Source organism: Calidris pugnax, unplaced genomic scaffold (assembly GCF_001431845.1).
Source record: "Calidris pugnax isolate Ruff unplaced genomic scaffold, ASM143184v1 scaffold171, whole genome shotgun sequence".
Taxonomy (NCBI): domain Eukaryota; kingdom Metazoa; phylum Chordata; class Aves; order Charadriiformes; family Scolopacidae; genus Calidris; species Calidris pugnax.
The window spans coordinates 1,622,581-1,766,759 of NW_015091064.1; positions in this window are offsets into that span (position 1 = coordinate 1,622,581).

The window sequence follows — 144,179 nt, forward strand, 5'->3', positions numbered from 1 at the left end:
AGCAGGATGCCTGCTTGAAACTATCCTGGGCCTATGCTTTTCCTGAGTCCGTGCCTAGACATTGTCTGGGAGCATGATACCTGATATGTGCTCCTATAGGCAGGACCAAGCTGCAGCTGAACCTGTGCTCTGGTCTTATTTAGTGAACTGTTACAGCTATAGCATATGTGTATTTAACCCACCAGATGTTCAGTTCACACTTCTTTCAGCCTGTCAGAAGATGTGTTGAACTGTGTGTTCAATTGGAGGAGTTGTGGCTACCATACTGGTCTTCCACTTGAAGAGAATTATTATCTCTAATGGGTGGAAAGAACTTTTGGAACACCTTGATCCTTTCATTGCTAATTCAGGAGCATTTTAAAAAATGAGTTACCAGGAGTTTTGATCAGTCCTGTTTCAGCTCAGTCTTGGGACGGTATTTTGCTGATTCCTTGTGTCATCTGATTGGACTTTATACTTTTTATTTAATTTGATTTCCAATACTTTTTTTCTCTCTAACTGTATTCTTTAGTTCTCATCATATTTCTTCGTTCTACCATTGCAAATTTGAGTAATTTCTACTGTTTGTCCTTCAAATGCTTGGGTGCAGTTAAATTTAATGTAGAAATGACTCTATTTTTCACTTTGGTAGTTAGTGGTAAAATAAAAGCTTCATTAAATATGTGTCAAAGGTTTTGGCTTCTGAAAACCATAGCCTAAGATACAGTAGGTAATTTTTCTTCATTCTTTTGCCTGACCGTATGTTTTCCATTCATTATTAGTATCACAAACGTAATGCTAGTTATTAACATTACTAAGATGATGTTCATGCCTTTCTACGAAGTTCTTTGTTCATTTGAACACACATGTTATTAGTAAGTGACTCTTAAAAGTAGCTCTTAGGTGCAGAACACAGTTCAGGGATATTTACTTCAGAAGGAATTCTACAGTTCTGCCTCACAGTATGTAATTTGACCTTGTTCAAATTAATTTGTGGAAGATTTAAAGTAAACAGAGATCTTTTTTCAATTTTTTGCCATATTTTTTGTGCAAGTCACGTAATTAGTCCAGAGAAATGAAAAATATTTTTCAGATGGCAACAAACTCTTTTTTTCCAGTGATGAAAGGGAAAAACTCTTTTTTCCACTCTGAAAAAGCAATCTTTCATTTTGCAGAAGGTTTACAATCCAGTGAAGAAAAATACTAATTGTGTCCGAACTCCTAGCCATCAGCTATAATAGGTTTAGGTCCTAGCTGGGACAGCTGATTCTTGAGATCTGTCTTTTCAGGAGTTTCTAGTCTTTCCTACCATATCTGCAGTAACTGAGAGATGGAAATTGTCACTAGTTCTGGAGTGTCAGCCTCAAAAATTCCCAAAGTAGAGCCAGGTATTATATAAATTTGTTCTTAATATCTGAAGCATTAATGTGGTTTCAGCAGACATTTTACTAAGAAGGGCTGTCTAATTGTCACTTCAATTACATATCTTTTTGATATAATAAATGTTTTTGGTATGAAATGCATAAATTTGGGGTAGACCAAGGTAGGTAATTGGTTAACAAATGTAAAATTCCTTAAAAAAAAATTACTGCCTCTTTTTCTAAATAGTGGAAATAGTTAAAATAGCCTTTGAAATATGGAGCAGAGCACTTCAATGTGTTAACACGCTGTTGACTTCAGTGGGACTATTGAATGCTGTCAAACATTCTTGGAATGGGAAATATTTAGAAAATATTATAGTGAGTGGCACCAGTAATGAGGTTACCTAGTCACATCACGTTGTCTATTGTGTGTCAGTGGCGAGTTTTGGTAGCAGGCTTCCCTGTGTGGGGAACCCTGAAGGGAGGCCCATGGGCCCATGTGGCCCTTGGAGGGTCCCACACCCTGGCAGAGGAGTACTAGGCAGCAAGAAGCAGTGGAGTAAAACCAGTAAGAAGCAAGAGGCAGCAGAAATAAACCTCTATGCACTGACCTCGATCTCCTGCACTGCCCAACATGGCACTGAAGGGTTTGGCAAAACAAGAACAGGTAAGACAAAGAAGGTGGGAAGATTGATGCTGGACTGAGTCTGAGCCTGGAGAAGGGAGGCAAGGTGTTTCCCTAAGTGTTTGCTTAATTGTTTGTTTTCTTGTTTTTCTCAATACCGGAATGAGTAACTAAAACTTTAGGTTAAAAAATTGGCAGTAAATTAAGTGAAATTTCCTGAGTTGAGGCTCTTCAGCCTGCAGCAAGTAACATATGCTGTATTACACTCTTTAGTAACTGATTATGCTATACAGTAGGAGATATATAGAGCGAGGAAGCAGAGAGAAATGAGACAGTTTTATTGTGTGAGAGATGATGCCATAGTATGGACGAGTGCATGTTGCCACAACAGATGGAAAAAAATGGCTGGAAGTGATGGTTCCAAGAGCTGATAGCAACTCTTTAAGTCCAGAGGGCCGGCACCAGCTGCTGATAGTGTTTCTGTTTGTGTTATGTTCAACTTCTAGCCAATATCAACACTTATTTTATGTCACCTGCTGTTGTATTTTATTCTAGAGCTGTCTCTTGAACATGAGACCACTTGCCTGTGGATAGACCATATTGTTGGGCTGCAGCATGGACTACAGTTTCATATATAGGAGTATCAGCTGCATGTCATGCAGAGGCTGTTGGAAGAGGTTTGTATCTCAGAGGTGATGGCCCTCCTGGTCATTACATTGTCCGGCTGAGTTCCTTGTGTTTGGTATCTTGCTTGATGAAGTGTTCTTGGCTGCAGAGCAGTGCCACAGTCCTGTCCTTATTCTGCAGTCTCCCCCCAACCCTGGATACATCTGGTTGGTGGGTCACATTGCCCTGCTAAACTCAACTGGCTGGGAGAGATGGCTGGGGAGTAGAAAAAAGACTGTTTTCACTTTTGTATGGGAGACACTGGTGTTACACACATATGGAAGCCATCTCCACTCCAGCTAAGCTGGAGCATAGGAGGGAACTATCCTGTTTATTGTCATGTTGATTGTATGGGACTTGGCAGTATGAATCTGGATGAAGGTCAGACAGAAAATTGAGAGAATAAAGTACGTGAGAACTGTGAGTTTACAAGAATGTGACCACACAGGTATGTCTTTTGGGAAGAGAGCATTTTTAATGATGAATGTGAAAATATTTGGAAAAAAATATCCCAGGAAATTGCCAATAATTTTTTTCTGTAATTTATTTATTCTCTCTGTCCTTCCCTTCTTCTTTTTTCCACTATTAAGTGAAATGGAAATGTATGAAAAAGAGCCAGTTTCTTTCATGATATTGTTATATAAGATGTTCTTTATCAAACTCTTTTACTCAGACTTATTATATGTTCAATTTGTAGGTTTAATTATCACAGACAGAAGGGTTGGAACTTTATTTATTTGTATGCAGTTACCAAGGTTTCAGAAAACAAGGGAGAATCCCCAAGAAGACTCCAATTTATCCTGACTTGGGTATTTTTAATTGGCTGTGGGGGCTGTTTTGTATGAATGCTGCATCTGTACCATACTCTCAAGATAGGATTTCCTCAACGAAGGAGGGAGGGGAGCTCTGTATACTGGCAATTTTCCTAGTGTATTCGCAGGGGTAGTCTGGGAGGGAGAATGGCAATCTGCTCGGCAGGGATGTAGGAGGTGTTTAAAATTGAAAGCAACGCTTTCAGATTCTAGTGGCAGAGGAACATATAAGGAAGAGAAATTCAAAAGGCAGCTGTTCCAAAGATTGAGAATGTTTCTTTCCCCATTCTCCTCTAGGCGGTAACATGTTGAGTTATGCACTGCACAGATGCAAAGCTGAGGCAAAGTGGCCAGTACAGGTTTGGGTATTAGAACTCTAAAAGTATCTTACAGACTTGAGATGGGGATGGTTCATTGACATGTCAGTTTACCTAGGTCTTGGAAGACAGGCTGTGAAACCTGCCTGCTACTACTCATAAATGACTGCCCAACTCATTTATGCTCAGCCTTCAAGGGAGATAGACAGATGCCTGCCTAATTCCCCTTTAAATCCTTGGACATTAGGCACCGTTGCCTTTAAGAATCCATCCATTAACCTCTGAGGACAGACACACTGTCTGTGGGAGCTAAAATCTGACTCCTTTACTTTGCATGGAGTCTAAGCAGCTGCAGGATGCTTGTGGCTTAATCTGATTATTTAAGAGAGCAACCACAAATCAACTTTTCTTTAAACACTCATCTCCTTTACACAGCTGGCACCAGGACCCTTCTAAAAATTATCTGAGGGTGACACAGGATTGCTGCTAAGGCAGGTGGGATGCATGGCAGTGGCAAGGCCCAGCGGACTGTTTGCAAGTGGACCACATTGAAGTGAGACTAGGGAATAGAAAAACTGGCTTGAGACCTGTACTAACTGCACACTAGATGTATTTAGTTTCCCATGTGGTTGTCTTTCACTAGGGCGCAGGGAGATGCGGTGAAAGGCATTAAGTTCAGAGCTGCTCAAATAGAAGAGTAGTAGGGCTATAAAAGGAGGAGAAATGACATTTTGCTATTACATAGTTATTTTTGTATTATGCTGTTCCGGGGAAGGGTTGTCTCCAAAAAATAATTAGAATATTTTGAGCATCATAAATAGTAAGTAATAAATATAACTAAAGCTGAAGGAGGCAGAACAAAGAGGTGGTGGAGGATGAAGGGAGTATGCTTACTGTCAGCTGTGATATATTGCAATTTAAGTACAGTACATTTCCCTGGGCTTGGCTTTACTTTAAAATGCAGGTTTCTCTCCAACTGCTTTATGCAGAAACTGAGATCTTCTCAGCAAATGAATAGTTCCCCCTACTCTCCCAAGACAAGAAGAAAAGCTTCTAACATCTATATGGGTACAAAGAAACATGGAAATGACAGTGTTGAACTCACAGGGGTATTATGAAGATAAATTCATTCATTTATATGAGTGGGAAAGTATCACAGAAAAACATTAAAAAATGAAGCAAGGATGAAGTTTTCTGTTTGTTACCATTTCTTATACAGTTTGTAAAAAGTAGCATCTCAAACCTTTGAGAACCGTGAACATAAAAATTGAACATCTCTGTGAAAAAATTTCCTAAAGAATGTGGGCATACTATATCTGAAGAACAAATTGACATTTACTATCTTAATTGGGTTAGCACAGAAGTGGTAAAGCAAACAGCAGTATAAAATTGTAACGCCGATCGTTCAGGTCTCCAATCTTCTATAAAAATGCGGGAAATATGCTGTGGTGTTAATGGTTTTGGAGTGCCAGCAGACATCACAGGGAGACAGAAAGGGAAAATTCTACTAACTGTCCATTTTATTGCAGGGGAGAAACAATAACTCTGTGCAATAAAGAGTCAGAATCCAAATCTGTAATTAATGTGTTACAGGTACACCCCAAAATTACCTGACTTCAGTAGCCTCAGCAGAATTTTCTTTTTAGTACCCATATTAAATTAAATCCAGCTTGCAAGAAAAAAAAATGCTCACAAAGAAACACTTAAATTTTTTCTATTTTTTTCGCTAGTTATAACTTACATGTATAGTATACCTGTGCAGCATATACAGAAAGCATATATTTCAGTTTATATACACATAAATAAAAGCTTTAGCAGCTGTGGCTCAGGGCCAGACACTGTGGGTTTTAGTATGCTAGTAAGGACTAAGTGCGCATGCTGTTAGGTATTCTCGAGACATGTTGAATTGTATCCTCTCCTATTATGGACAGTGTGCATCAGGGAGTGCACTGAAGTACTGAGTTAAGGCTGTACAGCGAACACTTTGGGCAATAAATAAAAGAACCATCCATTTAATGTGGTAGTCATGTAATAGTTAACACACAGTGTGTGCTCAGGGTACCTTTTCGTTTTAATACTGCCTTTGAAAAAACTGTCATTTAATGCAACCAGAAAAATGCTTAGGTCCCAACTGACAAAATACTGAGTAATAGAAACTTATCTTTGATGTAAATGAGCTAATTTGATTTCTGTCTTTGCTGTTTCTTGTTATAAAGCAGATGTTTTGAGATGGAAATATCTTGTTGTGACACAGATTGGAGTGTGCTCTTAACAGAACATCATTCCAAAACAAATACTCTTCCTTGAGGCTACTTCCTAATCAAATAGCTTAAAAATGACTTAATATTCTTTATGTTGAATACTTATTCATTGGTAAGATTGGAAGAAAAGCTTCAGATCATGGAAATGGCAGTATTTTCATGAAAATTTTTTTATTCTGAAAGTAGCAGAAGAATTTGTCATCATTACCATCAATGAAGCAGAAACATTAATGTGCTTGCTTTTGGGAATAAATTTCATATACAGCGTTACCATTTAGAATATGCATTTTTGGAAAGCACATACATATTAATTTCCCCAGAAGTTTTGCAGCTTTCCACAACCTACTCCGGGTATTTCAAAATTCCCTGCTAATGCCACATTATCTTCCATCTGGCTGCTGCATCTTATTGCAAAAGCCTTCCTGCTCTTACATAATTTCTTCTTCTGATAATAGTAGCTTAAGAAATAAGTTGTTATCCAAAGCTGTCATCCTGCTCTGTAACGTGTGGGTCTCTCAGGTTACTGTTTAAGTGCTAATCTGATGAGTGCTAATAGACACATTCAGTTGTTTCAGTTGTGAACGCCGGCAAAGGGAGCAGTTGACTGGATCAGACAGGAGGTGCTATGTAGCTATACATCACAGGTCTGCCACACCAGTGCCTACAAAGCGTTGCCATTGCCCTTTCATATATTTTAAGAGGTGAGCAAGGGGTTAGAACAATAAACTCTTACCACCAGAGACAAGATGAAGTAGTTACTCAAATCACAAGCTCTCTCTTTCTCCCACTCTCCCATCTCTTCGTTCCCTGTGGCCATGTCATATTACACACCAGCATAGCAATTAGCAAGCTATCTTCAGAGTGAGAAGAAATAACAGAAGTGAGAGGCGGATGGACAGGTGGTATGTGAAAGCTTGTGTGCTCAAGCCATTCATTTTCTTGAGTGCAATATTAATTTGTAAATGTTAAATAAAAGCCCAATCCTGCAGTTTTTCCACAGACTGCTGGTACTGTCAAATGCTGATCAGCATTTAAAAGAACTCCCTGCCATCAGAGGCTCAAAATGTTGGAAGTGTTCAGCCCTTACAATCTCTTTACCTTACCCTGCTGTCTTATAAACAGCTTAAGATGAAAATGTTTGTCCTGTATTCCCAGCCTCCTTGTGTTGGCTCTACCTTCATCCAGCTGCAGGCGATGGAAAGAACTTTCTTTTGCTGGGTTACATTTTGACTGGATCAGCTCCTGCAACTGGCTGACTTCTTAATTTTGATGAGATGAAGCATTTGGTAAGGTGTGCCTGCTACCAGCGGGGAAAGCAGTGCTGCAGCTTTCTTGGTTTAGCGTGGTTTAAGCTGGACTGTACCTGTGAATGTAGAGGTACGGATGGAGGGCAGGCACTCATGGTTTCCTTGTGGCTGTAGCCTTGTAATGGTAGAGATACACACAGTTTAGAACGTAAAATGGCAGTGTAAGAACTCCACACCGAGCAAGGCTGACATTCAAGAGGCAAATTTTATTTGTATTTTGTTATGGCTCTTTAAAAACAAGCAAGAAAATACATTTTCATCTTTCTCCTTATTTCCCGAACAGTGACATTTCCTAATAAGGTCTTCATTTAAAAGCTCAGGTGGGATACTTGGGTAGTAACTCCACCTCACTGAACCAACTCGGAGAGCAGATCTTTAGCTCTGTTGTCAGACTCTCCTTCAAAGGTGCTCACCAGGATAGCACGCAAACAGAACGACCTGCTAGCTTTTGACAGCTGGCTTAGCTCAGGGGTGAAAACCAGGACAGAGCAGCCCCAAGAACTCAGGCTGTATGAACTCACAGTATAAACACGAGACCAGCTAAACCCTCCAGCATTATCTTATCTCCTTGAACGCAGTGTTACTGCTTTCCAGGGCACAGTCCATGTGGTCCCAAGCATCCGTGTAATAGCTAATTGGATGAAAGATGTATTCTTTTCCACCACGGTATTCAGAGTGTGATCGGCTTTATTGTAAATCTACTATAGGGTAAAATACACAGTGCAGTTAACTCTTACATACCCTGCCATCTTTCATGAATGGTGTTTTACTACTGATACATTTTTTAAAATTCCTCAAGCCTCATATCAGATGAAACACTGTACAATAGGAAGGCTGTGATAAAGACCCGTGATAGATTTTAGAAGATTACAGTGCAGGATTTATGAGCAGGTGATTTATATGACTTTATCACATTTGAGGTAGTAATTATGTTTGCCAATAAATTTCTCAGCCAAGGACCATTTTTCACCTTAATTTTCATTTTATAACAAGTTATCATAAATGGCAAAAAAATAAAAAGAAGGAGACTTATCAGGATAATCTAATCTAACATAAAATGCAAACCTCCCTCATGAGAAAACTTCTGATCAGCTGACACGCAAAGTCACTCTATCATTTGACAAGGTTGACAGATATAAAAAGTTAGTCTTTCTTTCAATGTCAGGAGCCCAAATGTCTTTATTATTGCTAGTGTTTCTAGGATTTGCAAGGGAATTATTAGCACAAGAGAAATATTTCTTCCTCATGCTCTTCTTTTGATAAAGATTTGTCTGTCAGGAAATAGAAAAAAATGAAGAAGACTTGGCAGTCCTACATTTCTTGTCAGGATCCCATTTATATAACCGTTCTGCCAGAATAATCTCAATCATGAAAACAGTTTAGATCTACATTTAAGGGGTTGGGGGGGGCAGGGTTTATATTTATTTGTGTCTGATATTGAGATGTGCAGCTATACAAAGAATGGAGAAGATGCATCAGACAAGTCCAGTCTGAACTAGTAGCACAAGTCAGACATACACACTTTACTTGTTATAGAACTATTTTCAGATTTCAGACAGGCCTTCAGGTGTGACATTGGAGAGTCACTGGAGTTGAATTATTCAGAAAGGAAGAGGAACATTTTGGGGAGCCTAAGTATTGCATGCTATTATCTGAGAATGCTGTAATTAGAGAAAATAATGTTACTTACAACATGCTTTGAAAGAGAATTACCTTTTTTTAAAAAAAACAACTACATCTGAAGTTGTTTCCCTCAGAATACAATTTCAAAGCCTACAAACCTTAAGCTTCAAGGCATATGATCAGATGGGATTTCACTTCTGTGTAGGTGCTGCATATATTGGTATGTCACTGGAAGCTTTGTTGCCTCAGGAGCAACTGCAACTGACAGATGATCTGCGGTCCAAATTACCAACCTAATTACCTGTGCACCATCTCCTCCACAGAGACCACCCAGCCGTGAGGGAATGAAACACATGTCTAACTCTGGCTGCTCTGTTCCCAGTTTGGTATAACTTCCCCATGTCTTGGAGCTGGAGGTCTAGAGCATAGGACTGCAAACATCCTCTGGATACCTACTTCCATTGATCCTGTTATCCCTTCCTGCCCACCCACTTAAAGCTGCTTGGGATTCATCTTTGTATTCCTTATAGAGAAATAATTGCTACTTTTCTGTCATTTCAAATACTCTTCACATATTATACTTCGGATACTGGTGGTAGAAATTGACATACAGTTTTTAGTGGGTTTTAATATTAGTATTTTGGTCATGATAACTTTACCAAGCTTTTATTTATGCTGTTCTTTTCCCTCCCCTTCTTTTAGGGAAATTAATGTGCAACAGGAAGATACTTGAAAATAAAACCTCCCAGAACAGAAAATGAAAAGATTTCAGTACCGGTATGTTACAATGAAAGGCATTTTAAATAGACATGAAGTATCACATTGAACTGTGAACTGAAAATAATTTTTTGGTTTTGAATTTTCAGAGTAGAAATATTGCTAAAATAAGTGTTTGGCATGTTCAAATTTAGCTGGTCAAGATCTCTTGTGAACATCTTCTTTTCTGAAGAAAAGAAAAATTCTAATTACTGTTTTTCATTTCACTTGTAAAATTTTTGGTGCTTAACTTGCCAGCACCATAAGGATTTCAAAGTCAGCCTGGGATGCTTGTGTGTTACCAACAGCAATGAAGTTCACGCAGATACAGTGGAATCCATCTCACCTTTCTGTGTCTCAGTGGTTTTAAATGCTTACAAGAACTAAATATAATTTTAATTAGTAAATAGCCTTAAAGTGATATAGGTCTGTTTCTAGCCGGCACCTTTTGGTAATATGCCACGGAGAATGTAGTAGAACATCTTCCTGGGGATCTCAGGAGAGGAGGGGAGCAGTGAGGACATCCTAAACCTTGGGCAGATCACACATATTTTAGGAAGTTCCTGAGGTCATGATTGCTGATACTAGGTTTCAGAGCAAGGCTGGAATTAGTTACTTCTTTCATTACTTTGGTAGTTCACTGGCTCCGTGTTGTATAGCCATGCTAAATTCTAAAGTTATATAATCTGATAGGGGGTCTTAAATATGTTTGTATACATCAGTTAAATTTCTAGTTTTGCTCCAGATTACAAAAAAGACATGGAAATTGGAGTCTGATGTTCTAAAAATACAGCAGAATGAAAATAACCTGTTATCCCAGTATATATATATATAGTTTGGTATAACTTCCCCATGTCTTGGAGCTGGAGGTCTAGAGCATAGGACTGCAAACATCCTCTGGATACCTACTTCCATTGATCCTGTTATCCCTTCCTGCCCACCCACTTAAAGCTGCTTGGGATTCATCTTTGTATTCCTTATAGAGAAATAATTGCTACTTTTCTGTCATTTCAAATACTCTTCACATATTATACTTCGGATACTGGTGGTAGAAATTGACATACAGTTTTTAGTGGGTTTTAATATTAGTATTTTGGTCATGATAACTTTACCAAGCTTTTATTTATGCTGTTCTTTTCCCTCCCCTTCTTTTAGGGAAATTAATGTGCAACAGGAAGATACTTGAAAATAAAACCTCCCAGAACAGAAAATGAAAAGATTTCAGTACCGGTATGTTACAATGAAAGGCATTTTAAATAGACATGAAGTATCACATTGAACTGTGAACTGAAAATAATTTTTTGGTTTTGAATTTTCAGAGTAGAAATATTGCTAAAATAAGTGTTTGGCATGTTCAAATTTAGCTGGTCAAGATCTCTTGTGAACATCTTCTTTTCTGAAGAAAAGAAAAATTCTAATTACTGTTTTTCATTTCACTTGTAAAATTTTTGGTGCTTAACTTGCCAGCACCATAAGGATTTCAAAGTCAGCCTGGGATGCTTGTGTGTTACCAACAGCAATGAAGTTCACGCAGATACAGTGGAATCCATCTCACCTTTCTGTGTCTCAGTGGTTTTAAATGCTTACAAGAACTAAATATAATTTTAATTAGTAAATAGCCTTAAAGTGATATAGGTCTGTTTCTAGCCGGCACCTTTTGGTAATATGCCACGGAGAATGTAGTAGAACATCTTCCTGGGGATCTCAGGAGAGGAGGGGAGCAGTGAGGACATCCTAAACCTTGGGCAGATCACACATATTTTAGGAAGTTCCTGAGGTCATGATTGCTGATACTAGGTTTCAGAGCAAGGCTGGAATTAGTTACTTCTTTCATTACTTTGGTAGTTCACTGGCTCCGTGTTGTATAGCCATGCTAAATTCTAAAGTTATATAATCTGATAGGGGGTCTTAAATATGTTTGTATACATCAGTTAAATTTCTAGTTTTGCTCCAGATTACAAAAAAGACATGGAAATTGGAGTCTGATGTTCTAAAAATACAGCAGAATGAAAATAACCTGTTATCCCAGTATATATATATATATTTTTCCCCAGAGTTTCCTTTTTGATTGTATTATACCTAATTTTCCCTGCTGTAAATGGGCAGTGTTTCACTATGCGCGTTAACAATAAGAAGAAAATTCCTCAACTTTGAGGAATGATTTCACAATTTGGTCTGCTTTTTTAAAACTGAAACAGAACCTAAAAAAACCGCTTGTATTGCAATAGTATATTTTTTCCCATAACATTTTAGGATATTTACACCTAATGTCATTACACATTGTAATTATGTAATTGCACATCTTAATTACAGATTCTCATTATTTCATCATGCATGCTACAACAATTAAGTAATTAGATCTAATTGTACAAATTAGATCTAATTTTATAAATACATGACAATGGCATAAAAATGACCTGAAAGAATGGGAAAGACTTCAATTAAAATGCAAAGAATGCTTTATATGCCACAAACCTGTGTGGTCAGAGGAACATGCAGCACTGGGACGATCCTGTGCAGTGATTATTAGTACTCTTTGAGGACTCCTACTTTTCTTAAACTGACAGTGTTGAGTGCTTGCAGAAGTTCTTGATAATCATCTTCAGACACTGAATTGTGAGTTTCTTTGCAACTTTGGGCCTGATACTGAAATTCCACAATGATTAAACTTTGATGCACTGGCAGATGTGATTGTTTACTGCATTGGCCTTCTAGACTATGTAGACCCTATGCTTTTATTTATTTAATCTATGTCTCACTTCCCTCAGACTCAGTTTCTTGTTGGTGGCAGGAATTATAGGCTATAGCTATCTCAAACGACTTAAGTCATCAGCATACCGTCTTAAGCACTGCTGTGACTGTCCAGACTGCAGAACTAGTAGCTAGCCTGCTCCCTGGCACAGTTTTAACTTGTACCAAATGGCATATTCCCAGGTAATACCTGGGTACGTATCAGGGGACAGTGCAGGTCAAAGGTTATCTCCAAAGACAATATGAATTAAGCTTTCCTGTTCTGTGTATGTGAAAAGAACATCTGTTCATATGGACACAAGCTCCCCAAATGACAGTAGACCTAACTTGTCCTGTTTAGTTTTTTAGTATAGCTACAGCCATGGAAGCCATCTCATGAGCTAGTTCCAGTGTTTTAGCTAAGAACACACAGTACTCATGAGTTGGGTCCCATTTTGTGATGGGACTGTTCATGGCCACCGCATTATACTTGCATAAATGCAGACTGTTTGTGAGGTCTAAATACTCTGGCCAGACTTGGTTTTTGCCACATAGAGCCTGTAAGTGCAAATATAATCTGAAATTTACAGCCTGTTAGACATTTTCTTTCTTTTATTGATCATTCTTGACAAAGAGTAAAGGCTTCTTTGCTACAAGTCTGAGCTCTGACAGAGAATGCTCTACCTCATACAAGTCTTTAGTTGTCCTATGTAGTAGAGGCTGTACCTTGGCTGTGGTCTCGGTCAAGAGAGAGGAGAGTGCATATGGGCAAGCAACAGATGGGCAAGCAACAACACATCCTAGTAAGACCAAGCCATTTCAAATTTTTGGCCAATCTTTTCTTGTTTTCAGAAGACTTCTTTACTGAATTAAACTGATCTTTCCCACAAAATTGCAAGAAATTTTTGCAGCAAAAAGTATCTGGTTGAAAAACCCACACAGTTTGAAAAGAGAATATTTATCCTGCTTTACTCAAATAACTTTATTTCATAAAGGTAAGCATTTATTTTAGAATATTAATTATTGTATTGTAACCATACTGAGAATTCCCTGGCAAAGGGTTCTTGACTTTCAAGGCTTTTTCTCACAAGCCAGCTAGCTAAAGGAGATGTAGCAATGGCTTTAGAAAAAAAAAAGAACCCAAACCCAACCAACCAACCTAATTTTAATTGCATCTTCTATTGGAGATTGACCAAGATGATCTGTTTAATTTCTTGAGGGAATATATACCTGCCCTTTGCAGCACAATGGAGAATGTGTCCCATGTGACAGTGCTTAAATTTATTTTGCTTCCTTTGTTTGCAACAGAAATTTTGCACTGGCTAAGAAATTAGGAGATAAATTTTTCGCATAGCAAATGCTTTCATCTTTCCTTACAGGGCTTCCCTAGGAAATCTGCAAATAACCTAGTCTTCCACTTTTTTACCTAATATTTGTTCCCATTCTTCCTTTGTGGACTTGTGAGAATGAAAATGAATAGTTCTTACTTTGCTCCCCATTCCTCTGTTTGGAATGAAAAGTATGCCAAATATATCTCTGCTGTAAGTCCATTGGAGATAATGGAGTTGCAAAGGGTTTAAACGTTACTCATTGTGTGTAACCTGTAACCTCATTTTCAGCAGGATAGGAGTAGAGGTTCTCTGTGCCTTTATTTAGAGCTGCAGCTTCCATTAAATTTAATTACTTCTCCCTGTGGCTGTAAATAGAAGGTGTCTCTTATTAAATTTAATTCCTTTCCCTGTCAGCTTGCGTGGTAAAGGTGTGGCTACTAAATGAGGATGTCTCCTATATGGAAGGAGACTGAATCAAGGATATACAGGAGAAGATTTCAGTTTTATGCTGAAACTGATAAACCTTACAGAAATAAAAATCACAACTGTTATAAAATACTCCAAAATTCCTTGATTAAAAAAAGGAATTATCTTCTAGAACTAAGCTGCAAATGCAGGAAAGTCAAGCAATGTGGGAAAATAACCTAGAGGTGCATAATGAGTAAAAGTATTTATCGTGATTAAGAATATTAAATTAGGCCTGCTTTGGGTGTCTGGCTTTCTGATAGGTATGAAGGTGAGGAGATAATTAAAAAAAGAGTGTATTTTTTTCTCCTTTAAACTTTCTCAAATAAATAGCTTAAAGATGAATTTATAAATGCCTGTGGACTTGTTCTCTTGAACTACTGCCTTTATATCATGCACTGAGTAATGGAGTAAGCTTTCGATATTGACAGTGGTCTTTTTTGGTTTTTACTCTCCTCTTATTGTCTTCCACTATCATATTTCTCATCAGTCCAGTGTGTGAAATTGACCCTTTCTCTAGGTGACCTAACTCTTACATGAGATGGTGTGAAGGTTTCAGTAATGTTTTCATTAGTGTTATGGGAAAAAAAACAAATACCCTTAGGGCTGTGCTGTACTCACCTTTGTCACTCATAATCTTCCTGTTCTTTTACTGCACAATTTTATCATTGTATTTTCTGCATGACTACGAATGTACATATTTGTGAAGTGCTCATCACCATGGTATCCAAGTGCACTTCAGTTTATTAAAAGGATTATATGACGTGACTGCTTGTAATAGCAGGGGATTGGACATGATGACGCAAGTTCCTTCTAGTCTCAGGTTTCTATAAAATAAACTAATACCATAAAAAGTTTCCGTAAAAAGATGTTACCATTTGAAAGGTCACCGTATAGCATTTAAAATAGCACCAGTTTTGTTGCAAAGTACACTGTGAAATGTTCAAGGACTCTGCCTTCCAGCTTCCAGGTGGGTTCTCCTTAGCTGCAGTTGAGAAAGCAGCAGAGCAAACCAAAGAAAGGCTAAGATTTATCTACTGCAAGCCCGCTTGACACTGTGAATCCCAGCTGTCTTGCCCTAGCTCAGGTAGCCCCACAGTGGGTGGAAATGAAGTGCTAATATATTTTTTTCTGGACTATTTTGCCTGTCAGATTGGGAATGTAAAGACTGGGCCTCTCCAAGGAGCCACTGTGAGCAACCTGGAAGCATGCATACAGGCAAAGTCTTATAAAAAAGGGTGATGACTAGTGAAATTCATTGTCGTGACAAGTGTTTATTCAAAATGAGTTGGACTACTTCTATGGGGCTCTGATGGAAAGAAGGGAGAGTGGGCATGATTATCTGGGCAGGACAGTAGAAGTTCATGTGCTGTGCTGGGCAGAAATGTCCCAATTCCTGTTGACTATTAATCACATTAGTGCAGCCTTACATCAAGGACTTCTGAGTTCTGCTGGGGCATTTATTAGCTGTGTGCCGTGCTATCATGGTTTGTATGGGTATATCCGCCCAGCTAAGCACACTGGTGGAAGAATCCGTGTTTGAACTTGTCCTTGTGGGCAGGCTCCTGCAGGGGACAGGGATGGTGTTGGTTGCAGGAATAGATGTCCAAGATACTGACAATAGAAAGGAGTGTAACATTCCATTTTAACGTATACAAAGACCACAGAGCAATCAGTTGTACTTGTCTGAGTAGAGCACTGCATGTTTATATGCTAAAATTAAAAAATCCTGTTGCATATAGACTAGGCTGCGTATGATTGGCTTTCTGTGTTGTATGCGCTGTTCTAGATCTGGCTTAGCTGAAGGCCTCTGAAACTACTCTCACAAGGAAGGCTGATAGGCTATAGATATCTATGAATTAACCTTTCTGATTTTTTTTTTTTTTTCATTTTTCACTGTTTGACATTAAAAGTTCATGTGTTCTCAGAGGTTATGTTGTTAGCAAGTCATTCTAGATTGGTATTGTAGAATAAACTTTTTTGCTTTCCAGTGTGTTCATTCACATTTGCGGGCCAGGCACCTAAGAGGTTTTAATTTTTAAGGGATTTTGTTTTCCAAGTAGCCAGTGACAGCTGAATTATAGTTCTGCTGATCCAAATGGACTGTTACTGCACCAAACTTAAAATAGTAAAACATATAACCATTCTAAGAGGGGGACACACATTCTCTGTGTTGTGATACAAGGCTTATGTTATTGTAGTCTTCATGCATTCAAAAAAATCCACTGATAAATGGAGAGTCAAACAGAAATATATCAACTAATGTAATTTTAATAATTCTTGGTTTTTTTCACTGTTTTTAAAAAGTTGCTGTCTCATTTCCAGCCTTGTGAAATTTAGGTTCATCACATAAAGCAGTAGGAACGGAATCTTATCATGACATTTCAGCTAAACGGGTGTATGTGTGTTCCGTTCATTTCCTTGTATGGTGCATCATTGTGGGGACTGGGATGCATAAAGTACAACAAGCACCCCTTTTTCTGAGTCTTCAGCTTTGTTCCTTTTCAAACATGGCTCTGATGGAACCAGCAGGAGATGCTAAAACTTAAGAAAATTGAATGGGCTGTATGGCCATATTGAATGGTCTCTGGCCATATTTCTTTAATGGTGTAAAATTTTTGAAGTGACATGTAAAATAAAGCCTCGAAGGGCTTGTGCATATTAGAAGCATGATTTCAGCTTAGGTACTGTGCCCAAGTTAGCTTTAGATCTAGCTGGCTTAGATATGGCAAGTAATGTAGCTGCCTTGGCATGTGTTTGATAAGCAAGCAATCTTCAATCTGCTGAAATGGATAGTGCAGCTATTTCATTCATGATTCAACCAGTTAGTCAAGAACACCGTTTCTAGCCAAGTGTGCTGTTATGGAAGACTGTTACCTTCACAGGCTCATGCATTGACTTTTAAATATGATAATCAGGATTCAGACCAAGATTCTTCTACCAAGGCAAAAGAATTGGCCTGCTATAGTCCCGCTAGAACCTGTGAGGAGGGGAGTTTTTTCTATTGGAACACTTTTCAGTTACGTATTTCTGTAAGACTTTAGAAGTTTTGAGACATTTTAAAGTGGGAAAACTTACACTTACTCACTCAAAGTCGTCTTGCTATAAACAAAAACATAGCCCTAAATTTTTATTGAGCTGTGGGTATGGGCAGAATTTTTTTGGCTGTTAATTTGTTAGACCATTATGGATTCAGTATGATCGCTAGTTTACTAACAGATGGACATCCTTTTAAAGCCAAGCTGTTACATATTTTTACCGTTTTAGTTTGGATGGAAACCAGCTTTTTACCTTATGTTGTGCTTTTTATTTCTTATGTCAGAGGACAAAATCACTTCCAAAATGTTCTTTTAAAACTAAGGAACGTTTTTGTAATCCACGTGCACTTCTTCACCAGACCATTACTTGCCTTGGATAATCCCCTCCTAGAACAATATCTATGAACTCAGAGCCTCATTTCCTGCCCCATCCTCTACCTAAATCAATGGAATGCTGTTCAGTTGATTAAAGTCCAGGTACAGCAGACTTAGATGTCATGGCAGATGCCAGGCCTAGGGATATGTTGTCTTTGTTCAAGTATTCCACCAGTTATTGGTTTTGCCATCTGTCATGCTTTGCCTGGCGACTCCCTTTGTTCATGTTGACTGTGTGGTGGGCCCTGCTGCCTATATTTGATTCATACCTCCTGACCAAAATCTGAGCTAACATCCAACACCACTGTTATTCACTACTGTAAATGTAAATTTAAAATTTCAGTAATATACAGTGTACTGTACATATAGATGGCAATATATATATTGATGGATGTTTTAACTGCTTTCTTAGTGAAATAATTGCACCTCTGAACATGATGTAATACACTATGCAACATATTTTAAAATTAAGAATATTGTGGTTTTGTATGCACCTTCTTATTCTCTGAAAATGTCAAACAGAAGAATATCTGCAGAGATATAGGTAACTGATAAAGAATGGGTTTAGACCTTCTCTTCATTTTCCTAGTCCAAAAAGAAAAATCTACAGTTTTTACTCAGAAGGGAGAAATTTACTGAAGGAAGAAAGGAGTCTGGCTGAAGAAACTAAGCTATGTTTAAGACTGTAATCCTTAAGAAGGGGAAAAACCACAGGAAAACAAAAAAAAGTCTGATGTAATTAAATTGAGTGAATCAGGTGAGATCTCAAAGGCAAATCTTATATAAAAATGTGACGAAAAGTTTTTAACTTCTCAGAAGTATGGTACTAGTTGCAGAAAAGGAAGTAAGAAGAAAGAGACTGATTTGGTAAAATCATGAACTCGTTACTGATAACAAAGGATAAAAAGTATGTGAAAAGTATACACTAAGTCAAATTATTAAGGATGTATATAAGGAAATTATAAAAGAATATCAAAAAACCTATAGGACAACTAGCAGGAGACATCAAGAGTAAATAGTTATGTAACTATATTAGCAGCAACAGCAATTTTGAGGAAAATCTGTTCCTTTTCACTTATGACCAATGATGCTGAAAATTAGCAGGTCTTAATGGTTCCTTTTTGTATCAGTTTTAGCAAAAAGAAATAGAAAGTTCAGTTATGAGAAGCTGCTTAGTACAATCATTGCCACAAAGAGTTTAAAGAACTCAGGCAAGAATACAGTCCAGTGTGGATAGATAAAGTAGATATTTTCTTATCAGCTCCTCACAAGCTTCATCACAGGCTAGTTACAAAGAGAATAATGGTTCTTACTGGTTATTTTGTGAAGGATACTTGGCAGAAAACTGAACAAGTGTAGCATGTTATCATTTGAGAAGGAAAAAGGAGATTCAAGGAGTCATAGATCAGCTAGATAAACTTCAGTTTCTAGAAAAAAAAAAATTGGAAAAAATAACCAAACAAGTTTTGTAAGCACTAGAAAGACAGTAAGAAAATGAATAGCAATCTACACTTTAAAAAATTAGTTGAACCAACCAGCTTAGTTTCCTTCTGCAGCAGGATAACAGACTTTGTGGACTGTTACTCCTGAGATTGTCATCAAGGACTGAATAGGGATTTTGTGCAACAAGGCAAGTTGAAAACTGGAGCTAGTTACACTAGTCATGATTTTCAACCCGCCCTACTTCCCAACTGCTGAAAATTCCTGTCTTCCTTACAGTGTGACTTTTCAAGGTGTCTCATTGGTGTGGGTTCCCTTCCAAGGTTAAAGAAAATGGAGTTTTAAAACTCCATTTTTTAGCAGACAATCTAGCCAACCACCAGCTGAGGCTGGTAACTAAAGAACTTTTCAAAAATCTTTAAAGAAAATTTCAAGATGATATAAAATAATTTTAAATCCCTTTCCCCATGGAGACATTCCGACAGGTCCTTAAAATGCTTCCTATTATATGAAATTTAAATATGGAATACTGGGTGCAAAGAGACTTAGATTATTTCTGCTTTCTCCACTTGAGCACGGTTTAATTGAGTAACTGAAGGGGAGCAGCAAGGGCCAGCTGACCCCAAGGGATGGGGTGTGGGGACTGAGCAGGGGGTAACACAGCCATCGGCGCAGGAGCCCTGCCAGCCAGGACATAGACCCACACAAGCAAGGATGGCGGAGCAGACCCAGAGACCGTGGCGTCATTCAGCCAAGAGCCCAGATCAGCAGGCAGATTCACGGTGATGAGGAAGGTCAAGTTGGGAAATAAGACTACAGGCCCAGATCAGGCCTGATGAGATACAGCACTGTGATCACTAAGGCCATTAAAGATTATTAGTGCCCTCAGGGCACTTCAGCCAGGCCTTGCTGTTCCTGGATGATTGTTCAGGCTTTATGTAAGCAAAGGTGTGCAAAGGCTGCTGACAGAAATGCCTTTTGTCTACGTGTGCTTATTTATAAACCTTTGATCCATTTTTCTAAACAGATTTCAGATTTCTTTTTCTTTCTCACCTTATCTATCATGCTGTTACAACATTTCTGTGCTGTGATTAGAGTTATAGCCAAGAGTGACTGATGAAAATGAAAATATTCAAGAATTCAGACTTAATTTTCATAGTTTTCCAACGCTCAGTAGTTTGTCTGAAGCTGTTATGGATGGTTTACTGCTGCTTTCCATCTACTGTAGTTGGCTTGTCAGTATCTGGTACCCTTTAAATTGAGTGGCATAAGCCAGAAGAGTTTGCAGCTTCAGTGCAGCAGGAAGGATTAAGCTCCTCTATAAATATATGCCTACTGTAACCATGCATCTGACATTTGGGGTAACAGCAAGTAATATCTTTTGAGCCTGAAAATCTTATCAAACATCTGGGACACCTGCTCCCAGGCACAAAGTTTCTCTTCGTTTATTTTAACAGTTCCAGTTTTTCTTTGCACAAAATTTCTCTCATCAGAGACTCAAAAGTTGTGTAGACAGAGTATCAAAACAATACAGACCATTCTGAAGTCTTACTGGATTAAAAGTAAAAAATCCAGGCTAAAGTTTCTGATCTAAGTTTTCAAATGGACTGTAGTGATATTGGCAAAATGAGAAAGTTCAATTCACATAAGAACATGTGAGTTGGTTTTGTAAATTAATTCATCCTTCCTCACAGCCACTAAAGGGGCTGTGAAGAAACTTAAAAGAACTTTAAAATGGAGTGAATGAACTATTCAAATAGTTCTTTCTTATACTTTGCTGTATATGCTTTGTCATTTGTTACAGCTGCTTCCATTTTTACAGGAATCTCCACTGATGGATGACGTTAGGAAAGCACCCTCAAGGCATCTTGCTGGTCAGCAAACCGAATGGTGAGTTTTGCCTATAAATCCCTCAAAACTTTTCCTTCATTGTTGCCAGCTAGTTGTGATTCCACACAAAAGTACTTTCATAATGACTACATAGAATTTATTATAGAAACATAGAATACCTTGGGTTGGAAGAGACATTGAAAGGTCATCTAGTCCAAACCCCCTGCAATGAGCAGGGACATCTTTAACTAGATCACACTACTCAGAGCCCTCTCCAGCGTGACCTTGAATGTTTCCAGGGATGGGTCACTAGGTTGGTCAGGTGGAACTTGCCCTTGGTGAAGCCATGCTGGCTGTCTTGAGTCACCTCTCTGTCCTCCATATGCCTCATGTATTACTGGTTCTGTCTTGCACCAGTGTTTAGTAGCTAAACTAATAGATTTATTGGGATTCACTACTAAAAGGACTCAAAAGCCTTCACTGACCATCACAAGCAGTGCAGCCTCTTAAGCATAGTGAGCTCTGCTGCTGTCACAGTATCCTGGAAAATGCATTATTTATAACTATTGCTTTGAATTCTAGTTTACTATGCTGTCCTGTGTACACTTAGTTTGGTTTCTGACTCCTTAATACTACTAATATATATTTTATAAAAGATAGATGTATACAGTAAATAATCTGCAAGGCTCTACAGATGCTTACTTATGAATTTGTTAGAAAATTTTCAGTTAAACAGTTTTCAGGAATTTGGAGTCTAAAACTGACATTCAAAATTAACTTAACTGAACTGTATGTATTTAAGGAAAAATGCTGCTTAATCAAAACAACTGCCAAGTACTATTTATAGGAAAGGCTTGTCAAATGGACAAAGACAGGCTAGAAAAAGCAGTAAGTAAAAGCGGAAAATCACAGGTTAGTGATTCAGAAGACTGAACTCAAGTCAACTGCTGTTGCAAAAAAAAGAAACCCCACAATACTGTTAAGTATAAAGAGATGCATAGTTGAACACTCCTTCCAAGTGAAATTCAATGGGCTTGTAATGCTGTCCATAGTGTCTGACCTTACAATTGAGAAGACTTCTTAAACATGGTTTTTTTCACAGTCTCTACATATTTTTGAATCTTTTTGTAGTGTTTCAAAAACGTATTTTTTAGCATGGGATATGAAGAAACACATAAAGGAACAGAATGAAGGTTTCAGAGTTTTTAGCATATTTTTACTTTCCTGAAGAAAATACACAGGAGTTGATATTACTTTACAAACAAAGGCAATGAGCTTCCTTGTTCTAGTCCATCCTTTCAATGAAGTTGTGGGAAGTCTGTATGTTAGAATATTGGTGTTTCCTCCACTTCACTAGGTTCCCCATGCAGACAGCTCACTCCTCTATGGTTTTAATGACTGAAAACAGGTGCAAGACAACAGCTGGTTCTGCCCTTGTGTTATTCTCCAAACTTGTTGGATCAGTTTCCTTGAAGGTGTGAGAGCGTGTTCTCCCTGTTTCCCCACACCTGCCCCGGCTCCTGCTCGGGCCTTGGCCACCACGGCCATTACAACATCAGTTGCGATAACTTGCACCTGGACTTTGAGGGATGGCTGGCAACATAGCCAAGATACTGTCTGGAGTGGGGACCTAAAAATTTTGTTCCCATGAGAATATGACTTTTTGTGACTTTTTATAGAGTAAGATAATTGACATAATAGTGGACAGTCCAAGAGCCCTTTGAGCTCTCCTGTATGGCAGCAGGCTGTGTGCCAGGATCTCCCCTTTTGTGAGGACACTGGCTTAAGGTTCTACTCCATGAGGTTGAGAGACTCCTTGCTGCAACAGATTCTCGGTAAGTGAGTAATAGCATGCTGAACTTTGAAATCTTAGCTAAGTAATATAAAGGGGTGATTGCACATATATAATCCTTTAGACATAAACCAAGTCTGGGACTAGGATTGGATCCAGCCTCACCTAGACTCCTCTCTGAGAAGGAGTTTAGAAAGTCAGGGGGTCCTTTCTGAACCTCGTGACTCAACGGGGGGGTCTCCCTGACAGCTTGTCTGACCCTGTCCTCTGTGCAGTAAATAATAGAGTGTACCTTGACATCGAATCTCGTAAAACACTATTGCATTTACTACTGGTTTTATTGCACTTACTACTGATTTTGTTAAATCACTGTTTCACCTTAATAAATATTTTACTACTTCACTCGAACTAGTGAAGTTAATCACTGTGTCCGCGACAGAAGGCATAACAAATGTAGCTAGGTAACAACACTTCTCTGGGTGACCACATCTTTCAGAGATCTGCTTTTGATGGTAATTGGCTTGTTACCTATGCTAAATATTTTTTAATGATAGAGTGCTTAAGTAAACAATCCTCTTCTGTTAGTTCTTGTCTACTACTTTTGAATATTATGCAGTACGGAAAATAAAAATATGCAGGCAAAGGTAGGCCATCGAATAAAACTTTGTATTCTGATATAGGCATATACAGAGATCATAAGCTTACAGAGAATTTATGAATTGTACCGACAGGTTCTCTAAATAATCAGTTATCTGTTAATTAGGAAGAATTAGAGTCTTTGAACTGTGGACAGATGCATGCAATTAGAAACAGGACCACATTATTTTCAATAAAGGAATGCAAATCAACAGCAAGGGAACAGGTGCATAAATGTCATGGACCATTAAAACTTATCACAGGTGCATTATGAAGCATGTGGAGGAGCAAGTCAAGTTCATTCACCAAAGACTGCAATCAGTTTCTTATTATATAGTATGGAACAGGGCAATACTTTTGCAAAATAGCTTTGCCTCAAGTAATACTTTTATTGCTGGATATGCACAAATTTTTCTCCTTAATAATAACACTAATATTTCAATTTGCTGAGCATTTTTTACTGCAACTGCGTTCTATATTAACATGCACTATTTATGTAGTTTGAGACTATGTGATATCAGTTAATTCCTAACCAACAGGTCTTACTTATCTTTAGACATGTATCTCTGAACGTGGCCATAGCTTCCTATAACTGACTGTTAGACACCATTCTTCTTCTTTTGGATTCCAGTAGATGGTTTCGCAGCAGCTTGGTTTGGCTCAAAGAGTAGGATGTGAAATGTCAGTGACTGAGAAGAGTGAGTGAGGCACACTCTTCTGTGTGACCTGCTAAACGAGGGCCAGCATACACAGCAGAAGTTTTATTGGTTGTAATAGCAAACATACATGTCCTTGCTGCAATTTGTGTATCCATGAAGAAATAAGGTGCTACAGTCGAAACACTTGGTAAAAGGCAATTTATAATTTTATTTAAATGTGACTGTAGGAATTCTAGCCATTAGTATTTTGAGTGCTTTTTCTACAAAATAGCTTGGCCTGATTCCTTCTTGCTTCAGATTAGCATAATTCCATAGGCAACAAAAAGCTGGATTAACATTAGCAGTGATTAAGATCAGCTGCAGACTTGCAGCAGCACAACACAACATAAGTCTGCAGAGGAAATACCCGGTGTAAATAACTGTAACGTAATTAGATAATCTGCATTTTTTTAAACTGTTGCTGGCTCACTTGAAGCTCATTTGTATATTCACAATTACTTCATAGTGATAATCATTACCATATCTTTTGACATAAAGGAGATATTGATGATTGATATAAGCAGCCAATGAGTATAAACATGCTCTGGGATATCTGCGCCTCCTCTACATGCTTCTTCTAAAGATACACTCTCAGATAGAGGAAAGGTTTGCTTTCAAGAAGCATATAACAAAAGATGAAGAAAACCAAGCTGAAGGATAATAAGATTTGTGTATCTCTAAACTGCAATTTCAAAATCCAGTCTTGCTTCTATATTAATTGACACATGATATTAACAGTATCATAGTTTGGTTTTTTGCACAGTGTCTAACCATAGTGACTGTGTAGCACTTAAGTAGGAAATATATAAATATATTCTGTTCCACTGAAAAGAAAAATAAATTTCTATTCTGACAGAAAATGTCAAATAAATTGCAAAGCAAAACTAGAACATTGTAGTCAGAAATATTCCACTGAAAAGGAATTTGTGCTGTCCAATACATTAGCTCCCTATTTGGCTCTTAGCCCGAGTTCCTTCCCTGAGGTCATCCACGCTGTGGCTATGGTGGTTCACTCCTGAGATCTCTTGGACTAAATCAGCCAATTGTTCTTACAGAAACTCAACCGTGCTTCTGAGGATTGTCCGTTCCAGTGACCACTCCCATTAGGCAGCATGGAAAAGCCTGCATTGGGCTTGGGTCCCTACATGGTCCCATGGCCCTATCTCTGTGAGCTTTGTGCTCTGAAACACCCAAATGCACGTTCATTGCCAGCCTTATGGTCAGGCAGCTTGTGCCTTCACCATGGCATTATAGAAACACTTCTCCAGTAGCTGTTGGCACAGACTGGTAGGTGTTGGCACGAAAGGCTGAGAGAGCTGGGACTCTTTAGCCTGGAGAAGAGAAGGCTGATGGGAGACCTTATTAATGCTTATAAATATCTAAAGGGTGGGTTGAAGGAGGATGGAGCCAGACTCTTTTCAGTGGTTCCCGGTGACAGGACGAGGGGCAACGGGCACAAGCTGGAACATGGGAAGTTCCATTCAAATATGAGGAAGAACTTCTTTACGGTGAGGGTGCCAGAGCCCTGGAACAGGCTGCCCAGGGAAGTTGTGAAGTCCTCTTCTCTGGAGATTTCCAAGACCCACCTGGATGCAGTCCTGAGTAATGTACTCTAGGCAATCTTGCTTTGGCAGGGGAGTTGGACTAGATGATCTCTAGAGGTGCCTTCCAACTCTGACAATTCAGTGACTTAGGTCTGACTACCATGACTTAGGTAGGAATTCTAGACCATTTTAAGTACCTGGAAGGTACTGAACAAGAGCTTTTGTCAATCATCACAGTCACACAAGTGGAAATTATTGCACCCTGGTCGAAACTGATTTGATTTTTTTTGGCTGTTATTTTAAATACTTTTTCTTTCTTTTTTTTTTTTTTTTGTGTGCAGAAGCAGATAATTTTAATGACATTTTGTGGAAAAACAGATTTTATTCTGGTTTGTAGCTGTAGGTGTTTAGTTGATAATTCAGGAAAATGACATTTTCTGAGTAAGTTTTTACCTTAACAGTCATTATGGCTCTTTCTAGAAACATCTTGAATGCTTTTTTCTTGACACATTTAAATTGACTGTTCTGTTGTTCCAATTAAGTGTAACTGTCAGAGGTCAGGATCATTGGGTGTGCCTGTCGTTAATTGCATTAACATAGCATTCCACATCATTCAAGATCATAGTCATACTGATGGTTTTAGAGTACGTCGAAAACATCAAAACTCTGAATCTAGCCCCTACAGGGCATGAGCAGAATAGAGCAGAACACTGCAATGATGCACTGCTGTTGCCTCTGTTGAGCAGAGGGACTGCTGTTCTGAACTGCTCGTAACATTTTATTTTTTATATATATATATATATATATATTAAATTTATTTAAAAGGCAGTAGCTTCATGCTTAAAATGTTGAGAGTTGTGGATCTAGAGCCCTGGTCATAAACGTATGCAGCATGTCAGTGATACTTATTTCTAATAGAGGGAATAATAAAGGGTCATGATCATGGCTAACCAGCTATTCAGAGACCTAGGGCTGGAAGCTGTGGACACAAAGGCTGCAGTCTGTCTTAGTGGTCGGAGAAGGCACACCCTTACTATAGTGGTGTGAAATTCCTTGAAGTGCTGCTCTCTCCTCAACAGCATCACTTCAGACTTCGCAAGAGAAGTCTGCCTCAGCCAGCTACTCCTCATCCATATTCAGGCACTGAGAGCACTGTATTGTCCTGTGCTGAAAAATCAATACTGTGAATACTGTGTGTGCTGAGCCTATTTGATCTCTATGGTTGTCATGGCTACACTTCAAGGTATTGATTCATCCACAGGGATCTCAGGGTTGGATGGTCCCTGTATTGAGGCAGAAATCTTTTGTCCTGTGAAATCTAAGCACATTCTACAATGCACCCACTTTCACATATACTTAGACCACCAAAGTGGGTTTTTTTATCTTCTGGGGGTGAGGGTGGAAGGGGCAATTTCTCAAAATACCTCCTGAAAATTCCAGCAGATTCTATTGCCAAAGCTATTGCAGACATGATAAAATGTATAGTGAAATTTATATGGATGAAATGAAAGACACTCAAAATACTGCTGGTTTGCTTCAGTGAACACAGTGAATCATGCAGACTGGGTGTAGCCTCAGTAGCTGTTCCTTGGATCCTTTTGTTCATGTATTGGATCTATTATGGGCAACTTAACAAAGGAAGTGAATTGGAAAAGATTGTGATTAGAAAGGATTGTAATTTATATTAGAGCTTTGTATTAGAAACTGCTATTTCATAGTGTTTATTCATACAGTTTATTTTTTATAAATGTGTGTATGTATACGTAAATGTATTTATTAAAAAAAAAGGTCCCAAACTACTTATGCTATATATATTCTAATTTTACCCAGTAGTCATCTCTCTCTATTTATATATCTATATATTTTATTCACTAAAGCAACTGATCCGTCTATGGTTGTTACTGGCTTTGATCCCCTGGGACATGTGTAACAATTTAGGTAGTAATGTCTTAGCCAATTTTACTGATAGGGAACCGATTAAAGTAATCGGTAAGGTAATACAATAATGAGTGTGGTTTGACTAAGACCAAAATGCAAGTCTTTGAGGTCCAAAGCTCTATTCAGTAATCTAATCTCTCACTGTCTTAGATAAATTCTATTTTTTACATTAGCATTTTGAAAAGCAAATTTTTATTGGTAAAAGTGAATCTTTAGCGGAAATTCCTAAAAATGTGGAAGGAAGAGAGTCAAACTGCATTTTATATTTATAATTCAGTGCTGCATTCAGGCAATACACAGTGTTGAGTGGTGTGACAGTGTAGATCTTTCTGTAAAAAGACAGGAAGATGCATAATGGGAAAGGAATATTGAACAGCTTGTAAGTAGAAGAGGGGTGTTCTTGGTGTGTTGTGCGTTAAGAACACCAATCTTCTCTCTCCCAGCAAGGATGCAGATACTCGTTTTGAAAGCATTGGCTTGGGTTTGGGTGAAAAGGTGTTCAGTGAAAGGATATGCGTGACTATGGGGACGTGCTGTCTGAATTTGCACCATAAAGTTTATGACACGTAAAGCCCATGTCATTCAGAAATAGCTATTCTAGTTGAATCTGTTTATTCATTCTACCCAATGACTGGGTAGAAGTCAATGAAAAATCGAGGAGTACAGGGATTGAAAGGCTAACAGTTTCCTCAGCCTACTGCTCCCTCTCTAATCCCAGGTGAGCTTCACTGAGGGACTATCTTATTGAGCTCTTTTGACTCCACCATCCAGCTGGTTCCTTCTCAAACGTCTGTCCTTCCTGCACTAAGGATTGTGTTGCTGAAATTTAGGGAATTTTGTCTTCAGGGAGAGGTACTGAGGCCCCATGGTAATTTCTGTCTCTAGGGATTTCTGGTGTTAACAGCAGTAAACTTATCCAGTTAGTGATGTCTCTGCTGAGAAGCAACTGAAATGCCTTCATAGGAAACCCAACAGGTTTCCTAAACTTTAAGTAGTTCCAAAGAATTTTGGATTCTTTTTATGTGAGCCCATATTCCCTCCTGTTCCCTGTTATGTATGTTAGTTTTCCATCTGTGTTTTTGCTCTTTGAAGTCATTGGTGGTGTATACATATTGGAGATGATTCTATATGTGGAGGAAGCACTTTAAAAGATCTCTTTTTCTTTAGTTGTCCTCTGTGGATATACATGTTGGGTTAATAAGAATGAGTGCTGAGCTTAATTTCTTTGTTGGATCTTTCCAGGTGTCAGTACAGTCAGCAGATGGTCCTATTTATGTCTTGAGCTCTGAGTATTATTTTGTTGTCCATAACAAAATATGTAGTTCTAACTGGCCCCAGCTGAATACTGGCTCCAAATTCCTAGTCATCCACAGCCCAGGCCTGAGAACTCATGATAGAATTGAACTAGAGGTACTTTTGTACATTCAACATGTGCTACGGTATTCTGTACCAAGAGCAAGTTAACCTCTCTTTCTATAACACTTTCTCCTTCACTCCCTGGTGTTTTCTGTACTTTCAGTATTATTTACTAATAGGATGGGTACTGTTTAATGTCTTCTTTTTTGAGCTCCCTTCCTATCTGGGACTTTCAAACTTCAGTTTATTTTCTATGAGGTATATTCAGTGAGAAGATGAAAACCCGGTACTTTTTATAACCAGAGCTTTGCTACTGATAGAAGACAGCTTCCTGCAGTTAATCTCATCATGAATTGTGCTGTACTCTAAAACTGCGTTAAAACCTTGGTTAATTTGTATGAAAGGCACAATGGGTATTTTAAGCTGAGGTCCAGAGCACGGACTCATACTAAGCATATTGTTCCCATTCTGGCAAAATATGGTATTCATGTGCTCCTGAATATCACCTTTTAAAGAAACTGTTGTGGAATCAGATCTGGGGAGATGCAGGGCCATGAAGTTACTAACACTATATCTCTGGTCTTTTGTGGGCATCTTGCCCAGCCTATGAACAGAGCCAGTCAGAAACATCTTAAGATTCTGTCTAAGCTGATACACTATCAGTTTAGTAGTTAGCTGATACACTAGTAGTTATAGTTATAGCTGATAAACTATCTCTTAGTAGTGTGTATTGGGTTGGATTCAGTGCTGTGCCAATGGGACTATAGACCTGTCTCATATCTGAACTATCTAGAAAATTAAAAGAATAAGCTTCAATGTACTTCTCACATTTATAGATACCATAAATATATTCACACAAGGTAACTGCATCTATGAAATTTGACTCCTAGATATTGACTGATTTCTGTGGAGTCAAGTATTCATCCTAATGGTATAAACAAAAGATCAGGATCAAGTAATAAAGTATTGTTTTGGCAATTATCTTTTACTGTTAACAACACTATCATTTAGCTATGGGCATGTATTTCCATCCATTGTTTTAAGGAATGTAGAAATACAATGGCTGAACAAAATTAAAAAAAAAAAAGAAAAATAGGTTTGACCGGTACTTTCTTGCAACAAGGTCCAGTAAATAGCCTTAAAATATTGTTTCTTCCTCTTTTATAAAAAAAACATTTTTTATAAAACTGTTCTTAAACTAGTGACGTTACAAAAGTTGTGTGATAAGCAAATTGGATGGCTTCAACCTGATTGCCTGTAATCAGTTTAAGATTAAGAGGTAGGACTTCTACTTTAGTGCATCTGAAGTTGTGGAATTCTGTCAGCAATTATATGATAAAAAAAACCACTTATGGAAAAACAAACCTGAAAAGAAACATGCAGAAAATAATCTCCAGCTATTAGCTCCACTCTGTTTTATTTAATTTAATTTTGTTTGGGAGAGAGGAACTTGGTCGTGCCTTACTGTCTTGCAGCAGTGACTGACTGAAATAATTTTTTGACTGATTGAGGTTAAAAGTTTTATCCATTCTCTTAAATTAAGAACATAAATTGTTAAGCTTTGTATTGATGCACTCAGAGTCAGTACAAAGATGTTCCTTTCCAAGGCGTATAGGCGGAATGGGGTGCCGTGATGGTGATGAACTTTGAGGATAGGACACAGATGATGTCAGATGACAAAAGAAGCAGGGTAGCAGGGGCTAAAGGGAGACGAGGCAGCACTGCTTGCTGTGCCTTATGAATAACTTCACCCCAAACTCTATCTCTGTTTCTCTGTTTGCAAGGTGGAAGACTCATAGTTGAGATCGACTTAAAATCATGGTGGAGTTACATTGCCTGCTTTTCAAGATCAAACTTGAGAGGAAAAGCCCTCTCCAGCATTCTTATTTGTTTCTTGGTTTGCTTTCTTATTTATTTCTCATTTGGAAACTATGTTATAAGGAGAAAGGAAAAATAGTTATACTTCAGAGATTCATAATACTCCATCTCTGGTTACTGCAGATAGTCTTCTAGAAAGCTTTCTGGGTGTTTAGAAAAAGCTGTAGTTCATCTCTTTCTAGGATTCTGGGATTAATCATTCATTTATGAACTATTCAAGGTCATACTTTCAGCAGTAATCTACTTAGTAGATTTTCCTGTAGCTGATGCAGTTTTAAACCCTGGGAAAAGAAGCTGTTGCAACCAGCTAGTGGCCATTTCTACACAACTGCTATAGATGACAATTCAGCTGGGGAATCCTTTAACTGTATTTTCTTTCTTCATTTGTGTTTATTATTGAAGGATTGGTACCTCTAAACATGTGTGTGTGAGCACATGTATGCACGTACATAGAATCATAGAAACCCCTCACAATCCACAGTGTTTTTTAAAGTCAGAAGGAGAGATTTACCATAGGCGTGAAGTAATTCAATCTTTGTGAGGTTAGGAGAATAATCAACTCCTCTGAGAAGAAAATATAGACTAAATCCTGTTATTGAAGGATTAGATAGGTTTTTTTTAACCTTTTATTTCTCAAGGATAATTCAAGATATACTGAAAACTCATAATGCCTGTGACTGTTTAGGAGGAGTTGAACCAAACGCACGCTGAATGTCACTGGCAAATGTCATATCTAAGTGTAAAGAGCAAAGACTTCCCATCACCTCTTAGCTATGGTATAACAGATGTCATTATTTATTTAACCCCTCCATGCTATATTAGAAAATGGATTCTAAAGCAGTTATACTTGAATCGATTTAAAGCAGACCAATATCATTTGGTCTGTTATATGATGACAAAATGCACTGCCTTCTCAGGAGATCAACCAAAACTTGTAATTTGTGATAATCTACAGTTAAAATTCTTGCTAACTGCGGCAGGTGCTGAGGAAGAGAGAAATGGCTGTGAGCAGTCACTGCAGCTTAGTTCTTCAGTTTTCTTAACTGCAAAGAGAGATCTTAGAGTACAGTTCAAATAATTTACTAGTCAAATATTTCTTTGCAACAAACATTTGATTATGGGGAACTAACTAAGCATCTGTTAAATTGTTTTAAATTATTATATCACTTAATCAAAATAGGTTCTCAAGTCAGGTTGTTAAAGTTTCATTTTGGAGGGTTTCAGCATTTGCATCTGCTGAATGATTTATTTCCCTGACATTAGCTGAATATTAGAGGGGAAAACACAGTTCGACCTCGGGCAAGCTGCCATGAGATGTGAGACTGTTTCAGGTTGAATTTTCCTTTTTAAATTTTTCATGAAATTCTCTCAGCAGGGCCACTGTTCATCTCTGAAAAGATTTTGAACCTAATAACTGTAACTGCTTCAGTCCAACCATCAAAAAAAAAAAAAAAAAAAAAAACAAGGGGGGGGAAAAAAGAAAGATAAGCACAGGGAGATCAAGAGAAGGGCTTTCACCTGTCAGCCCGCTTCGTTACTGCTCTCTCCAATTAAAACTCGCATCAAACAGGTGTCTCTTTAAAAAAAATAATAATAAAAAAAAGTTTGTCCTGGAGGAGCATATTATTCCTGAAAGGATGTACACACTAGTTACCAGGGAGCCATCTGTGCCACAAAAATTTCAGCAGCAACACATCAGCCAGAATAAAAAAAAAAAAAAAAAAACAGCACAGGGGGGGAAAAAAAAGCCCTGCACTGAAAAACATGCATTTCATCAAAGCTCTCTTCCTGCTTTTACTGTACCATAATAACATTGAATAAGTTTAGGGGCCATCAATTGTAAAATTATCATTTTTCACCAAAGCAACATTATATTAAATGCTTAATTATTCATTACTAATGCTTGTCATGGTGAAAGATTGGTCCCAGCAATTTTTAAAGCAGTAGGCCTGGCTTTTCTTCCTTGAAGGTTAATGGCTGAGCCCTCGGTTTCATTAGCTTTCCTAAACGTAGTACACCTCATATGTCACAGCTTAGCTTTTTGCTTGTTCTCTTGTCTCTCCCTTACTGACTAAATAGTCGCAATGCTACACATTTGGTAGGGTCTGTTGCCTGGTTTAGTGTTGGTATTTGCATTGGGATAAACTGTTCACCCTGGCAGTAAAGAAGGACGGCAGCAAGAGTGAGGTTGGGGGATTTGTAAGATATAATCATTCTTGGATAGACTGAATCATTCCTGCTGTGGCATTTTTAAAATGGAACAAGACGCACTGAGATTATGAGCAAATTATGCAACCTGCAGAAAGCTATTTACTCATTTGAAATTACATGCATGAAATATTGATGATGCATTAGTTACATGATGGCGATAAAAGTGGACTGCATTCAGTCGTGCTAGGTACAAGGCCACAGGATTACAGCCTTAAGCTTTTTCTTTGTAAACCTCTGAATGCTTAAGGTTTCCATTTTGCAGGTCAGTTTCAATATAACCAGTAAATACAGGGTGAAGGTTGTTTGGAGTTTTTCAGAACCTTAATGACATAAAAAAATCCCCTGTAACAGAGAGATCATTCATTTCAGTGACACGGAGAATGGTTGTATTTTTACTAGTGTTCGAAGAAATTGCTTTGTTTGTTGTTTTCATACTGCTGTCTTTATGCGCCCTTATAAGTGCATGTGTTTTGAACACAGGATTGAGCACACTGTATTTTATGCACTTTTTATTTTTGAGCTCTTCTCTACCTCTTTTAAAAGAACAAGGTAAGCCTAAGTAACTACACTGAGTAGAACAATCAAAGACTAAAGAACTAAAACAGTCACTAAAAATCCTGGAATGACAAAGCAGACCTAATGGTATTATTTCTATCAACTTTACCATCACTGCTAGAGACGTTTCCTTGCTAACCAATGGGCTAGAGAGTAGTTTGATTTCTGAACCTACTAGAGCTTTCTATTTAGTATTTGTGTTTTATCCTCTTCCCACTCCACTAAAGCTGAATGGGTGGCATCTTCTACATGATGCTAATTACTGAAGTTGTTTCCTATAAATAAAGCCAGCACTGTATAAATAATGAATTTTGAACATAGCTATACATGTGCAAGTGTTCTATAAATATAAACGTGGAAATCTTCAGCGAAGCTATTCAGTGCACTTTAAAGGAGATAAATAATTAATATGAATTCCATTTAGTTATTAAAGAGGCACTGTCAAGATAAAAATCATTGGGGTTTTAAACAAAATTCCCCGATTGCTAGTGGTCAGATTGATAAATGAAAACAGAATTATTTGAAATATCTAGTACAGGTCTTTCCTTTGCTATCTCTGTTAAAACCCACCCTTTACAGACAATGACAGAAAAAGAATGTCCAGCCAGAGAGCTGATGGAGGCTCAGAATTGCCATTGTTTTGCTGTCTCTGTTCTTTTCGCTCAATCTGGAAAGGAGAGTCGCTGTTTGTTTCCTAGTTTCTAAGTTTCATTTGTGCTTAGGGGACAGGATTATCTTTTCCTTCCTTTCCCCATTTTCTTCTAAAAAATATGCTAAAAGTGCCTTAAAAGAAAGAAAATACACTTTTAATTAAGGATATAAATACATTACAGTTATGAGATTAGGGACCAGCATACTGTGACATCCCATTTTCAGGAATTTCTTTTGGTAGGAATAGCCTACCAAAACTGGTGAGCAGTCCAGTGGTTCTCATATTTTATAGCTAGTATGCAGTTTCATGGAGCTGCAGGGAAGTATATATAACAGAAATCCAGATTTTTTTCAATGAGTGTCACTGGGAGCAGAGAAGTCATTCAGAAAGCCTTCTCAGGTTTTCCACTGAGTACCAAGCTCCAGTGCTAAAATCAAGCTCCTGGTGGCTTTCAGGCAGGTGTATGAAGATCATGGAGCTATAGTAGACTGTAATCAGGAAGAGTCATCTTCACCAGCACAACCCAGCTTCTGGAGCTGGGAGATTTGGATTAGGGGTTCAGTGACAGTTCTTAACTCCGTGCTGGGACCTTGTTTGTTCAGGAAAAGTGCCAACCCTAATGCCTCCTTCCTAATTATGTGCAATATCGCTGGTTCAGATTCACTGGGCCTGGACACTCCTGGCCCAAGGTGTTGCTGCCGCTTAGAAAAAGGTGGGAGACCAAATGGAAGATACCTGCTGAAGGCTGCCAGCTGGACCCTGCTGCTTTATGGTATCTAACACAATACCACTATGGGCTGCTCTTCCCTCAAGCTTTAATTCTTTGGCAAAACCTTTTATCTGTTTTTGATATCAAGATGACCAGGTAATGTCTGGACTTGTAATTGCTTAATTGGGACATGTTTTGGATTTGTTATCGTACTTGTTAAAAATGCCCTATCTTCTTACTAATATTTTGTTCTACATTAGCAGAGCATTGACACAGATGATATTATAAAGGCCTTTTCTAGTAACACAGTTTAGGATTAGAAAGTGTAAGTCTTTTTTCTGTATTTCATTTTTAACTTAATGCAAAGTATCCCTGTTTATTTCAGCTAGCCTGGGAAAGCAAAAGTGTTAGTATTCTTCTGATAAGTTTACAGAAGAAAGCAAACCACATTTAAGAAGCCACCCGCTAAGTCCACAATTTAAAAAAAATATTTGGAAGATAAATTAAGAAAAGGAGAGGGGAGAAAATAATTATTACTGCATATGACATAGAATACTATTTATTTACACACTATTAATGATAAAGCAATTGTTTACCATTCATAGCTCCTTTGCTGTTTATTCTACAAAGAAATGGTAGAAGGGGCAGAGGAGGGAAAATGGTAATTAACAGCATCCTTCTGCTGCAGCAGAATTCAGAGCATGTTGTTCCGCCAGCCATTTGGACCCAGCCCCCCTGAGTCCTTCAGTTTAAAGCCCACCTCACCAAGCTGGCCAGGCTGCTGCCAAAGATTCCCTTGCCTCTTCTAGACAGGTGGATCCCATCCCTCCTTAGCAGGCTATAGTCATCAAAGAATGTCCTATTGTCATAAAAGTCAAAAGGCTCATGATAGCATCAGCTACAAAGCCAGAAGCTTATTTGCGTGATACGTCTTTTTCTGGCTGCACCCTTTGCTCTTACTGGTAAAATGGAAGAAAAGATAACTTGGGCACCAATACTTTTTTGCTTGCGCCCCCTCATATGTTATTATACTCATATATTTGTTAGTCATGTTGTGACAGCTAAGCAGAATCAAAATATGGAGGAAACCTTAGTCTCTTGTACGTGTGCAGGCCAAAAAATGAAACCTCCCTCCCCACAGTGCAGCAACATATTTTCTTCTAAGCACTCAGAAATAAGGAATTTGGAAAAAATGCTTCGGCTCTTTTTTGAGATTTTAAATTAAGCATAGACTATGTCCTTTCAGTGTGACATGTGTGACATGTGTGACATCTGTGAAGGTCAGATCACATCACATAGGAGTCAATAATCTTACAGCAGCATTGGCTACTGGCTTTATCAACTGTTTAGCTCAAACATACATGAAGTACCAGTGGATCCCAAGGTTAGTCTGCACCTCTGAGAGCCCTGTGAGGGGCTTAGAAGCTCTCCAAGAATAACTTCAGGATTTCCCGGACTACATACTAGGACCAATATTCATTTTATATTCATAAATGCTTCTGATGCTGCTCTTGGCATGTACTGCAGCTGGCAGGCATGTCTCTGTGTGGCACTGCATTATGTAGCATGTGTGCCCTAAAGGAGATAAGCGAAGGTATAATTTTGCTTCATACAGGAGAGGTGGGTGAAAGTCAACCAGTTCATTATGGCTGTGAAGATTAGGCACTCAGAATATTACGTGCATGAACTTCATTTTCTACATTACCATCCATGCTTGATAAATATCTGGTAGTATACATGAGGAAATGCAAGTGTGAGCACCATGAATCCCTGGAGCTACTCCAGACATAATATTTTTGCTAGTAAATTCCTTCCCCAACAGCTTTTTACCTCATGGGTGATCTACATTTTCTTTTTTTTTTCCTTTCTTCTTTTTTTTTTTCCCCCCTGGATTGGCCTAATCTGTCCTCTTAGAGAAAATTGAATTTCATATTTAATACTAATATCCAGCCTTGCTAAATATCATGTTCTGAATGTTTAATTATTTTGCATGTAGAACATAATTAGCCATTTGTTTCCTAAACAGTTTTCATTAGAGGTTCCAAATGAATAAGTAAATAGCATTAACACCATCCCAACACAATTATTCTTTCATAGGAACATTGTATCACGTAAACTAGTTTCCCATTGGCACTGAAAAAACAAATTCATTCAATTATGCTGAATTCATGTTCCTTTTTAAGCGTGTATCTGCAGATAGTCAATACACTGCATTGACTGCTTTGGAGACTAAGGGAGTTACATGGATTCTTTTTCTAATGAACATGTCCACCTCTGTCTTTCTGCGTGCTTTCATCTTGCCTGAATGTGTAGACCAAGAATTGGAGCACTGAAAATTATTTAGTGTTTTCACAGAGTATTACAAGTTTGGTTGCAAGCAGGATGGGGAAATTAATAAGTGGGAAGTGTCCCTCTGTCTGGTGAAGGTGAGTTTGTTGTCGACAAAGACTGTCTTTTCCAGTGCAACCCTCTTCTTGAAAACCTATAGTAAGACCTCAGAAATACCCAGTTACCTTCAGAAAAGGAAGACAAAGGGAGAATTGAGGGAATTGTTGACAAACTTTTTGAGGAATTTTTGAGAGAATATTTCCTCATAGGAGAATTCTGATTTGTCAAAACTTAATTTTTTTCAGAGAGGTGCTACTTTTGAAAACATCATTTAGGAAATGGCTTAGAGGTCACATTTCAAATTTCCCATCAGAGCAAAACAGATCAAATTAATTTGATAGCCAAATTGTGAAGGTAATGTACCTGAAAGGAAGAGCTACATGGAGGATACTGGTTGGGTAATCTTTCAGCTTCTGTGAAGAACAGCGGCACATGCAAGTATTTGTGCTAGAAATCATAGAATAGTTTGGGTTGGAAGGGACTTTTAAAGGTCATCTAGTCTGACCCCTTTGCAATGACAGGGACATCTTCCACTAAAACAGGTTGCTTACATATATACCTGCACTTGTCATCCCAGAGACATTTGGAAAGAGGGGAAGATAATATCCAAACATTCAGGAAACAAATATTTATCCTGGATAAAGTTCTGCCTTCTTTTTGTCCTCTGGGAGAGAAATAAAAGCTGAGCAAAGCAAAACCTGCACTTCTGAGATTCTGTTTACTCTGGCAACTATTTGCTACAGTGTGAAGTGTTTCTATTGGAAAATGCTTTTATTTCACAGTGATCTCAGGCATATTTAAAACACGTTCAATCTAATGGAGACTAAATGGCCACTGATTTCTGAGATTTTTGGATCTGAACCCTTAGGGGTAGAGAAATATTTGGAGAGAGGCTATACAATGATGTTCTAGTACGCAAGACACTTGGAGAGCTTTTACAGTAAGACTTCCTCTGTCTCAAAAGTGAGGTTGCTGTTGTTGCTGTACTGATGTTTATGAAACCTAAAAATGGATGTTGGTGACCTTTGTCTTACAAAGGTTGTTGCATCGCTGTAGTGGGAAACTAAGGCTCTCCTCTCAGCAAATTGGCAACAAAACAATATCTTCTTTATTCCAGCTATTTTCCAGAAATTAATGATGTAGCCAATGATCAACGATATAACTTTTCATACCAAAATGTAATGAGTTCAGAGCATTACAGGTTCTCTAATGCTAAATAATTTGCTGATGTAGATTGGAAAGGCGTCAATTAAAACTAAAGGAGGTAGACTGACCTACACCACTTGTGTTCCACTTCTTAATATTGAAACTCTTGAGAAAAAAAAACCTGCTGTGTTCACTTCTGCTTTCAAAGTGCTATCTTTTATGCTTCCTTACAGGAGACATAGCAAAAGAATGAGATGTAACATAGAACTCTGTCAAACACTGTTGGAATGAAACGTTCAGGTATTTGTCAGTCAGTCCATTTTGTAGTTCTTGAGTAAAATCTTTTTTGCTACAGGCAAAGCACGATAGTGCAGAAGAGGCAAAAGAGGCTGTAGGTGGAAGGGGCATTTCCCATATTTTTAATTGTTGGTTTGTTTTGTTGGGTTTTTTTGGTTTGTTTTTTTTTCCATGGATGTGCAGTATAACTTGAAGCAATTCAGAATAATTAAAGCAGGCTAAATCACTACATTGTGTAAGTTGCCATATCAGCCAATGTAAATCAATTTAACTTTGTGGCATTTATTTCTCTCAGGACTTAACCCAGTATGTATGAAAAAACAGGATACATAAGAAGTGTGTTTACATGAAAGCTCCGTTGTTATCCAAGAGAACATAAAGAGCTTTGATCTGTATTTTGTACAAAAAATATAAGGAACAAAAGCCAATCCACTAAGGGGCATAAATCATATTTGAGAGAATCCTTCATAAATTTTTAAAATGAAAATTAAATATTTCCTCAGAATTATTTTACAAATGACAAAGAATTAATCATTTTTAGGGATTTATTCCTTTTCGAACAAACAAATTTTAATGCCAAATAAAGCAATGTATTTATTTATAATACATATGATAATATAAGACAATTTTTGTATAATATAAATTTATAACAGGTAAATAATTTGCTACAAAGAAGCATTTTCTTATTAGTGGTACTTGTTACTAAGCACTGAGGATTTAAAGTGCTACTTTCTCAGGCTACTTGCACTGGGCCCTGTTGCTGTTCAGGGAATTCTCCTTAACTCAGATCAGAGGGCCATTGACATGCAGCCATGTGCTCTGTAGGTTTGAACAACAAAACAAGACACTTTTCCATCTTTTAAAAAAGACCAAAGCAACTGTGCCTGTACTTGTGGCTGTACCTTGTCTTTCTCAATTCTGTGAACTTGCTGACGAGATTTGCACTCTGGGCAGGAGACTTGGCTGGAGGCTTGATTCATTCACTAGTTCTTCTTTCTTTTTGAAATATCCCTGGTGGCTTTTTTAGTACTCCTGGTGAAAAACCTGGGCAATCCCTGTGCTTCAGGGTACCTTCTTATCTGCCACAGAGATTTTTCAGCAATCCCAGGAGCTTCTTTTTATCCCATTTGTTCCTGCAGTACAATTACACAGTATGGTCAGGAGCCCAGGAGTGGTTTTTTTGCTAACCACGAGAGAAGACAGGATTTGTAATGATTCTGGACTTGGGATAGGTATGGGTTGTCTGCAAGGAAAAAGTGGTCATGAGGCACTTGAGTCTTCATGTTGCTCATGGGACCTCAGTCCCAGATGCACAGTAGAAGTAGCCTGCAGTTAGAACATGGGAAAGGTTCAAAGGCAGCAACAATACTGAAGAAAATAGTTGTGAACTCATCTATTCCTTGCCTATGTTCAGACAGTGCCAATCCTTTGTTGCTGCTATGAGAGAAGAGTAGAAACCTTATTTCCTTTCTGTTCAGATGATTCACAATTAAGAACTAAGCTGGAGATATTTCTGTCAGGATTAACTGCCAGTTGTCATAGGAGAAGAGCCCATATGACAGCTTTGAATCACTTAAATCACACAGGCTTGTGTAATAAAGGAGCTGCAGAGAGGTCCTGGCCTGTGGTCCTACAAGTTTGAATAATAAATAAGGACAGGTATAGAAAATGGTTTGAAATTTCAGGTGTTCTGTTAATTCTTAGAGTTTTAATGTTTATGTTAGGAGCTCAGTTATTGGATAAAGAGTGCCAGCGATACAATTTTTTTTTTTTTTTTTTTTTTTTTGTAAAAGTGAGTTTAATTCCTTCTCTTGGTTTTGGAGAAAAGTTAAAAAAACCAAGAATGTGCTATCAGATTCCCCAAAATGCAGACATGTAGTGTCTTCTATTGCTGTTAAATGTCAGAACATTTACATATTGCCTTTCAAGTCCATGACTTTGTGTTCCTGGATTAAACAATCTGTAAAAATTCAGGAATAGCAGCTCCGGGCTGATCAGTCAGTGGTTACGTGATCACTCTGAAGTTCTGTCTGGATACTGTCAACTGTAACCTTCCTTATTGTTAGTTTTAACTTTTCACACCCCACCACACTCCCCATACACTGGTGACCTCATGTCAATCATGCATGCTCTCCTGTTGTTTTCCTTGTCCTGTATTCATTAGTCCCTCACCTCTGTTTCCTTTCCTTTCTTTTCCTGTTTACCCTCTCCTTAGAAAACACGTATCCAATAACATTTTAAAAAGGCCAAGTCCCTCTGGTAACCCCTCTTTCTGCAAAGATAAAAATCTTGAGATGTACGGCAAGATGCTGATGCAAGACATGGTTTTGTTCATGCTATTGGAACACTTTATTCTTTGACTTGTCTATTTAAACTCTAAGGCTTGAATTCATCTCCCCACATGCAGATGTCTCCAGTGTAAATATTCAGCTCTGAACTAGTCATCACCGTTTCCCTTTATAGAGAATGCAGAAATAGGCACTTGTGGAGTGTGATTCAAATAATTCTAAAATAGACAGTTAAAATATGTTAGACAAATCATACTTTAAAGGTGTATATTACTTTCAAATGGCCATCAAGGGAGACAAGGATGTTGTTTGAGAAATTCCAAGAGGAGTGAGGCCACAACAGCCTGGGTATTTTTGTTCATATAATAATCACATGTGAGCACTGTGTGTATCATTGCTTCTCTTTGCTGCATTGGTGCTTTGGGCAGACTGCTCACTCTTTCCAGGTTTGTCTAAATCCAGTTGTTATCTCAATCTTTATCCTAAAATTAGTTATTCCCTTTCCCTGCTTGGCTTCAGCTTTTCTGAATGCTTGTCTTGATTTACAGCCTTGGTGCTTGTGCTGTCTTGTTCTGTGGTCTCACACTGCTCATCACAAAGTGATAAAGTCAAATTTACTTTGGGTAGAAAAGGTTTTAAGAAGTAAATTTGTGATGTCATAAGCCTCCTCTGTACACCTCTGTATAAATAATAATGTCAGAGTAGCTGTACTGTCTATCCTGGAGGTAGTGTTGTGTCCATGGGAGGAACTCACTTGTCTGCATACATAATGGTAAGATAATTTTTAGGGAATCTTAAGTGTCAGAGCAGAGGTTGCAACTGAGGAGAAGTTACTGAAGATGGGGAGAGGAATATCTGGGGGCTGGGGCAGACAACTCTAGACCCATCCATCTCCTGTAAGTCACCTTCTGTTTCTTCCTGGATACACCCTATGGTGTCTTTCACCAAGAAACAGTTCTTATCTGGCGTGGTACAAGACACAATGCATGTAAACTGCAGGGACAGAGGAAGAACATTTGATAACTATTAGTATAATCTACTCGGGGATCATGAGTCATCTATTCAACATACATTTTCTATTGGACTTGATGATCTTAAAGGTCCCTTCCAACCTAAATGATTCTATGATTTTGTGTTTCTATATGAAACCAATGCAGCCTTCTTATACAATGCTGAAAGCTATGCATGTCGTCTTAGCAGAATTTGGGCCTGGACTTTTAATATCCCAACATGTAATTAAAAAAGGGTAATCTGGTACCTGATTGGATTGAGAAAATATATTTCAATGCATAAAGCTAATGATTATGAAAGGCAATAGGCTTTGCATGTTAAACAGCTGCCCTGAATGGGAATATGTAAACAAGCCTTAATGAAAAAAGACTTTAGCTCCTAGGTTTAGAGCTTTTAAAACTTTATCCTCAACAAAAATAATAATTGTCTGCAATCGTATTTTATATGTGTTATTTAGTTGACTTTTCTGTCAACATATTTTGCCTTGGGATAGCCTTGGAAATGAACTGATGTATCTTGGTGAGTTTTTATTGATGAAATACTTTTTAAAGTATTATAAATAATCTTTCTAACAGTTTTATGTCTTGCCATCTGTACTAAATACATCTCTATGAAAAAACACTTAAGGCCAAATGTAAAGGAGGCTTGGGAGGTAGGATGCTCAGCAATGCAATGGCGGAGAGTTGGGTTGAATTCATGATGCTGTTAGACGTATAAATTCCTTGTGCTGTGAGTGGGGAGGATTCACACCATCCAACTCCCTGGGAAGTAGGGATGCTTCAGGCAGCTGGGGTAGAATGCAGACGAGAGGGATCTGTCTGAACCTGAGGTTGCAGTTCGGAGCTGCTGAGTGTCTCTGCCAAATGGGATTCGGAGTCTGTAAATTAGTCACTGAACATGTTTGCATAATACTGAAAACTGTTATTCTGAAAAAACCCAAAGGTATGAGGTTATACTTTCACAAATCAGGAAATGCAAAGTTTGTGTTAGAAGAGAGAATTGATCTTGGGGTGAGATAATAATGCAGTGCGATAAAGAAACTGATAGTTATTAAAACAGAAAAGAAAACAACTGAAAGCTTTAACAGTGGAGGATCTTCTCTGTGGCAGGAGACTTTAAAATTAAGATTGTAAGTTTTCCTATGATATGTAATCTTTCAACCCTGATTGCTGCATCTGTAGCATCTGAACACCAACCACTGTGTATTATAGAGGTGAAGGTGCTTGGAGAGTTGGAGAGGAGAATATAAGAAATTCTGAGAGACCTAGGAGGGAGAAATTGGGATGAAACCTGTGAATAAGAAAAAAAACAAGACAAATTGGAGATAGGAGATCTGTATGTAGCAATAACAGGAAAGGGAAGTGTGAACATGGAAGACAGAACAAAAGCAGCATAGAAACGAGCATGGTGAGAGTAAATGTTACTGCTTACTAGTAAGATGGAGCATAAGGGGTTTTCCTGTTTGATTTGTTTTCTGAAGGGGGCTCTAGGATTCAGCATTTGCAATGGGAGGACAGTAGGCCCCATCCCCCAAGGAGGTTTTCCCATCTCTCAGTTTCTATGCTGTGTTTAAAGAAAAATAAATATAAAGCAGGTAGAACACAGCTATAAGCTTGATGAATAAACTACTATTTTTTATCAGCAACAAAAACAAATGAACAGAAATTACACCATAGCACCTAGAGGCTCCAAACATGATAGAGGCTACACTGTGCTTGATATTGCACAGAAGATGAGAAGCAGCCCTCGCGCAAAGCACATTACTCTCCTATATGCACACTGAATATGAATTCATTGGGGACTACCAATTATACTGATCCATAGAGGAGATAATATCTGTAAAGCCTAATGATGTGATTCCCATTGGAGTGATTGTCTGAGTTGTGTGTGCAATATTGACACACAGGCCTACAAATGCAAAATTTTAAATCAAAGTTTCGTCTTCACAGAATGCAAGATAAATACAGTGAAATAGTAAAGCAATAAAACCAGAAAAGATTAAACTCTATATCTTGCAAGCTGATTTATATACAATGCGTTAAATAACTGACATAAGAACAAAATGACTAGCATGCATTTTTCATGTGCTAAAGCTATCTGCTTAACAGCCTCTCAGAATATCCAGGACGTCTAGCCAAGCAGAAATGAAATGCTTTATTCATTTGGTTATTGATATTTAGGAGAGGAGTGAGGAATTTTAACAATTTCCTGAATATTTTTCTCACTGATGGCTGGGAAACTGCTTCTGTTTGAGGCATTGAATTTCTTTGTGTCTATCAAGGTCGCTTCTGTTTGAGTTGGCTTTCTCAGTCCCTCTGTCTATTGAACATTAAGCTAAGAACTCAAAAGAAAAATGGAGAGTCTAAAAGCTTTTTGAAATAAAATTTCTGATAATTTTGGATGGTAAAAGAACTTTGAATACTTGTGTTTTTTGGTTTTTCAGGCCAATGCACTGTGGCCTGAACGCTTTCTTTTAAAGACTGTTGACTATCCTATTTCTCTGAGGGCTTGTTGCTGGCACACATTATTAATCAATATAAGAATTTATAAAAATTAAGGAGAAGGAGGTTATTACTGTCTCATACCTTTCAGACCTGTTCCTTGTAACCTTCATAAATCTTTCTTAGCACAGTTTAAGGTGGAAGAATGATAAACTCCTCTGCATATTAGAACTTTAAGAACTGCCTGCTCCCCTGCTCTCTGATTTCAGCTACTTCACTTTCCCCTAAGACCTGCCATTCTGCTTAATAAGTATTTGTTTCTAGTCTCAGTTAAGATGTCTTTGCCAGGAGTACTTCACCATCACATATAAGAAATGCCACAACATAAATAGTAGATGTGACTTCATGTAGGCTTAAATGCTTGCAAGTGTAAGGAATCTAGATTCTCCTGAGGATCTTCTAAAGGAACCTCAGTGACAGAGTACTGGCAAGACATTGTCAGATGCAGAAAGTGCCTGATGGCTGACTGTTTCATGGTTTGTAATCCAAGGAAGATATTGTGCTGTGTACTCTAGTTTACTTCTAGTCTGGTGCTTTCCCTAGCCTACCTTTGATTTTTCCTCTTCCGTAAATATTAGAAAGAAATTGAGTAAGTTGTATATTTTTAAACCATTGTGCCTAAGGGACTGATTCCTAGGCTATTCAAGACTGACTGAGGAAGTCTCATAAAAATCAGAAGTTATCTTTGACTTGTATGACAGCCAAGGTGCTATCAACAAAAAGGAAAGAAGAAAGGGAGAAGCTGGGAAATTAATAGCTCGACTACCTTAACTTCCACTGTCATATGTAAGCAAAGTTTCTGTAAGCACATAAAGAGAAATGGAGAGAATTAGGAGCAGCAAGAATTTGTGTAAGGGCAATTAAGCCTTAATTTGTGTATTAAGGCAATAACTTTTCCTCTCCCAGCAACGTAGCACTCATTGCACTCAAAGAGCAAGGAGCAGATTTTATGAGTCACCTTCTGGAAAGATTCTGATACTAACTGACATTGCTGCTATATGAATTTTAAAAACCAAATCATCTAATTAAAATATTTTTTACATATATTCCTAGTTTTGGTTAATATTCAATTCATTTATACTTATTTCTGTATTTTTCACATCATTGAGATAGAAATGAGCATGTAGATACCTGCTCAAGACTCTTTGTGGCAGAAGAGCATAAACTGACAAATGTCCTACTGTGAAAGATGTACTCCACTCTCTAATAACACAGTCAACAAATTTTCATACCACAAGACTGTTTTATCTTTAACACAATTGACAGAACAGAGGTCTCCTTCTGCCTCAGAGATGCACCATTCCTACGTCCAGTTCCCATAATCGGTCCAGTTCTAAACCAGCATCTCCTCCTGGGCCCAGTTCTCTCCTACCTTTGTCACCAGCATTGTCAGCCAAGATCTGTCTGTTGGTTAACCAGAGATGGAGTAGAGGGCTTTAGCTGAAGCATGGAAGCTTTAGATTAGATACCAGGAATAACCTTTTAACATGAGTACTTGGTAAGTGCTGCAGTACGTTGCTTGGAAGAAACTATGAAGTCTTCACCATTGGAGGTTTTATGAAAAAGCTACACAAAAGTCTCCCAGGTATGACACAGGTGTATTTGATTTGGCCTTGGGACAGGTCATTAAGTGACCTGTTGAGGTGGTTTTTAGATGTTATTTCGGATATTTTAATTTCTGAATGTTTTGCTTTTTTTCCTGCCTGTTGTTCCTTGTTACTTTATTCATATGCAGCTGAACATATATTGCATTCATCAGTCAGTGCTGACTGTGACAGCCTCTAAATATATTATGTAAACTGGGATCTGTAATTGCAAAAAAACTTCCTGTAATCACCAAACTGGTGTAGCTGTCTGCCTAAATTAACAAAATTCTGCCATTCATTACGTCTGTGCAACTCCATCTAAAGGCAATAGGGATACATGGCCATAACTGATGGCTGAGCTTTGCTTTATTTGTCTTTGAAATCTAGTTTCTATTGGTGGATGGCACAGAGGGAAAAAATTTAGTGCTAGTATAATGCCATATCCCATATGACAAGCTGATTTATTGAAAACTAAATGCTTTACATGGTGTGCTTCTGAAAACACATTGTGTTCATGTGCTGTTTTAGACCTTTGGAACTGGAATATATTGTTCCAAAGAGTCAGGTAAATTGAAAACTATTCATGTCAACATTTCACAGTAACAAATTGTGTATATTTGCAGCCTAGATAGAATACCCCCAACTTTGCACAGAAAAAATACTGTTTTAAGCAGCAATCTACTGGAACAGGGGTTCTTAAACTTTTCCAGACAAATTTGTTTGTAATATAATTGTTTCTTTTGCCTTATATTCAGATATTTTGATGTCCCTTCTAAGAAACATTTAGCACCTGGGAAATAATGATGATTTTTGACAATGCCAATTCCTACATTTAGACTGGGTAACAATCCCGAGCAAGCATAGGAAAAATGAAAACCGTTGGTGAAAGTGTAATGTGGCTGTAAAAGGTCAAGTTAAAATGCATATCCAAATCCACAATCTTGTAAGAGTCAGCAGAGTAAAGTAGCTTAGGACATTGCTATCTAAGTCACTTTGAATTTCTCACAGGCATTGATCATATATTTGATACCATTGGCATGAAAGCTGCTGCTGCTGTCAATTTATAACCCAGGAGATGAAAAAAAAATTAAGTGTGTATGCTGATGAATTTGTTTAGCCGTATATTAAAATATTAATCTCTGATCAACTGCTCATCAAATGAAAGTTCAGACAGCATACAAACTACTTCATATAATGCTGATTATATAGATATTTGTAATAGCTATGCAATATTGAAACGCTGACATAAATAGCTTTCAATTTACCTGACTCTCCTTGTCAGCCTGTGAAGGTGAATGCTCTTTTACCCAAACTAGTTCTGATCAAAACCAGACTGAGGTCAACCGTGGGACAGGAGATTGAATGGGTTATCACTAATGTCGATTGAGAGTGATTTGCTTCAGCTGCTGCTGCATTTCAAAGGAGCAGTTGGTTATTCTGCAACATCAAAGAGCAGACAGAAGTTTTAAATGAATCTATAGCTCTTATAACCTTGCTAATGTGAACATACTCCATGTTTTATAAACTAAAGCTGTGTATATATTAAACCATCATATATTAATGGTATTTTTGTTAAATGTTCCTTTTAGTGTGACATGCCTTGATGTCACTAGTGTTTGCCCAAGGAACAGTTGAATATCAACAAAGATGTTAAAATTTGACCTCTAATGCTGCTGGTGAAATGATTATTCTTTAAATAATGCATAATGGAGAAACCCATAGTTACGATTTCACTGTGCAATAGACAGATCAATCATGTATTCTAAAGTGAAGAATTTTCTAAATGATGTAAAGAAATAAGATATTTAAGTTTGTAGTTAGGCATAGAGACCATATACTGAAAATACTGAGATTATTATAATATGAAATACTGAGAAATACATTATTTTCACTTTAACTGCTTGTCTCACTGTATAGGTACAGTACTCAGTCATAAGCTTGAAATATCTGTACTCAGAAGCTGCTTCAGCATCCTCTATTTTATAGTGCAGGAAAGAATAAGTTGAAAAAAAATGTTATCTGGAAATAAGCATCTCTCCCAATAAAACTATAAGAGAAAACATGGTTTATTATTGATAGTAATGACATTTAAATTGATGAGAATAGAAATTTTTCAACTACCTACACAAAAAATTTGAATCTACTGCCAGGAGTTTCAATTATGATGCACATATTTTCCATTTTGTTTAATTTTCTTTTTCACAAATATTATGTTTAAGTCAAGATAGAAAGAGATGAGCTTTATTAATAAACACTCTGCCTTTGAACTTACGGACAATGCTTTTGATCTCAAACTTTTGCTTCTGTTTTTTCTCCCAATCACCAGCCATTCTACTACTATGAGTTAATGCTGTGCTTTGTATTAATATCCAAAATAAATTAGGCTTAAGTTTGATCTGTACTTAGTTGTCTCATTTATCAAAACAGTAGTCACCAGAGTCATCAGTGTTTGCTGCATCGCATTTGAAAAGCCATGTTTAGATTGTAGTCCTCTCCTTTTGCTTTGATGATAGCTTTTTTTCATCCTTCCTTCTACTGCTTCTCCCAGCACCGTCTTCCTGAAACTGACTGTAATAAAATAATTTATATTAAAATGAATATAAATAAAATAATATAATCCTTTAAATAAACTAAATCTCATTTCACCTAGATAAGCTTTTCCTCATCTAAGCCAAGTTGTAATGACTGGCTTAACTCTCAAAATGAAGCACATGGAAGTAAAAATAACCCCAATACAAATAAAGAGCACTCTGGTGCTCAACTCATTACTTCTTTCTGCAGATTTGGTTATTGGTGGTATCACATCGAGTCTGCCAGATTGCATTGGTTCTGGCACTAGCTATTAAAATAAGAGAATAAACAAGTCATCTCTCTGTAGTTTTGTCCTAGGTGAAGCAGAACTCTTCCCATAGCACCACAGACTCACAGCTGAGTCTGAATGGATTGAGGAAGAAGGGAATTCATCATGCATCCTTGTTTAGCTTTCTCATTTGTTAGCAAGAGGACTTGCAGTCTGAATCGCCTGCTCTGAACCCCATAATGTATCTCCCAAATTAAAACTATCTTGCTGTTTTGCTTTTTTCTCAGAAGTGAACCCACCAATTCCAGGCAGCTGAAGTTCAAGACTCCTTGCAGTTTCTCTTCAATATGCTGAGACTAAGATGCCCCAGAGTGATGTGAACCATATAACCCTCATCTCACTATCCTTGATTACAAACTTTATCCAGGTAATGGCTGTTTACCTATCCCTGTTTGTTTCATCGCTTTTTATCACAGTAATTAATCTCATGGTGAAATGTTTTAATGTTTATTGAAAATATAGGTATATTTTTCCCTGTGTATCATGGAGAAAAAAAAAAGAGAAACCACTCCAACTTCCAAACTCACAAATTAATCATGAATACCCTCTTCTCAATTCCCTTAAAACATTTCCCTATGCTTTTTGATATGGTTTCTTATTCCTTAAGCTATTTCTTAAGATTATCTCCCTGTGTAACAGTTCTCACATTAAATCACCTTATTTAGTTTCTTATGTTGTCTCTATATCTTTAAAAAACAAGGGAACCGGGTTGCTCTTCAGTCTCTTTTGAACCTACTGAACATGTATAAATACAATTTAAAAGTTCACAGTTACATAAGAAATGCCTGATGTTTACTGATGCATATTACGTTGTCCTGCAGATTTGTCTGCTTTAAGTACATATAATACTTCTATAGCCAATTCGTTTTTATGTGTACTTCTGCTCTAATGACCCGAGGGATATTGATTCCCGATTTGGTTCATCACCAACCTCTTCTTCTGTAAAGACATGGACAGCGTGGTTGTATAACAATACTGTGCAATTCAGCATTGCTACAAACTCTACATTGCCTCTTAGCGGCACAAAACTTTTGTTGCTGTTGTTTGCATAATGTTTCTGTAAATTAAGTGAAGAATCAGTAGCCTGGAATCAGCTGCCCCTCAAATCCCATTTTTGTATCTGTTTATTTTGCACTGTTTGGTTGTCCTGAAAGCTGTCAGTCCTGTACTGATGGCTGCAGGAAATGCAAAGCAAATTTGCAAAGACAGCTGACTCTCTGCGCTACAGATCATGAGCAGCTATATTGGTCTGACCTTTCACTTTTGTTTAACATTTCCCTCAATCTCAGGAAAATCTTTGCTTATTGTTTCTTCAAGCTTTTCATAGAATATATGGTCACATACAAGTACTTGTATTATGAGGTAGATAACATGCAGAAGCAGTGGCTAAAACCAGTTAGAGTTCCAAGCACGAGTGGTAAATATTTAAGAAAGTATTTGAAACCAGTTTGAAAACTGGATGAGATTTTTCAATATGGAAGTTGACTGAAGAAAGAAAAAGCAGACAAAAATATTGTTGTTGTCAGGAACATATTCATTCAATCTGAAAGATACTGAGGTGAGGTATCAGAGACAGACAATGGGCTTTCATTGATGAGTACCCTCTGTAAGCTATGCTAACGTGTTGGGGTGATGCATTGCTATTAGATGGTACGCTTCCACTGACATTTTTTTTCTCTCTACTTGTTTCAAAGCTACAAGGAGAATATGGATTTTAGTTTTCTGGCATTAGCTTAGTCAGCTCTGCTCATTTCTTTAACAACATGGTGATCTGTTTGACCTCATTCATTTAACTGTTTAACTATAGACAAAATCTTCATCTGGTATAAATCAAAGAAGGGCTATGGGCTACAGCAGCAGGACTCTTATTTATAAGACTTCAGGGCCTGCCCGGCTGCTTCTGTCTGTGAGACGAACTTTGGAGATTTCAGCATTATTTTAATGAAATGTTATGAATATCTCAACATACTTGCTTTCTGAATTTAAGGGACTAACTTTGTTCCAAAGATGTTTCTTGAAAGTGTGGAGTAGAGATAAGTATGTAAGTGTGCGTACTGATGAAATCCCCAGGGCAGGAAAAACAGTTACTTAGCAAATCTAGAAGATCTTATTGAGCTGGAAACTTCTTGGCATGCTAAAGTTTAGGGAAATAAGTTTTCTCCAACTTTTGTGTTTGTGTTAGAATCTAGAGAAGCAAGCTTCCTAGAGACAGCACAAATAAACCAAAATGTTATATTGCTCTTTGGAAATGTAAGAGGGTAGAAATTGAGGAAGAATTCTCAGATACCTGGAACTTAAGCCAGAGAGAAGAACATCCTTTCATATCAGGAAGGGCAGGTGTTTCAGAAGTTCAGGCAACATAATCCCGGCTGTTGAGAAGAGGGAGAGAAATGAAAAGATTCAAAGCAGAAACTGTATTCTTGTTGTGGTTTAATCTCAGCCAGAAACTATGGCCACACAGCCACTTGCTCACTCTCCTCAGCTCGGATGGAGGAGAGAATTGGAAGAGTAAAAGTGAGAAAACCACTCAGGGGTTGAAATAAAGACATCTTAACAGGTAGACCAAAAGCTGCTCATGCAAGCAAAGCAAAACAAGGAATTAATTCACTGCTTCCCATTGGCAGGCAGGTGTTCATCCACCCCCAGGAAAGCAGGGCTCCATCACATGTAATCGTTACTTGAGAAGACAAACACCATCACTCCCAATGTCCCCCCTTCCTTTTTAATTCCCCCAGCTTTATATACAGAGCATGACTTCACATGGTATGGAATACCCCTTCGGTCAGTTGGAGTCAGCTGTCTCAGCTGTGTCTCCTCCCAACTTTTTGTGTGTTCCCAGCCTACTCACTGGCAGGGTGGTGTGAGGAGCAGAAGAGGCCTTGACTGCTCAGCAACAACCAAAACCATTAGTGTTTTACCAACACTATTTTCATCCCAAATCCAAGAAATAATAATAAATTATTGGGTTTTGCACTGAAGCAATCCTGCTTGTGTTTAGGAACACATACACAGATTTCACATGTTGCTGAATGTGAACTGCAAACTCTTGTAACAAACTGGAATATTCTGAGGTAATGCTCTTGAGCTCTTAGTGACTTTGCTTGTGTATCTAGTAATCAATCAGACCTAAGGCAACTGCACCTTTTTTGGAAGCTATGAATTAGAAGTCTTCCAACAAGGCTAAAGAAAAAGAGTGTTTAAATCTATGCAGGTATCTGCATTTTAAGAGCCCGGTAGCCTATACTGTTCAGTTGAAAATAACAAAAAATGGAAAAGGTGAAATGTGTTTTTAAAATATCTGTAAAATCAAACATATTTCTGAGAGACCTCTCAAATTCATACACCTTACAACATGGAAATGAACAATTGCATTTCTGTTGCCAAGTAAACACAGACATAAGTTTGTTTTAAAATTAAATTTTCATACCAGCAAAGAATAAGTCTTGTCTGCTCAGAAGTCAATAGGGCCACCAATGTTATCTATTTTCTTCAATATGACTCTTCAGAATTGGTAAATGAGGTGATAAAGTATGTTGTCACTTAGTAACCTTTTTTTTTTTTAAACTATGTTTTAAGTTCTGTATATTCATATCCACGCATCATGGGAGAGACACACCAGACTATTCAGCCTTAATTGGCAGTGAATTACTTCTTAAAGCAGTTCAGCTTATGCTAACAAACATGATGAATATTGCCTTTCATTGTCTCTCTGGTTATAGTTCCACTTTTCTTTTTGTTTCATGGGGTGATAAAATGCTACTTTGCAGCATGCTGCTTTTCCACTTTGGTATCTTCAGATATTCTCCATTATATACTGGGGTTTTTGAAAAGTAAGTCTTCCTGATCACCTTCCCTGCTGAGTTTCATAGTACTCTTGATATTAAATGGTATTTCTCCTTGGTTTAAAACTGTCTCTTGCATTTTAAGTTTTTTCTTAATTGGAGTTTTGAATTTATAGGGTTTGTAAGTTGAATGACCTTGTTTCTCATTCGGCAATGTCAAGAGTGAGATGTTGCTGCTGTCTAGGGGCCAAGAATTTAAACGTACAGTTCATTTTTTTACAGAGGCAGTTTGGGCACAGTGAAGCTGTGGATGAAACTCTTAATGACCATTCTGAGTGCATTCTTTTGAAAAATATCATGTTCAGAGGCCTCTGACTCTGTAACTCACCTTGGCCGTGGCAACAACAATAAAATCTGTTGCAATTATATATGACAAATATAAAGCAAGTTGGAAGTGAAAACTGTTGAAATAGTCTCTTCAAATCAGAGGATGGCCTTTGAAAGTTGGATAAAGATCAGTCTAGCTTGCACAGTACAAAAAGAGGTATGGAAAGCTCTGCACCTTGATACGTACAAGCTAAAGTTACAGTTAATTCCAACGGTGGTACACAGGAAAAAGCTATATTGAAATGCCTGTGTGTTTTGATCCAATTTCTTATTGATGGTATTCTCTTTCATAGTCACAACAAGGTTAGCATGATTGTAAAATGTGTATGCGGTGTGTCTGCTGTAACACACACAGAGCTAATTTCTGTGAATGTTTTTACTTTTGAGCTGGTGACAGGACCCACAGAGAGGCAAACTAAAGTTCCCCAGGTCAACATGAGGGCTTTTGCTGATTAATTAATTTACTATTTAATTACTGATTACAGTGTTTTAATGGCTAATATGTTTGAGTAAAAATTCTTGTTTATTTGTAAATATGTTGTAAATATTCTTGTTTATATTTAAATGCTATTCTTGTAGCATTGTGTTGAATTCTCATGATTTTTCTCTTTTAAAAATGAAGTCTTCAGCGTGCAGCTGATTGCCGTATCCATGTGGACTCTAAGATGCTTCTGGGGAAAAATGGATTTGACAGACTCTTGCTTCTGTGAGGCTACCGGTTAAAAACCAAGGGTTTACCAGTGTTATTATGGTAAGTCATCATGTATCACTTCTTAAAATATTTAATTGATGATCTATTATTGATGAGCCATTCCTTTTAGAAGCGTATTACACATAAATTGAAGGAGAGGAGAATGGTCCATGATAACCCTCTTGCCTGCCTTGTGCCCCCTGGCCCAGGACAGCACTTTCCTACCCTCCCACACCTTCTGAGAAGGCAGCTGTGCTGTGGCTTTCATTCACAGCGTAACGCAAAACAGAGAGCACATGTTCTTCGTATCTGTGGCATAAGGCATTTGATTTCCTTGTCAAAGGGTCAAATTTATACATGGTTCTATCTGCAAAAGTCCTGAATAATCTTCTAAAAGATTTTGACTGCGATTATAAAGGGCAGTTAAGAAACTGCCCTTTTTTATTTAACTGTTTATTTTAGATTACAGCTCTTCCAGCTTCCTATAACATACGTAGGGAGTTTGTTCATCCTATACATTCTTTGCTCTCAATTTTTAGAGAGCTAAAAAGTTAAGCATCAAAGAAACTAATTGTTTATAAAAATAATAAATATTCCCTAAAGAAAGTAATTTTAATTGCATTTTATATTAGGGATTCTTTTGCATTTGGCCATCATTCAACTTCCAGAAAAAATGTGATCTTATGTAAGGTTACTAATGCTGCAAAAGTACTGATGAGATAATGAAGAACATGGAAAGAAAATATGAAAAATCATACTATTTAGATTGCAAATTATATGTAATAGTAAATCCATAAAGTTCACTTTTGGTTCCTGGGTGAGTCATTATTGGAGAACGTGCCAAATCCAACCAGTAAGTTATTGGCAACAAATAGGTTCATTAGCTCTAACTGAAATTTACATAATGTATCAAAAAGGTAGTACTTACGCAGGGACATCCAGGAAAATGTAATCTGTATGTGCGGCAAGTGGCCCAATTCAATCTGAGAAGAAACTGCGGAGAATTGGGAATCTTGTAACAAAAGGACAGATTTCTGCAGTTTATCAATTAGCTTATCAATTTGTTAATGCTTTCACAGAACTTGCTTTTGATTTATTTCAATGCAAGGATAGCAGAATGAAGTTAGCGATACAGAGGATTGAAAACAACCTCTTGTGTTAACCCCGGTGTGATAGAGGTGAAGATCTTGAATAGAAGGCTGAACAGGAGTACAGCATTATCTCAAGAGATTCACTGTACAGAATTGTTGCTATCATCTATGTCTTTAATGGAAAAAAATCAGTAAGTGTGCTTTATGTGGATATAGGTTTGTGAATAAGTTATATAGTAAAGTGGAACTTGTGACGTGCTGCAGATGTGCATTTCCATCTTTGAATGCAAGACGTTAAAAAGCAATGAAAAAAGAGGAAAGGTGTATATGAAACAAATCAGTGAACTGGTCTCAAATTCTATTGAATATGTTCCTTTGCACTGCCACTATTGTTTTCCTTTCATTTTTTCAGTTTACAGAGATTGCATATAGATCTACATAAAATTGTTTGCAGAATTTCCTTTGCACAAGTTGGTATTAAGGAAATATTTTTCTTCCTCAGATACCCTTCAAGATAGTAGTCCTGTACAAAACCAGAATGCATGGTTTTATATTTGCTTTGTTTTGAGGCGTGAGTTTTTATTTAAAAAAAAAAAAAAAGAAAAAAAGACTACTACATCTTTAGGTCTCCTGTGATGGTTGGATTGTTAATGTAATCAACCTCTTCTGAAATGAATGGTAGACTAATGACTAGAGATGTGTTCAGTAACCCACGAATAATTCCTGTACTCGCTCATTACTTAAAAAGAAGAGGGCAGCTTTTTTTCTATGGGTGACCCAGCAGTAATTAAAAGACCACAAATTCATGTAAATAGAAGTGCAAAAGTTAATGCTGTCCTTGAACAGATCTAAGCTCAGTGCCAGGCTTTTTGAAAAGAGGGAATATGCTTTAATTTCTGTACTCAGGTCATTTGTACATAAAGCAAGGAAAATGGCTGTGAAATAGTCTCTTTGGGCCATGGAATGGATTTTGTTTCACTGCTGGTTGAATATCCTTATACGCTGTTAAACAGCTAGTTTGAAAATGAGGTAGATTTACAAACAGGTGTGAGAAAAGTGCCCCAAGTTGCTAGGATGCAAGGCAGTGCTAACAAGGAAGTGATAGGACTGGGAACGCGCAGTGCTGAGTTCTGCTGAGGTGCAGGATGAGATGGAGAGGGCTCAGTGCCATGGGAAAGTGACTGTCCTGCTTTTGAATCTCACCTGGACTGTCCTCCACTGGCTCAAAGGCCAGGCCAGCTGCTAACGCTTGGCTGCCATGTGGGGTCTTCCCCAGTCCCTGCAGAGAAGAGGGGTCGTGAAGGTCTTTTAGGCTCCTCTATATTAATATGCATGGTAAGTGCTGTGCCAGCTAACTTCAAATGTCCCTGAGCACGTATATTTAGGCTACCATCCATACAAATGAATCCTAGGAGGGGGAGTGAGGCACCCCTCTAGCACAAGACACCTCTCTGCCCAAGTGTCCCCAGGAGTTTGATCCAATAACTGTTAGCTGAGCTTGTCTAACAAGTGCTGACAGATCCGAATTAATTCAGAAAGGCAGCCAGAGGAACGTGTGGTGCCTACCATTTACATAATTGTCGAGTAATCACAGCATTTACTTTGGAAAAGGGAAACTTCATCTCTAAGCCTACCTCAGTCTGAAGAGATTTGAACTCTTTCACCCTGTTTCCTGCTAGAAAGCCCTAACCGCCACTTCTTCTGGGACTAATGCTCCAGTTCTCCTACTGGGTAAGAGCAGCAAGAAGTAGGTTTGGCTCCTGGATGAATGGAGTACTAAAGCACTTGTGAAATTAATGGCCAGAACTCATGTTTCCTCTCCATCATGCTATACAGGTATCACCTACTTGTGTCCTCCCTCTCTGTCTGACATTTCTTGTATTCCCGTCTGCAAATTGACCTCATTTCAATATGGGACCTGCAGAGCATTCTTATCAAGGATAACATAGAGTCTGGAGTTCAAGGGTCCTTTCCTTGAGTGAGCGATTATGGGAGCATGAGAATTAGTTCTAAAATGTCTGAAGCTGAGGAAGACTATATTTGTCACCTTGGGGAAATGCTTTTACCGTTAAGCTCTTCTACAGTGAGCACATGTAATTTGTCACCTCCATAAAGAAGTGTGACCATGGCTCAGTGAAGTGCTGATCCCCAGAAAATGCCAGGGTTTACATCACTGGGTTAGGAGAGCACCAGAGACAGATAGGTGCTTTGATTTTGTAGTGGCAATTATGAGCGTCTCTCTGCTTAGAATGGTAGAGCTTTTTTTGGCATGGAGGTCAAGGGTGCCAGTTTAGAAGGTTTGGACCCCAGTATTGCAAAATATCCAGGAAATCTCTATAAAGAAGTAGAGTATTTGGTCCTCCCTGTGCTAGGTTTTAGGATTATTTGTGATAAAATGTTCACAGTGTGCTTTGGCACCTACTCTGTTTTGTGTCAGGTACTAAGAACTGTCCGGGCTTCTGTCAGGGGTTCTAAATTCACCGGGGTCAGCTGAATGTGCAGCTGCTGTCTTGGGGTCTGCCTTGTGTAGTGTTTCTATGGCAGTAAGGAGGAACCAGATAGCACGGGTATGCGAGCCAGAGCTGGAGGACTGGGATGATTTGTACCCAGGTGGGAGATTGAGCCCAAGCAGCGAAAAGATGGGAGAGGAGAAGGAGGCAGGAATTCATGACTTGCTTCCCAGCACACTACTTTGAGTTTAACGTGCTGATAGGGTGTGCTAAATGGCATGGCAGTCCTGACATACTGAAGGAGATTTGTAATTTGAGGAATTTAAAGATCCTATTTGGTGCTAGAATTAATAAACTTTGTTCAGTGGAGCTGATCAGAGAAGGATTGTTAGCAGTCAGAAAGGAGAAGTACCAGGATGGCGCTGGCCTGCGCATAGGACTAAAATGAATGGTACCCTGTCATGGGCTCATTAAACAGCCATCCACACAATATCTGTTCATTTTCTATGTTAATCTAATTTTCTGATGAAAGGGGAATCACTTAAATTGGTTGGCTTAGCCTCCTCACACATCTTTGTCAGAAATCGTCCCCTGGTCCCAATTTCCTGTGACAGCAGGGACTGGTCGTGCCTGGCCAGTCCACCCAGGTGCTCCACAAAGAACACCAGGAAGCAACTCACAGCTGGTTTTAATTTCACCATGTAAGTGGTGGTGTAGAGGCAGCTGGGCAGGTCTTAAGCCCCATCTCATCTCTGCGGAGTGGTGGTAAGACGCATCGGTGTCCTCACACTAGAAGTGCCAGTGCCCAGCTGCAGGGACAGGGTGCCTGTCCCACAGGGGACACATTTTTTCTGGTCATAAACAGCACAGGTTTCTTTTTTGCATCTTAACTGTGGTGGTGTTTTCTGCCACTCTGAATATGTCTGCATGGGAAATCAAAATCACCTAACACACCGGACAGCATTAGTTCTGGCCATCAACATTTTAGCTCTTAAATTCAACAGGAAAAAAAGCTTTTTCTTTTCTTTAAGTTTTTGTGTTTGTTTTTTTTTTTTTTTTAAGTTTTTTTGTTTGTTTTTTTTTTTTTTTTAAGTTTTTTTGTTTGTTTTTTTTTTTTTTTTAAGTTTTTTTGTTTGTTTTTTTTTTTTTTTTAAGTTTTTTTGTTTGTTTTTTTTTTTTTTTTAAGTTTTTTTGTTTGTTTTTTTTTTTTTTTTAAGTTTTTTTGTTTGTTTTTTTTTTTTTTTTAAATCATAAATTTAGCAAAAAGCTACATGCTGAATTAAATTTACAGCATGTGCACATCTGGCTGTACTTATCGTGTACCTAATGGTAACAGGTCCTTTTGTGCTCTTATGTATTTCTTGGGTTGGCAGGTGGCCAGCTCCATATTGGTGGGAGTGTGTGTGTACGAGCAGAAGTCAGGGTAAACATGCAACCAGCGTGACTGTAGAAGAAGCAGATTCCCAGCTCTAACTGTGCAGACTTTTTTTAAACTTTAACTCATTTTGAATGACCTTTACTGATCATTTATTCTGATGTTTCACTCTGATACTCAAAAGTTAGTAAAATCAGACAGTAAACTACAGAAATAAATACTGTTGCCCTAATCAGCTCAGCTGGTCGGGACTTGGCATTTCTGTTTGGAGAGAAATTCTGACATTCTAAAAATTAATTGCATTATGAATCCAAGGGAAGCAGGAATTTTCACTCCTCTCTCAGCTTCGTGATTTCACAGCATGTTCTTTGATTGGTGTTACTTTTTGAATTAAAGCAGTTAAAAGATGTTTCAAATGTATAATTTTGATTCATTTTTACTTTTACAGTAATGGTTATACAGTATATATAAGGTTAATATAAAGATTGAAATGAACTACTTAGCCTCAAAAAGGAATGATAGTCATATTTTGTTTCAGTTTTTCTTTGAAAATTTTGTCAAGTCAGTATGTTCTTCCAAAAAGTAAAATTCAATTAAAACTTTATGAACTGAGGCTTTGGCAGGAAATTATACTGCCAAGGGATTTTTAGTCAGCAGCAATTATCTCTCTGAATAACTTTTGTTTATTTAGACTCTGCTTTTTAAGAAAGAAGTATAAAAAATAATGCAAACCATTTAAAAATAGGTATGCAGAGTATATAAGGAATGAAGACAATCTAGTCTAGGAAGGAAACATCCACAGTTAGAACATGAACAATTTATTAGTAAACAGGCTTTTTGTGCTGGGGTACTGAAATGGACTGAAATTTTCTGTGAACTCGCTTGGAGCTTATGCTTTATGACCTTGCAGAGAAACAAATATCCCCTGTCTTCTGTAGGTCACCCAGAACTAAGCCTAAACAAATATGAATCACAGGCTTTCTTCCTCCATGCTCCAGATTGCAGTGACTAAGAACAAGGATGGGGGACAGGAAGAAGCAGATAAACCCTCTCCCCATTGTGTTGTTCAGCAAAGTGAGTTGGTAAAAATAGTCTAGAGATTTCGTTCTGCTGAGTTGTTATTGCCACGCATAGCAGTCTTCATTGCCACATGCAGAATATTTGGGAAGGAAAAGTGAATGTTGTACAGAAACATACCTCAAAGAGAACTCCCTTTTAAGGCAACACTGTCACAATTATTTTGGGTCTGTCTACTTCTGGTTAGAGAAATAAGCATAATTGCTCTTAAAAGGTTCAGGCTGGTCGTTAGGAAAAAAAAATTTCACCAGTAAGGAAATGTATATCTGCCTCAGAGAACTCAGCCAAAGCTGTAGGCGACCTGATCAAGAGTTGGCCTTAGTTCCATTTCAGGCAAAAGGCTGGGCTACATGACTTCCAACCATCATTTCTGTGATTCTGGAATTTCCTTGGGGTAGATGTGGTATTATGAATTTGGGAAAAGTCATAAATCTGCCATCCACCTGCCTTAGTCTTCTTCCAGTTCAGATTTTTTTTTTAGCACCATTTCAATGACCAGTGAAATCACGGGAAGTCTTTAGGTATCATTTGATCAGGCTATAAAATGTCAGTGATTTTTATTCATTAATTAAAAAAAACTTATTTCTGCTTATGTGTACCTTAAGCTATGAACCTTATGAATGATCAAAAATTGTTAGGGGCCTAGTTTAAGAAGTGGGAAAAGAAGAACGAAGTGTCACTTGCTGAGCCTGTCCCAGGTGATGTGTTTTCTGGATTCCTCTTTCTGGGAGGATTAAGAACAGAAAGCAGGTCTTTGACTAGTCAAAACTGCGTCTAGGAACTAACTGAAGTTTTAATAGCTATGCCTCTAGAGCCATTTCAAACTGCCTCAAGCAAGGTCCTGGTTCTGCACAGCCCGTGCTGAAGCAGGAGACATGCACCATTCACTCCAGTGCTTCTCATCTAGGATAACAATTTTAAATATTTTTAAATAATTAAAAAAAAAATGAAATAATTGTTTTATGATTGTTGAGGGAGCCTGATAGTACTTGAAGTACATTGAGATCAGGGTGAGTTTTCCCTGTAACTTCTAATAGGTTTTGGATTTTGTGCATTATGTGTCAAGAGCCACTTGATTTCTTACTGAGTAAAGCATATTTTTATTCTACAGTTTTGCACCCTGTTTTTTCAGTATCTGTTAATAAAATTTAGACTCAATCAGACTCTTGATTTTGCCAGCCTGCTTTTGTAGTGGGTTGGGTTCAGATTCTGATCTTTGAAGATTTCCCTGGTCATTTTGAAATACTGGCGTGAAATCAGTCAACCTATCTTATTTCTTTTTCTTGCTGATTATTGGAGTTTAGACAAATTATGAATTCAGCATATGGCTGAATTGCATGACTTGAAATAGCTTTTTCATGGTTTAATCAGCATCACCATGCATATTCTCTAGGTCATTATCAGAAAAATGTAGTGCATTTTCTTGTCCAATTGGGATTTTTGCTTTTCTTTAGAACAGGCTACAGGCTGCATTCATTTAGTATAACATTGTTTGCTTTTCTTTATATCCTATTCCAGATACAATTAGAATTCTGCATTGGCTTCGTTATTACTCCTATCTACTAGACAAAGTAATGGACTATAAATTTGATGTATGAGTATGTTTCTGTTAAGAAGAAACACACAAAGTATTTCTCCATTAATTTGCATTTAGTAGTATCTTAAATACTTTATATCTTCATTTACAAGATTTGAAAAATATACTGAGTGGCCCCATAATAAAAATTTACCTTTTGCAGGAGTGATTTTTAAATCCATTTTGTAATTAAGTTAATCCTGTGTGGCATCTGAATACTAAATCTAATTACACAATTAGACATCTGCATTATTAACTGATATGTGGTGACATAACAAATGCATCCTTTGAATTCCGTTGTCTTTGTACATTTGATCTACAAGTTATTTGGTGTACAGTTGATACAAAAACATACATTTCAACAGCTTTATTATACCAAATTTACCAAGTTGAGATAGAAATGAATGATTTGACATATGGTTAACTAAGCAGCTATAAGTTAGCTCAGATGATTTGTAGCATATTTCAGTATGAAAATTTTATTTCTTAAATATCAATGAAATGCAATAAATTGCATTTTGTATGAAAGTACATGTGAAAATGTCTTCCAAAATTAAATTATTATAGACTGAAAAAGACATGATACTGATGGGGAAGCAGAAAAATATAGGTGGGGCTGAAAATGCATTAAATTGGCATTTAAGAATCAGTAGAGAGTTGATGAAACGGAAAGAGGTACTAGTCAGCTATTTCTTAGATCAAAGCAGTGGTGATAGTGCATGATGACAGAGAAGGAAGCTTCTATGAGAAGAGTGTAGTCAATGTGAAGAGGACTGAAGAATAATTAGATCCATGAGGTGAATTATAGCAGATTTGTTTTAGTAGTTTTGTAATAATACTTTACAAAATAAAGGTCTGTGATCTGTGAGCAAAAATTGTCACCCCTTGATTTCTTTTTAAAAATGCCCTGTGCATTTAGGTGTGAAAAAATTATTAATTTGAAACAAATATCAGAGATGAAGTTTCATTTCTAGACCTACATAAATTTCCATTAGCTTCAGTATTCAGAGCACTAATAAGGAATGTGCTTTTCTTTATGCAATGAGGTATATTTCTTTGTTCATAAATTAGTGCTTAAAAGCTATGAAGATGTATGATGCAGGGTCTTCAGAAAACTGGAATTAAGACACCAAGTAACTATGTTGGACTTTATCTACCTGGAAGGAGAGGATATGTTGATGCACAAAGCGAAGACAAGAGTTTCTGTTCTATGTTGGGGTCCTTTTTTTCACTAGGGAGGCTGTTCGGCTGTTCTGCCTAAAGGAACAATTGGGCTGTCAAGTTTCTCCCATATGGAGAATTGTACTGGAACACCAAGGCCCCTCATGTGGGATCTGTGGGGATTGTCTCTGTGGGAATTCTCTCTCTGAGACAGAGATTTATATTCCAAGTCTTTGTTTAAGGTTGAATTTAACATACTTTGCAACATTTCTATGCCTCCTTTTATCTCTCTTGGTCACATAGATTCATTATATCACAATATTCCTGTAAGTGAATCAGGGGTTTTATAAGTGGATAAGACACAGGCACCTGGCTGGCTTTCAGGTAATCAATCTGGGTTCAGTTTCTAGGTTTTCATTTTACCTTGGCCAAATTACATAACTTATTGCACCCTGGGAAATGTCCATGTCTTCCCTCCCCCCCATTTTTAGTAATTTATCAGTTAATATTATGATCGATTTAGAACAGAGATTGTCTGTTTCTGCATTTCTGTCCTTTACCTGGAAGAATCTTGGTTGAACCCCCAGGCACAAAAATTAAATGAAAATTTTATCCATCTTACAGAAGCATAAGGAGAGCACAGAAAGACTATTTTATATAGATTTAGTTTCTCAGAAAAATTGTGGCAGTAACAGAACAGAAATGGAGCTTTTCTAGTTCTTTTGCACATCTTTTTAATGGTTGTGCTATGTGTCTGAGGAAAAGTTGAATCTACAGCAGATAGGTGCTGAGGATGCTTCCTATAGGCTTGTCATTTAAAGGTGTCAGAAAATTAAATGAAAGAGAACAAAAGGAGAGTCTTTCTGATAGAGAAATAATTTCATCTCCTGAAACCTTTCATGTTTGACATATCCAAGTTCAATGAATGTCAAATAGTGAAGCCATTTTGCATGTTTATTTTTACCTTCACTAACTTGGATATCATTTCTTTAAATTCCATATCTCTTGTTCCGGCCAGCTTCTGTTTCTGCCCCAGAAAAGCATGACGTTGAAAGGATTTTGAGGCAGCAACTAAAATAGTAGCCATTTTATGCACTAGCCTCCTTTCCGTTCAGTCAGAACAGATGTGTCGTTGCATACCAACCACATGCTGGAAATCTGGCAAAACTACAGCATAGATCTTAAGTCAGCCTACACGGGGCCAAATATCTTTCCCTGTGCCTGTGAATGCTCTGGGTCTTTTGCTTCTTGGGACTGATGGTGGCTACTGAATGCAGCTCAGCCATGCAAAAAGCTTCAAGCTACAAAATAAGCATCAAAATTGGCTTACCTCCAATACCATCTGTGCTTTTAGATCTTAAACATGTATCTATTCAGATGTGTTAACACGTGCAAATCTATTGTTTTATTTAAAGTAGCAAAAGACAATGAAGAATAAAAGGGGAGAAAAACCACCCGCAGTGTGGAAATCCCTAATGTTGTTCTTCATTGAAGAGGTTGTGGGGACAGAACATCACTTCTACTTGGCTGTAAGTGGTGTATTTCCTGGGTGAATTATGTGAAGACTATTGCTATGTGATGTATAGTAACTCAAAGTGGAGTTTTGCATGTGAATGGTGTTATTCTGAAGTCATAAAACAGTTACTTGCCATAAAGAAAGGCAGTTGATTTTAGGCCAAGTGTCTGCACTTTATTTAGTCATCATTATGGAGAATTAATTTTTATGTCCTTCATTTGGTAGATTCTGAGGTCTCTCGTGTTCCCAGAAGAAATTTTAGCTGGTACAGAGTAGTATTACTACTGGAGTAGTACTTAAATTATTTCTTCATTAAAATAGTTCATCTACAAGAGAATATGGTTATAAGATCCGATTGTGTATGTCTAATAGGTAAAAATACCTCTGGAATCCAAGAAAAGGGTCCCATTCCCTTTAGGGAGTTTCAGACAAGTCCCTGCATTATATATATAGACTCAGTGGCAGGTATTGTGAGCGCTGAAGCATTGTACCTTTTTTCATTACTTTTATAATACGTGTTAAAATGACATGTAAGAAGTCAGCTGCTAAACTACTCATGTTTTGTGGAAGTCTTGGCGCTGTGGCTCCTGTTGGCTTTGGCAGTGACTGTGTCTTCACTTCCCATTCCTCTTATTACTCGCTGCTCTCCAAACACCTACAGCATGTCGAGTCAAGTGTAAAATAAGATGTAATAGTTACACGTGTTTTAATTCTACAGGTCATCGTTAGGTGGAATGCTATAGCTTGTGCCGTGCAGGTGAGCAGGGATGATGATCAGAACAGTCTATTTAGGCCTCTCAGTCTCAGGGTCCAAGTTCTCTAAGTGTTTCCTGAAAGCGGCTAAAACTGCTAACCTTGCCTCGCATTCTGTTCTCTGCGCTGCTCGAAAAAGGTTACTGGATGCGTTTTTTCCATACTGGAGCCTTCCCAGTTTTTCAAGTAGCACCCTGCAATAAATCCTCCCTTGATGCCTATTACACTTACTCTGCCACAATTATTCCAGAGACATTCATGCCAGTCACTTGTCAATCCCATGTCCGTTTCTGTGAGAGTAACAGATTGCTGAACTGTACATATGCCACTGTCAGAAAAGTTGCCAGTGATTTCTGTCTCACGATTTTCAGTTGCTATTCCTTACTTGGGCACCCTACAAGGAGGAAAATACAAATACTTTTCTGTATTTCCCTACTACTATCTACCCATATTTTTTTTATTTCTTGCTGTTGATATGATGATTGCTTCCCACCCCTCCAAGCTGGTGGATTGGTGTGTATTATGCATGCTGCTGGTCCATCGGCAACCACCAAACCCAAGATGCTGCTGAACCCTTCCTGGGTTGGGTAGAGACAACAGAGATGATAGTTTTAAACCAGCAGCTTCTTTGTCTGGCAGTGCAAGTAATCTGAGATCATATAAATGCCAGCAGCATTTCTATGCTGCTCCCCTGATGGGACTGTCTGCTTTCTTGGCTCTCCGAACCAAATCTTTCCTTCTGGCTGTCCAAATTTTGCTTGGAATGGCATCAAGTTAAATGGCTTTTACCAGGTTGAGAACTGTTTCCTCCCCTGCCTCGGAGCTCTTTCCTGGGCATCTGCAAGGCAATGAGATGTGCTGCCACATTGAGGTGGAAGCTGGAGATAGGTTTCACAGAGTGTACACCTGAGTGGGAGGAAGTCTTAAGCAGCATCATTACGTAGGTTACCATCATTAACCTACTATTTTTAAGAGATTGGATGTGTAATTAGTGACAGATAATTATCATGGGTTCTTTTCCATCCACTTTACATCCCTTTTCTTTCTCTTCTTTGCAAAAGCCTCTTTTTGAGAGAACAAGCAATTAGTATTATTTCAGCTTCATGAATTCTACTTAACCTGGGAAATAAAATATTATTTATTTGCTCTTTATTGACAGATGATGTGCCTGGAATAGTAACCTTTGATGGTGATTTAATAAGTCAAGCCTTAGCCTAGAAGCACTGCACTGTGACCACAAAAAGCTTTCCATATTTTAACATTAAGATCTATGATTGCTGCCTGCATGTTCTATTTATTTATGAAAAAGATTAATTTATTCATTAGTACTCAGTATCCATTAGACAGGGATGATATTCTTCAAACTGTGATGAATTGTCAACTGAGTAGGCCAAAGACTTTTCTTGAACAAGGACTCTATTTTAGCAAATAGCATAGCCCACAAAGGAAGCTGAGAACGTCTGGAAGGCTGGCAATTTTTGAATGCCTTGTGTTTATGGTATATGTATTAAATGAAAAAAGAAAAAAAAAATAGATCTGAAGTCTGCATTTCTGCACAATGCATTTAGGGTCTTCTATATTTCTGTACTTGGTTATTCCCAAATAGGATACATTGGATGCATTGGCAAGTAAAGAAAGGATTTCATCCCTGGAAGTGTTCAAGGCCAGGCTGGATGGGGCTTTGAGCAACCTGCTCTAGTGGGAGGTGTCCCTGCCCATGGCAGGAGGGTTGGAACTCAATGATCTTTGAGGTCCCTTCCAACCCTAACCATCCTATGATTCTATGAATATCTAGTAGTACTGGAGATACATTTCCCAGTATTTGGTGTTATAATTTTGTAACTTCTGCTTTATTTTAGCTAAATGTACATTTAGTGCTTGAGGTCCTTGGCTACTGAGGTGCCTAGTTCCCATTGATTTCAGTAGGAGTTAGTTACATTGGAACTCTCGGTGCCTTGAGGGAACTTCCGTGCCGTAGCACAGGATTCATGACCTTATACTAGTCACCAAGAGCTGTGCAGCTACCCTAGGTTAGCTGTCTCTTATAGGCAGCGGACCCAGATCCTGTCTGTCTAAAGCAATCACACATCTGTCTCAGCTAGATGGGTTCAGTTGGTCTGTGGATGTTCTTGTCTCTCCCTCTTGAGCATGGCAGGAAAACCAGAACAGAACAGTTTCTTCGTAAGCTTTCTACTTCTCGGTGAGATGAATCCTACTCCTTATTTGCAATCATGTTTCAGGCTTCAAAAATCTTTTAGCTTAATTTATCAGGTAGCATCTGTGAATGCTGTGAATATGAAGAATCTTCCAGGTACTAAGAGCAGTATATGTGAAGCTGTATGAATACTTCAGACCACCAAACATAAGACTGTTTTGGGCCTACCTTTCCTACTTTATGTTTCCTCAACATCTTTTGCTATCCTGATTCCTCCATAGGGACTTCCTGACCTGTCCTCCTTTGGCTCTTTCTGAATTATCTCATCAGAGACACTTTTTCTGGGCCTCAACTGATATTTTCTGCTGATTATTCTGATGCCAAACCAGTGGTGGCAAACATGGACCACAGGCCATATTGTATAGTAACCTATATAACATCAGGAAGCTGCCTGTCAACATTTACTAGTTTATGCTCCTTACTGTTAAGGCTGCCACCGTTTTATTAGGGGAACTGGCAAATGTATTTAATGTACAAAAATGGTACAGAAATCCCACAGAGTACTGTAGGGAGATAAACTGCTGTTTAATAAGATTTGCAAACTGCATTTATCTGCTGATAAGCAAAGCGTTGGCTGGCGGTGCCTGCTGAAAAAACAGGTTTTGCTGTAGTAGGTGGGGCAGGATAGAGGAAATTTGTTGTTGAGATGTAATGAGATGTGTGAGGACCTAGTAAATAATACAGAGAAATGCGGGACAGTCATTGTGCTGAGTAGCTTGGAGTAGATGTTGCAATGGATGACAGTGAGACAATGTTGGGGATGTGTGGCATTTGTAGGTTGCAGAATGCATTTGTGAGATGAGGATGAGGGAGTGGAACTGCAGGAGTGCAGAATGTTGGCAGTTGTATTCCTGGCTCATCGTCATAAGTGTGTTACGGATTTGAATAAACAGCATTTCCTCGTAACAACCCCTTTTTTTTTTTCTTTTTAAATTTTTTTTAACACATAGGCCCAAAGCAGAAAAATGGTACAGTTATGTGGGTAGGGACGCATGTCACTTAACTGATAGTCTGGACTACTGGTATTTCCAAAAGGAAGAATGTCATATATTCTAATATGCTCATTATTTAATTGGGTGCTAGTTCTTCTGGTATCCTCTACAGCTTGTCAGAAATCAGTCTGGCTCCAGAAATACTGCAACAAGGGTGCTCTCAATTTTAGAAATGAGGGTTGATGGAGGTATGTTAAACTGAGGAGGTCTACAGATGAGTTAGACTCTTTACACATTCAGTTCCTTTTTTTTTTGCCTCTCCTTTTTTTTTTTCTTTTTCCTGTACTACATCAGGGTCCTAAAATAATTTATCCATTAATAAACTGGGTTTGACTTTTCAAGGTGATAGATACTTAGATCCTGATTTGCAGAACAGCCATAGCTGGAAAATGCTATTGCATCCCTGCAGCTGCCTATATGTACTAATACAGATTATTTCTAGAACATCTTGTATCAGATGGGAAAATATGTGATACACAGGTGCATGTAAAAAGCACAGTAACCACAGGCTATAAAGTGACTCTGTACTTACAGGTACAGAAATTCATATGTAAGCATTGGAGGTGCATGTTGTAAATTAATCTCTTTATATCAGTCATTTCAAAACTATACATTTACAGCATTAAAAACATAACATTTATAATATATATTAGCTTGAGATTTTCAAATTTGTTTTGACTTCCTAGTTCTTGCTACTTTTACTTGAAAACAGGCATCCAAACAGCATACATGACTTTGAAATTTGTGGCATTAAACATTGAAACCTTGAAATATTTTACAAGTTACTGGAATTTTTAGGTTTTAAAGTAAAGGTTAAATTTAAAGAAAGCTGTTCTCACTAGAACTTACAATAAAAGCATCCCTGCATCTGTGTCTCACACCAGCATGACATGACATGACATTCTCCTGGGGGAATACGTCAGCTTGCAGAGACCTTCACCCACATCTAGGTCAGTTCTCTTTTGAACAGATGTGAGATAATTGCAAGAGGTGTGAGAGCCTACATAGCTGGGTCAGGGGGTGAATTCTGCTCTCATACCAATGCAAGCTCTTAGCAAGAGTAATATCTAGATATGTGGGAAAACAGAATTTGTCCCGGTGGTTTCACAGGTGAACAAAAGGGCTGGATTTGGCCTGGTGTCTTTACTCCTTAATTGTACATGAGCCTAATTGAATATTAGCATAATTAAACTCACCACGTATTGACAGATTGCCTTTCACGCTGACTTCCGTACTGTGAAAGGGGAAGGGAATTTGCTTCAGGTGCTATTGGCTTTTCCCAATGGCCTGAATAGATGGAAACAGGAGGGGGAGCTGTGGGAACAGGAAAAAGAAAGGGAATCATTACTTTGCTTTTAATAAAAGAGGAAGAGAAACAACTCCAATTTGTTTTAACCCTACCTGTCCTCACCTAAAAGACTACTTTGTTTAACCTCAAACCAGGACACCTACCAGAGTGGGGGCTAAGAAGTCATAGGTTTGCTGAGTATAAATATGCTGGGCAGTGAATGCTGGAGAGAAGAGTACTTAGGGGAGAGACACTGTTGGCATGTGAACAACTGAGTGTAAATAACAGATAGAAATAAGCACAAGCTGGAAATCTGAAGAATTCTGACTCAGTAGAATGACAAAGTTCTGCTTCCCTGTAGGAGGAAGTAAAATTTTAAGTAGAGAACTAGGTTGAGACCTCCAAAAACTTCCCTATACTTCTGTGGATTTGAGGAAGGAAAAGTAAATCTAGCCTGGTGTTGTAGATAGTCCTCTGGGAGACTTTCAGCTTCTATAAGCAAGAGCAGATTCACAAGAGGCACCTACAAATCCCCCAAGGTATTAATGCAGTATTTATGTAAGGGTGACTTCTGTTTTAAATTTGTGTTCTGCATCTGGCAGATGAGAAGGTGGGGACCCGTGCCTTGCACGTGTGCTGTAACTGCTCTGTCTGCTGGCTTCTGGGAAGGAAAAAGAGTGGTACTGCTGTAGCAAATGCCTGCAATAGCCTTGTTCAGTTGTCTGTCTGCAAAGGAGGATGCACAGCCGTGAATCCTCAGGGGAGTTAGGTGCTTCCTTCTGCCTCACAGTTAGCTACCGAAGTGGGCTGGAAGAGCAGAGTCTGAGCGCTTGTCCCTGCTGCCCAGCTTAGATGGCTCCCTTGGTTTTTGCTCTGCATGGAATATGCCCATGTTTAAAGATTTAACTATGATTTTCAAAGGTCTCCATGGTAACAGATTCAGCTACCTAAGCTAGCACACCTGTCTCAGCTGTGATCATCATCAACACCTAACATCCCCTGGAGAAGGGGAATTACTACCCCCAGTGGGTACTACCTAGAAGATGGAGGTGGAATTCAGCGATGAATTCACTTCCACACATCATTGGAGCAGCAACAGGCTGCAGTACTCCCAGGCAAATCTACTTCAATAATGCAACAGGTACAAAAAAACCCAAGCAGTTTCTTGTTTAGCGAGAGACAGAAAGTATGAGCTTCTTCTAAAATTGGTGTTCATATCCTACAGTGCTAATAGTGATATTAAACCTTCCCACCAATAGAATACATGGAAAGTGAGTGCTTAGATTCACTTAATAGTATGAATAAGTAGAATTCAATAAATATACCTTGCACTACAGACTTATGAGTTGTTCTGGTTTTATGAGATGTTTCTTTCTTTATGAGTCTTCATTACATCTTTAGTCACAGTTATTTTGCTACTATTTAGTGAACATTTCCCTTTCTCTTAACTGGTCATATTTCTTATTAAGAAAATTTAGTCAAGGCTTTGGTGAAATTATATCATAAATGTACTTAGCAATATAAAACTGCACATACCATTAACATTATAGTTCTAATATTAAAAATAATATAAAATACATTCTGTAATCAGTGTTGAAAACATTTTCTTTATGATATTATAATTGTTACAGTGACAAAACTTTTTAATGTCAAACTGAAATTCCTTTGTTCTTTTTTATTTAGAGCCGTCTAACAACAATAGTATTGTGTATGGTACTATTTTATTCTATACACTTTAGACAAAACCACTGTATCTGTGAAAGATGAGATTGTACAGAATAATAGTGCAATAGTAATTGAAAATGTTATTTCTACTGCTTCATGCAATGTGATCTGCTTCTGTTTAATTCACAGCATAGCTAAATCATTTCCTCCTCCTAATAAAAACATTACAAAGTATTCTTATTCTAGTTGCACTATGTCATTTATCAGTAATTGTGTGACTTATTTAAGAGAGATTTTCAGCTAAAAAACCCTGCTATCACTAGTAAATGGGGTCATTTTAATCATTATTTGTGGGTGAAATGAATAATCTTGATGCTTAAATAGGAGCTGTAAAGTAGCTGCAAAGTTAACCTGGGCTTTATCTAAATTAGAGCCAGAAAGAGTAATAACTGCAAACCAAAACAAAACCTACCCCCACCACTTTCTGAACTAAGGCAGTAAGTCTACATTATTAACACTTTGTTTGCATGTGCGACTTTTGCTTTACTTAGTAAACTGTCCTGATCTCAACGCAGAATTTTTCTCACTTTTCTGATTCTCTCCCTCATCTCACTGAGGGGAGGGGGGAGGTGAGCGAGCCGCTGTGTGGTGCTTAGCTGCTGGCTGGGGTTAAACCGCAAGTATCAAAAGTAGGTGCCTCTTTCACGCAGGCTCAGACCTGCCGTTCTTCAGTGGTTATGCTGACAAAGCCAAACGCAGGCTGTCCTACCCTTGCCTACTTTGTCCTGGGCTGTGATTGAATCCCAGAGGGTGAAAGGCTACATAAAACCTGCACACATGTGGGGCGGGTGCAGTGAGATGGAATACTCAGGTAGGTGTGTGGCACTTTCACAGCAGTGGGAATACACGTGCAGGCTTTAGGCTAAAGACATGCTCATAATTCAGTTTGTTGTGACTTTCTAGCCTCTGCTCCCAGTTAATGTTGCCAGTGTACCCTGATGACCAAGTCTGGCAGTGGTGTTAAGGGGACAAAGCACAGCTTTCCTGAACTGTTTGAGTAAGAGACACAAACCTTTGTATGAAAGTACCTGTAGTAATATATGTTCAGCCTCTGTGCACCATTTAGGTGCTTTTCACGCAGTATGACCTCCTTAAGAAAAGCAATTTTTTATGTTTTTCATTTTAATTCATAGGAGAGAAGCAGTGGCAGGTTTGCCAGGTAACAGGGCTTTTCTGGAGGCTGGAAGTTTAGGAAAGGATTGGAATTTGCCTTTTCTCTGGGCTGAGTGGGTTACTTAATGTTATTAATACCTGGGTGGGGAGGGAGAGAGCGAGGTGGCTACCTGAAAACAATGGCATGAGGCTGGAGAGATGCTCCTGCTGTTATTACACATTTGAATAGTTTAAGCAGAATCTTCTACAATACAATCGTGAATGTTTCCTCTTTATGAAAATGAAGTATTTAAGATTTATGCAGAATAGCTGTTAAGAGGTGGATCATGCTGTTATTCAAACACCTTCATCTTATACTTTTGTGTCTTGCAGGGATTCTGTTAGAACAAAACAACTGATTAGAAGACACTGAACTACTAGGATGCTTACTATTATTTCCGAGGAGGAGTTTAAGTAAGTGAGAAACAACTAAAAAAATTTCTTCCAGAAAAGGGGAATTTATCACAGAATAAAGAACTACCAGGATCTTCAGTTACAGCCCATTTTGCTAATTTAATGCCTAGGTCTATTTTAGCTGGTTTTTTTAGGTTAGGTTTATTTTAATTTGGTCCATACTAAATCCTAAAGCTAAGCTCCGGCTATAGAAGATAATTGGACAATGAAGTCAGAGAAATTGCATTTATTATCATTTCTAAATTAGCAATGACAGGACCCATCTCCAGTAGATCATCTGAAGATGAGATGAAACGGCTGTGCAGAAAAAGTTATACTGAAAGTCTTCAAAAGTGTTCAATGTCTGCTTTTAGAATTACATTAGAAAATGGCCTCTTGCAAAAGTGCCAGCATTATCCCTTGGTACTGAATTGTCTGATAATGAATCAGATTCCATGGAAGTGATTTCTGACTGTAATTCATTACGAATTGTTTGTGAAGTTTCTTATCACATGATTTTCCTTGTGACCAAAGTTTCCATGAGATAAACTCATAAATGAGCCCATCCAGCAAGAGTAAAAGATTGCTCAAGACTCTAATAGGCCACAAATTGGATTGCTGAACAATCCTCTAATCTGTTGTCTCTGTTCTTCTTTCTCTATAACTAAGACTAAGGAGAAAAAAGCTATGAGCTGCTGTCAGTTGTAATTATGCCCAACTCAGATAAAATGTCCTGACCTGTGAGAGGTAGGTCAAATGTCAGAGAAGGCTTATGGGAAACAGCAGAAGGTTGAAGGCTTCTAAATAAGCTTTGCAAGTATTTACCCCTTTTGTAGAAAATAGCTGTGAATTTCTAAACCAGAAAAATTATAGAAAATGTCAAAGCATGTCTACAGTGACCCTGTTCTATACTAATCTCTTGTCAGGCATATTGATGAGTTAAGTGGCTTAATAATTATTTTGCCATCAGAGATGACACATATTGATGTCTCTTCAGCAGACAGCTTTTTTATATTTTATGTCTGGATTAAACCAGTTTAGCTCATGATGTTTAATGTTGTCTGTGTATATACATTTGTGATAAAACTAGAACCAACATATTTTAATTTGACTGAATTTGCTAATCCATTCAGTTCTACTCAGTACTCAATTTTACAGGCAACAAATTAATAGAACCCTGAAGTTTTCAAGAAAATTATTATCAATTTATAATACAAAAAATTAGTACTTCTCAGGACTAGATTGATGCCATGTGTATAGATTGTGATGGTAGTTATAATACTCTGTAACTTTTGTTTTGGTAGCTGGAGTGACTTGAACTAAACATTTGCTCATGAAAGGAGATGATCAGTCAAAATGGTGATTACCAAGTGAGAAATGAACCAACAATATTGTGAATACAGCCTGAAATGTTTTGTCCAAGCTGAAGTAGTCACTTTCATGCATGAAACCACTATTTTTCACGGAAAAAAATGCATTTGGTAAGTAATTATGTCTGAAACAGGTTGCCTAGTTTGAAATGAGGCAGGTTAAATGTGGAGAATAGGAAGCATGAACACTCTAGACTGAAGTAGTTTTCTTTTATGTATTGGTAAGCGGGATGCAAATTTAGAGATATGTCAAGGAGTGAGAACCAGGGTATTCAGTCAAATCTGTAATACCCTTTAACTTGTACGTTAATATTATTACTGTGCATATAAAGCATTAAATGTATATTGAATGGCTTTACAGGCAAATAGATTGCTTCGTTGCAATCACAGAAGATTCTTGTTGATTTATGGGATGAACTCTCCCAGTTCTTATACCACTTTTGTAGCCAAGTCAAAATATCCTTTCCTTGGCATGCTACTGGAGAGGACACCTTGGCTGAATTCCTCTACCCTTTCTCCAATCCTCTCCTTCTGTACTGAAGGATTGCACTTGTGGTGTGTTTCCAGTTCAACAGAAGTGGTACCATCTCCAACCTTAAATCATTAAAGGATGCTTGATGGTTACTTGATAATTTATATTAGTCTGACTCCACTGAAATTTTCAAAGCAAAATGTATGATATTTTGAGGTACCGAGGAGAACAGATTATATATTGTAAATAAACAATTCTCTGTTGGATACTTTCCGTAGAATATTAATATGTAAACCAGTTATCTGTTGAGTCATCCAAAGCTTGTTTGAATTTTATTGCTGCCGAAAATACATTTTGAGTGATCTTATATTTTTTCTTATAATGCATAATAAGTGGAATCACTTCTATTATTTTAAAAAACATGTAAAAAAACCCCTTCAATTTCATGTGAACATAATCTATGTAGACACTAATTTATGTAAATGGTAATACTTCCTACAGTATTTTCCCCCTAGCTCTGACCAGCCGGGATACCTCTGTGTCAGGTACTTCTCCATTATTATTTCTTCATTGGCCTTTTATCTTTCTTAACATTAATGTTGTAGCTGATATGTTTAAGATTAAACCAGCATATTAATGATTAAAATGCAAAAGTCAGGTTGATGTAAAAATATTATAAACATTTTTTATTCTCTATAAAGATGTTCTTTGGAGCCACATAATTTGCATGTCATGGTTAGATGTCTATTCAGAAGAGAAAAATATCATGAGTTTCAGTAGAGTCAGAAGTCTTGTTGTATTGTATTTTTGCTTTATTGCTAGGATTATACCAATTCTAGGGGATAAACAGGTGAGCTCTGGCTTCATGGAGTGTTCCAGACAGAAGAAGCTTCTGTAAGGACTGTTGGTCAGGTCAGTGGTCCAGTTGGGATAATGGGATTTGAACAATGCCATCTGTACAAACCCATGACATTTCAATATAGAAATACTGCTTTGGTATCTGTATACCCTTTAACTGCCTGGAATATTAGCATTAACCCCAATGGTGCATTCTATTGTTTGCTGAGGAGTTCATTCTAATATTTTCCTGCTGTAGCTATTCCAGTCACAGAAAAAAGCTCATGATCACTCAACAGAAGCTTTCATTTTGGGCATCAATCCTTATTCATAAATATGGAGATTTTCAGCCTTCTAGTAATAATGCTCACAATCCATTTTTTCTTCAATGGATGGCAGAAATAGATTTAAGTCGTTTCACTAGACCCTGACACACCATAAAACTAGTAGGCAGATAATGCTGTATATCACAAGAAAGCATAATGTTTGATGTCTTTTTATCCATTCTCTAAGTACATGGGCAGCAAGAAGGGCAGGATCTGTCTCCTAGTCCTGTGTGGAGGACACTAATCTCTGCCCTTCATCAAAACACCTGTGTACAAACTATAATACCTATGAGAAATAACTCATTTCATAGGAGACCGCTTGCCACACTGAAGTGGGTAATAGATAATGTAATTTTTGCATACTGTCAACCGATATACATTTATGCAGTAGTTATAAACTACAGTCTGATATAATAAACTGCTGACCTTGGATGCCTTTCAATTCTCCAAATAGGACACTTCACATTTGAAGTGACCAGTTGGGGAAAGAGATTTTTACAATTCAAAAATTGCTGCTTTTGATACCTAAGGAAAAGAAAGATGCTTGGACAATTGAAATTTGATGACAAAAAACATGGATGTGTAATCCAGACCTGAATCAAATAATCATATGTAAATGTTTAGTTACTGGCTTGCATGTGCTCTTATTATTAGAGATATGATATGACTCAGTAAGTATATCGTTTCCTTGAAACAGTCTGTACAGAAACTTCATCGGTACACTTTTATCGGTACCACAGTGATTGTCTCTTACCCGAAAAAAAGATAGCCTGTATGTTCCTTGAAATTAAAGTTTAGTGTTATATAAAGTACAGAAGTATAAAAAGAAAAACAATCATTTTGTCATAATTTTTAATATGGTATAGTAAAATGATGTAAACAAAATCCATTCACAAGAAAAAAAAATAAAATGCTATTTTTAATAGATATCTTGCAAAGAGGTTGATTATGGTAAATTTATGAAACATTTAAATGATCAGTGTTACAATTTTTTTTTGTAGAATCAATATTGACTTCTGAAATATAGTTCCTGCTGGTTTGAATCCAAAACCACTAAGATTATACAAGTTTGGGATTAAAATCTTGTAGTAGAAACATTTTCTAGCTGAAATATATTATAAGGAAGACAAACTAAAATTGCTGGCCAGGCTTTGAAAAGTTAAGTAATCTTAGTAAATCATAGTTAGAAGCATGGATTTTTACCAGTGTCAGTTGCTGTTGTTTTCCCTATAAAACGTTTTGTAATATAGAACACTCAAATGTCCTTTCACAGAGAAAGGCCACCCCCCAAAAGAACCCCAAAGACATTGTAGAATGTTTAGAGGTTTTAATATCTACAGAGGATTTTAGGAGCTATCTAAAAAAGCTTCCAGGTATTATTTCCTTGTAATTTGTGAAATCACTTTTAGTGATTTTGGTTATTTCAGATTTGTCATTTTTCCTGGTAATAAGTAAAAATTCTAACAACCTGATAGTTCTCCAGGTACACAACCCAAGAGCCTGTTATTGGTAGGTAATGGCTTTCATCTACTACTAAATTAAGCCTCGGGTCTTTTTGCTGCAGTTTAATTTATCCTGGTTTTGATAATCTATGATACCCTTTCTGATTTACAGGAAATATTCCAAACTATAAATGGAAAAAGAATAATATAATGTAAATATATGTCTAAAATGCTATGTAATAAATATGTACAATAAATAAGACATGATTTTGCAAAAGCAATTCCGTCATGTGACCAATTTAAAAAAAGATTCTGGTAAATTCTCTGTTTGGTTATGAGCATTTGACAGAATCAGATAAGTATTAAGAAGGGGCAAGATATATAATGTCATTGTCTAGTTATATAGTGGTAGCATTCTGTTTCCATCCAAATTCTTAAAGGCCATGATGAGTTGACAATCTAATTGTAACATCACATTTTAAAAAATTGTATAGTGAGACTTTCTTCAAACCAATATATCAAATATTGGTCCTCACTTTTTCAGAAGGACTTGCAGCTAGGGTGTTCCTATCATTACAATTCTTGTTCCACATCTGCTGCTTTTCTCCATCCTATTCTCCCTCTGCGTGATAAAAATCTACCCCTAGTGTGCGCATTGAATAGCACCTTACCTGGTGATTATGTGTTGGCTATTAGAATGGTTAGAGAAGGACTGCCCAGAGAACACAGTAATGCATGGCACCGGTAAGGGCAGCTCTGTGCAGGGCTAGTGCAGAGCACATGTTCTTGCCACATGATGGCTAGGCTAAGAAAAAGAACAGAGGAGGCAAAAAAACCCCAATCCCACACCTCCCCCCTCCAAGAAACCAGAAGCAAATTGCACTGATCGGTTCCCACCCAGGTTTCAAAATGCATCCCAGAGCCATTTCGTACTTTGTTCACAGAGTCATTACTGGTATGACAATATCATCTCTTTGTTTTTAGAATCTGTCATCCCCTGGCTGAAGGGCTTGACTCCAAGGGTGAGTACTGATAAGGACCTCGAAGCTGCTGGGAAATTCCATGCAGAATGAAGGGATCTGTTTTAAGCTTGAAGCAGCTGCATAGTCTCACTTACACCTGCCTGCAAAAAAGGGGATTTGGTGAGGCACCCCACCACAAAGGCTTCCTTACCCTCATGTTTTCATGTAGGCTGACAATTCTGATGGAAGAGGCAAGTTATCATGTACTCCATGCCAAAAACTAAACAGAGGACAAGCTGACCTTTCTTAAGGTCTTCTTAATGAAGAAAAATAATATTTCTTAGTTAAAAAAAAAAGAAAAACAAAAACCCCAAACCAAACCAAAAAGCCAACAACAACCCCCCATTTTTTGGGGTCTAATTTCCTGGCCACCTTTGGTTTATTTTTCTGTCATTAAGAAAAAAGCAAATCAGAACTGTGATAACAACCGTAGGTGACATTATTGAATGTTTTCTGCATAGAAATGGAGTGTACTTCTGATTCTTGTACTTAAGTCTAACTGGGTTGCAGGAAGGTCCCCTTATTTTAAATCCTTGTGATTTTAAACTTTCAGTTCAGATATTCTGTTTGGTTTCATCTTTCTAGATGAAACCAAAGGAGGGGGGAAGGAGAGAATTGTTTCCATTGTAGACTTTGAGAAATATTATGTAAATATTTTTAATGAGTGGATTTTTTTTTTCCAAAATGGTATATTTTAATAACTTTAATGCTAAAATAGCTGATGTCCATAAGCTGACATTTGAATGGGAAAATGTCCACAATGTGATATACTTTTTTTGTTTTCCCGCTGAGGTTTATTTGGTTTGACATATGCATATGTGTAACTCGCAAATTATATAGCACACTTTGTATTCATTTGATTGCAATATTCGGTAATTTGTGTGCTTTATTTCAGTTTCTTAGTCTCTTGAATTATTCCAGTATGGTGCAAATCAATTAAAATTTCTATATATTAAGGAAATGGAAAGAAGGGTGAAGGGATCTTCTCCAATTGGTAATATTCTTTTTCAGAGGCAGGCAATTCTTAGAAGACCAGAATCCAGGAACACCCTGTTTTTTGCATACCTTAATATTTCTTTATACTTTAAAACCTTAATGAGTAAAACTTCATAGCTTGAGCCTAAAAATGAAAGTAAGATTATTACTTTCCTTGTAATGATTATCTCATTACAATGAGATGAGAGAACCACAATTTTTCAGAGTGAGAAACTAAGTCTTCTGGGTTTCATGGAATTATTATAGTTAATTTTGTTAATTAAGGTAGTGACTAGAAATTCCTGAGGTCAGGACCCTCCTATATTAGTCTGCACAAGCACAGAGTGCACAGTAGGACTTAACAATGGGCAGGACAGACATTAGGTGAAAGAAATTGTTAGAGAACACCTACAGGACTAACCATTCTGAGAAGTAAACATTATGATAATTCTTTTTTTTTTTTTTTTTATTTTTTTTTAAATTTTTTTCATGGTGGCATGAAGTCTGGACCATACTATTCTATAAAATCCAGATTAAGGTATCCAGATAAAAATTATATGATAGCAAGGTTCTACAGCTTTTTACCAGACACTGTCAACTAAAACAGAGATTACCTTCTGTGATTAACTGTTACAGATTTTAAACCTATACTTGCTTTTCAGCAAGCTATTTATTTGTGAAAAATTCAGGTTGAGATTGATTGAAACTGTAATTTCAGGTTGAGTGTACAGTATGTTTTAGTCCTCCTGATATGAAACATATGTATATATCTCCACATATTTTGGAAAGATGCATAAGAAAAAGCTGATGTTTTTTTAGAATGTGAAGGAGATAATCCTCCCATGTTCCACCTCCCCCCGCCTTCCCCAATCCCAAGGGGTAGAATACTTAGAGTGGCTAGAATTTGGATTGAAATCGTTTTGAAACAGCTCTTTCATCCCTATGAGATGAGAGTGTATTTAAATCTTAAGAGTATTTCAGTCTGTCCTGTTGAAGCTCTTCCACTTTCTACAGAAAACTTGAAATACTAGGATTAAGAACCAATTTCTGAATTTCTCTTTTGAATGCCCTTAACCTCCAACCTCTAGGGTCATGCTCAGGCTCTCGTTCAGTGAATAAAGTTAGTTGTGTAGAATTTTGTTTCATGCATAGTTGTACCCTGCAGTGTATCCTGGGGAAAGCAGAGCAAGTGGTCAAGTGAATGAAAGCTCTGTTATAAAGCCTCAAGAAAGTAAAAATAAGGCTGCTGGTTAACCCCAGTCCTCACTCCTAGCATCTTTTGGAGTACTTCACTCTGTAAGCTTGACAAAGTTTTTTTAATCCACATACTTTCCTGTAATTAATACATAAATCCTTGTTTTTATTGGATACAGTTGCTGTCTTGGTTCAAATAAAGGTTTGGGGCATGGTAAGACTCTGTTTAAAATATACACCTATGTTGCTTTAGTATTAAAAAATATGAGACTAATGAAACATAAACTCTACACATATTTTTTTCTGGGCTTCACTTCTGGTTGGGATTTTACTTAAAACCTGTTGTTTCCGAATCCTCCTAATAGCCACAGTGTTACTTTTGTCAGTGTTTCATCTGGATGCAACAATTGACTGGTCTTGCAAATTTCCAGAGGAAATTAAACCTAGAAAAAATGTGGAAGATCAGCCAGAGTTAATATGATCTGTGCAAGTTGAGAAAGAGAATAAGAATGGGAATAAAACAGGTCATAATTGGCATACAAGTCTGTTCCCTTCATAAAGGTCCGTTGGAAAGGTCCTGCCCTCTCTTTCATCCTGGACTAATGATGGGCAACATGAGGTTTCTACACTGAGTAAGCAATTTAATTTGACCTCTGTTATGCAGAACAAAACTGCCAAGCGCAGAGTTTTCCAGGTATTTTGATTGGTATTGGGAGAGAGAGAGACAGGGAGGACTTTAAAAGCAAGGAAAGGGAAGAGAATCAAGGGAGAGGGAGAAGAGTATTGATTGGCCAACAGTTTTACTGAGTACAGATGAGAAACATGCTGATAAAATGGATTTTATTCTGATATATGTTCCTGTAGGCAGGGTGATAATATGTACTCATACAAACATTTGTATGTAGTAGTATCTGTCTAAGGGGAAGCAGGGGAGGAAAAGTAGAGAAGAGAGCAAGCAGACAGCAGTAAACAAAAGAAGGGAAAGTAAAGGAATGAGGAAAAGGAAAATGAAAGGGAAGGGAATGTGGTAACATATTGTAAGAAATGGGAAGCTCTATTCTATGTTTTGACATCAAAAACTTGGGAGTGGGGGTTACACAGTAGGAAGGAAGAGGACACATTTGAGAAATAAACTCGGCAAGGAACAGTGAAGTTCTGCACTTCACACGTAGCAGGGAGCTGAATTATCTGCGAGCAACACATCTGGGCTTCAGAGGAGTTGTGCCCTGGCTGTAGAAACACCACAGCCACTATCAGTACACTGCAGCAGGGGTTTGGCAACGTTTAAGCTCAGGTACAGTGTCGTGTAAACAGGTGAGCTCACCTGAGGAATCACTTTCAGGACCTGACCTGTCTCTGTAAAGAGCCATGGGTCCTGGTTGTAAGAGGTTTCTCAGCTGGTAAGCACAAGATGGCTTTGTGCCTTGGTTAGCTTCACTGGATAATCTGAATATGAAATTCGTTTTAGAGCTTATCTATATACTACAATGCAATGGCTTGGATGAAATGTAGACTGACTGTGCTACCTTAGCCATTACACATAGAAAGTTCTCTCTTTACTGCCAGTTACTATCACAAAATGAATTATTGAAACAGAGCCAGTCATACAGCATCTTTCCTTCCCAAATCCAGTGCCTAGGAAAAAGTAATAAAAGTATAAAAAATTTGCTTCCAGGATTACTTCCCAATGTTTCAAACAGGCAATCTTTATGAAACAACCTGCTGCAAAAATCTGACTGTCTTCATCAGTCCTTACCACTTTCTCTTAAAGCTATTTCTAATCAGGAATTAGCCAAAAATGTCAGTCTCTGCTATTTACTTTGACAAATACCTTAAGGCATATTATGAGTTTAAACCTGTCTTTGAGTTTGTTTTCAGTGGTTGACTGCTGTGCAGAACAAAACCCTGGCTATCAGCTTCTCTTAATTTCTTTGGTGCTATCAACAACAATGAGTATCAAAGGATTAGTTTTTAATAATGCATGTAAACAGACTTAAGTGAACTTTCCTGCTATAAAGTTCTTCACCTATTTGTAGAAACAGACCAACATCCTGATAACAAATCTCTCTGGATTGTAGAGCTTTCCCTTGCGATTTTATTTAATGACCATTTAAATATGATTGATTTGCTTTGGAAAGGCTTGGAATTAGGGAATCTCAAGACTTCATGGCCCTGTGAGATTTTACAAATCACAAATAGTAGATCTAATTTTTTCTTTACATCATCTTTTTGAAGATAGCAATAGGGATACTTGTACCCTTATTACCTTCCTGATCTCTGACCGTATCCTTTTGATTATCTGTTTTTGTTCCTTATCATAGTGCAGAAATGTTAGGGTTTGTTGTTTTTTTTCCCCTGTGAGATTGTATTCTTTTGAATAGTGTTTATTTATATTCTGGATTTGAACACTAACACTTGTAGTTCCTATTTCTAGGAGACTAAGAAGCAGTGTACAATGATTAAGGAGCATTATAAACTCATTCCACTTTTTTTTTTAAGACTGAAACTAAAGCTCTTAAAGAAAAGAGATTTGTAAAACAACAATCTCATGCGTGTCTGTATTACCTGATGTCTTATCATACCCTCATGGGAAACTTGGCAAACCTAAGGTTTTTAAGCAGCTCCATATGGATCCTGCATCTTTCTAAGGCTGTAATGAGGAGAAAGAGAGAAAAGAACCTGAGGTTACTAGACTTTTTCCAGCTTTTTAGACCTTTTTTTTTAGAACAGGTGTTTTAAGTAGACAGAGCCAAAGCTCTGAAGTCATGAAAAAAAGCATATTTAATTCTTGGCCTGTGGACAGCCGCTACTTTGAAAAATGAAAATGGTTCATTTCTGGGGGAGAAAGTTGCTCTTGTAAGCAGGTCACACAGGCCTGCCTCAGACTCTTGTGGCTCCAGAAGTACATGTTCCTACCTCCTCCCTCCCGCTTCCAGAAAGGATGTTGAATGCAGATTGACTGAGAGAGTTTTGAAACCTAACATTTTCCCTGCAAATACACAATGGGATTCCTGGTAACAGCTAGTGTTGGGATTTCAGAGATGATGTGGTATGAAGATCTATATATTTTAAGTACCCAGCCTCTGGGGACAAGTGTTTCTGGTTCTCTGTAGAAACCACTGTTTTTTCACAAAGCTGCAGGAGGAATTGTCATCTGTGTCTCTCTCCCCTTTGTCCTAGAAAGAGTTCTAAACATCCTGCACCTCCTACTCTCACAAGCCTCTTCTGCTGTTTCTTCCCCAGCTTCTCCCTTGTCCTGATCCTAAGTCCCAGAACGGTCCTGCTCCCAGCCTGCCTACTCAGTTCTTTCCAGGATCTTTGTTTGGAAGCCTCTATATTGAGTGTCTTCCTTGTTTGCGCTGTCATAGTTATTCATCATTTTTCCTTGGATCCCTCATGAGCCCCATCCACTTTCCCTGCTTTCTTCCCCTGTTCCCAATACCAGTTAAGTCCCTCAGACTCTGGTGCCATATTAAAGCTTACTGATTGTTGTTTCTACCACTGTCACTTTCCTCTGGTTTCCAGTCTGTCTTCCTCTCTCAGTTATCTTTTTTTAATGCTCTCCACACATCTTCATGGCTGACTGGTTTCCTTCCTGGATTTTCAGCCAGAAAACTCACTCTTATGTTGAAGTCTCTGGAAGGGGTCCTACAATTTGCAGGAATATAGGTTCAATTACCTATTCTATTTGTCATTTTAGTATTGGTATTTTTTACTGGTATTTTTGCAGAGATAGTTAGATATTCACCAAATTCAAAATCCAACCCTACTGAAATATGGATCACTGCCTCAAGCTGTAGGGTGGACACATCTCTTGAAAGAAAGATTTAGGAATAAACAGCAGCTTAGATTCCCATTTCTTTGTCTTCAGTTGGATGAATCTGTTTAAACTGATTTTTTCCCAATGATTTCAATGTGAGATGGAAAATAGTATGAAAATGTGGTAAAATTATGTACAAACAGAAATAAATGTTTTACGCTGAAGAGTGTAACCTTGACAATAGACTCTGTTACTTGTCACAGTAAAGATATATATGGTTGCTTTCACCCCATTTTTCTTCTTCTACTGTCAAACAGCCATGGTGGGCTGCATGCCGATAGACCGTCACTGGCTTTAATGATGCCTTATGAAACACTGAAGCTTTCTTTCTAATCTCCTCATGAATAAGGAGCTCATTTTTGTATGACCTTAAGTGGAGGGACTGTCTGTCTATGAGCATATGCATCAGAGTACAATGGGCTCCCATCTGTTTGTACCCTTTAAGTATTATTAGACTATAAATTAAACATTGACTGTGTCCATAATAACAACGGGCACAGATTAACTCAAGACATCAATAGTAGCCAGCTTCTGCTGGGCATTAAATTAATCGTTAAGGAAACAAGTGTGTAGCATCCTGGAGTGCAAAAGGAGGAACAGTTTTCCTGAAAAGTGAAGTAGCTAATACTTTCTGAGCAGTGCAGAATGGCTATAAATTGCCCCAAAGTAGCAATATAGCAATATATTCTTCACTTAATTTGAATTTGGGGTCTCTTAGATTTAAATTGTCCTTACAACGAGAAGATACGCTCTAATATACATGTAATTATTTTGAATAAAATATCATATCTTCTAGGCTTTCTACTTTAAAAAGAATAGAAATCTTGACTTTATAGTAGAACAATAGCATTCTTAATGCTGTTAATAGTTTCTTGATAATACTAATTACACCCAATCACAGATTACTGTTAATTAATTTTTTAATAACATGCAAAATAATCTATTCCAACAGACAATTTATTAATATATTTTCTACATGTGTTGATAACAAAATATAACATACATTTACTGACTATGCTGTTCTATGCATGCTTCATCTCACTTGTAAGTCAGTTGACCTTAATAGAGCAACGTGCAATAACCACTGAATTCTTTGTAGAATCATGATCTTGTTGGTTCACTAATTGTAACAGCAGATACTTTTTTTAAAGTATTTGAAGACAGAAATCCTTTCCATTTTTATGGAATAATGGCTATTGTGTGTTTTAAAGACATTTACTATCAAATATTCTACAGTTTCTCTGTATTTTTGTTTTTGATAAAGTCCAAACCAGAAAACTAAAAATTGAAAGCTAACACCAGAGAACTCACATTTCTAGAAAAGTACCAGTGCCTTGGCATCTGCTAGTTCTACAGCTGTTGCTAGATTTAGTTTTTCTCTTTTGCAGGAGAGATATGATGCTGAATGCTGTCCAGATGTTGCAGGTAATACCTGCCAAGGGGAAGATACAAATATGGATGACATAAGGAACCTCCTGGAAGATTCCCCACTGCACTTTTGCCTTTTGCCACACTTTGGAAAGAATAACTAAGCTAACAACTTGGAACTTTGGTTAGAAAGAAAAAATTCCCAGCAGTCTTTTCAAAGAACCGCATCCTCATGGTAAGTAATCTCAGTACCTTTACAGTGGTCCAGAAATCCTGAGGCAAAGGATTTATTTTTATTTTTTTAAAAATTATTAGGTTTGGAAATTCTGAGAACTAAAACTCCATCATTCAAATTTTTGGTTTGGATTCTACAGGTTTTGGTTGCTGATTAGTACAGAGTAGGTTAGATATTTTATCAAGTCTGTACTGTCCTGATAACTCCTGAAATCCAGTGTTATCTTTGCAGTGATATATATGTACTCAAATCCATGTTGGCAAGTATAAAATATAAAGTATTTTTTGAGTATTTTAACATTCAGATACTTAAATAATTTTGATCTTTCTACTTCCCTAAGGCAAAGCAAGATGGCTGCCATATGAAATATGAATCACCCCTAAAAGGATTCTATTATACATAATAGAGCTATGGCTTTGTCCGCTTCGAGTTGTTCTCAACATAGGGGAACCCAATTTAATCAAAGGCAATGCATGAAGTGTAGCTGCACTGACTTTCATTCACTGTCTTACTTTTATGCAATATGAACTATTGTTTAGGATTAAAATCTTTGGCAAAGGGAGCACTGAAAACAGAGCAGAATGACCCCAATGCAGAAACACTGTCTCTCTTTGCAAGGGTAAACTTGCAACTGTAAGAAAATACAAATTAGTAGTTACTTGGACAGTTCAAGTCTGAGCTCCCCAGTGGTGTGAGCATCACAGGCATGAAGTCTTGTTCTTCACACGTACACAACTACTGGATGATTTTTCAAATAATGAATTCATAATTGCTGTGAGATGCTCTCTGATCCTCTCTTTCATAAAGTCTTGTAAATAATCACTTTTCTTTAAAGAAAAGTTCAAGCAACTTTTTAAAACATGAAGTAAAAAACAAAGCTCGCTTTTAGAAATAATACCCAATGGAATGACTTTCAGCTGAATAATGTTTTGTCTTTTTATTGACAGGTCTTAGCTTCTTTATGTCTCTCTGTTTGCTCACATCAACCTTGTTATTTTTTACTTTACAAGAAAGCAAACAGCCTGCAAATCTTTTCTGCAGACAAGTCAATACATTTTTATACTTTCTGGTGTTTTATTTTCAGGGAAGTTCACATGGCTTCATGGGCATGAAGCCAGATGTCCTGGAGGTAATTCCTAGAGCTGCAGCAAGCTGTGCACTTACTAACAACTGCTTTGAACAAATATTTCCAAATGGCAAGCTCACTGGTGCTTGTTTGTTGAGCTGGGTTCAGGAGAGGGATGGCTCACGGCCGGTTGTTGCCCTGTGACATTGCTTCGTGCTCTGGTCCAAGAACAGAAGAAAGTTTCAGGAAGGTGAGTGTGGGGAAAGATGCTGGTATTTTGGAAGTCTGGTGTAGATGACATTTAGCAGGGATGAGCAGTTTGAGTGATACAGTTATATGCTGTAACGCAAATTTGAAGAAGACAACAGTGATTAATTTTTGGTATCTAAATAATTTAATTTCCTATTTCAAAAATTTCTATATCAGTATGAATCATCTTAAAATCCTGCTACATTGGTGAAGTGAACAAAGGCTTAATTCTGAAAATACTTATGCATAAATCTCTTCTGCCATATTGTGAAATGAGCCAGTAGGAAAAGCTGCAGAAACAGCACAAGCAGGAATTGCTATGCTGAAAGGACTAGGAATATATATATATTTAAAATCAGCTTTTATTTCTAAGACATTCTTCAAAATGAAGGATGAAATGAAAGCAATTTCAATGTGATAATTCCTAATAAGACCTTACACTTTTGTAAATAATGCAAACATAACTTTTGATTTAATCTCCCTCTTGTGTATATATGCACATTGAGATACGCCTGACTAGTGAAAGCTTTGGAACTTTTACTTTTTCCAGTGTCTCTGACGATGCAATGATAAAGTAGTTATGTCAAACCAGGAACTACTTCATTATAATATGATCAAAGGGAAGTGCAGAACACCAAAGCATTAGTACTCAAAAATGTTGTGATATATAAATAGCTCAGAGAAAGTGATAGCACAACTTCAGAAAGTTGTGCCAGCCATTGGACTCAGTTATTTTCTTGCTTCAAAGAAGTCTGGTGCTAGAGAAAGAATTAGTTGGGATCACTGCTGCCCCCTGTGTCGTGGGAGACACCGTGGTGCGGTTGTTTGCAGCTCTAGACTGGCACTTGGGTAGTTAAAAGACTTCCTCAGTGTTGCCAGAAGCCTGTCTTGCATGGGTGGGTATCAGAGACTGAAACGTCTGCTCATTTGCATGGGCAGCTACTGCCTGGGTTGCTGCTAGTACTACATAAATGTCCAAAATAATTTTTAAATGACTGTGGAGCATATCTGTCACCTGAACAATGCATTCACTTTTCTCCTGAATTAAACAACGTTTTATGGGGGTAGAAGAGACCAAGGTGCAGACCTGTAAACCTCTGCTTATTAGTTATTGTTAGAAATAAAATCCCACAGCAACTTTGAAAGATATATAGGCTATAGTTATGGAGTATGTTTATATTACATATATTGTTAAACTCATTATATAGTAATTTGCTTTTATTGCATATAATGATACAGAATGTACTATGAATTTTGAGAAGTACAAAGCTTGCATCTGTATTTGTTGCATCAAACATACTGGTGGTTTGGTTCCTGATTTTACCTTAAAATCCTACTGGGCAATGAGATTGTGTATTAGCAGTGAAACACTAAGGCAATGATAAAAGTTGTGCCAGTCTTGGTACTGCTGTCCGCATAGACCCTTTTGAGCCTATAGAGTACCACATTCATATCCATGATTTGCCAAGAAGATCTTACCTATCTCCAAAGATCACTTATATAATACATCCTTGTGTGATCCTCAAAAGTTGCCTGATTGATTGTTTGCCTGTAAGGGAAAACACATATTCCCTGCTCAGCTCACAGCCCAGACATGATACCACTAGAAATTCTGGAGACAAGGGCTTTCTCCAACAGAAGATAATGAGATGCGTGTCAGAGGCAAGAAACAATCTTCACTCTAGGTATGCTAAAATATCTGAGAAATCTTATGTGCTCTTCTGAAACAAAGAGGTTGGGCAAGAAATTATTGCTCATCTTCATTTTCCCAATATAATGTGTAAAAACCTCAAGACGCTTCTGTTTATGATGAAAAATTTAAATAGTCTGAAAATAGTCAGTCATTGTAGAACAATGCCCTCCATGGCTAGTCCAAGGCCAATCATTTTGGAGAAAGGTAGGATTCTTTTGATACTGGTCTATCAGTAGGTTGTAAAACAAGGCCAGATTTTAAGTGTCTTTTTGAGGACATACTTTTGACTCAGAACAAGAAAGAACCCCACAGAGGATGTTACCTGTTCTATCCTTCAGGATAGCTCAGATTTGCTGATTAACCAGCACTTATTTTTCTGTATCACCTTCTTCTGCTCTGTAGAAAGCAGTCTATAAAATTCCTGTCCAAAACACCACCTCAGAATCACTGGTCCTGCTCTTTGCATCCCTGCTTACTGCTTTCCACGACAGGCATTTCCACCACTTAGATTATCTCTGTGGCCTGATCCTTTTTTTGAAGTGGAATTGGAGAAAAGCCAAAGTGAAGTTGACTGTGCTTGAGACAAGACAGAGACCTGTCAATCACTGCTAGGATTTTTAAACTCCAGTGTCTCTAGAGTAGAAGGTTATATTTCCTGTATTTTTCTGCCAGATAAAGCACCATTTCCAGACTTTACTAAGCGTAGTATTTTAGGATCACTGGGCTTGAAATAAGCTTGGAATGGCAGACCTTTCTATAGTTTGGTTGGACAAACATTGCTATGTTGCAAGGACAGAGGATAAGGGATACTGGAATTAAAATCAGGAACATTAGCTGCAGAGACAGTGTGACTGGCTCTGTGGGCAGAGGAAGAGGAAAGGCTGGTGTGTAAGATGCAGGTGAAGAAAAGGCAGGAATAGGAAACCTTAAATGAAGGAGGCAAATGGTTCATGAACCCCTGTTTCTGTAACAATAGTCCTTGTCTCCTGGAGAGGCAGTCTAAGGCCTAGTAATTCACAGGTTTCCTCATCCGAGACTTGACCTAGCTAAAAATAAGCCTAGTAATCACAGTCATATTCTGGGAAGAGATGTTGACCTCTGAGAAGTTCCTGTTCTCTCAGGATTTGATGTGGTATGGTGGCTGCCAGAGAATTGTGTCCCTCCCTGGCATGGTTGGGCAAGTCTTGTAAATGCTGCTTTTGCTAAGCTGACATCCAGGGAGGGCTGATACTCTCTTCCAGTGGGACCCTGCTGCTTAGAAGTACTAAAGAAGCTGCTGAAAATGGCACTGTGGTGTACACCTGGCATGTGGCATTGGCTGTATAGCATAGAGGCAGATGTCCTCACCACAGACCAGTCCTAAGACTAGACTGTTGTCTACCTGCTTTGGCCAAGTCCCCTGCAGACTCTTCTGTCCTGACCCCCTGAGGTCACTCTCACATATCAAATGTTTTATCTCCCTGCCTCATTGCTTATAGGGAATGGACTTTATATTGATTGTGGCAAACAGACAAAGCCCTCCGAGGTGACAGGCACCTGGTGAGCATGAAGAAGAGTGCTGAGAATTGCATAGATAAACGTGGGGTGAAAGAGAGGGGAGAAAATGGATGGGGAGTTAGCATTTTCTACTTGTATAGAACCACTCCTGTTGGTGTTCAGTCTCTGTTCTAAAAGTAGGTGACTACTTTGATGCATAACAGAGAACAGAGTTGTGACACTGATGGATCTGATCTTTACAGCTGTTGGGACAGGGCAAAGAGGGCTGAGCAGGCAGAGAACACATTGGTGTCTGGAAGCAGGTCACAGCCAAGGTGATGGATATGTTGGGCATGTGTCACTAGGCAGAGCACCTGATGCAATCAGTTGGTATTGCCCTGGGCTCACACATGACATGCAGAATTGATTGTTACACCCTGTTTTTGGATTACTGCCACTGATGGCAGTGGGGACTCCTTCTGGGAGTACAAGCTGTCCCTCTGAGACAAAGGGTGGGTGGGAGGTTGATGCTGTATCTGTTGACAGTTGGTCAGGGTGGTTATTGCACAGGTATGGTAGTCCATCACTGCACTTGTCACTGCAAGCCTAGGTCTTCCAAAGGAGGAGTCAAGCTAGGGATTCCTCTGTGGTGTGATGGTGTGAACGCACAGGGCACAGGGCCTTATGTTATTACCATGGCTGCTTCAGAAGGAAGACCCCTGGCCCTTTTGTTGCTTTGGATGTAGCTGCATCAAAAAACAACGCAAATGTTCTAGGAGTTCAGTAGTATGTAGATTTAAATATGAAATGGGGGTTTGAATTCAAGGTGAAATCAGGCCTAAAATTCAGATTTGGTACAAAACTTATTAGCTGCTCTTATGAGATTTTTGGTAATTTAATGGTGAAATTCTTATGGTCATTTTCATCTTGTCAGACTGGAACTAGAAAACAATGACTTAATTAGTTTTGAATCTGATAAGGAAATTGCATAGTTTCAGATACAGGTTTGCTGTTTTGACCTGTGTCTGTCCTATACTGAAGGTAAGGCTGGAAAGTATCTCCGCAGTTAAGAGTCTAATGAAAAACCTCCTTACCACACCATCAGTATCACAGAACTCTTCCCATCTTCAAATTTTGTCATACTTGAGCAATGCCACTGATAAAGCAATGTGAAAGTGTTAATTTTTAATTGAAAAGGTTAAATAGAGTAAGTGAAACCACAGTAAATTGTGGCACTGACTAATGAAGCTGTATTTGTTTTTTTTTCTTGCTATAACTTTTGATAAAATGTGCAAGAAAAAAGAAGTTTTACAAACACTGTAAATCCCACTGTGAGTTCATTAGTCAAATCAGAAAGCAGTTGTACTTTTTAATAGGAATTTTTATATACCATCATAGGCCTGGAGCTGTAAACTTTAAATCCTTAATTTAAATATAAGGCTGCTGTAGCCATTAGCCTGGTGTATAATCTCAGATAAATAGTAAGGTAATTTGTTTGCCTCTTAGCATTTCTAAAGTAGAGTGTATATTATTACAGCAAAAGTGAGCAGTATGCTGTAAAAGAAAAACAGTTATTACTGCTTTGCAATGATTCTTTCCATAAATTTTCTTACTAGGATAAAATGGTTTATCTGAAAAAAAGAAATATAAGTTATCACATATATGAAACTCTTTTCATGTGCAGATAAAACAAAGATAAAGATGGGCATGAAAATTTTTATTTTCTTATACATGCCATACGTATGATGACACCGAGGTTCTGCAGCCTGTATTATTTTATAAAGTAAAAGCAGGTCATCAGAGCTGTTCCTTCTGGCCTTATAGTGAATAAGGGTATTTGTGCATGCGTGTTTAGTGGAAAGAAATTAAGATGGATATAATAGAAACTATTTATTTCCTTCTTCATTCACTCACATTTGTAATAGCTAGAAAATGAATATTCTTTCAGGCTCAGAACACATTTACAGTTAACACATTTCCATTGCTATTTTGCTACACTGTGGCTGCATGAATTTGTCTTTCCTCACTCAGATTTGGTATCACACCATCTTTGTGATTTCCTATTTTGCAAGGCTCTATTTCATTACATGTTGACATTTTAATGTTAGTTGCCGGAGTCAATGACAGCAATTTCACTTGTTTTGCTTTCTGTGTGTATTTTCCTTTTAGTAGTATTGTCTTCCATCATTTTCTGATACAAAGTCATATATATTTGTGACAGCTAAATTGAATACAATTTCCTTACAAAATGTCAGTGATGTTCTGGAGGTAGTGATGATCAGTTTATTTTGAAATGAAAGTCAATACTTGTGAATTTTGTAGTTCTTTGAGAGAACAGGTGCATGCTTTTAATGCAATTAAATAACTTGCATTTCACTTGCATGACACTAGATGGCCTTTCTGCTGTTGTTCTATACCATAATATATGGAGTAGTAAGGTCTACATAGACTTCAGACCTAGGATATTAGCTGGTGACCTGCATTTTGCTCCTTATTTGTTATGCTTGGGTACATAACTCTTCTAAACCAGTCTTCAGTATACCATAGAACTACACTGCATCATCATTTTGATTGTCTTCTGTGGTAGTCATTTATTGGTGTAGATGGTAGGTTTTTTCTTTCAATATTAAGATGGTGCAAGTGAACAAATATTAGTGATTAATCTGTTATGGCTAGAGATGGATGATTTTCTAGAAAATTAATTTGCTGGAAAACATACGGTTTTGATATTGTGAATTATATTGACCAAAAATGTAAATAAAAAGAGATTTTGTCAGCATTTTTCTGAGCACCAATTATTTCTTGTCAAAGTAACATTGGGAACTAAAGGCACATGAAAATCAATTTTCCACTTCCAGCCACAATTGTTTTTACTGTTCATTGTTTCAGTGATGAAAAGCCCCTATTGTTCCAATCTAGCTCAATCCAAAGTGCACCTCCATTCCCCTCTAGTTGGACAAGCTCAACTTCACTATTAAAACCTCTACATGAATAAACATCCCACTGAAACGACCTGATAAATAAGGTGAAAATACAATTAAGCTGGAACAGGCAAGTTTCATCTAACCTGAATGATTAAATTTGCCAAAAGATTAATTAATTTTTCAGTGCAATAAGTAATGTGTTTTACTTTGTGAATTTGAATCCCTATGTTTCCAAATTACCAAATGTGGCTCGCAGTTTATCAAATGGCTCATTTCGTGCTGTGATTATCTTGTCAACATGCTTGCAGGACATCTTATGCCCGTTTTTTCCTTGTAGACTCTAATCCTTTAAATATTTTCATATGGAGACTCACTGCTGCTCAGTGCAGTATGCGTTTTATTGAGGATGTGGGCCAACTGCCACTGAAGAAAGTGGGAAGTTTCCCACTAATTTGACTTAAAATTGAAGCTCATCAGCACAGGAAATATGCACATGTTTAACCTATTACTGTTTATTTGTGTCTAAGCAAATGGAGTACCACCAAACTTGCTAACTTATCTGCGTCCAAAAGTTTTCCTACTTCTCATATGTTGCCAGTATAGGCTGACAGCACATATAAGTGAATTAGCAGTGACATTACACATGTGCAGTCAGTGTATGAAGCTCCACTCTTAATTTGGCCACATGCTGTTTGCCTTTTCATGTGAACTAACATATCTGATGGCCCCATGGGTAGCAATTTGTGCCAAGCTACCATGCCTGGATTCTATCTCAGTTAAGAAGTTTTAACATTCAAGTTATACAAGAAAATAGCAAGAATATGACGAAGACAGGGAAGCAATTGGAATCAACTTTTCCTTTTCTTCTTCTTCTTTTTTTTTTTTTTTTTTTTTTTATTTAAATTTTCAAAACAAAAAGGGGTATCACAAATATAATTCATGTTTATTGTATTAAAATGTATGTATAATATAGCATATATTATACATAAATACTCTTAACAAACATGAAATTTCCCATAGGTGATAAGATCCCTACATCTCCTGAAGACAATGGTATTCCTGTCGCTTTCAAAACTGAGAGCGGTAGTGACGTTGAGTAGGGTGTTGATGGCAGTGAGGAGATGCAGAAGCCATCCCTGTCTCTAATTCTGAACAGATCTGATGGAAATGTCATCCTTGTACTGGGATGGCAGGAGCCATTGGCCCAAATAAAAACAGAATTTTTTTGATAGATATTCTTTTTTAAATTTCCAAACAGATTTTTTTTTTTTTTTTTTTTTTTTTTTTTTTTTTTTAATTTAAATCTGCAAAACATAAAGGGATAGTGGATTGAATCCCAGTCATAGGTGATGTGGAGACACAACTGGGAGATGATGCAATATTTTGTCAACCTAGAAGCTTCCAGTGGCAGTTATCAAATTCAAAGTGGAGGTCTGGCAAAATATTGATTGACTGTGATGCTGAAGAGACACAATCATGTCAGGAACTAACTGTAATGCTTTTATTATCTCTTCGTCGCTCTATAGTTTGCTCATTTTTCTCTCTCTGCTGGTATGAACTTGTTTTAAGTGTGAGATTTAGTGAAATGTCAAAGTGGAAAGATACTATTCAAAACAAGGTATTCTGGAGACAGACATTTAATGTATTGTTTGGTTTCAAAAAGTCTACATTGTACTGGTGGAGGCAAACATAAGGCTGTAGGAAGACACATTTGGTTAAAAAATTGCCTCAAAGTCAATTACAAAATTACATTTTGTAATCTGCCTTTTTTTTTTTCTTCCCCTGTTGAAAAAGGTAGTACTTTTATATGACCTGCATCTGGACTAGAGAAGTAAACAAGGCCAGGGCTCAAATTTGAGAACTGACACATGATTGATGACATGGTTTATCTATTAGCGTGCTGTTGACATAGTTCTGGCGCAGGACGGGCCACCCTCTCTTCAGGTGAGGAGAGAAAGGAGAATCGAGCCACGCTGTGCCCTTTGTCTAAGGGCCAGGAAATGGGCTCTGGTCCATTTTACTTAGTAGCAGACTGCTTCAGGGGCTCAGAAAAGATCCAGATTCTCTTATTCATTTAATTAACTTGTAGCTTGAATTCTTATGTGATACTTTCAAAAACTGTAATTTAAGTTGCCTATTTCTGTCAACATACTTTCAAGGGCATGCACATAACAAATAAGGAAAAGCTATCTATCTAAAGAGATCTGGTTATTGTCTCATGGTCTTGAAAAAAAGTTGCAGATGAATGGCAGTAAATAGTGTAGATCAAGATGATACTGGAGGTACATTTCATCTCATAACAGAGTAGTGAAATAATGCAAAGAGTATGTCAATATGTTATATAAATATAATAAAACTGTTTTATTAAAATAATAATATAATAATAATGACAGCTAAAGTGCTTTCTGATGTCACAAATATATATATAATGAAAGTATCAGCTATCTCCCAGGAATCACTCCCGGTCAGAGCTTAAGTCTCATCAAATTAATTTCTAACCGCTTCTCCCTTTCCCAGACTTATTTGATAGACAATTTTTGGCAGTACTGTCTGCAAGTGATTACATTTAAACTTTTCTACATATGTCGGTTCCAGAAGGAAAAGGTTAAGGTCCTCTTGATTACACTACCCTTTTCAGAACAAGCTCATGGTCCAAATATGGAGTCTCCTGAAACAACACTTTTTTGAAGGAAAAGAGTTTTGATTTTGAAGCATCCCACACTATGGAATATCAGATGTTGTAAACAGAGATTGAACAAAAAATCAACATTATAAGTGAAGCTCAAAATAACACCCAGGTAAATATAGATGATAAGTTTCAGTTTCTGCAGTGATCAGAGCAAGGATTGTATGGATATTGTATTGGGACCAAATGACTTCTCATCTACCATCTGTGGGGGTTTTTGACCTTTCTTCTGAATCCCTGCCATTACTAGTCTCTCTGCGTTTAAATTGCAAGTGTTTTGGAACAGCATTTTGTTCTGTGTTTTGATAGTGTCTAGTGTAAATGACTTCTGGCATTTGACTAGGAACCAACCTAAACAGGAATTAAAATAATATTAATCCATCATGTAGACCATAAATCTCATCAAGCTTGTTGCTTCTCTTACTCAAATAATTATTTAGTCATGGATCCTTATACTAGCTATTCACTATGCATGCCATATTTCTAATTGTAATGTCTTTAAGAAGTAATATTTTTTAAATTCAATATATCTCAGCAGTATGATGAGAGCATTCAAGAACAGAAACCTAAAATGTCTGCAGAATCATATACTACAGAAAGCTATCTCAAGTGGTTGCTTTCTCAGAGCTGGGTCTGTGTTGAGCAGGGACACAACTCTGAGGAGCACCTACTTCATTATGATGTTCTGATTCTTTCTCCACTTTCTGCACAGTGACATTTTTGGGGTAGTCGAGGCTCTCCCTATCCTCCTGTAGTGCCCTCTGTCTGCCTCAGGATGCATCCATTTTTGAGGGAAAAAAACAATTTAGGTTAATTGGCAACCATCAAAACCAAGGAGTTAAAAATAATTCAGGAGGTCCTGGTCAAAGTTGCCATCTTATGCAGAAAAGGTTCTCTTGCTTCATGGGTAGTTTTGATCACAAGTATGGCCTCATCTTCGAACAAACCATCTCTCTCTTTTCAGGCCTGGCAGAAGTACAGACGGTAAATGTAGTTTGCAGGGGTAAAAAAAAAAAATCAGGAGATTGCTGTGTTCTGCTGGCTGTGTGATCAAATGGGGTTTTATCTCTTCCAAGTAGAGTCTTAGAAACTGTGTGTTGCCTTCTCCATCCCAAACAATAAACTCCACCATTGGAAATACCTTGTATGTTGAATAAAAACTGTGGTGAATGACTGAATAACAACAATTGGAAAAGAATTGAGATATTGCCACTAATATGGTGCGGCTTTATTTGAGAGGATTTTTTTTTTATATGATTAAAGTAATTAATTTCTATTTAGAGCATCTGAACATATTTAAAAAGTATCTAACTTGAACTTCAGAGTATTTTTTAAATAACTAAAAGAGCAATCACATGGGGAAGAAAATCAACAGATGGAACCTGAACCATAACATCAAAATGATCAGTAAATCTGTTACTGCCTTCAGTACATCCCCTTCAGTGCTCAAAATGTTGATTCAGGTATTAAGCACATCAGATATTTGACATCCCCTCAGCATAAGTAAAGTGCAATTAATAGCTTGAAAATCTTTTATTACTATGCCATTTCACATAAATGTACGCAGATCATACATATCTTAGATCTTGCAACCTCATTGGTATTTCTTGCAGTAGTACAGAAGATTCACTTGTATTTATTAGATTAATTTATATTAAAATGTAGGAATTTATTGCAAAGTTTGTTTTCTGAGTTCTCTGTTACTTGTGTGTATATATTTATTTTACCTTTTGCTTTAGAGAACAGCTATTTCTGTGCAGTTTAGATGTTACTCTGAATTCTCCTTGTGTTTTCAAGATGCTTATATCTGAGACCAGCTCAATCCTATTTATTATATTTTAGCAGAAAAGGAATTAGAAGCAATTAAGCAATGTCTTTAGTTGACTGCAGTGAAATTAAGGTGTCCCTTCATGGCTGAGGAAAAGATACTGGAACAAAATGGCACTGAAAGTCTGTGTTCACACTGTCAGAATCTCTGTTGGTCCAAAGCAGGTTTTCTGCCTCCAGACTCCCAGGTGGGTATGATCCCTGGCTGGAAAGAGTCCCTGGCCCACTCTATCAAACTGTGCCCAAGAATTGCTTGGGTATGTGCATGGGTTAAAGTTATGACAGCTAATCCTTTGCCTCCTTATACAGCTGAAAAAGTGTGGCATCTTATGTGCACAGAGGTAGTCATGTGTGCTGAAATGTATCTGTAGATGGGGTTCTTTTTCCATCACCTCTCTGTGCTCTGGAGCACCTCTTTCAGGTAGAGAATACAATGCTCTAAAATGTCACTCTCCTTGATAGACACTGTCAATATGCCCTGTGGTTTTAAAAACCTTTTTAAGATCTGTATCTATTTTCTGATACATGAAGGACCTGTATTTCATAAAAATCTGACTTTCATTTTCCTTCACACTCTCCAGTGCTTTGTTTCAATCACATTTAATTTTTTATATTGCTTTTTCTGAAATACCTGTATTTTACTGGATTCTTTTGTTCCTGAAACACTCAACGGAGACTGCATTTGTTTGTTTTGTTTTCTTCCATCAGTGCGGGCAATCTCTGATCTTTCAGCTTCTTGTATATTTAATAAGTGTGTTATTGTATATTTAATTAAAGACAAGTGGTGCTTTACCGTAAGTCTTCAGAAGTTTGTCTGGAAAAGTTTAGGTAGAAATGTTCCTGTGATACCTAGACTGAAATTCCTTCTACCTTGATTTTCTTGAACAATTTTCTTTAGTATGATCTGCAGCGTCTTTAGGTTGGTACATGTCTTGGAGAGTGCTGATCACTACAGTTCTCCTTGCTGGCTCCTCAAATGTGTGACAGAACTCCCTACCCCTGGCACCAGCAGTATGTTAAAATGATTACGGATTCCAAAGCTCTATAATAATTTTTGCACCCTGCTAGAGCAAGGGCTGCTGTGCTCTGCCATACCAGGAGGCTTCTGATTTGATGGCAAGAATCAGATTAAGAGACAGAAAATTCATTGCCTCTTTTGAGACTTTGATCCTTCCATTAACCACCTGTATTTTCTAAAAACGTATCTTTTTTCTAATTTAAATTAATCTACTTTGTGTTTTAGTCACTGCCATTTTTAACTTTGCTTAAGCATTTCACTGTATGGTGGGTATTTTTCGTTTTGGGTTGTGTGTTAAAATAATGCATAGACTGAGCTCATTCAGGTTTTGTGAGGTATTTTCTTCAAACTTCACATAATTTCTGAGAAACATTTCTAACATCCCTTATAGATGGGGATTTGGAAATTTTAGAGATGTATTTATATATATATATATATGTATATTTTCTCGTTTATAGGTAGATTAAATCTATTGCAGAGGAAGTATACCCATTTTGGAGATGAGTACAGTACTCACCATTGATAGTCAGGGTCAAATTTTCAGAAGATCTCTTCTATTTTACATATCTGATTTAGAGTCATACTTCCGTGTCTCAGACTGGATGGTCTCTAGGCTGGAGCATTGAAGAATTTTGCTCATTTGCTGTCAAGAATATCTATTGTAATATCTGTGGGACTGGAAGTTGTCAGTATGACTGGAAAGTAAGAAATGCAGTGTGTGTATGTGTGTACATTTAAGAAAACAAAAAACTGATTTACCAGCTACAGACTTGGTAATATAAGGTTAATAATACACAATATTTTGGAACAGTTACAGAAGCAAAGAGCTTGAGATGCAGAAATAAATAAAAATGAGGTAAGTTACAACACGGTTTTACCAAATAGAGAGTGTGCAAGGCTAATGTGTTACAACTTTCCTAAGAGAAGATAACTGATTTTCCAGACAAGTGAACTGTAGCAGATCTCATCTATCTAGAAAACAATGCAGTCTTTGAATATAGTGCTTCATGAGAGGTTATTAGTTCAACAGCAGAAGCTGAGGATTAATACAAATACTATTATGTGTGTAGAGGTCTGGATAAAAAAAGGCTATGTTGGGTGAAGCTGAAAGGGGAACTGTCAGGTTGGAAGGAAGTCATTACATAGAAATTTCTCAAAGATCCATCTTCAGACCATTTCATTTAATATTGTTATAAATAAAATGGGCAGAAATAGACACATGCTAGTAAAAATTACTAAGGTCACAAAAAACTTTAACAGAAAGGAGAATCAGAATATAATTGGGTAAGAAAACTGAATGACCATGAGAACGGAGAGTAATAGTATTATTAGGAGAAAGTATTAATAGCACGGGGAACATGGTCGTGAATTAGGGGCTGAAATTTGCTAAGGTAATGGCTCTTTATCTATACAAGACAGAGAATAAAACATGTGCACACATGTGGTCATAAAAAGAGCAAATGATACCCGAGCATATTTTTAGCAAGGTATTTGTAGTGGAGGTAGAAAGGTATTTGTCTCATAGGGCCTCTAAGCCTTGGTGCTCAGGACTGAGAAAGACAAATTTATAAAATGGCAACAAGTGGAAAGATTGTCAAATGTCTGTAAACTCTTCTTTGAGGAGAGGCTGCAAGAGGAGGCTCGTTTGCTTAGTCTTGAAAAATGGTTATTGAGAAAGGTATGATTAATCACCAGTGGGGGGAAGGGACAAGAAGTATTTGAGTTAAATTAATGTTGGCACAAGGACATAAATTAATTTAAATAGGAAATTAGAAGAAACCTAGGGTTTTCAAGAACCGTGAATGCTGTGAAAATTTGGAATAGCCTTCTAGAAGAAGGGAAAATCTTGGTATGTTTCAGTGGAACTATAGCAGTTTATAAAAAAGATTGTGTTGCAGGTTGCCTTCATCAGCAGGTGACTAGAGTTGATGATCCAGGAGGTCTCTTGAGCATGGCGTCACATTCAGCATCTCCCATTTTGGTGCTTATTGCTCTCATTTTCCGAAGAGCACAATATCTAACATGCTTTGCAGTCTGTTCTCTCAGGAGATGTTGCAGCTCTGATAATGACTCCAGTCCTCTTCATAGAATTAGGCTCAAGCTCACACAGGAGGCTTGCTGCAGAGCTAGGTTTTAAATGTAAACTTTCAAAGTCCTAGATACGTGTTTTAAGCATACAACCATCCTTTCATCTTTGCACTTGCATTTCGGTCATATATCATATGCATATCTATCATACAATTTCTTTTCTGGCAATCATCTAAGTGGAAGATCAAGAGGGTTTGATTTTTTGTGTACTGTTGCTATGTAACAAAATCCTCAGGACAGAAGTTACACAAAATGCATACCTGGTAATTGAAACACAAATGGATATTGGTTTACAGTGTGTTCAGGAATTGCTATTTGCCTGTTGTTGCAAAGGGTGCTTTGTTTTCAATGCTTTTAATGCAGGCAGACATGCATCCCATTTCTGTGAACCTTTATTCTCCTTGAAGAATAATTGAAATTATCTGAGGAGTATGCAAATAACTCATTAATTCTTATTAATTCTGTTTAGACCATCAGTTCCTGTAAGGAAAACTTTAATAGTTAACCACGTAGCAAAATGTGAAGGTGTGAGTGTAGCTTTACTTTTGATGGCAATATCTTTGGTGATTATCTAATGAAACCCTTTCTCCATACCTGATTTGCCCATTAAGATCTTCAAAATACCTGCAAGGAGGAGACACTACCTTTGAACTCCTTACGTCCTTGAGGCTTGGGAAATTCAGAGAAATATCTTGCCTATTATTAGTAGTAGTAATAGTACTCTATATTATTCATATGATATACACATAAATTGTCTATTTTCTTTTGCTGAAAAATAGAGAACATTTCAAGCAGAAACAGTACTGCTTCAGCAAGCAGGTTTGAGGGAAAATCCTGCTCTTTTTTGTGGATATTTCTTCTTGAGAAATGGTTTTTTTTTTTACTTTGTACTGTGCAAATCTGTTCTAGTGTGAAACAGAGAAATGCAAACTCAACATATTTCTGAAAATCTCTCACAGTAGTATTCTGAGTACTTAGAAGGCTTGTAGAGTGAAATCTGACATTGCAGATAAACTGATAAGTGATGACAGAATTAATGTACTCATAAAGAGCATAATTTCCACCCGTTTTAATATTTCACAATTTTTGTGTTTAGGTAGGCAGTTCTAACCAATAAATTTGTAAGAATTTTCATTAATTTGGGACACCTTGCTGCAAGGTGTTTTTAAAAAGAAACTGGATTTTATAGCCAAATAATGAAAGAAACCTCTCTCTCAAAAAGAAAAGTTGTAAAATGAAATTATTTTTCTTATAGGCTGGAGGGCAACAGTATTTAAGATCCAATTGATTTCAAAGATGAGAGTGAAAAAATGGCTGTAAATTATTGATTTGAATCTGGAAAGAAGTGAAATGCCTACTCCTTATCTCTTAAAATATTTTAGTTTGAGGTAATTTTGAATGACTGCTTCTCAGCTGGAGATAGCTTTTGAAAGGTGCCATTTTCTTGGTTGTGTGTGTACCATTTGGGACATACTATTTGGTGCATAAATATCAATGGTTTGCTTTAGATTAAAACAAAGTTACCACAAAATCAAACTACCCTTCCATATTTTTAAAATTTTATTTAAGACTTTTTTTCTGTGTGTGTGTCTGCCTTTTCTAGAGTGCATAGATTCATGTAGAATTATGATGAAAAAAAATGTAAGTTACATCTCTAGACTGGTTAACAGTTTCACACAATTGCGTGCATGAACATATACATGTATTGGAGTCCAGTGGCTTGAGGGTACCTAAAGTGTAACTCTCACTGGTGGACAAGCATTCAAGAAGACATTTAAGGCAGGGTAGGTTGCTTGTGCCATTTAGATTTCATAAATTTCTGCACAAGGCTGGCAGGTCTATGGCTACACATCCTGCACATTTTTAATGTGGCAGCTGAAAGTCAGGAAGGATACCACAAAATGCTTAAAATTGTCTAACATAAGTGATGCCAAACATTTGCATGTGAGAAGAACACGCTTCTGAAGTTTATTTCTTAATCTCAAATTTATAAATTAGTAATTTATTACATGTAGAGACCAAAACCAGACATTTCATTTTTGCTTGAACACCCCTTTATATTTTTCAACATATTGCCACATACAGGAAACTGAGTGCTTTTGAGTTTTCAATAAAAATAATAAAAATTGTTAAAAAGTATATTTTTCACACCTTTTTTTTACTCTGAAAGATAGTGAACAAATTTCATTGGTATTTTTCAAGCAAAAAATAAAAATTGACTGGGTCTATGATTTATATTAATTCATATCCACTTGTATGTATCTAAACGCTCACAGTCTCAGCCTGCTGGCTTCTTTAAAAGCACATTGATATTTAAAAGAAACACAGGTGGCTAGTAATGCACTGCCTACTGAAATGCTGCTAATTTATTATTGTAAATTAATATAGTGCATTTTGTTTGCATATATGTTGCCCACATGGAAATAATTAATATCTCATAACATTTTATTGCTAGTCTAAGTGCAATTTTCTTGCAAATCTGGCAGAATGTACTTTCTCAGAGACACCTAGAATAATCTTGACATGCTCATGTTACAGTGAAATTTCTGTTTGACAATCTTTGTGGCTCTATCAAAAGCTCAAAGGATGAAACTTCAAGGCCTCATATAATAGATAGAATAAAAAGCTCACCATGATCCTAGATTATTAAGGTCTCTGAGTCCTGTAAAATCAGTTTGACTCCTGAAGAGGAGCAAGCCAGAAGGTGCCTGCTATATGCAGGTGGGCTGCAAATGTACTACTTTCAGACCTAGGTTCCTGAGGCTGCATCCATTAGCTACCATCGTAAGCCCTCCCTAATGCAGCTGAGATAAGAAATTGTAGGATTTATGTCCTCGTTGCTTGTATATCAGAAAAAAATCAACAACCACAAACTATTGCCCGTAACACTGCTGTCCAAACTCTCATATTGTAGCCTGAAATGTTGCTTCTTGGCACTTAAAAAAAAAATTAATAATTCACATAAAGACATTTATGCTGGAGAGGAAAACAAGACCAGGACCTGTTTTCAGGCCGTGGGTCTGACAGAGATTAAATCCTTTTTACACTCCTCTTCCCCTAACCAGTAGACCCTTTAAGTTAGCAGCTCTGGGGAATGGTGACTGGCCTAAAGAGAAGAATTAAGAAAATAGTTTAGTCTTTGTGTCTAGTTGGTTTGTTATGACACTAAAAATAAAAACTCATAGGAGAGACTTGGAAGATACAATTAAAAAAAGAGATAAAAGAATACACATAGTTCATACCAAAAACTCAAACCATGCCTTGGCATGGAGGATGAACAGAAATATGCTGTGTGTCATAACTCATTGATCATCAAAATGTATCATAATCATAATGAGGAAAGCAGGATGATCAATGCAATTGCTAGATGCTAGTGATAGGTAAAAGGATTTTTATTATGGCAAGACAAGATCCTCAGATTTGTTGTAACTGGAAGAATTAGATGGCTTAAATACTCAGTGCTTGCAGTCTTTTCTCTCTGACTTACTCCAAACAGCAGAAAGTCTAAAAATGATTGTGGTCAATGTGAAATCAGTTAATGATGAATTAATTCTATTTGACATAGCCTATTAAAAAAGTTCTCAGTTTTATTCTAGTTGACGGTACTGCTGACAGTCTTAGGATTCAATAAATCTACTTCATAGGACCAGAATGATCCCTGGCCAAAATTAACATGGTGCACTCTGGTTGATTTTTGTCCCCTGCTTTTTAATCTGTGTACGTGTGGTACTGAGTATAACTGGAATAGCACTTAGTTAGTAAATAAGCACAAGTAGCTTCAAACTTCCTAGTTCTTTATGGGAGGAAATAGGAAACAATTGCTTTTCTGCCATGTCATCCAATGTTTTATCTATTCCTCATATGGAAGTTGTTCCATGTTTTTGATCACCCCTGCACTCTTTCTGGTGGGAAGAACTGGAATTATCTGTAGTCAATATGTAGATAGACCATGTATTTATATGTTAGAATAATAACGATCTCTGGTTCTGTATCTCTTCCCTCAAAATGTACAGCATTTGACTTGCTTATTTGAAAGCTGTTTACTTGGCAATTTCATGCATCTTAGTCCCAATGTCTTGTTCCTGACTGGCAATAGTAAGTTCCTTTTATATGCAAAGTTAAGATCTACTTTGAATTACATTTGCCATTTTGTCATCCAGTCACTCATGTTAGGTCCTTCTACAATTTTTCACCATTGGACCTTACCTTTATTGTGTTTAATAGCTTAGTTTTATTGGAAAACTTTGCCAGTGGTTACACTTTTTTTGATCGTTCATATATTTATAGAGTAACATCAATAAGATACCAATTATTATTATCGCACATCCCTGGTAATGCCATTTTACTGTGAAAACTTAATCCTTTACTTCTGTTCTTTGCTTCCTATCTTTTAACTAAGTATTTAGTTATGTGTGGACTTTCTTTGTTACTGTATAGCAGCTTATTTTCTTCAAAAGGCTGGGGAGGAACAGGGACTCTTGGGACACTTGGAATTCAGACATCTTCTCTCTTTTTGACATTGACTCTTTCAAGGAACTCAAGTAGGTTGCTGAGGAGCAACTTCCATGCAGAAAAGATGTTTTAATTTTTTCCTCCTTCTGTCATATTATCCATAATCTTACTAATTCTATTATTTGTTATAGTTTCACTTACTGTGGACAGGTGTGAAATCAGCTTACCAACTGCAGATTGTCCTGAAACTCTTTTTAAAGGCTGAATGAATTAGATGGAGAAGCTGCACGTGATTGTTTAAGTGTGCTTAAGAACTTCATCTGGAGTTCCTACGTTTGGATGCAGTCACAACTAATTTTGTCTTTTTTTTTTTTCCCTACTCTGCTCTTCAACTGACACTTCAGTTTAAGACATGTCCCCTGGTGAATTCTTTATATAGTATTTTGCCCATAGAAATAACAAAGTTAAATCAGTCGTTGATATCCAGTTGGCTGTGTAAGCTATCTGCAGAAATTTTCTGTTAGAAAGAAAATTGTTGCTTGAATCTTATTACATTGTTAACATTTTTCTAACATCCCTCAGAGAAGAGACATGAGAGGTAGAGGAAGCAGTTCGTCTTTCAGGATATACTATAAGGGCAGCAGCATGTTTTAGCCTAAGACTTTCTGAAATATTTAAATCTGTGCCCATGGGCTCTGGTGGTACAATTCTTTCTGATTAAATAATACTGCTACAAATCCTAACCTGCAGCACTGTGACATGAAAACATATGCTCTCATTATTTTTCCTGTACATGGTTAGATGCAAAATGTGCAGATTTACAACTTGTTTACAAATCCGTACTGAATACACAAGTCAACTGACATCCAACACTTCAAAATCTGGCTGCTCAAAACATCAGACATGCCAAACATGTACTATATTGAAATAACTTTCTTCTTTGGCCAAACAAGAATTGTGACAAATCACATACTTGGGTAAATCACATACTTGAGTTGGCATAATGAGAAGAATATGCTGATAATCATGGTGTTGGTCATGGTGCTGGCAACCTGACAGTCTTATTCTCTTTCAATATTTGTGAAGTTCTTGTTTGGCTTTCATTTGCTTCAGTTCACCCAAACTGTACAATTGTGACTTTTACATGTTGGTGAAGAGTTTATTGATTTTTATCTGGCAATATTTACATTTTTTTTCTAAAGCTACTTTTGAAACAACACTGAAGCAAGAGGTTTTCAAAAGTAGCCGAAATCTCATTTAAATTATTTGGATCTATGAAGACAAGTCCATTGAATTAGGTGAATGCTTGCTTTTGAGTTTTATTTGTGTATTTTATAGATTGAATTGCATTTTCCCCCATGTGTGAATGCACATAAGTTGAGTCATGCATCAAATATCTAGAAGTTGAAATGCTGCATTGATCTTACAAAGGCAGATTGCAAATAGCAACTACAACTTGCATTGTACAGTTATACTGCACTGTGCTCTATTAGAAGTCCACAGAGAATAAATTTACTCCTAAAAGAAAATATATATGATATATGTAAAATACATAATGTATGATACGACAAATATATGCTACAACTGGTGGTAAAAGTTTATGCCTTATGTCTCCCAGAGTATCTGTACAAGGACACTGGCAAAAGACAAAATAAGCATTGAGAAGCCAGGGAGCACATGTAGAAAAAAGCCATTAGAAGCTAAAATTGCATTTTTGGCTTCTCAGCTACTGCTGACCCAATGACCCAGTTTATTTCAGTTGGAATGTTATGCTGACTGGCTGATGCTGCTTTGCATATGTCTTCTTGAGTTAGTCAGTGGGGTAATTTGGAAAAATTTTTACATCCTTAGCTACAGGAAGACAGAAGAATTGCCTTGTGAAGACAGAATAGAAATTAGAAGATTAGAAAAGCCACATTATTGACACTAGTGTTTGACTGGCAATTTCTGATGACTAGTTAGCTTGTGAAATGCTACGTGTTATTGGAATAAGGGACTTTAGTGCCTTTCTGTGACTTGCAGTTTTTCACTTTGCCCAATAAGGTTGATTTTCCCTTCTCACAAAATTACAGTCAGTCTTTCCTTTTTACAATGCCCATCTTAAATGCAATAGTTAAAATGTAATGCAAATCTGTTCACATAATTTTTGTTCTGGTGCATGCAGAGATGAATCCCTTAGATTGAAGAGACCTGCAAGCTGTGTTCCCCACTTCTTCAAAAGCTGTTCTAGGCGCTAGGCTGTTATGAGAAAGGTACTCACACTATACTGGAGCAACGTTCCTGAAACAAGGAGACTTTTAGTGCTCGCTATACGGTTATGCAGCTTTGTGCTATGTCAGATATCTGCATTACATGTGGTTTGGAGTTGATGTTCAAGAGGTTTTCCCATTCTGAATGGCAGCAAAGCTTAAGCACAGGCTAGGTACTCAGTCTAGTGTTTCTGTGCAAGTGTGGCCAAATAGAGACCAAATAGAGAGACTTTTGATTGAAAGTGGAGGTGGCAGTTACCTCCAGCATTAGAGAACATTAAAAGGGAAACATTCTTAATCCTGTTACTGTGAGTCTACGTTTTGCCTGTGTCTAGAAAAATTTTGTGATCACTTGAAATCATACCATAAGATACTCTTTTGTACTTAATATTCTAATAAGACATCACGGTGTTACTTCTAGGTGAGCAGGCCCTCTCCAACACAATACATGTATGCTGAGTGAATTAGAACTTCTTTTTTTTCAGAAACATTCACATTCTACTTGTAATGTAAATAGTTAAGTTCGAGATTCTTTCTTATGGCACAAAAAGTCAGTGTAATAATGCACTCATTCTGTAAATGGCTTCTGCTCCATCAACTCTTTGAATGGTACACAATATATTAAAGTAAAATCTGATGCAATCAAATAATAACATGATTTTGAATTTGTAGCACTATGACCAATAAACAGCAAAATAATGGTGAGTAATTTTTAATATGTGTATAAAAATTTAGATATTGACACTTTTGAAATGCAAGTTTATTTTTGACACGGAGTTAAGCAATTAAGCAAGGTGAGGTATTGGAGCAAAAAATATAATCAAAAAGGTATATTTATTTTTTAAATGGTTCTGGGTGAATAAGATATTGATGTGGTTTTTTTGACTGACTGCATAATGATAATGCTACAGCTGCGGTGAATATGCAGATGTATATCCTAAAGCTGGATGGTCCTTATTGTCCAGATCTACTTTTGAAATCTAGCACTTTTCTGGCTCTTCATGCTATTAGTTCAAGTAAATGGTACCCAAAGTTTCCAGAATTTAACTTCATCAACTGGACTACTCCCAGTGATTAGGATCTCAGATAGCTGAACCAGTGACCACTGGAATCTATGAATATCCTCCACTTTCCTAATCCTGCCATGTTTATCATCTAATGATAGCAGGCTGTGTGCTTCTTCTAAACCAGCCAAAAAATGCTGTCAGGCACAGTGCAAGGAACATTTCCCCAGAGTTGCAATTATATGCCAAGATAGAGAGCATTTGAGGAGCCCTCAGGGTACCAGAGGCATAGTATCTTGTCCATAACTGCTTTTTGAGGCCAAATTAAAGAATTTTTTGGCCAACATTCTTCAGTGAGATGGTGGAATCTCATGAAAGTAGGCCAGGAGTACTGCAGGAGTAGCTGGAGGGTGTGTGGAAAAGGTGTTCCCTCTGCCTGGCAGGAGAGGCTGCTGCTGCTTTCAGCTGAATTATCATCTCAGCACACTTGTGCTTCAAGTACATAACAGGTAACTGCTTTAAGTGCAGCCATTTAAATTTTAAAAAAATGCTGCTCGAATAGTAGTCTTAAACAATGAAATAATGTTAATTGGTTACAGCAAATTTAATTTTTCATTTAGGTCATGGATTGCACAATATCATAAGTAGACTACTTTTAAAAAAAAGGGAAGTAATTATAATGTAAAAACTATGGTAAAATTATGTTTAAATTTGATTTATGCCATTGATTTTTAAAAAGGATAGTCAAGCCCCAGAGTGTCCCAAGAGGCTGAATTTCCCCCAGGAGCTATATCTGGGACTCCTCCACAAATACCTTCCCTAGGAGCTCAACATCTCCAGTTCAGCCGTAGCCTGAGCACTGCTGTGGGCAGGCCTGCACTCAGCTCTGTCTCTGACATCCCGACAGTCCTCCCTGAATGGTCTGCAGGTCGATGCTGGAGGTAACCTTGTCTCCAGGCTTATCTCTGGCCCTGTCTCCCGGATGGACCTCAGACTGGTGTTATGGGCAGCTTTTCCTCCAGTCCCATCTCTTGCCTGCCACCTGACTGCTCCTAAAATTGGTCCCTGGACCTGCCTCACCATCTCTCTTTGTCTGGTATTGTTGATGGGATCTGCCACCCATCTGCTGATGTCCTGCAGGTCTGTGCCCTGTTCAGGGAGGGCACCTCATGGTGTGTTCTATGGTCACCCTCTGCTCCTGCCTCTTTCTTCCTCAGGAGCAGCCCCACCATGCTGATATCTAGGGTATTTTTTTCCTTCAGAGCTAATCCATTTATACATGCAGAAAGAGTCAGAAGAGACTTCATCTGCTGTAAAGATCAGATAGACCCTATCTGTTTTTCTGGTCAATGTTGCAGACTTTAAAATGCGTGGTACCAAATTTGAAGAAGGAAAACTACAGTCGTATTCTCACCGGTGTCACCACTTGCAAAGTAGTTGCTGGAGTCATCGACACTCTTCAGACCATCCCATTTTTTGTGCTACAAGTGTGACACTGTGCAGTGCCAGACACACAGTTCAAATCACAGCTTGGGTGATTTGTGTCCAAGTGTGCATAAGTAGTCAAAAAAAGTAATATTGGCTAAGCCTGAATCTTATCATTCCATCTGCTACATAAATATTTGCATTGATATGTGTCCTGTCCCATGCTCTGCACGACCTAAAAAAAATTAATTCAAACACTGATCTCATATATGCACATTTGCCAGCCTCCCACTGCTTATACACTTGCTATGTCAGCATCCATTTAGAGTGTGTACATACACTGCAGTATAACCTCCTCCAACTTTTACTCTGTCCCCTTTTTATGTCTCTCAGGGAATATAAGGCTGTAGATCTTCATCTCTGCTAACTCAGAAAATCAGCTCTCTCTCCTTGCAAAGTGGGATGGTATTCTGAAGAAATGCCTAAAGAGGTGTTTTATTTATCTGCTCCAGCTCTGAAACATGGCTCGAGCACTCCCACCCGTTGCGTAAGAAAGTAACAATGGCTGTAACGGATCATTTTTCTCATTACAGGGCAAGATGAGAATCCTTCAGATAAGGAATGGCCAAATTACAGGGTTTCTTGAAGACAAAGCCCATCATTATGAACTGTTCTTGGATATGCACAGATAGTCACTTCAGTGAACAGGTCACTGGAGTCACACTGCAATTTTGTAATTTTTAATATATTTGTAACAGGCATGTAAACTTAGATAGTAGTGTCATATGGGAAAATATTTCGTGTGCATTCACCCCATCCCGCTCTTCTAAGAGCATTTGGACTGCATCTAAATACTTAGTACAAGCATACCACTTTTAAATTAGCGTTTTAAATTTAGGGATAAACCACAAAATTCTGCTTGAGTATAATTAATGTTTGTACCTGTATACTTGAGTAAGAAAAAAACATATTTGTCGTATGCCTTGCTATGCTTAAATTTAAATCACTAGCACCAAGTTTCCACAAAAAATCCCTGACATAAAGCCCACTCAAACACACAATATTTTTAATCTTAGGGCATCTTCTTTCTAAGTGTATTCTTCGAAAATCGGGACAGTTGCACACTTCATACAATTGTGTTTTCTGGAAAAATATAGAGGGAGGAGACAGAGAGACAGCTTTAGTGTGACTCTGTCCTGTAACTGTTTGAGCAATCAATGGCAAAAGTCAAAGGTTGTTTTATTTGCCTTTGAAGTCAATGGAGGAATGAAACTAGTATAAATGTATCCAGAGTTGAGAAGTCAAATATTTATTAACACTGCAGGAAAGATAGAGCTGATTACAGGGCTTCCAATAGGATTTTAGGTTCCTCTTTCAAATTAAATACAATCAATATAATCCATCAAAGCAGTCCTCAGTTTATTAGATTCTTCTGCTTAGGAGGTCTTTGCAGAGTTCAATTTTTCTTATTGGTTTGTGTTGAGATACTAAGGGCAGAATCTTGTAGAGCTATATATAACGAGTGATTACTGTTCTTCTTCCACCTCAAAAGAGTAATCTCTAGTAAAATAAATAGATGGTATTAAGCTACTTTTATCTCAAACTTCCTCAGTTCAGACCTGGACTTCGAAAATGGTGTAAATCTTGGCCCATGTCTATTTATAATACTGAGATTAATGTGTACTTGGTGATATAACAGTGAGAGGGAGAGCTAATGTAGAAAACTTTAAACACTGTTTATAGTGGGGTTTTATATGTCTTTTTCCCACAGAGTTTCATGGGGACTTTAGGATGCCATTAAGCATAATTCCATTAACACTGTGACTACACTTTCTAATAAAGTATTGCAATTGTGTAAATATATGTGCTCTAATTATGTGATTAAGCTGACAGTAATTATGTATCTTCGTATCCAATTATGAGTTAAAACTGCAGTAAAAACAATGTCACTTAATGCACAGAAAAAAAGACATTAGAGATATGGAAATGAAAAATATGGAAATGCATGTCAAAGGTCATTGGAAGCCATTCACTTATATAATCTAACATTGTTCCACCTTATCCATGTCTTTGTTCTGTCTCCCAACTATTACAGTACCTAGGACTACTTTTATTGTTTACCTGTCCAAAGATGCTGACAGTGAGGTGATGCAAGGTGAGACAATATAGCCATGTGTCTCCCAAGAATTCTCTGTAACTAAAGAAAACCAAAACCACTTACGGTTTGTTTTGCAATGTGATTTAAAAATATGCTGTTGGGAATGAATGGGCTAGAAGTGCTCGCAAGGCTAAATCTGTCTTATGTACTGAGAGCTGGAAGAGTTAGAACACTGAGTGTAGAAAATTATTGTCTTGTTGCGATCAACATTGAACATGGCTTAAACACATTGTTTCACCTGTTCACAAACTTGATTTGCTGCTTATTGACAAAGTTCTGTGATATAAAGTATTTGTGATATCAAATATTTTCCAAGCAGAATACATAGTAGTTTGATCTTTATGTATTTCCCAAGACATGCTTGTTTTAAGTACATGAACTTACGAACTCTGATTATAAAGGACTATGTAAGCCTTGCCAGCTTGTCTCCTGAAAGCATGAGAGGACTCTTGATTTATATAGATACTCACTTTATTTTACTAAATGAGATAGTGTTATTTATTTTTGATCTATAACCACACAAAAATCTTTGAAGAAATATATCTTGCTTTTCAAGCAGTCATGACATGCAGACAGAGGTAGCTTAAGCGGCTCATTCAGATTTAGAAGCTGTAATTTATCAAGTGCAATGTACGTAGAGAAATTAGCTTGATGCAGCTAATGCGCTGAACTGAATGTTATCCTCTCCCATTCAGGCTGCTTTTAGCTAAGGGCATATACAGCAGTAACTCATAGCTGCAGATTTAAAAAATTTGGGAGCATCAGCAATTTTTGAATCTGTAATTTGTCACTTTTAGGTGAAAAGAGGAACTAGCACATCCCCAGAGGATTTTCCTATTTAAGAGACTGTGGTAGGCACATCACATGGAAAAAGTATTCTTCATAAACCTGATCCTACTTTCTAGAGCTGTAATGCCAGACTGTGGGTGAAGACATACTAGACACATATAAAAACCTTTTTCACATTTTATTAAGCCTGATCATAAAGCATTATTTTTATTTTCTGTAAGTAATTAATTACATTTTTTTCCTAATGCAATTCATTATGTTTTATTCTGCATAACCTTTCTGTAACAAATCTGATTGTAGGAGAAGATTAGTTCAGTGTGGAAATTGGGCATATATAACCTAATTTACTTTTTTAGATCTTCTTTCATGCTGGGTGTAATAATGGTTCAGAAGGCTGCAGAAGAGAGTAAGCATAAATTTGGTAGAACCATGATTATTCTAGGCAAAGAAGATATATTCCACAGATACAGCACAAGTATATGCCCTGTTGATTATCAGTGGTGCAGAAAAAAGAAATAGTAACGTGGTGTGGAAAGAAGTTTGGTGTTAGCTAAAGTTTACATAAAGAGGTTTTTTACTGGATTAAATTTTATTTAAAGCTATTAAGCTATTTGTGATGGCATCAGGATGCTCTTTTTTGTTCATGCAGGAAAATGTTGATTTCAGAGGTACCAGAATGGTGCAAAGGGAATGAATGTGATCCAGAGAGATACCTGGAATGGTTTAGGGCAAAGTAACAGATGTTTTTCAATGTAGTAATAGTCAGAGTGAAGTAAAAATGTCTATACAGAAACCTTGAAAAGGCTCTAGACTACTAGAAGTTGCAATGTGCACAAAAAGATTTGTCATTTTTCTTTCCTCCAGTCTTTCATTAACCAAACCTCATTTTATTGATAAATTAGCATTCGTTAATGCTTTTTATAGTTTTGACTCTTTTTTTTTTCCTTTTTTTTTTTTTTCTTTTTCCTTGAGGTTTTTAAAAGCAATATGTGGTTTCCATTCTGTTTAATTCAGGCATTTATCCTGCATTTGCATTTTGGATGCTCAGTGAAGCTGTTCTAGTTTAAGCACCTAAAATCCCAACTCGCTGGGTTGGTTCTCATTCAGAGGGTGTCCATTTCAGTTAAACAGGCTTCTAGCACTGGTATTTTTCATCAGGAAACACTTTATTGAGTACTTCTCACAGTCTCTTTTACATTGAGAATAACTGTGATTTGCAAAGTGTTGGCAACACATGGGTTTTGTTCCAGATATACTATATGATTATACTCCTGATATAGGAACACACAGATCTGTAGCAAAATCCATGTGTACATATGTGTAAAATTTCCTTTTTTTCTTCCTTTTATTTCATCACTAGAATTTTCTTCAAAAGGAATTCTTGCAGTATGTCTCAGCATTACTATGCTCCTGAAAAAAAAAGTTCTTCAAAAATCACTTTTGAAAAGCACAGGAGGATTTCACAAATAATGGCATAGCTTATTAATCTCAAGGAAAACCTTGTAGAACAGCTACTGATAGTTTGCCATGCTAAATGTGTTTAGTGCAATAATGGTGCAACATTAAATGCTAAAAGAATTATTCATTAGTACAATATTTAGATGAATTTATAAAAAATTCTAGCCAATTAATACAATTTTGTATTTGTCATAGTATAAGAATGGTTATGATGGCTGTTTATATTTAAGGAGTGTCTAGATATATTTTATGAATTCATTTGAGGTAGAATTTTGATATATGAGATCTACAGCTTCTATTAGAAAAAAGCATCATCTTATTTGTATGGTGCTTGAGGGGTCAGAAACATGAGGCTACATTTCATATGTCTTTTAACTAGGCTGCTTACCAGCTGACATTATTGTTTGATAAATTACCTATATCTGTCATTATCAAGCTCTGCCTTAAATTTGGAGGTCAGTGGCCCTTTGCATCATGATTCACAAGACCTGACGTCCCCTCATTGCTTGTGGAAATTTCCCTTCTGTTATGTTGCTGACCCAGTCCATGCTTCCATTTTTGCTGGCAGTTCTGCCTTGCACTATTGTTTTTGCTGATCGATCTCCATCTCTCCTTGGTACGTCCCTGAAATATTTCAGCTTGCTCTCCTTGATGTTCTGGGAGCAGTAAATGGTTCTTTCTGCACTGCTGCAATATACGCTCATTTGTCTTCTTTCCTGCCCTGATGTCTTCAATGTATATCAGCCACACAGAATCTCAAAGGACTCTGATGACTTCACATTTGCTGCCTTAAGGATCCAGCTTTCACAGTTATACTGAGCAATAGATCAAATTGTCAGTGATTACACCAGCTTGACCTTTATGAGCAGGTCTCCAACCTGCCCTTTTCTCTCAGAATACTTTTTAATTTAACATCTGCTGAATATGGCATAGACAACCTTATCCAGATGTCACCTTGTTCAGATGTCACTATCTTTATGCATAATGAAGGCTAGGTAGTTCCTATATTTTTCCCCTTCTCTCATACTTCTTTTTAATCTTAATAAAAAGATCCAATGCCTTCTTTCTTATTCTTCATTGTTATGTTTGTGCTTCAGTGCCAAAGTCAGAACCACATTTTAGAATCAGCCTACTTCTGTGGCAATAGTCTAGCATTATTGCAAATTCAACTTTAATTAGAAATAGACTAAAATTTTGGACTTAGATTGAAAGCTCTTCACTGCCAGTACATTTTCAGGGGCAAGTATAGAATTAGAATTGTTCAGGTTCGAAGGGGCCTTTAAGATCATCTAGTCCATACTTCTGAAGTCTCTCATTTAGTGGCAGATCAGAAAATTAGACCCATGATGCAATTCTTCGACCCATGATGCAATTCTTCCTCATTTGGGAGTTTTCAGTTTTGTAGTAAATTACTTGTATTTGCCTTCAGAAATAGATTTTGTTTCCAAAAATTAAATGAAATAATTTAAAAAATAATAATAAAATTCAGTAAAGTCTAGTACTATACTCTGTTAGGAGACTGGTAAAATGTGGAGTCCACAATGGTGTGTGCTGGGACTTGGAGGAGCTGATGGAGTGCTTGCTCCTCAAGTCTGTGGATGACATCAAATAGCAGGGGGACAGCTGATGCACTGAAGGGCAAAGCTGCCATTCAGAGGGATGTAGAGAGGCTGGAGGAATGGGCTGAGAGGAACCTCACAACATTCAATAAGGACAAAAGGCAATTCGTGCATTTTGGAAGGAAGAGTCCCTGGCAATGATACAGGTGGGAGCCTGCCCATGGGGCAGCTCTGCTGGAGCCCTGAGGATCATGGTAGGCAGTGAACTGAGGCTGAGCCAGCAGTGAAACATGGCAAAAGAGAAGCCAAAACTGTCCTGGACCATGTTACCAGGAGCACAGCAAGTAGATCAGGAGCAAGTGATTATCTCCCTCTGCTCAGGGCTTGTTAAACTCTATCTGGAAATCTACATCCAATTTTGAGCTCCCAATTCAATAAAGTAATTGATAAACTGGAGTGAATTCAGTAAAGGTCCACCAAGATGGTCGGGAGGAGAGGTGAGAACTTGCCCTGTGAGAAGGGCATGAGGGAGCTGACTTTATACAGCCTAGAGCAGAGATGGCTTTGGGGGAGCCTAACAGCAACCCTACAGCCTACGGGGAGGTGACTGAGCAGATGGGGGCAGGTTGCTCACACAGCAGGAAACAAGAGGCATCAGGTGTAAGTTGAAACAGGAGAGGTTCAGGCTGGAAATAAAGAGAAGCTTTTTCACCATGAGAACAGCCAAGTAGTGGGGCAGGTTGCCCAAAGAGGTTGTGCAGTTTCCATCCTTGGAGATTTTCCAAGACAAACTTGGAAAAGTTGAAAAAGCTCTGAGCAACCAAGTCTGATCACAGAGCTAACCTTGCTTTGAGCATGAGGATGGACTAGAGACCTTCTTATGTTCCCTCCAAAGGGAATCAATCTTCAATTCGGTGATTATTCTAATATGAAGCAACTGTTGCAGATTCACTTTCTGATATTGAAGCACAGTATTGAAAGGAACTTGAAAAGACTTACTAAAAACTGTGCAAACAGAGCTCTGATGAACCTGTGAGCTGTCTGGAAACATTAACGCTGTATATCAGTGCATCCAGCTGTAATTTGTAGATCACTGCTTCAGGTATGTAAGGTATTACTCATTGCAATCTGCCTGTCTTCACTTTCAGCCTCTGTCCCCTAAGGGATACTGTACCTCTGAGACTGCTTTTTCTATTAACAGACACTTTTGATAACTCTTTACTTTATCTGAAGTGCAAGATTTAAAGATAGCAATCACACATGTGTACAGCATAATTTTGGATTATTTGAAAAGGATCAGACAGGAGATTTTTTTGGTCTGTTTTTATGTTTTCTAAGAAATTTTGTCAAACATTTATTAATTATTTTGTAAGTTAAAGCTTTAAAAGTATATAATAATTCTATTGTATTGCTGGTATAAGCTTGTGTTGCTTATTTCTTTAAACTTACTGTCTCGTGTAATATTCTCTCCCACTCTTTTCCTGTGTTAGCCTGCATTGCACATCCTGACTGCTTAAAGAAGATAGTCACAGACTGTTTATCTGGTTAGACTCAAGAAGTCAAACTCTTTCAGTCCTTCTTGTATGACAGGCATTCCATGCTGTATTTTATCTCAGTAGCCCTTTTCTTTATCTGTTTTATTTGAATGAGTGTTTCTTCAATATTTGTGATCAAAAGTATACAACACCACTTGCTAGATTATTTTGTATCCGCTCCTTGTAAAAAGGCACTATTGCTTTATTGGTATGGTTAGAAATACCTCATCTGATGCATCATAGCAAAAATTGCCTTTTTTCACGGGTGCTTTCAGCAATTAATTTGTGCACTCAAGTCTGCTTTCCCTTCTGCCTTTGCACCTGACTGAATTCCTTACTTAACACAGATTTTTGATCTCTAGTCCCTAGTGCACACCAGTGCATCTCTCACTTTTTTGTTACATTAGTTCTCAATATCAGGTTTTTCTCTGGATGATACTTAACTGTCTTATCTAATTACATTGAAGGCTATCAATGTATTTCATAAGTACATTTCCCTTTTTCTGCAAAGATAAATACTGATAAAATTAAGTATGCTAACTCCAAAATATAGTTCTTTAATGCTTTCAGTCTTAACTGTTCCATCTCAGTTCCCTGTATAGTGTCCCCACCATAGTACCCTACCATTCACTAACTTTCCATTTCTTTTACAGAAGGCCCTGTATTCTGTAGGCCCTCTTCACTCAATTTGTATTTCTTGCATTCTTTATATTTAACTAAGGATTTTCAGACCCCATACTATGTGTTTTATGAAAACCCAAACAGGTGAGATCTACCATTTTTGTCATTTAAAGTTCAATTATATTCTCAAAGAATTCTCATCTTCTCAAGAGATGATTTATTATTTTGCTGGTTTTTTGGAAGTTGGCTCTTTTAGAATTACTAATGTTTATTACCTTCACATATTAATTATAGAATATCTAGCTTTAGTAACTGAACAAGGCAGTGTTTAAGTATGGCACATGCACTAACACTGAACATGTAAAATTTTTCAATGGATTCTATAGGTTTTTGTCCTGGCCAGGTTCACATGTGATTTACTTTGGCTGTAGTAAACTCTTTGAAAATGTGAGTTAGCAAGTACTAGCTTCAGTTTTTCTTAGCTTAATTTTCTGATCTGTAAAAGTCACAAGGGATAGATTGTTCTTGGCCCTTCATTGTTGAGCACATTGAAATAAAGTGAAAAAGCAATGCAAAGTCAGGAACAATTGCAATTGCTGTTCTCTTCATTCCTAGTCATAAAGGTGATAGGTGAGAAGGTAGTTCAGTGGAAATTGTGAGGTATTCCTTTTTACTGGGACCCAAAACTTTCCCACAATTCTTTTCAGCCCCATTCTGGCCAGTAAATAAGATTCAGAGCCTCGACTGATTTTGGTCAAACACACGTCATCTTCTGGCAATGAATATAAATTCTCAAATGCAAAAATACCACTTAAGCTTTCATGGAAACCTTTTTTCAGACCCCACAAGCTAAATTAATCCATTATTGGATTTTGCAAAATCTCCTTGAATTGGGTAGTAAAGGACCTGCAGGATAAAAAAGACCTGCAGAAAAACAGATATAACACAGAGGAAATTAAGGAGTTAACAGATGCCACATTTCTTCTGAGAGCAACTGTGTGCTACTTACTGTTTGCACTCAGTGTCTGCTTAACACTTAACTCATCATTCATCTCCCTGACTCACTTTTTTTCAGCTATTTACTTTGATACAGCAATAATGGAGCCCTTTGTGGTATTGATGTGCACTCACCCATACACACCAAATTAACAGAGGATCTTTCTTCTTTGGAGTTAGCTTCAATTAGCCCACTTAGAGTCTTGGAATGAGTGTCCTTCCTGACCTTCAGGCCAGGTTGTTTCTAGAAAATGATTTAACTAGATTGGACAGTAGACAGAGATGGCAGAGTCTTGTTTACTGTCCAGTTGATAGACTAAGCCTATGATAATTAACAAAAAAAAAAAGGCAAGAACAAACCCCAGTGCTAATTGGTGACTCAGGGCCCATTGCATCAGCAATTATATATATGTTGAGGCCTTTTTTCTTTTTTTAAAGGGTATTTTAGCTCCAAATTTCTTTAATGCTGTCAAAACCACACATTTTGAGCAACATACATGTATTTACTAACAGAATATTTTACTGTGAAAATTCAGCTGTTTCTGTATGCTTTGTTTCTTCATTCATTATACTTATTAACTTTTCAGGAAAAACAGAAAGGAAAATTTTAATAGAGGTACTCTGACTGTTCAAATCAAGAGAATAGAAGCAAAATATACCCTAACATTTCTAATTCTAAAGTACTTTTTTCAAAAATGGGCTTTGATGACTGTTTAAGTTACTATTTATATACAATAAAACTACAATATTTATCATGTTATTTTAATCTGTTTACCTACAGCTTTAAAAAAAGCAGCTTAGAAGTAAAACCCGGATATAGTTTGCAGAACTGCAGACATTCTGCACAGAATCAGTTAATGAACTCGGATTTGGTTTATGTTTCCGTATGTAACTGATAGTATATTTTAAAAGTTAGCCAAGGAAAAGATGTTTTCTTTGGCCCAGTAATTTTTAGAAAGATTAATTAAAAGCCATTCAGTCTGTTGAAAAGGAATTTAGCACAGAAAAATAACTTGTTATGATTTTCCTTTTGTCTGAATCATGTGGTACAGTGTATCACTACGGAACAGAAACCAGTATTAATGTCAGTGTTTGTACAGACACTTTTGTGACTCAACACCTATTAATACTAGGAGGTTACACCAATGTGTTTGGCATGCAGTCCATAATATGATCATTATATGAAAACACTGAATTCACAAACATAAGCAAGACATGACACTACATAGATCTGTGTGTCTATAATTCCATCCATGGTCATCAGTCATTTTACCAGAGGTTGGCACTCATTGTTGAAGCAAAAATAGATAAACTCTTCTGTCTAGCAGAAAATAGTTAATGTATCAAAGGATGTTTTCACCAAAGGCATTGGCAATTTTTTAATTTGTGATTGTGCATTTGATGTATGCACTTGAACAGTCAAAGTGAAAAATTCTCTCCCAACATTTACCAAGTCTCCTATTCCACTGGTAGAGAACAGTGCTGGTAACATTTATCCTACTGATCTTAGACATTCAGTATGGGTGCTGAAGAAACCTCTCTCTCTTGACTGATGATGGGTAAAGCCAAATGGACTTCTTAGCCTAATTTCCTCAAATGAGATGAGGTGGAATTTACATTTCAAGGTGGTGTCTGCCATTTCACAAAACTGATTAGAGGGATGGAACACCTCTCCTATAAGGACAGGCTGAGAGACTTAGGGCTGTTCAACCTGGAGAAGAAAAGGCTCCAGGGAGACCTTATAGCAGCCTTTCAGTACTTAAAAGGGGCCTACAGGAAAGAAGGGGATAAACTTTTTAGCAGGGCCTGTGCTGATAAGGCAAGGGTTAATGGCTTTAAACTAAAAGAGAGAAGATTTAGACTAGATATAAGGAATAAATTTTTGCAATGAGGGTGTTGAATCTCTGACACAGGTTGCCCGGAGAGGTGACAAATGTCCCATCCCTGGAAACACTCAAGATCAGGTTGGACAAAGCTCTGAGCAACCAGATCAAGTTGAAGATGTCCTTTCTCATTGCAGGGGTGTTGGACTAGATGTCCTTTAAAGGTATCTTCCAAACTATTCTATGATTCTATAAATTATTTTAGGCTTAACAAAATGAAAATGAGAGTCATATAGTTTGTGTTTGAATATGGAAATGGGTTTGTCACACAGGATACACAGCATGTTGCATAAAGGCAATTTAAAATTAATAATATGAGGATGTGTGGAATTGCAAAACATACATAACTGCAGAGAATGAATTAATTAAAAAATAAACCAAACAACACTATTGAGGAGGTTTTTAATTAGTATGTGCCTAAACCCTACCAAGATCCACAACTTTGTCTTTCTGCTGCCTGTATCTACAAGAGGTTAATTTAAGGGTTTCCTGATTTGAGAACTGGATTCTGTTCAAATAGTATTGCACATGTTTCCATTGCTGCCCTTCAGAGACAAGCGTGGAAAGGAACCTCATATAATTCTTTCCTTTGCCCAGAGAGTTGCTGCCTAGTTAATACAATCAGTCTCAGGAATGGGATATGTAGTGTCTTCTGCATTTATGCCTGCTTGGCCATGCACAGGGAGAAATTTCTGATTTCTGCCACATGCTGTGTGGCTCCCCCGAGAAGAAACAGTAAGCAGAGCTTGCTGTAGGCAGTGTTTAACAGCAGTGCAGAAGCTGTAATTTCAAGTTTTATTGAACTAGGCTATTCAGCTTTACAGAACAGCTTTGCCTTTGCCCCAAGGAAAGATCAACTGTGTATAAACCACTCTCTGCTGTTACTGGTTGAGACAACATACACAGGCAGTCATCTACTCCAGAACTTCACCATCCTCACTTACAGAATTATTCTTAAAGCAGCTTCATCTTGAGTTATAGATGTAAATTTAGGTACATACAAAGGTGACATCTACATGGGAGCTCAGCAGCTGAGCTGCTGTTATATTCAATGAAAATCTAGTTAATAGAGTCAGTGGAGTCCAGAGATCTGTTCATCTGACAAAGGATTAAGTGTCAAGTTTTGGCTTAGACGAACAGCTCTCTAGCTCCACTGAATATGATGATAACTTAGATACCTAGCTTCCATGTGGATGCCTGTGTTTGCATCACTTAAATGTAAGTGTGTGAAGCTGAAGCTGATTCATATCCCTTCACATCTCACCTAAGCCCACAGTTTTGAAAATCTCTGAACTACATTCTACCCAAAGTAACCATGAAGAATAATTTACTTTTGATACTTCTTACATATTTGAAGACTGTTGTCATTTTTACCTTTAGTTCACTTTTTTCCTAACTCAAACCACCTCAATTTGTTTAGCATCTCCTTATAGGCCATATTTTCTGAAGTTCTGATTGTTCTTATTGCTCTCTTCTAGAGTGTCTCCAGCATCTTCACATCTTTCTTAAAGAGCATTGAGTAAATCAGATAAAGTATTCCAGCTGAAGCTTGACTGTGGAGTGAGTCTTAAGTGGATGGTAGTCATAGAATGGTTTGGGTAGGAAGGGACCTTAAAGATTATCTAGTTCCAACCCTCCATGCCATGGACAGGGACACCTTCTACTAGATCAGGTTGTTCAAAGCTTCATGCCACCTGGCCTTGAATGCTTCCAGGCAGTCCTCTTTATTTGATTCAGTATGGCAAAGCAAAAGCTTTGAAATTAGTTCCATAAATATTTAATTATTCCCCATGAAGTAAAATGAATTCAGCAGAAGCATCTTGCTTGGTGATTCAATTTGTAAATCCTTGAGTATGAAAAGAAATTTAAGTTAGATCTCCAAAGGTGTTGAGCTACTGGATAGGAAGAGAGCAAGCTTATTTTCTGTCATGTTGAGAAAGAAAGGATAGGTCTTCACTCCTACTGTTTGAGCTAAGTATCTTGAGCAGAGGGAGAAATTGTCATTCAGCTAAATAAGACACAATTTGAAGAGACACACGAAACCGAAGACATGATCTCGCACTTGGTTGTTTCCTTTTCTCTGAGGAAGCTCCCTGCACAGTATGGATGGCGTGAACTTTACTGGTACCCAACAAGTAAGAAATGTAGTGAGAAATATGATGACACCTGAATCTCAGCTGTGTGTCTGGGCCTTGTATCTCTTCTTGAATCAGATCTTCCCCTTTAATATTATAGAGTTCTTAGGTATTTTGGTAATTTTTTGAAAATCAAATAAGAAGGAGTTGGCCTGCTGGCATGCTGGCAAAGTCTTCTGTCTGAGAGTTAAGACTACTTCAAAATCTGGTTTCAGCAGATGATATGCCATTCCTTGGATATGTTGACCTTGCTCTTCTCAGCGTATCTCTAGCCAAATCCTTAAGGCTGTAGCACCGACATCTGTCTAACCAGAAATACCCATTTGGTGTCCCAGCTTGGTTCTACTCGGTGCCTCATGATGCCTTTGCAGGAGCTGAGAAAGACATAAAGAGACAAATAGAGGCTATACATAAAGTTAACGTTAAAATGAGAAATACAAGGTAGACAAAATTCAGGCTGACAGCAAAGCCCCATATATCAGCCTTACCATATCATATGTAGTAAGTGGTTTTCTCTCAGCTAATATTGTACGTCCTGTGAAATGCAAAGACATAAGGTTTACTTTGAAATACCTTTATCCTAGAGAAACTTTTATCATACCTTTGAAAGTCTTTCATGGTTATAGTGGAATTGAGAATGTATTTAGAGTAACCAATGACAAGCAATTTAGCAATTAAAATGTAGCTTCAACAAATGGAATGATACAATACTAACAAGATTAGAAAGCCTGAGCCAATTTTAATATGCAGAAACATGTGGAAAATAATTTCTAATCCACAAAATGCTTGAAGGCTGTATTTATAGAAAAATGAGGAATGATGTGTGCATATTTGCAAATATATATCTAATCTCTTAAAGCCCAGATTCTGCAGTCTTGCTAGCACCCTTTTGATCTTGAATATGAAGAGGTTTTCCTCATATTCATTATTGGAAAGATATATGTGTACATATAAATGAATATATATATACATAACAGATATAATGTAACTTTTCTAGGTCCCATATTTGATACTGTGGTCAACATTCATTTGATTTCTATGTTTTGAGTTTTCTCCCTTTGTGGGTTAAATGTCATATTCATTAACAAGCAAACAGCACAGAACTTCTGCTTGTCTCTAGAGTTGCCTGAAGGGGCTGAAATTTTAAGTGTGAAAAGGGTTTTTACTGAATTCTTCTAAGAAAATGATGGCAGAAAAACTGGATCTTGAATGGTTGTATTTAGAAAGTGGATACTGCTGACCTGTTACACAAATGTCAGGGTCAACAGAGCTCACAATGGGGGAAGCCGTCCATGTTGTTTCTGTGGGAACTGGAGTAGGAAGAAAGAAAGCAAGTGGTATCTAAAAGGAAGAAAATAAGGGGGGGGTGGATGGAATTTTTAAAGGTCCATCTGGTGCTATTGTTTGTGATATATAAGCTATTGAACAACCACCATCTTATTATACTCTTGTTAGGCCATGCCTACAGGGCTTGCTCAGTACGGAAAGCATAGTAAGAAAAATTAATAACATGTGTTGACGATAGCCTCTTGACATAAAAACTAGATTCTTGTCAAATGTTTCTGCTGCATGTACATTAGCATTAAACCTCTCTTAAACAGAAAATGAAAAACATTCCCTTCTGTTTTAATAGATTAGACTACTGAAGTTTTCTTATGCTTAGAATATATTTCTTGTTTGTGAGCTCTTGTGAATAGGCCTTTCCTGGGGTCTACTTTAATTACTTCAAAACATTAAAGGCTATGCTTGCTCATTTCAAGTTTCCCATGAAAAACGTTCTAGTTCTATTGGTGCCTTGAAGTGCATTTAAATTTAGTGTTTTTGCTGACATTCATAATTCAGATATGAGTCAGTGTAAAGGTTCTTAATTATAAAGGACAATAGTTGCTCACAGTTGATGATATTTTTGTCTTCACATAGTCATAGGCCACTCCTAGCAGTGTGAAAGGAAGATCTGTACAAGTATCTGAAAACAGAACTGAGTATTAAAGGGGACAAGACTGTCATGTAAATAAGGATGGATAAATTACAAAAGCTTTCTCTCTGACCTTCCTGATTTCATGAACCGGTATGAGAACTCCCAGTTTACTACTGTAAGTTTATAAAAAATGAACATCTGCTTCTGTGTCACACTTCCTTCATTTCCGTTATGCCCCATTGAAACAATCTCTTCTGTTTGTAGGTGTCTCTGGATACAACTAGACTTCATAGCATGTCAGGTTCTCACTTGGGTCTTGATTCATGGTTGTCCTGATCAGGTATGAGACTGGGGCTCACCATGACTTCTTTCCAAGGTTTAATTTCTACGGAAATCAGTGCACAGAGTAATGAAGGCTGTGTGAGTGCTGCTCTTTCAGATTTTGTCCTATTACAGTGTGGGATGAAGCCAGTACACACACTGGGATTCAGGAGCAGAGTCTCAGCATTTTACTAGTTTACAGGTAACTTTTCTCACTTGTGCAGTTCCTGAGACTGCTGTCTCTTTTAGTTTTATGATTAAAACCCACTCTTTTCTCCTTAGTATTTGATTCGCTTTTAAACTCTCCCACCTCCACCTGGAATTGTTTTATTATTTCTACAAGGCAAGAGTTTCTCAGCCTTCATGACTGAAGACCTTTTCTTAGTTATTAAGCAGCATCTGTTTTGGCAGTGTTAGTGTAGTTCCAAAATAAATTTATTTTCTTCTCTATCATTGGGCAACACTGTGCATGTTTATTGATTTATGGGCAAAATAAAAATAAACATGCTTTAAAAAGATCATAAAACCATGTAGGAACAAAGATTTTTAATATTGAAAGGGAGTGCATTCAATGAATTAGAAAATTAAAAGGAGCTTATGCTCCAAAAGCCACCAGAAGCATATTATGGCTCTAATCCAGCAAATATTTGTGCACACATGTAACTTTTCTCATGTGAATAAGATTAATAACATATCTAATTAGGATTTGCAATTCAGGAATCTCTGGGAAAGAACTCTTACGAGACAAGACATAGCTGACAGTAATGTTTTCTAGAGGATCACGAACTTTTTGTTCTTCGTATTTATGCTCACCTAACCAGGTACACTGTAGAGATTATATTTTGCTTAAGACTTTGCTGGAAGACTGTCTTGGCTCAATAATACATCTTTCTTCTTCCTTATATATTCCATTTTCAGAACTGACTTTTCTGTTTTGCCACAGAGAACATTAATTCTAAGATCTCTGTGAAGTACTTGCATAATTTAATTATATGTACATTTTTCACTACATTTGGTAACTCCACAAAATGCAAAAATCTTATTTAGAGTATTGCAGAAGAAAACATATTATAAATTATGGTGTCATGGTTCAAAGCTTATATTTTAATTTTATATTTCTTAATTCAGACCAAACTCAAATACCCTACTGGAAGATACACTTTTGCAAACAGAAAGTAGTATGTTCAATACAGAAATTACTGGATACAATTCAGTCTTTGTAGCATATAAAAGGGACAGACTAGATGACTGAATGGTCCATTAAGTTTTAAGATTCACATGTACTTATTTATTTATTCATCAAATGTCTGTATTTTTGTTTTAGTTCAAGGCTGATAATCCGAATCACAGCAACCGGTGTTCCTATTTTGATAAGGCATCTCAGTACAATCAAAAAGGAATACTTTTGGGCTGCTTCTGTAAAGACTACCTTAGAGTGAATCGGATGATCTATTTTCAGTTATCTTTATATCATCCAATTAGTTGAAAGTACAGCTAGGATGATTTGTTTCAGAGGTATTTCAACTAAAGTTGTTTCATTTCATCTCAGAAATCACAGCTGAAGTCTGCTTTTAGAAGTTTCTACTAATGCGTGAAACTTCTCTGTAATGAATAGTTTCAGGAACGGAGTTATAGCAATTAACAACAAATTGTAGATATGACCACTACAAATATGTAGGGATTCCTTCTTGGCAAGGGTATAGATTTTTTGTCATGTACACAGGAAGACTGTTTTTTAGGAAAATTTAAGATGCTCTGCATGGAACTCAGAATCCTAAATATAGGGCCATGAATAATCAGAATAAAATAGCAGGAAAAAATAAAAATACAAAGTCATACTTCTAAAATCAGACCCTTAATATTGCAATTCGATATGCAAGCCAGCTAAGAGAAATCACAGACTGTACCAGCTGCACATATAACTGCCACTATATACATGCAACATTTGCTTGCATTGTATGAATAGCTTCATTATCTTTAGACATTTCCTGACATGTCAGCTTGCTGAAAAGCCAACCAAAGAGGACTTTCTTCAAGGGATGTATAGTTTAACTGGGTAGAGTTAGGAATCAATTGCTTCCAAAGAACATGGAACACAAACGGCTGATGCTAATGAATTCGCTTTTGCAGAGGAGAGATTGTTTGAGAATGTGACATGATATGATTACTGTGTAACCCTGCCTGTCAAGTGTTTTTATGAATATGATAGTCTGCAGACTTGCATTTTTGTAGAGATAGCTGTCAGTATTTAGAAAATATAATGGGTATGCACTGAAATGAAGAATGGGGAGAGAGAAAAATGGAAAAGGCATACCAGTTCCGGATGCTATCCTTCATCCTGGCTAAGTAAGGGAACTATTACATTTTCCTCTGCTTAGTAATCCTGTTTTCTGGGTTTGATCCTTAGCTTGTGTGAAGCTATTTAGTCCTGTTGACAAAAATGGAGCTATGCCAACCTACTCTATTTGAGAATCTGGTAGTCCTATGTGCTTTTCTGTGTAGGTAAGGAAGGTGGTATGACATGTGCTCCAACTTTAAGGTTTAAATTGCTAGCTGAAGTTGTTGGATTACTGTAACAATTTAGAAATGCCTTAAAATAACCTCTTTCAATGATTTATGTTGCATTGCTTTGGTGGTGTTGGTTTTTTTTAAGTTGGATTTGAATAAAAAAATAATTTGTACTCAAAACTAATTTTGGAAGATTTCAAGTTCTTGATATTTATTATAATAGTCTATGTCCATATAAGCTCCCCTAAGGAAGACAAAAGAAAAAAGAAAAAAAAGAAAAAAGCGACAATAATTTTGTGTAATAACATAATAATCTTGGGTTTCTGTACTACTAGCAATTCATCATATTTATTGTCAGGTCAGCTAACAGAGGACTGAAGATGCGACATATCTAATTTAAAGAAATTTCTAGTATGAAATACTATGCTGTGTTAGTGAACATTATGTTCATCTGACTGGCTAAGGTGCAGCTTGATATTTTGTCAGTGACAGTTTAATTGCTGGATCAGTGTACTTTTGAATGATTTTTAGCCAGTATAATGTATTTATTCTGTGTTCAAGGGGATCATTACTATTTTTCAGCAGATATAATTTTAAATTATGTACAGTCACAGGAAGACCAAATCACAACACATCCTATGTCTTTCCTTATACCTGAGAATTTCAGTAGGAATGTGATGGTCAGATATTTTATTATAACAAGTGACAGCATTGGTTACTAGACATTTGATATCAATAACAAATCTTCTTAATTTTTATAGTTTGCATTATGATGCCATTTTGTAATGTAAGCCATTTGATTTTGGCCTTCATTAAGATGTGACATGATTTAGAGGAGCGTACAGAAGTGTCCTAGTATTATCCATTTATCGCCTTAAAAACAGCATCTCTTCTCTCTCTCCTCTCCTTTTTTTTTTTTTTTTTTAATAATAGAACCTCCTACCTGGGTTTCAGAACAAGCCATTTAATCTTTTTGTGCCATGGAAATGCAGACATTTCCAGTCCTTAGGGGATTTTCCTAGTACCAACACAGCAGATTTATAATTTAACATGAAATACTATGTGCTTAAATCATGTGAGATGGACTAGGTCCATTTTTGGTCCTTAATAACTGAACAGAAAATCAAAACACCAGAAGCAGAGCCAGACTTGGCTTTTTTTTGACATGATTTAGAGGAGCGTACAGAAGTGTCCTAGTATTATCCATTTATCGCCTTAAAAACAGCATCTCTTCTCTCTCTCCTCTCCTTTTTTTTTTTTTTTTTTAATAATGAGACGACAGTAGTTAACTCAAATATGTGATGCTTTATGAAATATGGGATAATTTACACCAGTGTTCACCAATCGTCATTTATTTTACTTTAGGGAGGATGCTAAAAACACCAAGAAAGCACCAAGTCAGGAAATACTACAATACAGGCTTTCTGTAAGAACTTCACTATTCCTTCATTATTCTCCTTGTATGTTTGCATTAGGACATTAGGATATAATTTTTAATTATACCAATAGTTAAGAGTTCTGCAAGAATTCTGCCTTGCTCAATTCTCATGAGAAAAAAAAAATCAGAAAATTAAGTTTTGAATCTGTTAGTAGTCTTTCCCTTATTATCTCCTGATAACCCTCCTCTAATATGATATTGAATCATTGTTTTCCTTGCAATGTACATAGGAAACATACATATATACATACATACACACAATTCGTACCTACATGCAGAATTATGCAACATAAAATTCACATTACTAGATTCTGTTAGGAGAAAATGGTAGGTGTTAAAAAATAAAAAAATGGATATAAGTTTCCTTTCTTTGAGATGGGGAAAAAATATGATCTACAGATGAAATCTACAGATTTCAGAAAATTTTATTCATAATTTTGAAAGTGTAAATGAAGGTATTTTTTCCAGACTGCTGAAAACTTCAGGAAACTGACAAGAAACTTAATGATGCTAGGATTTGGTGAATTCTATGAGAGAATAATTTTGGATTCAGACAGTTGTAATGAAACAGGAAGGAAGTATAATAGAGGAATGAGTGTTTCTGTTGCACAAGGAGGTAGCAAATAAGAGAGCTAGTGCATCCTGTTGATAAAGAAAAGAGCAGTTCTGCAGAAATGTCACATTAAAATCAATGTGACTGGTTTAATATTAGCATTTTTGTATAGTTAGTGGACTATAAATAATTGCATATGTTTATCTTTGCTTCCCTTTGTACCTCAGTGCAGTAATAGTGACATCTAATGTTCTAATTAATCTGCAGTACCTTCCAAGTCAGACTTTCAACAGCAACAAAAAAATACTTCCAGGAATGATGAACTTGGCTCTACTCCAGCTGATACTGTGGATGCTGCTCAAATCATCTCTTGGCTTTTATGGCAGCATAATCAAGTTAAGAAAATCTGGACAAGATATTTGGAGTCAATCAAGTGCTCTATTTTACTTTAAAATGCTGAACAGGTGCAAGTGGGATCCATTCAAAATGGTCATTAGGCAAAACTTGCTTTGAGGAAGGTGGAGCCAACATCTGTGCTTATTTTCACAGATACAAAAGAGCAGGCCTCTCAAGGAAATGTGAATAGGATCCAAATGGATGAAGCAGCAGGACTGAATAAAGCATTCTGATTTAAGACTTTCCCTGCTTATAGTAATTAGCATTTGAAAAAAAGCATGATCAATCTTTTTTTTTCTCTTGGGCTAGAGAAGGAGGAGTCTGATTTAATTAAGAAGGACATTAACTCCAAGCACCTACCTAATCAAATATTAACCGTATTCAGAACAAGTGAATTATAATCATTTTATAGTGATTTAAAAGTTTCCCTCTATAGCTTCATGGATATTTTCACAGTGCTTTTTGGTTTTGCTAAAACCCCTGGTCTTAGTTTACCCTTCATATGTTCTGTGTTTTAATGACTGGCTGATAGGACCCTCCTGCAATAGATCTTTATGGCATCACTTTGAATTTTATATCCTAGAAAATGAAAGAGGATTTTGTGTAACTGAAGTAGAACCAGGTTCTTAAATCATAATGTGACAGTTTATACTATCAGTGAGATATCTGAAGATATCTGAAGTTTATATTTTTGACTCTCTTGTTGACTCTAAGAATGAAATTTCATTATATGCACTGCATTTATGTTTTCTTACAACCTTCATCAATTTGGAGTTTAAATGGGGTACCTTTACTGATTTTATGCATCAACTTTTCTTCAAATATTTATTTATTAAGGTGTTTGGTTTGGTGTATGGCTAACATTTGCCTTTATATTTCCCTTCTGCTCAGTCCTAGCACTGCTATGAATGCTGTAGCCATGTGCGGTTAGACTAGATCCAAGCATAGATGGAAATATAAAATATATTAATATTGGGAAATCTTCTAAGGATTATGCCTGGGCCTGCTTTTATTAGTGTGTTTCCATGCAATATACGAGCACAAGCAATTATTTCTAGCTAATTTTGTAGTGTCACATGTTTTAACATGGTCTTGCAGAAATAATAAAAAAAACTTTTTTCTGTCCCTGGTAGGCCAGGAGAGTCCTTTGGTTTATTGGTAACATGGCTACCATAAAATCCACCCTTTTGGCATTCAGGAGATGATGTGCGTTGTGCAACTGGCAAACACTCTAAGTCAGTCTGAAATTGGATCCTAGTCTGGAAAGCAGTGACTCAATTATCAAATTGTCCATTCATGTTGCCAGGATTTTACTTGGACTGTACTTGTTGCCAGTAAGTTTTGTACTACATATAACATAGTAGTCTATTTTTTATTGCATTTTTTGTTTGGTTATTTAAAGTTGAAGTCAGTAAAAATTATATTTCCAAGTGTCTTCATATTAATAACTGAGGAAGATCTTGGTATTATTAAGTTAGCCCTTTGTTCAAGTTTTGAACTCTAGACATCTACAGAAACTTTTCTGTCACTTTCCTTTCAGATTAGATATACTCTCATTCTTCTTTTGAGTTTTAATAAAAAAGGTGGCTTTAGACAGTTAAGACTTGGCTCTAGGAGAGACCCGTATTGCCACTGGTATAAATGTGAGAGGCATTTCAGCAGAATTTTTCCCATTACAAGTCTTAAGTCTAGAAATATATTTACACAAATAACCAAAATATCCCAGATAGACTATGAAGTTCATCTACTCATATTCTAAGAAGCAAAAATATGATGAAGGCTGTCACTTCAGAATCACTCTTCACTACTGTTGTTTTTTTAAACTCTAGAGGTACCAAATAAGATACTTTCCATTGTGGTAGGCAAATGAATTAATAGATCCTAATATTCAAATAGATATAATAGATATAACATTCAAATAGATATCAAAAAGATACAAGGTAAGAGAAGAAAATTTTATTTATCTCACATTATTAGAGAGGAACTGAGGGAGAGACTTGCAGGGTGAGCTTTGTGTCACGTTATACTTCCTTACGCTTTACAAGCTATATTGACTTATATGTCAAGAGCAATCATTTTCTGTTCAAAGATATATGCGACCTTTTGTGTGTCTTTGCAGGCAGAATGCAGTGAGCACAAGAATAAAAACACCTGCTCCATTTTTCTTTTTTTTTTTCTTTAACCAGATCACCAGTTTTCTGACTAACAGTACAGCGTGGTAATCAGCTTCTGAAGTTAAAAAATCATATTCTCTGTGTTTTACTTATTTATTTCTTTAGGGGTTCCAGACTTGCAACAAAACAAAATGGTGGCAACCTCAGCTATGGAGCATGTCATACAATACTGCATTTTAAACTCTTGGCCAAGTGTTTAACTGGAGCAGCAGATGTTTAACAACAGTGAAAATCATACATAAAGACCAACTAAAATAATTTCCCTTTCCTGTTTCTCAGTTCTTTGGGCACAGTATTGATTCCTGTTTTAGAATGATGGATTGAGATTTTGTTTTGTTTACTGATTAAAAAGTAAGGTCCTGGGCAACTGGGTGGCCCTACTTGAGCAGGCAGGGGTTGGACCAGATGACCTCCTGATGTCCCTTCCAACCTCAGCTGTAATTCTGTAATTGATGTTTCTGACTCTAATCTTACATAAAATAGAGGGGCTTGCTTGTTCACACATTTGTCAGCGCAAACTTAGGACATCAATACAAGTTGAACCTTTAAATAATCAGATTCGAAAATGTTATTATTAGGGCCAGGTTTTTACATCTGGTTTAATGCTTTATTCTCGTGAAGTTCAAGTGGAATGCTGTGCTCAAGCATCAGTAAAAATGTGGCCATTAGTTAATCAACTTAACTTATATTTCTTTCACTCTATATTCTCTGCAAATAGAAATATGTAATTGGTATTTTCTTTTTAATTTATAACTTTTTGATCAATTAATTTCCTGTTATGAGAATAGGAATTTTTTTGGCCTGAATATTAATTCATTGTAAATAGGTTTTTTCACTGAAAATGGAAAAGCACCAGTTAAGGGAAATTAACACATACTTGGTCCCTTGAGTGTGTATTTATGTGGTATAATCTAAACTGGATGTTTAAGACAAAACCAGTGTGCCACTACTCAGTCAAATGTAATCATGTCTCTTCAAAGCTGGTTCACCCTCTCAGTCATATATGTATTTGTTTTCTCTGCTCATGGAGCAAACTCTGCCCCTGAGGGTGATTGATTGCACAGAAGAATGAACCTCTTTATCCACAGGCCACCTATGCTGCTTGTCTCTTTTGACTTCTGTGCCTCCCTATCTAAACTCTGACCCAGCTAGATAACAACCAGCTGAAATCATCCCTTTAGACTTGCATACGTTCATTACTGACCCATACCAGTTTCTGCTCAGCCTAAGAGGAGATTGTGTATCTTGTGTGCGATAGTGGGAATGCTACTCGATATGAGTGAATGCAAATTTGCTCTTACAGTTACTTTTTTTTCTGTACTTTAGAGACAACAGAAGAAGGAATATCATTGACAGTCTGCTCCTTTGAAACCTTAATTTTGTAATTTGGTAATAAGAGTGTGAAGGATCAGATTGTTGATCCTTCACTTTGTTTCCTCATGAGCTTCTGAATGATATGAATTGGCATTAAAAATCACTTAATGTTTTATTTGCTAGGAAGAATGAGTTAAGCATGTCAAGTTACATTCATGTGTACCTGAGGATATTTGTGTATGGAAGTATGTGTATATATATATATGCATATGTCTGTGAATTTTGAGAAATGACCAGTGATCTTGACATTTCTGAATTTGTGGTCAAATAATAGAAATTATCCAGCCAGTTTTCAGAAAGTGTTACTACACGTTCTGAAAAAAACAGAGACACTTCAGACCTCCTTAATTTTGAAAACTATAGTCTGTTTGGGGGAGTTGAAGCCCAACTATAAAAGAACATAGGCTCAGTTATACAAAGGAACTTGAGAATGTTGACATTAGTATTGCCATACATAATAGTCAAAACATCTGGATAGCTCCTCATCTAGGTTGCTCTGAACCTAAAATGCAAAATATTTCTCTGCGTTCTTAGTATGTCTCATAAAGCAACTAGGGGTGTCCAAGGGGAATTCAGCCAGTACTTGAAAAAGGTGGCCGTGGCAAAGATATGCCTAAAGTGCCCACAGGAGCTGCCGGGAGAAAAGAGACGTGACTGGAATTTTTCTCCTTTGAGATTTGCTCTGAGATTTGAAGGCTGGAAATCCCTCTTGTAATTATGTGTCTATAACATCCTGACAAATGCAGTTGTCATCTGGAATGTAGAACTCCAGGCTCTAGTCCTTCACAGTCAGAGATACATATCATTACTTTGTACTTCTTGGGACAAAGGATCTGCAGCTTCAACTTCTCCTGCTAAAGTTCTGTAAATGTGCAGAAAGCAATTCAAGAAACAGAAGTCAGAGTAAGAAAAAGCAATAGCAGTAGCAATTCCACACTTTTATCCCATCAAACTCAGAAGCAATACCATCTCAGTGTTCATGATGTGGACCTGAGTTGCTACTGCGAGACTGTGTTGCACCAGTATTGACCTATCATCCTAGGTGAGTTTCACAGAACTTTTCTATTCTGTAACGTATAAGGCTGTAATTTAAAATTAGTTTAGCCTTAGTGGAACAAGAATTACAACAACCATTTCTATCTTTTCCATTATAAACGAGGACCTAATCTAGAAAGAAATTTTTTTTCTATTAAATTTAATACAGACTGATAGAGGTCAACTGGGACAAGATTTTAATGAATTACAGCACAAAGGAACTCTTTTGATGTTTTTTTTCATTCAACTTTGTAAAAGGAAAAACAAAGGACAAAACTAAATGAAGCAGTGCATGGCTAGTTGACTTATGGAGTGGAAGATGAATGCGTAACTGATTAGATGTTTGTTTTTGTAGTTAACAGCATTTTAAATAATATCATGAACAGGTGTTCCCTGGTAACCAACAGGACATATTGGTGTTTCTGAGGCTCACCAGGGATGGATGTTCCCACTGTATTGCAACAGTATTTTTCTCTGATTTTGCAACACAGCCTCTCTCTGGATCTTGGTTTTGCAGTAACCATGCTGTACCTGAATTTTTCTGTAACAAATCTGAATCCTATGTCATTAAAACCTGTCCAATTAGTTCAGTGACTGAACACTAGCTTGCACATATCAGTTATAGGAACAAAAAGCTGCCACTAACGTACCCACAATCTTAAAGTCACTTTCATGAAACTGTGTGTGTACAAGGCACGTAAAACTTGAATGAACACCAGCCTCAAGTAAGAAACTGGAAGTGGTTTGACACTTCTTTGCAGTGCATTTGTATATAACTTATCACAACGAATAAGATTTATGAACCCAGCCTTCAATATATTGCCCAAGAACATTTTAAAGAAAGATGTTTTAAAATACTGTTCCACATACTAAATACATAATAAAAGGCTAAGAACACAGCTGAACTATTTCTACAACACAAATAAATTATATTTATATTTCAACCTATTAGATCTACAGTTTAATAGCTTTGCATTCAGGCTGGGAGTAACAAAGTTTATTTCTCTACCACAGGTGGATAAAGGAATCCTAGCAGTATAATTAAACTATGGCAACAACTACATTGCTATCAGATTCTGATGGCTATCAAGAGGGACAGGAAAATACAAAGAGTGGAAATTAATTCACACACTAATGAATTTTTTAATTAGTATTTAAAAACCCAAACTTCAGCAGTATATTTCCCTGTAGGGAACAGTATAGAATGATCCAGGTAATTAGACCAAGTGAAGATAATAAAACAAACTTATGGATATAATGTGATAAAAGATGTTTGAAGGTCAACAGCAGCAATCAAAGCAAGGACAGAAATTTATTAGATGAAGATAAGGTCTCAGTATCACTATGTCCTTTCCCTTTCATTTCCTAAAAATTCTGTGAAGGTGCTAAAATTCTAAATATTCTAAAATAAAGTTAAACAATTGAAAATACAAACGTATGTTGGTTAAGATCTCAAATCAGTCCTCAAACTTATCTGGGCATATAGAATTATTTAAAATTTCGTCATGGCAATCTATTTTTTTATTGTTGGTGAACAAAGAAAATGCTTCAAATATGCTGAACCACAAATTCTTTAATTTTCCAATCATGCTGTTTGTGTTAGGTTGCCACTAAGTTTGTTCTGGCCACTCAGCATATGCCAGCACATGCTGGTATTCTATTGCTGTGCTGGAAGTAAAGTCAGAAAGCATGAAATAGCCTCAGGACCTCTTTGCCACTGATGGCGATTTGGATTGTACCTTTTCTTGGATCGTGACGCTCTCAACTTTTTTCACTAGGGTCAAGCTGAAGCTGGCTATGAAGAAGCAGAGAAGAATGGGGTAAGCCTTGCTTCAATCCACAGTGCCCCCGTTTCCTGACCTAAGGAATAGGGTGACTTTCAGCAAGTCACTTTTTGAAGTGCAAGTAGTAACTTTCTGACTGAGTGAGACAGAAGCAAGGAATGGGTGAGCCTCAGATGTTGTGCCACACTTAGCTCTGGGCTTAGCCTCCAGGCATGGATTGAACTAAAATAAATTAGTCAGAATTAGTTTTTTCTGTTGCTAAATTAACCTTTATTTTAAGTGTTTAATTTTTTTAGGCCTAAAGCTCATCTCTCCGGTTGCTTTGAAGTTGGGCATGCTAGACTTCATCCTGGTTTACAACAGTGATAGTGATTTTATATAAAGGAGTCTAAGGGAAGCCCCAGGGATAAGAGTGATAAAATGTGTTTATAGCACTGCAGCTACTCCTCAGCACACATATAGACTAAGTAAGACTGAGACAGGTTAGAGAGAAAAGCTAACCAATATATGTTTATGGCTAGGTAAAGCAAAGCCATTCTGTTGAATTGCAGCCCTCAAATTCATGTATTCCCAGCCCCTGGCCCCAGCCCAACAGTTCACTGCAAGTGAAGCAGCCCCTAAAGCCAGTGAATTATAACACGAGAGATCTTTGCCTTTGAACAGGAATATGTTATTGTACTGTGGTTTCTTCTGTTATATCCACAGCTTGTCCTGGTTTCAGAAGCAGCCTGAGCAGAAAACTTCCCCATGAGCTAAAATGAAGCACAAAATCTTTTTGGCCACTCCATCTGGGACTTTCATGGGGTTTAAAGCAAAGTCTCCTCTCAAACTGCTTAGACAATTTATTTTCCTTAGAGAAACAGTTCTAGAATGATATCTTGTGAATTTTCTTGGCAACTAGTATCATGCTTGTCACATATTCATTATGCCTTAAATCAGTGCCTTGTTTCATCCCAAGAATATCTGTAGTTGCCATCTGTCTAGAAGACATGAGTTGATGGCAAGATAGTGACCTCAGTTCTTAAGTCAATCACCAACAATTTAGGAAGAAAGCAATGACAGTCTTGATTTCCAAATACTGGAACTGCTTGTTTATAGACGATTTTCTAATAAATCTACCCAGGAGTATGTTTATAGTACTTGGAGGGTTATTACAAATAGGAAAATTTATTTTTCACATTTCATTAGTAAATATGTTTGGGCAAATGACTTTCAAGTTTAATTTCCTCCATTATTTTTATTGTATACATTGCTAGTAAATTTTATTTATTTATCTGAACATGTACTGCGTTCCTAAATGTGATCCATCCTAGCTAACAAATGAAAACTTCTTTTTGCAAGAAAACCCCTCAACTTCTAAATGTCAGTATTTCAGAAAAGTAAGCTTACATTTAGAATTTCAAACATTTTTCTTACTAAAAATTGTCAAACATTTCTTCTAGTCTGATAAGTGTGAAAATTTAAAGTAAATTTAAAAGGAAAGCATTTCTGCTGGACTCCTAGTATGAGGTTTCACTGGAAAGTAATTTTTATCTAGGCTTTAAAAGTTAAGTCTAATGTTCATAATTAAGAGAAATTGATCAATGTTTTCAATTTTTTGTGATTAGGAGAGGACTCTATCGGTTCATTATGAGTTGTTCTTGATGTGTTTATCTGTAGCCAGGTCATGTGCAAAGAAAACAAGTGAACAAGTATATATTAATATGAAAGTATAATATATTTGCCCCACTGTGTCAGTCTTGACTATTTTATCTTGGCAGTGTTGCAGTTCTCATACAGATTATTCTATATTAATGTGAAATACATCCTGCTAAGGAAGAGTGGGAAGATTGTTTCCGAGATTTGGCAAGAGCAGCTATAAAACACAGAAACTCTCAGCACATGCCTCTGCCTGGAATAGACTTTTTAAAGTCTATTTGCAAGAAAGACAAACCTTCTTTCTATTTTTGTTCTGGATTTGGGAGAATGGCCAATTGCCTTATAGCAAATTTGAAAGGACAATTTAACTCAATAGCACTTAATTTGTATTTGAGGCAAGTTAGTACTGGAAAGAGGGAGCAGTGAAAAGCTTAACTCCTATTACACATCAGTGATGAATATTGACTTCATGACATGAGAAAACAAACAAAAAAAGAGAAAGCAAAATGAGTTGTAATGAGCATTATTTGACCTGCTATATTCTAAAAGCTGATACACAGAGGTGCCTTGAAACATCATTTGAAGTACCAAAACATAAATTTCTACTTACCCTTGAGATTCATGCATTCGAAATGTCCTGGAAGTGACTGCACCTGAACACACATAGTTTATTGTCTCAGATGACTGTGGATTTTTCTGTCTTTGCATCTGTCATAAAACCTGTTTGCAATAATGACTGTATGTAAAAAGAGATATTCTCACTGTTGACACACTATGCCTGTTTTCCACTCTGTTCTAGCAAGTCTTAGGCCACTTCCCCTAATTCATCCAATTCCTTTTTGCAAGTAGTTGAGTGTCTGCTTAACAGGGTCAGTTCCTGAGCTACCTTTACCTTGGTTCTTGGTGCTGGTTCTTGGTTTCAGCTCTGGTACCAAAGCTGTCCCATGTGGCTCTTGGCCAGTACCAGGCTGAGTGAGAGTTTGTGCCTTTCTTCTCTTCTTTCTTTCTGTCCAAGTGTCAAACATCACCTGCATTGGGTTTGTCTGCTGTCTACGATTAGCTAAAGGACAGATATTCAATGTCCTTCAATAGCAATATTCCTCTGTAGCACACCTCAGGCCTGAGAGCTTCATGTTCATCAACATTTGCTGCTGTTTCAATTGCTTACATGTCCAGATTCACCTGGAAAATTTGGAACAGTAAATGTGTCCATTTAATTTCAAGTAAGGACAAACTATACCAAACTTGGATTTTTGGTAAAAACCTGGCACACGAGCAGTTGTTCTCTGGGTGTGCCAGGGAGTATTAAGAAGGGTATTTTCTGGTCCTGCTGTTTACCAGTAGGATTTCTTTTCAATTCTCCCTAGTGAAAATCAAACTACCACAAAAGCAGGGACAGAAGGAAGGAGATGACTTTGCTTCCCTATACCTGTGGAGAGCAGCACTAAAGGGCACACGACAGACAGGTTGCTGCCTCAGACATGAAGCAGCATTGACATGGTTCTCCTGGGGAAAGGTAGCAGCACACAACTCCTTATGGGGAGATCTGCCTTCAAAAAGAGCAACAGAAAGAGAAAGCAGCTTGAATTTTTACAGCAGGGTAAATGTTTTAATAGTCATTGCTGGCCTCTAGTCATATTCCACCTGGCAGAAGAGTGAGTTTGTGGTTAAAAAACAGGACACACCTTCTGCTGACTACTAGTAAATGAAACAGGTTGGGGACCAGACTCTGGTCCTGGTGCAAAGAGGCACAGCACAACTTCTGTCCACACAGTTGAAGTCTTTCAGTTCTTTGTCAGGGTAGCTGTGGCCAAATATCCTTTGGGAATGGTTCTTGGCATGTTGCTAGTCCAGGCAGCCCGAGAGGGTGGTCACTGGCAGTGGCCAGGGCTGTGCTGGCCTGCCTGTCAAGCCTGAGGAGGATGGATGGGTGCAGTCTCCTTTGTTATGTTGTTCTGGTCTTTGAGACTGAGAGCTTTCACTGGCTGCCTGCCTAAGGGAAATAATAATTCTGTGCCTTGGCTTCTGTGGTCACCGTGTGTCATCAAAATATACAGATGTGGAATGTACAATAAAGGACAAAACCTGCAAAATCATCAATATCTGCAACAGCACGGTGGTTTTTGCAGGGCTGTAAGCTAGCAGCTTCCCAGTGGCTGAGGCTAAACCAACAGTGCACAGCTGTGTGACAGGAAGGGACTTCCACACTGGGGGACCCATGGTCCAGCTCCACTGCAGAGGAGTGTGTGTGGTTCCTGAGGTGCAGAACAGCCTCCCTGCCTATTTTACCTCTCCTTAACTTTGTGTACTAGATGCCGCCAGCTGGGGAATTGCCAGTCAGCTGCCTCTGGTGCAAGGGATAATGGAGCAGGAGGTAGGCATGGTGCCGTACAACCCGTGCAGGAGGCATAGATCAGGGATGTGAAAAGAGCGGGCTGACAGAAAGAGCATCTTATTGCATATGTGAGACTTTGGCAGGTCTTTGCATACAGCAAAAGTAGCATTTTTTTTCCCTGCATCTTGTATGGGACTAAACACAAAAGGGCAGTGGCTAAAGCCTGAAGTTGATGTCTGTCCATGACCATAAACCATAACAAATCAAACTGGATATCTATTATAATTCTCCTCCATTGTTATTAAATAAAGGTATTAAGAAGGTGAAGTTAATCCTGGTATTATACTGCACATTTCTATACTTGCAGTGCATATTTTCTGTTGAAAGGTTCCAGTGTGTTTTATTGACTAAGGCCCCAGTGCTGTAAAATGGACTTTGAGAATGAACATTCCTGCTGCTTGGGGACAGATGCTATCATCACCCCTATGGAAACTGTTTCTTATGTCCTTGAAGTCACCAACTGATGGAAAGTAGCCTAAAGCATAGTATCATTAAAATACTTCAGGCTACGAAACTACAGGCAAAATTCAGGCAGACAAAATTAAATTAATCATATTATAAAGTGCCAAGGTTAACTGTATGCTTAATTATGCAAGTATTGCATAATCACAAAAAGATTATGCATTTCAAAAGATTTTTTCAAAAATTATTTTCAAAAATCATTTTCACAAATGATTTCACCAGTTTTGCTGCTTCCTAAAAGGTGTTTTTATGTTAGGTATCAATGTGTCTACCATACAGATTGTTTTAAACTGTAAAACATTCAAAGCTCTCCTTTACCAACTTGCTGTAGCTCTTCACTTAACACAATTGCATTGGCTAAGTATTATTTAAGACATTAATAGTAATAATGGTTCTTTTAGGAAATGCTGTTAAGGATGGAAGTTATCTTAAATCACGTTAACTATCACTGAATAATAGTAACCCATCAGTGAGTAATAGCAGTAATAAATATAGTAAAAGTATTCTAAAGGCATAAGGTAAAGTCTTCATTTTATCTTTTGCAGTAGCTGCAATATTAATGAGTTAAATCAGATATGGGTTCCTATTGTTTGCAGGATTTTTCATTAGGGTGATGTCTCAATGCATTTTGTGAATGGGTCGTCAGGGAGACGTTGACAAAAAAAATCAAAGTCAAACCACTATTAGTGCAACTAACCTTTTGAAATTAATATACTAAAATAGTACTATTCCATAATGTTTTAATGGCTTTAATCAGTTATGTAACATACTGCACATTTTTACTTACCACAGGAACTTAGATAATATTGAAGTATTTGAGCATAATAATAAATCATCAAAATAAAGCAGACTGTTAAAAAAAAACCCTCTCTTAAAATGCATATGTGCTTCCCTTCAGGTATGACTCTTTCAGTTTTTCCCTACCTTTTACATTTCTGTGTAGAACATTTTTTTGTATTATTGGACATACCATGTTTTTATTAGATAGTTTATTGCCAATTAATCAGTTCAAGTGCTAGAGAAGTTGCATATTTCTGCCAAGATACCCATTTCTATACTCAGTCTGTGCTTTATAGTTCCCTTAAATTGTTAGTGTCTTTTAAAAAATCACTAGTTACTGGATAATGAGAAAATATAAAGCCAATTATATGATTTTTATAAAGTTAGAATTGGTTTGGGAGGGTTTTTAAAATAAATTTAAAACACTTGTTTAGAAAAGTAATAGCATTTCACCTTTCCCTGAAGAACTCTGTACCTTACCTAACTGACTTATACATAAACATAAATATACCATGAAAGTCTGCCATATATTTTCTGAACATGATGGAGTTTGTGGTGGGATTGTAATGCCAATACACAGTTGCAGCCAGCAGATGTCAGCCAATTATGAGTATTTCTCAGAACCTAGTGGCTTTTTGCTTGTAATGCTGGTATCCAGATGGCTGCAGTAGTCAAAGGGCACTGCAGAGCTAGTCTATCATTCAGTCAATGAAAGCCTGCCAACTTCTTTAGTCAGGTATAATCCCTGTTTCCTACAGATTGTTTGGTAGGATCTTTTAGACATCCTCTTCATTCAAAACCTTCTGATGGGAAACTCTGTATCAGACAAATGCTTTGTGTGCTCTACACCTTAAGGCTTTCTGCAAAATTTTGGGAAAGATCCATTCAGAGCAAGAGGAAATATCAGCTTACTGGGAGGTCGTTTGCCAAAACCCAGGATAACACTGGAAGAGGGACTGAATCTTTATCAATTGCATATAATCTTTCAGATATCCACCAAAATAGCTGAAGTTGAGCCACCAGAGATACCTGATGCTTTTGAAGTTTGGCCTTGGCTTCAGTTTCACTAATTTGCTTACCAACCTTTATTCTCACACTGCTATTAAGTTAAAAACTATGTAGTGAACCAACTAAGCAAACCAACAGAACAGTTGTACACTTTGTGAAACCTCATTTGGTGCCCCCTACCAAGTCTGGCAGCAGTTCCTTTGGTAGGCAGCCTGCAGAGCTGCAGGAGGTGCGGGCTAATACTGCAGCTGGAAACAGTACGGAACACCCTAAAGATAACCCCACTTCACACACTACTTACTGACAAAAACCTGTTTGGTATTTAGGACCACAGGACTAGAAGGAATAACGGGTGCCCATGAAATAGGCATTTAGCTTAGATGGAGCCATAATGCCCCTATTTCACATACCATTGCAATGCAGCAATAGTCACAAAAGTCATCCTGACACCTGTACTGAATTTGCAACTGAAAAGGCAAAAGCCCTGATTATAACCTGTCAGAGGAAGTGAACAGGGATCAAGGGTCTTGTTGGTGGCTTAGGTTCCTACATTAATGTAATTACACTAAGTGTGAGTGGGCTTTTTTGTGAGAAATTCTCTGTCTTGTTCTTCACTCTGGAATGAGGTTGACAGCTGGACTTCATGGCCTATTGCAAGGCAAGACACTTGAGTATAAACCTAAGTGAAAATCCTTTGAAACTTTACACAGTCTTTATTCTGGAAAAAGTTTGCTGGGTTACTTCTTACTGAAGCTGCGCCAGTGTGTTAAGCCTTGAAAATAATCTTTTCCAATCTTTGACCAGATGTTTGAGCCTTTTAAAGAAATTGCTCTCCCCAGAATCTATTGTCAGCCTGCAGCCATGGTTAGAAGGACTTTGGGAAGCCGTATCTTGTTTTCTGCAGTTGCTGCTTTGCATATGCTGGCCAGGTTTTCTCGGTGCTGAGAAATGCAGGTTGTACAGACTGCTAGAGGTGGTCCTAGTACATATTTCAAACTGTGATGTACAATCAGTTAAACTTAGATGATTCTTGACTGCCAGAAGTGGAAATCCCATCCAGTGGTAGCTAAAGTCAGCAAAGACAGGTCTAGAGAAGGATATTGTAAAAAAGTGTTCAGCACAACTCTGCCAACCTTTTCAGGAGCAGTGAGAAAGCCCTCCACTTTTCCCAGCCTTGAGTAAGAGGCGTGTATTTTGCCGTCTCCCTTAAGCATTGGTTCTGAGTCTGTAGGAAGAATTTCAGAGCAAAATGAGTGAGAAAGGATGCATATTTACCTTTTTTCTGAGGAGCTCTTCTCAAAGCATTGGTGCACTAAACTCAGGGAGACAATTTCATCTTACTGAGGCAGGTTCAGTTGCCTGAAGTTTGCAATGATACCCTTCTCAGTAAGGTCCAAGTAACATGATATTCTAAAGTAACCTCCACTGCTTTTTCACTCTGTGAAATGGTTTTATTG